At 40.4% G+C, this 144,179-nt stretch overlaps 1 protein-coding gene across 3 annotated transcripts; it reads left to right on the top strand.

Annotated features, from left to right (window-relative positions):
- Positions 1 to 13,494: 13,494 nt before the first annotated feature.
- LOC148016269 (uncharacterized) lies at positions 13,495 to 85,693 on the top strand. Of its 3 annotated transcripts, XM_087663832.1 has the most exons (7): positions 13,495 to 13,969; positions 27,730 to 28,027; positions 28,244 to 29,079; positions 29,642 to 30,646; positions 52,281 to 52,506; positions 59,854 to 59,996; positions 81,568 to 82,225. In XM_087663832.1, the coding sequence occupies exons 2-7, from the start codon at positions 27,802 to 27,804 to the stop codon at positions 81,748 to 81,750; spliced, it is 2,619 nt and encodes an 872-aa protein (XP_087519958.1). In that variant the 5' UTR covers positions 13,495 to 13,969; positions 27,730 to 27,801; the 3' UTR covers positions 81,751 to 82,225. The 3 variants fall into 3 exon arrangements, with proteins under 3 accessions (XP_087519958.1, XP_087519957.1, XP_087519956.1); XM_087663831.1 differs by lacking the exon at positions 81,568 to 82,225 and adding an exon at positions 85,356 to 85,693 and having other exon boundaries at positions 27,730 to 29,079; XM_087663830.1 differs by having other exon boundaries at positions 27,730 to 29,079.
- The last annotated feature ends 58,486 nt before the right edge of the window (positions 85,694 to 144,179 follow it).

The following is a 144,179-nucleotide window of genomic DNA, read 5'->3' on the forward strand; positions in this document are numbered from 1 at the left end:
CCCTCTACATCCTGAATTGTAACTTATCAGTAGGTATCTTGACACACACAGCAATGTGAAAGGTATCCCATGATTCTAGGTAGTTTAACTAAGTGAAACAAGGGAAGAAAAGCACCCTTAAATTCAATCCCTTGCAAAAACAAATGGCTGATAATTGAATGAAACTCATTTAAGTGAGTTGAGATAGAGGTGTCCTCCTTCATGCAAAGCTCCATGAGTTGCTTCAACCAATACATGTGAGAAGCAAGGCTTTGTTTGTTGCAAATCTTTTTCCATAATTCCCATGCACACTACCCACCATCAAAGACGCCATTATAGAACACTTGCCTAGAGAGGGATAATATGATAGTCAACTTACATAGCTTATCTAATTCAACCCAATCGTTTGTTCTGGTTTGACACCCTTATGTTTCAAGGGCCTAACCTGCATTTTCAACACTAAAACTTGCGAAATTTGGGCCTTCCAGTAGTTGTAGTTAGTGCCATCCAACTTGTCAATATTAAATATAGCACTATCAGTCGAGCCACTAGCCATAATGAAGGCAAATGAGTGCACAAACTATCAAAATAGGCTACTGTAATTACTGCAAATAGCCTTAAAATCACTCCTAGATAAAGTTGAAAACAAGGGGTATTAACCAAGTAATGAACTATCTGCAAACTCAATGCAAAGAACTGTCAAAGGAGGAAGGTGACTGCTTGCATAAACAATGTAGTAAATTGCAATTACGGCATGTTGAAGATGAAGTACATCAGTAGAAATCAATGCAAAAGAGGGGCAATTATTGATATAAGACAAACTGCAACTGCTGAGGAATACCTCCAACTAGCAATGATGAGTGAAGATGAGACTGACACCAAGAACTATCAAAGGATTAGTGTGCTAGACTGAGATACATCCCATAGGCATAACCATCATGCATAGAGGGGGTCTCATTGGTAACAGAAGAGACCAATTAGAGGCACAACAGATCGAGCAATGTAATAAAAGCTCAATATATAACCAACCAAGATGCATACATCACTGACAACATCATGGCAGAGATAGGTGCCAGCTCAAAAGTAATGTCAGATCAGCCCATTAAGCATTAATTGTGTACATAAAGCATGATAAGAGCATGTACATGTCAGCAAGTCCCACTGTCTCACTATAAGACCCTCAAGCTCAACTGTGTAACCAAATGCTCAATGAAATCTCCAAATGTCAAGAAGTAGCTCCCATTGGAATGAAAGTCAAATTCCAGACAAGCAAAAAAAGCTCAAAACATCATGTGGAAGGCATCCATACATCCAAGATCCAAGTAGCATATATTCGAGAGCATCTGACCCAAGTAACTTACAAAGCGCTTATGGGAGTATCAAATAACCATCCATAACAATGAATGAGAATCAATGTCACAATTTAAAGCTCCAATCTCAGCTTAAAGGCAAATCTGAAAGCATAACCAAGCATGTAACATAAACCATAAGCATTGGTATATCACTGAGAATGATGGGTAAGCACTCGAGAGCAATATGCATATGTTTTCACTGATAAAATAAGCTTTAGTCTAGTTGTAAACAACATGTTGATTTCTGTAAGCAAAGGAAGTGCTCTAATCAACCCAAAGTCATCTCACATCAAAGGCATATCATGTACCAATGTGGTAGCATCACATAAGCATGGAAAGGCATCAAATGAGCATGGCCAAGTGAGTAGTAGATACTTAGGACACGTGCTGCCCTTTGTAAATTTCAACATGATGCCATCAACACTTTGAGGTAGATCACACCAAGACAAGTGCTCACAATTAAGTGTATAATGCCCAAGAGGGTTGCCAATGGCAAAAGGCAATCACCAAGAGCAATGTTGAGGTGATGGGGAGTTGTCTAGAGATCAAAACGAATTTGATATATGCGCTGGAAATGCAGGCACAAACAACGCAGTGGTTGTTGCTAGGTATGCTAATGATGTGGCCTATGATAAGGCACTTGTAGAGCTCCAAATAATCCTTGTTGAGCTATAGGAAGAGGTGTTAATAAGTTATGATGAACGTGGGAAGGGAGAGGAATTGATACGTACCACATCAAGTTGAAGCCATGGCTACCATTGAAATTGTGAGCTGAAGCTGTTCTCCATGAGTTAAAGCAATGCCAAATCGAGCTCGAGCTCTTAGGGAGGATGGCTCTGATACCAGTTGAAGGGAGTGAGCCCTGAAGTGGAAGTATGGAGCGGAAGCAAGAGCTATGGTGGAAGGAGCAAGAGAGAGAGAGAGAGAGAGAGAGAGAGAGAGAGAGAGAGAGAGAGAGAGAGAGAGAGAGAGAGAGAGAGTGTGTGTGTGTGTGTGTGTGTGTGTGGGAACTCCAACAGTTACAAATGTGTGACCAATCTTCCCTTTATTCAAATGTTATGAAAATAATAAAGAATGAATTAATAGTGATAAGCACCTCCCACTTGCAGTAGTGTACAAGTGTGCAGGTACTGTCAGTGTAAGCAACTAAGCACATGCGCCTTTACCTCCAACATCTTGATTAAGGATGATGAGGGATTCGTATTAAGAGTTGGGATCAAGGTCAGTGGTGAGTTCTTGGATTGCATCGTAGTGTATGCTCTCAATGTCTCTTAGATATGAGAGCAAAAGTGGTATTGGTCGAAAGAGTAGTCGATGAGTGATGTAGTTCTTCTCTTTGGCGACTTGAACATGATTGCTAGTATGAGCAATAGGTCTCATGGCTTACGTTGCATGATCGGGTTTGAAAGAGAAGCATGGGAAGCTTTGACCATACACCATTAGCCAATCAATGTAGCAACAATATCTTCTAGTGATGAATATAAAGGAATTACTTGGCACAACAAGCATGTATATTCAACTTGGCAAGTAGCCATAGCAAAGCTCCCATAGTATCCAATCAAGAACATAAACATCAATCTGTGGGCTATAACAATCCTTCGATGTGGTATCTTTCAACTCAGGGGCTAACCATTTTCTCTATGCATGGTCTACTTTGCTTTGCTCTAGTTTTTTTGTATACACTTTGTCATCATTTGCACAACCTCAATATGCCTTAGATAATGCCTTTCTCTTCTTTGAGAAATCCAAAGTTGTACCCCAATTTATAATCCCCACACGACAAACATCACCAACAAAATCTAATATAATATTACCAAGATATAGATTATGTGTAACCACCTTGCTTTATGCAAATGACACATTTTCAAAATTAATGCATGTATAATAGATGCGATACATTTGTAAAATATATTTATTTGCACTATTTTATAACTTTTCAATTGAGTTTCTTCATCATGCCTTCTTTACCTATACCCCAAGTATGAAATAACCTTCTGAATTGCCCATGAGATGTTGATAGTTGAATCATGAAACTTAAAAGATTTCCACCATTAAAATATGGTGTTATGGTCCATAGAGGCTCTTCTGAAATAGTTGCAATCACACAAACTAACATAGGATGACTGATCTAAATCACTATCTCTCAGCTGCTTTACTTGCTTTACATAATCTCTGCCTCTATAACACATTCCTACATAATCATTTTCTTTCTAGTTTTAGGTGAAATAAACAAAGTGTTGAGACAAAATAATGTTGAGAGCCCATGTGTTATAACACAGGTTAGGAGGGTGTGTGAAATAACATTACCCCTACAAGTTGTGCTTGATATACTAATATTAAGCAATCTTATGAGAGGAAGAGGAAGTTATCTTCTAAATAAAAAGGACAAGGTGCTTCACATCTAGATTCTCTTAGCACTTTGTGTTGATATTCTCACAATATGTGGCAAGTGTTCATGAGAGTTGATATAAGAAACATAATTGGAAATATGACAGATTTGGCTTAGACTTAGACATTGAGCCTACAACATTACATACATTTGGTAACCCATAAACTATATTGGGAATTACTTCATCATCATGTTCTTCTTCCCCCCCTCCCCCCCTCTCTCTCTCATTTAGCCACCATCAACCATTGGAAACAAAACAACAAATACATTTTAAATCTACCAACAATTGTTAATAATATTTGATTGTGAAATGTTTGTTGACTTAGATATTTCTCCGAAAAGAATGATTGAATACCATCATTACATTTGTATTTCCATACCCTCCTATGGCTTGGTCTAGGCTTAATGCTTCCCTCCCATGCCTTAATATAGTTAGTAGTACCCTCCTATGGCCTAGTTAGTTTGTTCTAGCCATATCCCATAAGCTATTTCTATACCATGAAAGACTTGTCAATTTTCGTTTAAAGGAAAGTGTGACATGATTTTTGGTATTTATAGGATGTATCAACAAAACATGATTACATGTAATTTTATTTACGAATAAGTAAGTGTGTCATTGTGTAGACCTATGGTACTAAAAAATGAGCACATGTCTAGCAAGCACACCATTCCTTGAGATGTTTACCTCCTGGGTGTTTGCCTTCTTGGTAGCTTGCAAGAGGGCATGCCTCCTTCTACTACCTTTGGCCTTCCTCTTGTTTCATTTCTCCTCCTCCTACTTAGGCTGATACATTGATAATGTATGAGAAGGAGCATGAGCTTCCATCTCCTCCTTTGCACCATGTTTTATCATTATATATGTGATAACATCATAGATGATGATTTAGGGTTGGAGAGTATACTTTGATTTAAACAATAGAGAGAGAGAAAGAGAGAGTCATTAATCACATGTTGCTTGTTTTCCCTCCTATGGTTCCCTCTTTTGCAATTGATAGCATGAAGCTGCTAAACTTGCAACATTTGTGGGTCATTAAAACTTTCTCTTCCATTCTACACCATCTCCATTGTTGTGTTTTTTCATGGTGGAAATGCTTATAATCATTGATAATGTGTGTGCACACACTTGTGTGTGTGTAGTGTAATATTTTATTATATAAATATAGTTCAAAATATACATTTTGAATAGTTATATTGTTAATATTATTATCTAAAAATATATAAAGTTATTAATGTTAATAATTATGCCAATAAAATTTCATTAGTAATTGTTAGAATATCAAGCTCCCGTTACTCTTTAGTCAGTCTATCTTTATGTGTGTGATCGACATTACCTGGATACAGTTGTACACATGTGTGACATTCAATAAGTCAGTGTAGTCAGTGACTTAACCACAGTTAGTCTTGGCTAGTCATACCTATGTGTGTAAGTCTCTTTCAGTGAGTATGCTGGAAGAATAATGAAAGAAGAACAACAATGAGCTGAGGCTCATCTTTCATTCCACTTTGTCTCTCTCCCTCTCTTCCAACATGGTATCAGAGCTTGAATACCTGAAGCCTGAAGGCTTGGTAGTGGCCATTTGACATCAAGACATTAGATCTGAAGAAAATGTCATCAAAGGAGACTGTGCATGCAACCCTTTTTTTGCAGAAGCTATATCTTGCTAGAGAAATGGTTTTTTGAGAAATGGCCCACTCAATCTGACTGTTTTGACGTGATCTACAACTTTGCAGAAGATAGTTTTTTCAAATTTCTCACAGATTTTGAGATATTCAGCACAGGCATGTGCAGACTGGCTGTTTACTGCAGTTAGCAGGTGATTCCAGGGCACTTGTGGCTTTCATCCTAACAATGTATATGCCCTTATTATCATGCATTTGAGCATGATATTGGAGTGTTAAATGCTCAGTTTTGGAGCTTATTTGCAGGCTGGAAACAATGAACTGGTTGTTGTCCTGAATTTGGAAACAATATACCTATAGGGTTGAAGTATCTGTAATGCTTATTTGGTAATGATAAATGCTTGGATCATACCACTTGAGTGGTAGATGCTTTTTGGGATATTATGAGTGCTGAAAGTCCAAAGTTTGGACTAATTTGTTGCTAGTTATACCAGGGTATTGACTGGTTATTGTCTACAGCAAGGATACCTATCATCTTCACTTTGACATAGATGCAATATATTCTGACCAGTTGGACATGTATCAACTCTTGCATAGAGTGGCAACTGAATGAGATGTTGTGGGGTTGTTTTGAGGTCTGAATACTCTTGTTTTAACAAAGAAAATATTACTGATTATAACAGTGGGCTGGCTGTATTTGGTGTTGCTACTGGCATATAGTACAAACATTGATACTTGTATGGACATAGTTTGTTGCTGGGATGTTTTGCCACTACCATAGAATGTTTTGAACTGATTTGAGCTTGGTTTATGCTTAGTTGACTGTGTTTTTTCATTGTTGGAATACAGTTTACATCAAGCAGGTTGTCAGGAAAGCTGTTATGAATTGCAGGAAACTGTCATGAATAGCAGGAAACTAGTCTTGAACTGTAGGAAAAAGAGGAATATATTTACAGGTTGTATACATCACTGAATACCTAAGATATAACTATGGAAAATGCTTAAGGCATTGACAATATCGCTCAAATTGCGGAAGAAAAGCTGGACAACAAAAATTTTGCTTTATGGAAGTTTCTATGAATAATTTTTTGGTTGGCAGAGGTTATTAGGACTTATGTATAGGTGATGAGGCTGAACCTAAAATGCATGAAAGGAATCCGAAAAATGATCAGAAAAGGGCTCATAAGCTATGGATTGAGAGAGCATGCAAGGTGTTACATTGGTTTTCCTTATGTATATCAAATGCTATGGTATATAGATTACTAGATGCAGTTTTCCAAAGGATGCATGGGATATACTCATGAAGAATTATGGAAATGTAACACGTGCAAAAAAGATTCAACTAAAGCAACAGCTCAATAACATGTCTAGGAATGGCAAAAGCATTCAGGCCTACACTACAGAGATCAAGAACATAGTGGATCAGCTTGCCACCATTGGATCTTTAGTGTCTGAGGATGATATGATTGCAGTGACATTGAATGGACTTGGCAAAGAGTATAAAGCATTTGATACGTTTATCTTTGTGAGAGTTGAATCCCCTGATTGGGGATGAGTTGATTGCTTTGCTGCTGCATGAGGAAGTTAAGCTTGGGTTGAATACAGGTTATAGTACATCTCAAAGCAGAGACACTGTTCTTTACTCTAGCCAACGTGGTAGAGGCTATGGCTCTTTTCGAGGTCGAGGAGACACTCAAAACACTTATGGACAGCATTAACAGAATGCCTGGCATGGCACAAATACACATGGCCAGCATGGATCTAGTGGCTTTAGAGGCAGGGGGAGATCACCCCATGGTAGAGGTGCTGGATCTGGTTCATGGTAGTCAAATGATCAGACAAACAAAGATAAGGATTTTCATTACTGTGACAGATATGGTCACATTGCAAAGGATTGTTACAAGAAGCAGGGAGATATGAAGGCAAAGGGCAAACAACATGGGCACTATGCATCTTCTAACGATGCTCATGATGAGCAGGTTGACAGATTGTTTGCCATGTAGCATGTGTCGAAGAATGCATATAGATAGAATAGAGATGAGAGATGGTACATTGATTCAGGGGCTTCAAATCATATGACACCCCATGGAGAATGGTTTGATGAGATGGTTGCAGGTTCACATGGTTATGTGTGTACTGGGGATGACACCTAACATGACATTCAGCACACGGGAATTGTTTCGTTGTAGATGCCTGATGGCAAGAAAAAGAGCCTGCATGATGTACTACATGTACTTACAATAACCAAGAATCTTTTGTCAGTTGGACAGATGGCAGAACAAAATCTGCAAGTGAGATTTTTTTAAAAAAAATGGATGCTTTGTTGAAGAATATAGTAATGGCTACAAATTGATTGCTAGAGGCCAAAGAGATGACATAATGTTTACTCTTGATGCGTCAATTCCAGAATTGAAAGCAGCCATGTTTGCACATGATGATGGTGCTATACGGGATGTCGAGATATGGCATAAGCGGATTGGCCATGTGAATGTACAAAAGCTAAAATCTATGCAGTAGAAGGAGATTGTGCTTGGACTACCTAAGTTCAAGTATCATGACTTTGGACATGTATATGATGCATGTTAGTTTGGAAAGCAAGCACAGTTTCCATTTATGAGACATGTACGGAATAGCTCGCAACCCTTGCAGTTGGTAAATTTAGATGTATGGGGTCCATCTCATAATGCCTCGTTTGGTGGTGCTCGTTATTATGTATCCTTCATTGATGATTTCAGTTAGGTATACTTGGCTTTATATACTGAAACATAATAATGATGTGTTTGATGCATTCAAGGACTTCAAGAAACGTGTTGAAAATGAGTTGAGTTGTAAAATTTCATGTCTTAGATCAGATGGAGGTGGAGAATATGTCTCTAATTACTTTGACACGTACCTTGCTAAATATGGGATCAGAAGACAGTTAACTTGCAGCTATACACTACAACAAAATGGTGTAGCAAAAATGAAAATATAAGGTACTGATGGAATCAGCAAGAGCTATACTGAATGAGAAGAGTTTGCCAAATGGTTATTGGACTGAAGCAGTAGTGACTGCTATCTATGTGCTGAATAGAACCCCTACAGCAGGGATTCATGATGTAACTCCATATGAGAGGTTGTATGGTCATAAGCCTGACATTTCACACTTGAAGGTATTTGGCAGCATTGCATATGTACATGTTCCTGATGAAAAGAGAAAGAAATTGGATCCTAAAGCAGTCAAAGTGTGTTCCTTGGTTATGCACAATACCGAAAATCTTACAAGTGTTATGTACCATCGCTATTGATGGATCAATTAGCACTAGTAATTCTGAAAATACACCTAGAGTGAGTATATCTATGAGTAGTCCTACAGGTGATGGGTCACCTAAAGTAAGTTCTTGGTCAGGACACTTGCGGAGTCATACTCCTATGTCCACTGACACAGATATGTTAATGAGGGGGAGATTGGATAAGGAAAAAGAAAAGATGCTTGAGAATGTGACATGTCCACTTACAACAGGTTATGAGTCATCCAACAGCGACAGTTTGGATAGTGAGTTGGGCATTCCGTCTATTATGATGCCTAGAGTAAGGCATAGTTGTTATGTACCGCCTCATGAGAGGCAAGCTTAGAGTGAGCCATAGTTACGTAGATATGAGAGAGTCAGAAAACCAGTTGACAGGTTTACATACACTGGTTATTCAACCCACCATTATGCATATATGGCTAGTGTGACAAGTTTCAAAGAACCTACAAAGTTTGATGATGTAGTTATAGATGATAACTGGTGTGCTACCATGGATGATGAGTATGCAACCCTGGTTGAAAATGAGACATGAGAATTGGTTGAGTTGCTTGAAGGCAAAGTCCCCATTGGCTGCAAATGGGTGTACAAGGTTAAGTATAAGTCAGATGGTTTGTTAGAACGCTATAAGGCCAGGCTGGTTGCAAAAGGGTATGCGCAGCAGTATGGCCTTGACTATGAGGAGACTTTCAGTCTGGTGGCTAAAATGGCAATAGTCAAAACTGACATTGCTTTGGCAGTATGCAAAGGCTGGAAATTATGGCAAATGGACGTCAAGAATGCTTTCTTGAATGGTGATTTGGTTGAGGAAATATATGGAGCAGCCTGAAGGATATGTTCATCCGAACTTTCCTACACATGTATGTAAGCTGAAAAAGGCTTTATATGGACTAAAGCAGGCACCTAGAGCATGGAATGCTCGGATCAACAGTTATTTATAGCAACACGAATTTAGATTGGGTGATGCAGATCATTGTCTGTTGACGAAGAAGATAGATCATGGATATGTGTTTCTAGTGGTTTATGTAGATGATCTTATCATCATTGGAGATGATGAAGATGGCATTGCTAAAATGAAATCATGTTTACAGGCTGAATTCAGAGTCAAAGACCTTGGTGAACTAAAGTATTTCCTTGGGATTGAGGTAGTCTCTACGTCTCAAGGTATATGACTGCTACAGAAGCAATATGCTCATGACATGTTATAGAAGTATGGTATGGCTAAATGCAAGCCTATGGAGACACCTCTTGATCAGAATGTCAAGCTGTAGACGGATGTTGGGAATGACATAGAGAATGTGACCATGTATTGACATATGGTGGGCAGCTTGATATACTTGACTATTACCCGCCGTCCTTACTTATGTTATGCAGTGGGGCTAATTAGTCAGTTCATGCAGAAGCCTCGCAAACCACATTTAGATGCAGTCAGGAGGATCATGAGATATGTAAAGGGTATTACAAATTATGGGCTTTTTTATGCATATGGAATATCCCTTGACTTGACAGGGTTTACTGATGCTGATTAAGCTGGTTGTGCCTATGACAGGAGGTCAACCAGTGGTTATGCAATTGGATTGGGCAACAGTATGATTAGATGGCAGAGTAAGAAACATCCTACTGTTGCATTGTCTGGTACAGAAGCTGAGTACAGAGGAGTTGCCTTAGCGGCTTGCGAAGCAGTTTGGTTAATGAAACTGCTAAAAGACTTGGGAATACAGCTAGAAAGCAGAGTGAGATTGCCTTGTGATAACCTCAGCAGTGTTAATGTTGGCTAGCAATCCTGTCTACCATGCTAGGTCCAAACATATTGAAGTTCACTACCATTTCATCAGAGAAATGGTTCTTAAAGGGCAAATTGACTTGATTCATTTGAAGACTGAATACCAGGTAGTAGATATATTTACCAAGTTTCTTGGTAAAGAAAAGTTCATATATTTCAGACAGTTACTTGGAGTTTATCAGACGGTTTGAGCTTACGGGGGAGTGTTAGAATATCAACCTCCCGTTACTCTTCAGTCAGTCTATCTTTATGTATGTGACCGACATTAGCTTGATATATAGCTGTACACGTGTGTGACATTCAATAAGTCGGTGTAGTCAGTGACTTAACCACAGTTAGTCTTGGTTAGTCATACCTATGTGTGTAAGTCTCTTTCAATGAGTATGATGAAAGAATAATGGAAGAAGAACAACAATGAGCTGAGGCTCATCTTCAGCTCCACTCTGTCTCTCTCCCTCTCTTCCAACAGTAATATTATAGCAATATTTATTATAATATTAATTTATATATTACTATATACATCATAAATAATGTATATTAATGTAAAAAGATATATTTTTCATTTAATCAATATTCTAACCATGCTACTATTTTGCATTACTAATTGCATTGGCGTAAATAACTTCATTTATTTATCATACATTTATTATTAACATAAATAATTATTACAACACATATTTATATAATTATTAAGTATACATACAATCTCTATTTCTAAACTATTGCATTCATATTATATTTTTTATAATCATTATTTATTGTATATCTTTAATTAATGCAAATCATTAATATGAATATAAATTATTACAATACATATTTACATAATTACTAAGTATATGAAATCTTATTAATTGTATAGTTGTAAAAAAATTTACATAAATTACATCAATAATAAAGATGAACATATATTAACATAGTTATAACTTTATTTATTTGTATAATGATCGTTATATGTATTATTAAATATTACATATGTAATTATAATAATATAGATGCACATATTAATAATCATATATATTTGCTAATTATTAGACACATTATTAATTACTTCATAATATGCATACACCTATTATATGCTATATGTTATATAAGTACACATATTATTAAAACATATATACACATTATCATACATATGATATGTTATACATATCATATGTATTATTTTAATTGTATATATAAATTATAAGAATTCATAAAAAGATAAATATATGTATTATTAATAATTACATAATTATTATAATAATATATTTATAAAAATATTAAATACATATTAATAATGAGATACATGAATGATTATATACCCAATCGATTAAAATGCATATATTATAATTATAGCTAATACGAGTTATACATTAATGATAATTATGATTATATTTAATAAAACTTTAATTAACCACATAATCAATTCACGATTAATACTCCACTTATTAATAATGATAAATAACACATATATTATGATACTAATATATAGAATGCATTTTATATATAGTAATAATTATTTAATTATATGCACCATTAACTATTTATCTATTGTTATACAAAATTATAATAATAATATGGTTATATACATTTTTTTACTATCAATAATCATACATAACATTAATTAAAATAATAATTCATTATTTTGAGAGAGAGAGAGAGAGAGAGAGAGAGAGAGAGAGAGAGAGAGAGAGAGAGAGAGAGAGAGAGAGAGAGAGAGAGAGAGAGAGAGAGAGAGAGAAGGAAAAAAGTGGCAAAATGATTAAAAAATGATAAAGAAAGAGAAGGTTTATTAGGGGTGTGCTATGTAGATGCCAAGTGGCACCCCCAAAAACCTTTCAATAATAATTATATAAGATAGAATATGTTTTAGCAATAAGTATACATAAAGATTGATTATATGTTTTAGCAATAAATATACATAAAGATTAATTATGATAATAGAACATTATTTCTACACACACACACACACACACACAGCCCTCTTCCCTTGCTTATCAATGAGAGAGGAGGAAAAAAAAAAGGTTTTTGGGGCGTGTTGAGGAGATACGAGATGGCACCCCCCAAAAGCCTTTGAATAATAAGCATAGAAGATTGATTTCTTTATGAAAGGAAGAACATTGACTTGTTTGGTGTGACTTTTAGACTACAATAATGGCAGATTTATCTTTGTTTGGTTTTTGTAACATGTGGTCTCTATTAAATAATATTGGTTACCACCTTTGTTGAAAATAAAAAATGAGTTGACAATACATATTTTTAAAGTTGTGTTTTATTATATACATGTGTTAAGCTACCCTCTTAAGTGAATCTTTGTATTTTTAATGCATATACAAAGAATATGTATGCGTGAAGTAAGACCTTGTTAATCCATATATTCATTGGCCACATTTAAAAAAAAAGACCTTGTTAGATGAAATCAGTGGTGGCAAAAGCACAACATTACATATAGGGTTTACTAGCATTGCCCTTCTAATACAATGGTATGGTGACAAGGTATTGTAGGTCCCAAAAAAATTACCCATTTTTCACTTCGTTTAAGTGGTTCACTTAAACCTTGAAATGTATAGATATCTTGCTTTTGAAGAAAGAAGAGCTTATTTTAGAAAATTAAAGAGAAAGGGTGTTCTCTCTCTCTCTCTCTCTCTCTCAAAAGAAAAGGGCAGTGCTCTTACGTTTGTGCCCTTGTTTTAATGGCATCTGTACTTTACCCTAAAACACCAAGGCACACATGTTAAATAGTTTTTCGCAATGTAAATTCTGGCATATAATGTGTGAAGTATGTATACACCATAATGCTTTTGTTGTAAGAAGTGTGGCTTAGGGTGCAAAGTGTACATCATTTTTGCTATACTGCTGGCATAGGGTGCCTAGACTGTAGTATCTTTACTATTAGTTAAGGGGAGGTTGGGGGCAGGTGTCATGTGGCAGCCCCCAACCTCCCCACAAAGAAACGCGGGGGCGGGTGCCACGCATCCAGCACCTGCCCTCGCCGCGAAAATCGCGCCTGCCCCGGCGCGCCCCAGGGCGAGTCTAGGCGGGGACTCGTCATGTTATAAAGAGGGTATTTTTGAATTGGCCCCTTTAGTGACCTCGTGAGTCTTGCTTACTGTTTTTTGTATGTTCTATGCCAAGGGTTCTCACAATCAGGAGACCTTCATAGGCGGAACACGTGGAACATTCAGTCACTTGACAGTGATCAATCGCCAGGTCTTCTCTGCATAACTCTCGTTCAAACGCTAGCATTGAAATTCTGCACTATCCAGATCACGATCACAGCAAACTATCCGGATCACGATCACAGCAGCTCTCTGTTTCGCCACTGCGCCAGCAGGCCTTTGCCCTCCCTCAAATTACTGATCATCCATGGATTGAGAGCTACAAGCTGGCGAAAATATGTCAATAACGCTGAAGAAGCTTTCCATGGGAAGCTGCCAATTAAGGAGCAATACGAAGTACCGCATTTCTGCGCTTTTGACTCTGAATTGCAGATTACCTGCCCCCAATTCGGAATTTTGAACTTCATCGATTCTTTATGCGAAGATAATCTGCAATCGAGACCGACCAACCACGTCTTCCGGTAATCCCCAGTATATATGGCAGAGAAAGGTGCCTCAAACATACATGATAGCTTTGATCTTCTCACATCAAGTACGGGGGTATATATGAATCTGATAGGGTAGGATAATAATATCCTTGAAATGGCTTGCAGGAACACTCACAAATTCAGTAACCAGCACGATATCATTTACTCTGAAGTTGTATGAGTAACTTATACATCGTTAAGTAAGCAGTACAAGATCGTCTTGTTCCCAGCACGATATCATTTACTCTGAAGTTGTATGAGTAACTTATACATCGTTAAGTAAGCAGTACAAGATCGTCTTGTTCGCACATGGTAGGAATGGCTTCAAAATAAAGAGCAGAAATCATTACGCTCACAACTTCTATTAGTAACTTAAATAGTTGATTAACTAGTGGAAGGTCTTCCTCTTTACATATGTCAGCATTGGTTGCATAAGAAAGTCAAGAAATGACTTCTGCGAAAGCAAACCAGAGACAGTAGGGTTTGGAGGGAGAAACATAGAATGTGTATGGCAAACACTAAAAGAGAAGAGAAACTCAAAGAACATAGAAGAAGAAGATGATGAAGCATTGAATCATGCTAAGTGAACAAAGTTGATATAGTGGAGCCGAAGCTCTAAAGATAACTTCATTGTCTTGTTTGAATTGTAGAGAATCAACACAGTGAAGGGAGCGAAATGCAGTCCTTTGGCAGTAGGATGCCGAAGATATATGGTGAAAGTGAAGAACAATTGTTGAGGCATCGGAACAGAGTCCTCTGATGTTGTCTGAGTTGAGGAAGAGCTGATGCCGCTGTCAAGAAGTGTGCTAGACTGCTAAATGCAGCTAAGTAGATGATGCATGTAGAGAGACTGCCACCTAGTGGAGAGGAGCCTCTAAATTTGCAAACGCAAGTAGAACCACTGACACTTGATGCTGTGGGGTGATGCCAGGTGGGGCAGGAGGAGCTAGGCTGTAAAATGCAGATCCTAGCAGTCTCTGGAGATGTTGTGAGATGGGGATGAGCATCCCTGACTATCAAACGATGCAAGGCAGATAGCGACGCTTGGTGGAGGAGAGTTGATGCTTGAGGGAGACAAGCTGGAGATGATGATGCTAGCCAGGAGGATGTTCTGAATGCAAGCCTGATGGAAGGAGACAGGGTGCCTAGAAGTAGAGAGGATGGAGATGGTGGAAGGAGAGTGTCAGAAGAATGACTAATGATGGGTATATGTATGGGAATGGGGAGAGAGACTACCTATAAATAGGCAAATACTATCTAGGTTGGCGCTCCAAAATGTGGGTACCCAGCCCTTTTTTGGGGCTGTCCAATGTGTGAAACCTAATAGTGAAGGGAAACAAATGCACCGAGTGAATGGTTTCTCAACAAAGTAATACATGGCAATCTTGCTCATATATCTAAAATGGCAATCAAATATTGAAGCTTTGGGCATCTAGTCGGAGTTGTCTACTAGCAACATGATGAAAATGATTTGATACAATTCAGCACATTGGAGTCTCAATTATTATTGAAGTAAGAAGATGCATCCTATGACAACAATGCACAATGAGGTGGATCAAGAGGACATCCAAGCGAACTTTTGGATTATAACATGCTTGTCGAATACATGGATATACTAGGGGATGCAAAATACGAAGATTGCTTGACAAGCACAAGCTATGAAGCCATTAGTGGTGATTCCATCATATTTCTTGTCATATGCAACATCTTATACTCTCTTATCTAGGGATTACCATTCAGCCACTCAATAAAAGATAAGCTTGATAAATGTCATGTGAGAGAGTAGCTTCAAATGGAAACTAGTACAAGGGCAATGTACTTGTACATGGCAATCACTTTTGTTAGAGCAGATTATTTTGCGTCTACTTCTAACAAGCTGATGATAATGGTGTGATGGTAATGATAACAAAGTGTTATCACATGACTATCTAAACACTGTTCATTGGCTTCTACTAAAGGCTTTGAAAAGAGACCAGTATTTGAAATGGCTCTAGAACTTGTTTTTTCTGTCAAGTAACTTTTTATTCTTTGAATCTGTGATATTTTCACATCTTGAACAAGGCAAGGTATGATCACAAGGAGTGCTTGTAAAGAAATACTCAGACACACAAACACTAATAACAATCGTACGACAAAGCACAAACTGATAAAAGAACACAGTTAGGGTTAGGGTAACTCAGAGACAATGAACACAGAAAATAACTGAAGTGATATAACTACTGAATATACAATGCTCATGCAGCAAACACACCATACAGTGAATGAATACTGAACCTTGAACTCCTATATCTCAAGGACAAGGGCAGGGGTAATGAGTTGGAGAGTGTGTTGTACTCTAAACGGATCCTGAATTGCAGCAAGGTAACCTTCAGATGTCGAACACCAGCAAACGTAGCAGTGAGAAGCTGAATTTGATGTAGATGGCAGTGAGGAGAGAGAAAGACTAAAAACGCAGACTGTAGGAGAGAGAAAGACTAATAATGCAGGCAGGACAGCCCGCAAGAGAGAGAAAGACTAAAAACGCAAGTAGGATCGCTTGCAGGAGAGAAAACTGCCAAACGTAGGCAGAACAGTCTGTAGGAGTTGGCGATTGTTGGAGGAGATAGAAACTGCCAGTCGATAGGCAAGACAGCTGGGCGCGACAGCGTGCAGAAAGTAATCGTAGGGCTGTGATGATGTGACAGGCTGTACGACAACAGGTCTGTGCAAGAACAGTAGTCTTCTGATTGGGATCAACTCCAAACTACATGAAGAGGGTTGAAAATCGGGCGCCAACTGATGTTGACAACAATGGACAGCTTTGGTTGAGATGTAACACTTTGCGAATGGGATGTGGGCAGCAAGCTGAAACACTTGAAATCTGCAAAAATGAGATTATTGACTGAATGGAGGGCAACATATGTATTTATAGAAAGTTTGGGCCCTCCCAAGTGGGTTTGTACTTATGGGACACAAAAACTCTCTAGGATCACATTTCTTTTAAATAAACTAGGTTTCTTCATTAATTAATCAAGTTTTGGGGCTGTTTAAGTAAAGCTAATGCATTTTTAGCTCAACACCCCTTCTCAGTCCCAACAACGGTGCCACAAGAAAGATTTGTTACCCCAAGGCATCCCACCCCAAAGCAGCCAGAGCATCGGACAAAGGGTGCGCGTTGGCTGCCCAGTGGCCTACTAAGACTAGAGAGGCAATGGTAATATTACCAAGAGAGCCCAAGTGATCACCCCAGAGAGGACAGGGCATCAGACAAAGGGTGCACGTCGGCTGCCCAGTGGCCTACCAAGCCCTACAAAGGTGGATATGGACATTTTTTTTGTTGAAATTTGATAGGTTTAGCATTTAGTGGGGTTTTAAATCAATTTTCGTCCTATTGAGTATCCGTGCCCCAAACGGGAGAAGGATAAGGATGGTCAGACCCAAGACCTTCACAAAATAAGCATACTATCCCTACCATTATTGGGTGTTGGTGAAGAAGAATAAGGCTAAGGTGCAGATATAGCAAATATATGAAGCAAGCAAGACAAGCAAAGTAAGGAAGCAATCTAAGGAAAAAAATAGCCTTGGAGATTGCCATGGGCAATGCCACGAATATAGTGGATCCAGAGTTGACCACTCCAAAAGACCAAAAAGGGATAAATGTGCACAGAGGTATGTTTACGTGAATAGAATGCCAATTCATGGGGTAATGCAAAGGGTGATGCAAGATGTCATGCCACACAAGATGCAATGCAACGGTGCTACTTGGACAGTGCCCTCACATGGGAATTGTTCACTTGCCCAAGCACCCTTTTGCAATCAGGTCATCCTGACAGTGCGGATGAAGTTACAAATGTCCATAATATAATACAAGAATGAATGTCTAACAACGGTAACCATCGTCACTGTCATTATCAAGAGTAGAAGCCGCCCCTTCTTAAACTGGAAGGGAAAGCAAGAGGGAAGCACCCTCTCCCTATCAAGTTGAAGAAGTAAGGGAGGGTGTACCCAAACCGATCTTGGGTAACAGGTACTGAAGAACCGGCCGGTTGACCGCTATGGCCAAAATATTTGCAAAATTGTTGTATGTAGGCATAGACTCTAGCGGATAGTGCCTAGCTCAACCTACTCTCTGGAAAAATGAAAGTGGACTCCCACATGCCGTGTCAGTGGTGTAATGATCGGATTGCCTGCAAGGGCAATGGCACTCTGGTTGTCGCAGTAGACAACGATTGGAGAGTCGCATGGAAAATGAAGTTCCGCTAGTAAACTCCTCAAGTAGATGGCCTTGGTGGTGCCATCGAAGAGAGCCCGGTACTCAGCTTGGGCCATGGAAGTCGCCACCATCTCCTGCTTATGGCTTGACCAAGAAATAGGAGCCATGCCCAAGGTAAAGAGGTAGCCGCCATGGGAACACTAGATGTCGGGATCTCTTGCCCAATCAGAATCAGTGTACCCCTGCAAACATAAACCAAAACCATATGTCAGGCCATAAGAATAAGTACACCGTAAATAACACAACACACGACGACATGCAATCCAATGTGACATCCTAGGTGCTGTGAAATACTGATTGAGTAAGCTAAATCTGGCCTAGTGTGAATTAACCAAAGAAGTTTTTCTACAATAGAGTGATAGGTAGATGCATCGAAGGGTTGTCCTAGGGTATCCGTCGACAAATGGATAGTAGGATCAAGAGGCGTGGCCACTGGCCATGTCTGATCCGAAGTGTGCTATACCACTAGTTGAAGTGCGTACTTTTGCTCTGCGACACAAAAATGTAACCCCCAGAACGAACTACAACCATCTCCAAAAAATAAGACAACAAACCAAGATTTGTCATCTCAAAAGTAGCACTAAGCTTTGCCTTGATGTCTGCTAGGGCAGCAGAACCTGAGCCTGTGATGAGTAAGTCGTCAACGTATAGCAGGATATAGCTGACCCCCTCTGCAGTAGATCGAACATATAAGTTCGGGTCATAAAGGGTAGAATGGTATCCATGAGTCCGTAATAACTCATCTATCCTATGGAACTAAGATCGCGGTGCTTGCTTCAATCCATGAAGAGCTTTCTGCAAGCGGAATATCTTATCCCTCGGGTTGCTCCACATAGACTTTTTCCTCCAAATAACCATTCAGGAAGGCACTTGTGACATCCATTTAATATATCGGCCAATCGTGATGAGTAGCTAGCACGAGAAGCAATCGGAAAGATGTCAACCGCGCAGTAGGAGCAAAGGTCTTTTCATAATCAATGCCATGCTTCTGTCAAAACCCTTGCACAACAAGGCGAGCCTTGTACTTATCTAAAGTCCCATCGGCTTTTAGCTTAGTCATGAAAATCCACTTTGTCCCGATGACTTTCTTGTGGCTTGGACGATCCACCAATGTCCAAGTCTCATTTCAGTCAATACTCTCTAGCTCCTTCTCCATGGCCTTTCGCCATTGAGGGATTTGAAGAGCCTCTTGCCATGTATCCGGCTCAGAATGCGCTATATAATCGACTGTAAACAACGACGCAAATGAAGCCTGAGGAGCAAACTGGGCAAATCTTCTAGGTCCCTCCGGAGTAGAATCCGGTGGTAGGATCCAAGAATCCCGCACGGTCTGCTAGTACCAGGGAGGTAACGGGTCTCGCGGAGGGGACCTGGGAGATGAAGAATTTGCAAGAATGTCAGGAGTGGGAAGTAGACTAGGCTCAGTAGGCACGATCTGTGATGATGTGGAAGGAGAAATAGGATCGGCATCTTGTGCAAAGGATTGCACGATATCCCTCTCGTAAAAAACGACGTCCCTCCTAACGATCACCTTGTTTGTCTGAGGATCGAACAAATGATAGGCTTTCGCTTCAAAGGAATATCTGACAAAAATAAGGAGATCAACTTGGGGAGTGAGCTTTCCTATCTTATCATTAGGGGTGTATGTGTAGGCACGACATCCGAAGACTTTGAAGTGGGAAATGATAGGCCGAGAGCCAAAAAATGCCTCATATGGGGTATTTTGAAGAAGAGCCGCAGTTGGGTATCGGTTGAGGATGTACACCAAAGTGTTAACAACCTCGACCCAAAGGCGCTCAGGAAGCTTTGCTACGAACAGCATAGAGCGTGCTATTTCCATGATTGTCCGGTTCCTATGCTCTACGACTCCATTCTGAGAGGGGGAGTTAGTAGAGGTGAGTTGGCGAGAGATTCCATGCTTCAGTAGAAACTCGGAAAACTCATGGGAGATAAACTCACCACCGCTATCACTCCTTATGCAACCAACACGACAACCAATTTGGTTATGAACCTGCAGCACCCAAGCAGAAAAATATGTGAAAGCATCGGACTTATGCTTGAGGAAGTACATCCACATGTATCTAGAATGATCATCCACTATCAAAAAGAAGTATAGTGCGCCATTTAAGGCGGCAGTGGATGTTGGCCCACAATGATCAATATAAATCAATCTAAGAGGCTCCTCAGCACGATGTGTGGATTGTTGAGGGAATGGGGTACGGTGCTGCTTTTCGACATCGCGAGCTAGTTTTAGGCGGGGAAGGCTCTCAACCAGCTGACGATGGGATAACTCATAAAGAGAGTCATAACGAAGATAGCATAAGCGAAAGTGCCAAAGATGCTCATTGTTTGTGGGCTCCCGAGATGTGGCTAATGCTTGGAAGCTATGGAACATGGAGCCCTCGGCTGTCGGCTCGGTCAGAAAGTGTCATGTGGTAAAGGCCATTAGGCTGTGCCTCATTGCGAGCAATAACTAAAGTAGTTTGAGAGTCAAGGATCTCGACTCTGGTCGCTGTAAAGAAAACTGCTCGCCCCAACTAGCAAAGCAGGTGAACAGATAACAAGTTCACCCTAAGGTGGGGGACATGGTATACATTGTCCAACGAAGCCACATCCAGACCCTTGTTAGTGGCAAAAGTGACGCTACCTTGAGCTTGAATCTTAATCGTGGAGTTGTTTCCTATGCGGACCTGCCCGGCTGCAGGGGCTCGGGTACGGAAAATGTCCTCTATAGGAGTCATATGATGTGTAGCTTCACTGTCCATAATCCAAATAGGAGCTGAAGTGCTCGGCTGTGACGTAACCTCGTCGGGAGGCAACTCACAGATGTGGACAAGACTCGCATTTGATGTCTCTATGGAGACGATGTGGGCCTCTATAGAATAGTTAGACATTCCCTCTGGAGTTGAGAATGTTGTTGATTGAGATGGTTGGGGTAGCAGTACGAGTTTGATCTTTAAACTTGCTATCACCCTGCCTCCCCTGTTGGGGGTTGTCTGATTGAGGGGTGGGGGTCTGAGACTTAGATTTGGGTGTTGTGCCTCCGGCCTTTGAGTGACACTCGTCATCAAAATAACCAGTCTTTGACAATGTTGACAATATCTATTCTTTTTAGGTACATTCTGCCACCCTTGTTTGAGTTGTGATTGGGAGTTGCCTTGTGATTCCCTGGATTGATTTTGAGTAGAGATTTGATTTTGTTTGACTGTCCCTTTTTACCCCTTCTGAGAATGAGCAATAAGAGCCCCCTCTGAGGAAGAGGTCATATGAAATTGATCGAACCACCATGGGTAACCCAACAACTGATACTCAAATTCATAGAAAGTAGGCATGGTAGGCTTTGAAACTATACCTTCCATAAAATTGAAGTATTTCTTGGGAAGTTTGTTTAGAAACAATGATTGTCAGAGGACTTGGGAGTCCCCGTAGTGGAGAATTCGGCAAGAAGTCACCAATACTCAACCAACTTGACTTTCAAGTCATCCTGGTTAGTGATTTTAAAGAGTTGGAGCTCGTGATCAAGATTTATACGATGGGTCCTATCCCGAGCTGCATAGCGGTCAGCCAAGTGTGCCTATCGCTTTGACGCTAAGTCAAAATGTTGAAGCTGAGAATGAAACTTAGGCAATAAGCCCTGCATCCGCTCGACAATAGCGGAGGCATTCCTAGCCTTCCATGAGCGAACAACCTCGTATGGAACAAGTGTGGGATTGGGTTGGGGTTCCAACCCCTGCACGAGATCCCATAGGTTCTGGGAGTCAAGGACATGTCTCATCAAGTTCGACAAAGTGGTAAAGTTTGACCTGTTAAAATGAGTTTTATCATTGAAAGCATGCTTGGCAAAAGATGAGGTGGAACCATGAGGTATTTGGAAAGTGGGATAAGATGGAGATGGAGGGTAAGATGGTGGTGGTGGGTGTGTCTGATAGTAAGAATGAGGGGAAAAAGGTGGGTAGGTAGAAATAGGTTGGGAGTGTCAAATGAGTGCCGATTGATGCGGAGGCATTGGAACATGAATGTTTTCATAAGGTGCCAATGGAGGTGGAGGCACTAGGACACGAAAGCACTGTGTCCAAAGCTTGGTTGGGGCACAACAGAATGACCAGAAGGTCCACTAGGTAATGCTATAGAGGCAAGCTGTGGTACCAACTGATCCACACTTGGGAGAGACTGGGGGGGATATCCAGGCTGCAATGATCCTGAAAATGTGTGAGAAGTAGGTGGAACACCACCCGATGGAGGAAAGGATGAGGTCCTAAAGGCGGTGCCTATATTTCCATAACCCTCGGGTGCGGTGTGATGTGCAACATGAGGTGTTTGATAGGGAAATGTAAATGGTGTGAAGAGAAGTGGAGAAGCAATGGAAGAATGTGGTGGGATGGGTGGGTTTTGAATTTGTGGTGTGAAAGGTGTAGATGCATTTTGTTCATTTTTATCATTTAATGATTGAAAATGAAATGATGATGCACAATGCAATGTAGAAATAGGAACACCAAATTCATTCTGATTTTAAGAAGTAAATTGAAAAGAAGGAAGGTTAGAAGAAGAGGTACCTGAATTTTTCTTATAATCCCTATGATGTGTGTTAACATACAAGAATTGGTCCTCAAGAGAATATTTTCCGTAGTCAATTGATTGTACTCTATCTTCCTCATGATTTCTACCAGTATATTGCAGAGCAGAAGAGGTAAAAGATGAAGGAACAAAAGACAAATCTAAAGTAGGATGAAAGAATGGAACATACTTTGGATCTCTTTTTGCAATAGGGGGACCCATCCTTGAGGGAGGTCTCGACGGCCCTGCAATATCATCAGATTTATGCGCAACATCCGAAGAGAGAAATTCATGTATACCTTTAGTGAGTAGCTTCTCCTGAAGGGCAATCCTTCGATCGAGCTCCTCAATCTTCTTTCGTCTAAAGTCCATGATCACATGATATTCTTCAGTGGAAAGCTTGTATAGCCTTTCTTCCGTGTTGTCAGAAGTGTCTTCCACCATGTCGGAACTTTGTGGAGCAAGTTGTTCTGCCCACTCTCACCCGGTTCTCGGCATAGGTTGTTCTAGAGATTGAATTGGTGTTGATGCGTTCGAAGTCATTTGAACCTACTGTTGTTCTTGCTTCTTGCGGAGAGCTTTCAAATCAAAGGCCTAGGGTTCTGAGAGAGTACCACGCTTTGATACCATGTAAAGAAATACTCTGACATAGAAACACAAATAACAATTGTACGACAAAGCGCAGATTGATAAAAAAACACAGTTAGGGTTAGGGTAACTCAGAGACAATGAACACAGAAAATAATTGAAGTGATATGACTGCTGAATATACAATGCTCATGCAGCAAACACACTATGCAGTGAATGAATACTGAACCTCGAACTCTTGTATCTCAAGGATTAGGGCAGGGATAATGAGTTGGAGAGTGTGTTATACTCTGAACGGATCCTGAATTGCAGCAAGGCAGCCTCCGGATGTCCAACACCAGCAAACGCAGCAATGAGAAGCTGGATTTGATGTAGATGGCAGTGAGGAGAGAGAAATACTAAAAACGTGGACTGCAGGAGAGAGAACGACTAAAAACGCAGGCATGATAGCTTGCAGGAGAGAGAAAGACTAAAAACGCAGGTAGGACAGTTTGGAGGAGAGAGAAAACTGCCAAATGCAGGCAAAGTAGCCTAGCGACAGCTTGTAGGAGCTGGTATCTATTGGAGGAGAGAGAAAATTGCCAGTCGATAGGCAAGACAGCCGGGCGACAGCCTGCAAGAAGCAATCGCAGGGCTGTGATGATGTGGCAGACTGTATGGCAGCAAGTTTGTGCAGGAATAGCAGTCGCCTAGCTGGGATTAGCTCCAAATTGCGTGAAGAGGGCTGGAAATTAGGCGCCAACTGATGTAGATAGCAATGGACAGCTTCAACTGAGATGTTCTCCGCGAATGGGGTGTGGGCAGCAAGCTGAAACACCTGAAATCTGCAAAAACGAGATTATTGATTGAATGGAGGGCAGCATACGTATTTATAGAAAGTTTGGGCCCTCCCAAGTGGGTTTGTGCTTATGGGATATAGAAACTCTCTAGGATCGCATTTCTTTTAAATAAACTAGGTTTCTTTATTAATTAATCAAGTTTTGGGGCTATTTAAGTAATGCATTTTTAGCTCAACACTGCTGTTATGAAAGCTTGGTCTATGTAAAAGTGGTTATGGTACATTGTATTTGGAGCTTGTGAGCATCCTGAGTGTCTTAATCCTCTCCTCTTTGATTTTGACGAGGAAAACTATGAAGAGGCTGTGCTCACATGGGATATTAATGAACTTGTGAATATTTTGCCCTTTTTTGTTACGTCTCCAAAAAAGTTCTTTTGGTAGTCACCGTTTGTAGGACTTCTCCCATGATTTGGGCGAAGCTTCAGTTGTTATACGAGGCTCTTTTGCCTATGTGTGCTATCACTCTTTATGGATAGCTCCAACAGATGAAGTTCGAGCTAAAGGATACGATTCAGCCTTTCTTACTTTGTGTCTTATAGGTATAGAAGCATCTTTGACACATGTAATCCATCCTTCCAAAGGCTCATCTTGCGGGGATTGTGCTCTACAAGCTTCCTCCAAAGTTTGATGGAGTGGCCAATGTTTTGCAGGCTCAGACGTCATCGACACTCGTTAATTTTTTTAAGATTCCTCCATGCTACTTGAGTACAAGACGCCTTTGTGGTCATAGGGGCGGCTTCCATCACAATTTGGTGGTTCCAATGAGGTCTTTACAACTTCAAAGAGGGGTGACAAGAAGAAGAGGTCAAAGGCCTAGTGTGTTATCACTGTGGTAAGAAGGGACATTTGCGCAAGGATTGCAAAGAGTTAGTGGCTTCAAGGAAGAAGAAGGAGAAGAAGAAGAAGCAGGATCCAGACTTCTCTGCTGAGTCATCCTCAAGCGCAGACACAATCATCTTCTCCAAATCACGAGCTTGGCAGCCCCTCCTTTTTATGCTTTCTAGTGCAGGTGATGTGGTCATTCCTCACTACTCTCTAGTGCCAGAGTGGGAGTGTGAGAGGGTGGTGAGGTGGGCAGGATAGCCTTATTTATACAGCTATATAGGTGCATAGGTTCTAGAGAGGGACGTCCCCCTGACGCATTGATTGAAGTTTGGTAGGTTCAAGTTCTGAAGCTAGGATTGACATGTAGGTCCATGATGGGTTGTTACTTGACAGAGAGTGGGATTGGCTTTTTAGGGCATTTTGATGCCAGTCGGCCAGCATTTAATGTTAGCTGATCAGCTGTTATTTAGGTCATATTTATGGCCTATATAATCGGTGCTTCTCCTCCTTACTTAGTGTAGTCATCACTTGGAGGTCCTGTTGGAGAGAGGAGCCTGTGCTAGTGCCCACACAGCCAATGATTCACTATTGTACGTGACTGTCTCATATCTGGTATGTGGATTCCATTTCCTGAGCATTCTTCTGAGTTCTCTTCTTTTGTAGTGTTCTTTTGTTTTCTCTTTCCTCTCTCTTCTGTCTTGTGTTCAGCAATCTATTTCAGCATTTTTTCACACTTCCGTTGCTGCATCCACTTCTGACACTAGCTGCTATAGCATTGCAGGCTTGCCATTGTTGGATAGCCTTAGATTGGGTTTGTCTTGAATCAAGCATAGGCTCTAATCTTAAGACGAGCTCCAAAAGTTCCTAGGATTCAAGATCTTGTTGCATTAGACCAAGTTGTACCATTGAATCTAGTCTTAACATTGAAAGTGTTATTTTTTTCTTTCTTGAGAAAAGAAATATCTATTAATAACACCTTGAAGCAAATTTCCCTTAGGTAAAATGCAAAGCACAAGGAACTTTAAAGAGTGTCTAAATATATTACAAATATAGTGGTTGTGTGAACAACCAATCTAATGGGCTATAATGCTAGACCATGAGGGGTCATGTGGACAATAGTGCCCAAGTCTAGGTTTGTAGGAGGCCTCTCTTCTTCTTCTTCTTCTCCTCCTCCTCCTCCTACTAGAGCCTCCCTCCATCCTCTCCCATCTCCCCTAGTGAGTGTGGATAATCTCTATCCAAATGCTCAAGAGAGTCTTGATTGTGGATACATTCTAAATTAAATGTCAATAACGTGGCTACACCTTGCGGTATAGATATATCAGGCTATAATACTAGCAATCAACTCGCATCTATGACAGCGTCCTTGGGTCATTGTACTTGTGAGTAATCTAGAGTGAATCTTGCTTAGATGCTGTCCAATGATGAGAAAAGGTAGGCTTCCCTGAACATCCTCATATCCACATACTGGTTCTCTATCTATGAACCGAGCTACAACCCCCCAGATTGGGACCGTAGTCTTTGTTGTACTGTGGAATGTCATCTTGAGGGCTCTCCTCCATACCTCTCAAGATCTGGGACATTCCCATAGACAATGTCTCTGTGTCTCCTTTGGCTCCCCACATCTCATGCATGCCATTGGGTCCCAGGTGTATCCATGCCAAGTGCGAACTGCTAGGCTCTTGTGAGCTACTGGCCATAGGAAGAGGGATATTTTCCTAGGCCTAAAGCTCTGATCTAGCCTCCTCCAAAAGTTCGATAAGAAATGGTTTAAGATGCCTTGTCTATGCCAATGGGAGGTGGCTGCTACTGGCTGTGCTCTTGTCCAGCTCATCTACATCCTTCTCCTCAGCTTAGTAGTGTAGCCAAAGAAGGCCACGTCACATGGCTTATCAAGAAACGGATCCTTCTGCAGCAACTCTCCTAGAAGCCACTGTAAGCCCTATAGAGGCCTCCTCTGATTAGCCCAATATCTCCATCCATCTTCAATATAGGTGACTAGGTCTGGTCAATGTGCCATGTCCTCTTGGAGTGTGCCACTACTCTGATCCTTTGTTTGAAGCATCCTGTGGAGTCTCTGAGGTCCAAGTCCTCTCATTGGAGGCATCCATCCTACCTGCTGTAGATGATAAACTACTATACCATGGCAGTGTTTGGTACTGAGTTTACTTAGGGTACACAACAAATGCATAATCCAAAAGAGTGGTTTGAGAGTAACAACTGGGAATATTTGGATGTAGAATAGCTAGTGGTATATCACCAATAAAGCAAGAGAGCCATGTGGCTACAGTCAATAGAGGAACTCCAAGCACAGGATATGGATAATGAAACCTTGAGCGGTTCCAGCAAAAAAAAAGGGATTATCAATCTAATCACTGAAGAACTATCTCAGGCATAGAATGATATATTTCACATCTATGTATAATAATGCCATGTAAATATCAGTTTTGTGTATTAGAAGTCGATACCCGTAGTTTCTACATATTCCATTTACTGGTTATAGTATCTTGATAATGCAAAGAACTAGCTTGTACCCTTCTAAAAAGTATAAAAACTGTCCATTTGAAACGCAGTTATAAACTCAGCTAAGGCAGGTCAAGCAACTGCTTTGAGACTGGTTTTAGATATTCTTTCTGGATTAGATTCTAGACTCCAACAGCGAGAAATCGGCCGACTTATCCCTTCTTATGAATGCAGGCACTGTGACAAGGTGGAAATGGACCTGAAGGCTTATGTGAAGTAAGCTCGGTCATGGACTAAATCTTCAGAATGGACAGGCAGGGTCACATCAGATCTTCCAGTTCAAGCTCTTTGAGCTCATTTGATAGCTGTTCTGATCTCCTTGGATCTCTGGAGTTCCCAACAAAAAGCTCTATGCTTCATGCAGCTGTCCCAGAATCACTGCAACCACATAGCAGCAATGAGAGCCTTCTAATGGGGTACAATGCTCATTCAAATTCTGAGGACAGGGAGAAGGCTGAGGCTTTATTAGGAGGTATGACTTTGGAAGAACATGCACAGTTCATTAAAACATCAGAAAAGTCACTTAATGTGTCACATTCCCAAGGTTTGATAGCTGTTGGTATCAAAGATAACATCTTAAGGTTACAAGATCTTGCTGGAAATAGCATTGTGGAGAAATCATCTTCAACAACTACAGACAAGTGTGAAGTAAATAAGTTTGACAATCTCGCTAAATATGATCTTGCAGAGAGACCATCTTCACCAACTAAAGATAAGAGTGGAGTAAAAAGTTTGTCAGTGATTTCCCCCCAAAGAAATTCTTTGAAACAATCATCCTCTTATTCTGAATTGAGCTGTCGTTTAGAGGTTGAGGAATCAGGGAGTCACAAAACTCCTATTCCAGAAATCAGAAGATACTCTCTGGACATGGAGATGGTCTTTGTTGAAGCTGCTGATGGGTTTACTGAAGAGAGTTCATGTAAGAGGACAGGCCTATCCACAAATAATTGTACCGATTCTGACAGTAAAGCACAAGATCTAGATAGTTGGCACATTGAAAGATTTCTGAAATCGGAAGAGGAGGAAATTGACATGAAGCAGCGAGTCAATTTAGGTAAGTTGAGTGCTGATCATTTTAATACTTTGGGTCCTGTAGCATCTGACTTGGATCGTACCCGAGGCCAAAAGCACTCCACAATCTCTGGAGAAAAGGCACTTATGGTCTCCGATATAGATTTTGATATCCAGGAGTTAGAGTATTCTATAAAATATTTTGATGTACAAAAGTCAAGCTCTCCAGTAGAGCAATCTCTAAGCACTGGATCTGCTGGACCAAAACCTTCCTTGAAGGAGAGTATGGGCAAAAGCACTGCCTATGATAGTCTTGGTAGGCTGACAGAAATTCAACCAAAGCACAAAAGTGAAAAAAAGTTATTGGATACTGATATAAGCAAAGACATGCCTAAGCTACTGTCAGAGAAACTTGCAACAACATTGCCAGACAAAAAGTGGAAGGCGATTGGTCTCCAGGAAGATGCTAGAAAGTCCGTATGCTGGGTAGAAGAAGATTTGGGTCCAGATGAGGTATGGTAAAATCATGCTCTTGCACTCATTTTATAAATTTTAGTCTCAGCATGATGCGTTGATGTATATTTCTAGATTAAGGTAAATGATGTTTGGTATGCAAAATCAGTGGGTTCAAATCACAAGCGGACAATGTCAACCTAAACTGCAACTTTGGGAGACCTTAATTCTTGATCAAGTTTTGTTTCCCTTAAAATAGTTTGAAGTTCCTGTTTTCTAAGATGTGCATTTATACATGTTGATAAAGGTTTTGTAGCTCATGTAAGATCAACTTATAGCATGCTAACTTTATATAAACTATCTCCAGTCTGTCCACAGCAGATGTGAGCTATACATGCAGTAACTGCCATTAGCTGTCTGTGCACCCATGTAAACACTCCTCTTTCTTGAAGAGTCAATTCGACCATCCTGCTCTATTTCGAATTTGCACCAAAGTGGCTACCATGATTTGAAGGCTTCATGATTTAACTACATGTCATCATCAATTTGGAAGAATACTTGAGTAAAACAAATTACTGAGTCCACTTTGTATTAATGGTTCAAATTTTGTTACTGCTCAAAGATTTTCAGGTATCTGGAGGCTTTGGATGTCAAAGAGACATATTTAGATACTATCGATGATGCATGTCTCCATGAAGCTACAGGCGGAAAAGGGAAATCTGGAAAGTCCATAAGTAGCTCAGTTATTCTGGGTGACAGAATACCTTACAAACTGGACTGGGTTGAAGTAGTTGGGGCTAGTCAGAGAAAAGGTGGTGCTTCGATTGGAGAACGGATGGTTGGTGTAAAAGACCATACGGTGTACTGTGTAAAAGTTTGCAGTGGCAAAAAAAGTTGGGAAGTGCTGAGAAGATATCGGGATTTCATTGATCTAAATTGTCAATTAAGAAGATTGTTCAATTCTCAGACAGGAAGGTTTCTTCCTTCACCATGGGAGGAGCTGGAAGCTGATTCACGCAAAGTTTTTGGGAATACTTCACCAAAAACAATAGAAGCTCGAAGTTGGCGTATGGAAAAGTGTTTGCAGTCACTTCTTCAAGCAGGCCCACCATTCAATACTGCATCTCCTTTATTTTGGTTTTTACGCCCAAAAGGGACCATTTCAGGCTTACCTTTTGATAACAACTCAGAAGTTGGTCATTCATTCTCACAAGGTCTGAAAGTCCAATTGGGTGCTTTGGACTTGCCTGGCTTTCAATCTACTCAATCATGGCTGAATGGACAAAGGGACAAAGAAAGTAGTCTTTCCTGTGAGGGAAAGATCATGAACGTTATTTTGAAAATTCACCCAACAAAGCCTTTCGAGCAGATACTTGATGCCCAGCAGCATTCTTGTGCAGGTTGTTATAAGCATTTAGGTATAGAGAATGGTTTGGTGCGGAATGTTGCACAAACAATTAGGCGGCAAACACCCAGGCTATGTGAATATAGTGGGCAGCTCTTTTGCACATCCTGCCATTTGAAAGAAACTGCAGTTCTTCCTGCTCATGTATTGCAACATTGGGATTTTACTCCACGGAAGGTTTCTCAACTTGCAAAGGCATATTTGGATTCAATATATGATCAGGTGATCTCACTTAGAATGGTTAGTCAGTAATCAGATCTAGAAAATTGTTAAGCATTCTTTCACAAGATTGATTTTCACTTTTGTGCGTTATCAGGGAATTTTGTTTCAGGAGTCTTGCTGTGAAAGAAAAGATCAACATGAAGATCTTAACTAAATCAATTGGGATACTTTTATTATGTGAACCATGCATGTGTGGTTTAGTTTGCTATATGGCATGATTGCTGGTCCCTAAAGTTATTTATGTGATTCTTTCATATATTTATTTTTTCTTTGGTCTGGGTTTGTGTGTGATGCAGCATGGCTCAGTGTGGATTTCATCATATTTGAGATGGGGAGGACAAAATAATTCGCAAGAGTTCATGTCTCTCAGATTGTGTGCTTAATTGTTGAGATTTCTGAGTCCAGGTCCATGTCAATAGATGTTCCTTTCCCTGTTGTTTTGGCCAGTTATAGTCATATTTCAGGTCAGCCTGAATACGACCATCTGAGGGGCAGTATGGATAAAAAAGGCAAACCAATCTTTGTGTCTTCATTGTGTTCATTCATACTTTTGCTGTCCATTCTTCTTTGTCTCTGTTTCTATCAGAGTGTTGAGTCTATCCTCACCATTGAAGCTTACCCCAGAATGTGGATGATTGCTGTTTGTGGGAACATTGCAGCTTGCAGCTATGTTTCTCATGATAGAAGTCTGATTGTGTTTGCTGGTGTAGTAGCATTCAGCCCTTTCTGAGCCTCTAGCATATGGTAATGTGCAAAATACAAGTCAGAGGACTGCTGTGTTTAGGTAGGATCCTGCAGGTGATGCTATCTCAGCCTGCGTTTTTGCAGTTCCATCTCTTTGTCTCTCTTTGTGTCTCTCCTTTTTTTCATGAAGATTCTTGAATTAAATGAGAATATTTATGCATCGGGCCTTCTGGCCAGCCAAACAAAATCACAGCAATCATAAGTAAAGCCAAAGGGCTACCAAAACAGAGCACACAAATATCATGTGGGGGGCACAATAGGAGTGGAGCGAACCAATATGCAGCCATGGAGCAGCCCCTTCATGGAAGAAATCTTCCATAACAATAATCCCCAAACACAAGCCATGTGACCATAGATACCCAAGGCTGAATAAAAAATAAAGGCATTATGGGTGTGCCAAATGTGCCAAAGAGCAGTCCATTTCAGAAAACTGAAAAGGCAAGGATGATTTAACTGAAACTTGCCCATGACCCAGGAACGGATGGCTGTTTGCTGTTCTATAGTTCATCCCGTCTACTATTCCTTACTACAGGTTAGTTTTCAGGTGGAAATCTTGGATCTCCGGGATTCTCTTCTTCTTCACCGTATCTCTTTTTGCTCCTCTTTCTTCATCCCTTTTTGGGCCTGAGAGGGGGTGTTGAGAAACCACTTTTTTAGTTCACACACTTCATTTAGGGTTTTGCACTGATAGCCCCAAAAAGGGCTGGTGTCCACATTTTGGCCAATTTTTTAGTGGGCGGCAACATAGTGGTGCGCCACCCTAGACAGCTTATGCCTATAAAGGGCAGTCACTTCATTCATTCTTAACCACCCCACCACTCTCTTCAATCATTCTTTAGCCCTCTTCCTTCATCATCAAACACCCTTTCCTTCCTTCACTAGCCCCTTCCACTACCCTCACACCCCTTTAGGAGGACATTACAATTCATGGCTCTTGGCTACTTTCACCCTTCCTCTTCTACTTTAGGCGCCTTGTTCCATCATCGGGCCTTGCATTTGGAGCATCTTTCACCTGGCATCACCATCATTTGCTTGGCGTCATCACCCTTTTCCATCAGGCTCCACCTTCACTTGCATTTTTGAGTGTGGAGATCTTCTTCTTGCCTAGCGTCATCATCTCTAGCTTGGCGTCAGCATCCTAGCCCCTTTGGCGATAGTCTACATCACCTAGCGTTAGTAATCTCATCACTCGTCTATCACAGGGGCTGCTTGGACTTGTGTTTTTGTAGCGTGGCTCCTCTTCCATCACTTGGCATCATTCGTATGTCATAGAGGTTGCTGGGATCTATGTTTTTGCAGCCATGCTCATCCTCCATCATCCGACGTCATCATTATCCACTTGAAGTTAGCATCTGGGCTGCTCTCCCTGCATTTGACAGCTCCCACACTGTGGGATTTGCGTTTTGTTGCCCAGGTCACTACCTGGCATCAGAGGTTTGCGGTTTGCTCCCTTGATAGCTGGTGATCATCTTCCACATCTCCGACAGTATTAGAGGATTATAGTCTATTCCCTCAATAGTTGTCTTTCACCTTCCAGTGCTTACTTTGATAGCCCACTGCTTGGAGGATTGCGTTTCGCTCCCTTCACTGTGTAGATTTCCCATAGGTGCTGCTGCTTGAGTCAGACAGGACAATGCTGTTATCTTCTGAGCTTTGGCTCCGTTGTATCAGCCTTTCTTCTCATAGCATGATTCAGTGCATCATCACCATGTTCTTCCTATGTTTCTGAGTTTCTCTTCTCTCTCACTATTTGCTGTACATACTCTGTGTTACTCCCCACAAACCCTACTATCTCTCTGTATTGTCGCTTATTTTGACATGGTATTAGAGCATACCTGTCATTTTTGATAGGAAGGTCCACAATAAGTAGCCTCCATATGAAAACTTTTCCCTGATAAGGAATCTTGGACTTAGTTGAAGAAATGTGTCCCGCCACTTCCCTTTGGTATCTTGAACATGTGCCAAACTTTGTTGGCTTTCTTAGTGACCCATCTCTTACCCTTGAGTATCTTACGATTAATTTGATTAGAGACTTTTAGGAAATCGTGTGGTTTCACAAACACCCAATCTTGCCAAGGGGAAGAAGGCTGAAAATTAGGCAAAGTATGTTGTTGAAGTTGCTCTTGCAAGGTTGACCAAATTTGGCTATAGCCTCTAGGCACCCGAGAGGACGAGTGAATGTGATGGAAAGAATAAAGATGGGGCTGACCAAGAATGATAGCATCACGTACAATTTGCCACCCAATCTAGCCATCCAAGTAAATTTATCTCGTTTGCAATTCTTTGTTAGGCCAATCTAGCAACTTGGAAATGGCCAGCACTTTTGTTGTATGAATTAGCCTCCTTTTGGAGATCAGGAGGACACCAAATTGTAAAGCAGAGAATCTGCTACTAGGAGCCAATCAAATGAGGAAGGAGAAAGGGATTGTGAAATTTTAAAAGGTGGTGTCAAATTCAGAACGTGCCACCAAGAAGCTTGAATAATGGTATGACTGTGGGAGATACTAGTCTCCTCAATAAAATTTTTCCATATCAGTTGAAGGATGACTATGTATACATAGAGCTTGCAAAAGAGCTAGTCTCAAAGCTCTCATATGGAGATTGGCATCCAACAAAACAACCCTACCCAATAGGCTACCAAGATATCCATATTTGGCCCATATGATTCCCTTTCTTTTCAACAACATAAAGCGGATGGGTTGAACCAATTCCAAGAGAGACTTCTTGGTCTAGGGAAGTAAGGGTAAAAATATGAGAGCATATTGACCATGATGGATTGTGCCATTTTTAGCCACACATGAAGAGACCAACCTTGAGATTTCCAATACATAAACTCGTCATGAACTCAGGAAGACATCCAATCAAACAGATGTGAGGAGCCGCATCCACACCAATGGGATAACCCAAGAGCTTGGTAATTTCATCTTTGGAAACAACTGCTCCCTACCATCCCAAAACTTGCAAATTTGTATCTGTATAAGAAAGTAATATATACTTTTAAGCATTGAAATGAAGCCCCAAAGCCAAGCCAAACAAACTCCAAATAGCCATTGCCCTATTAACATTGGTTTGGTTAGCCTTAGAAACATAAAGGAATCGTTTGCCAAAGATTGACGTTGTGTTGGACATAATCTCCCCTTAATGTATTAGCAAACTCCAGTAAGCGTTCCTAGTCTAAATCTTGCGATTCCTCAGTAGTAGATGTGACTTGTGCATAGGAACGTGGCTGGTGATCGGTTAGCAGAGGTTCCTCATGGTGTTCCATCAAAGCATCAGAAGCATGTTTGCTGTGTTTGACTGGTGGTTGCAGATCAGGACCGGGTTGAACCTTGGAAGAGGGGACCGCCATCTTGGTGCATGGGGTGTTCAATTCAGACATGACTACTGTAGTAGCAAAGTACACGGGTTATTTTTGCCAAATCATCTGACTGATCTGTGATTTGTGATTTGATCTGATCTGAGATCTGCTCTGTTCTGCTCCAAAATCTGCTCTACTCTGCTCTGCTCCTCTGTTCTCCCCTTCTCTCTCTCTCTCTCTCTCTCTCTGCCTTGCATGATTTCTTCTCTTGAATAGCTGTAACAATCATTCATTGCTTGAGAACTATGATTTTGTGGATTTTCTTCAATGGCTTCCCCCCCTAATCCTCAATATCAAGTTGATTGGCCCCAAGTATGATATGTGGACTACATCTAATAAATAATGCTTGACGATGCACCAACATTGGGAATGAACAAAGGCAACATCGCAATTTCGGTTGATGATGATGATGCCAAGCATCATGCTACATTGTTCATCAGCAGCTTTAGCTGCTTTCATTTCCTTGATTACAGATAAGGTAACTGCTTCAGCAAGTAAGCACAAAGCTTCTCAACCTCTTTGGGCTTATTTGCAGGGTAGATATGATGGGACCAATAATCTCCACTGTTACCAACCTGTTTTAGCAAGCACAAAAAGCTAATTGATTTGTTGGATCAGCTTAAGACGGCTGACAAGACCTTTATGAATGATGATTGACATGATTCAAAAGCTTTCAGATTCCTTCCATGGTTTTAAGACCACCATCAAAAAGCTTTCAGATTCCTTCGGTGCTTTTAAGACCACCATCAATGTCCAAGACAAAGTGCCTACCCTTGGCAAGTTTTCCACATGCTGTGGAAGGAGATTGAGGTCCATAGTCCTTCAAATAATGGAGGGGCCCTTGTGTTGTTTAGAGGTTGTGGTTAGGAATGCACCCAAAGCCAAGGAGAAAGAGGTGGTAACATCAACAACCATCACTGGTGTAGAGGGGGACTCCTCCACATGTATTATTGTGATTGGAACAATTGCATCTATAAATTACGTTGTTGTAATCAAAACTCAAACCCTAAATGCGGAATGCGAAACGCAAACGCAAAACTCAAAACTCAAACATAGAGACAAACATATACAGAAGAAACTTTGAAGTGAATGAATGCTGTAAATGAATGTAAGAGTGTACAAAATGCCTAAGGGCAGAGCAATGAAGTGTTGGAGAGTGATGTCTACCAGAGATAGATCCCAGGTGCTGTAAAACACCAAACGTAGATCACCAGAGAGTTAGGAGATTGAGGTGACTACCAGGATGATGCTTGAGGAGGAAGGCTACAACAGAAAGCTGCAAACGCAGCAATGGTAGAGCCGCTAGGAAGATGGAGAAGCACACCAGCTGCCACCAGGTCAGGAGAAGACCAAATGTAGGCTGCAGAAGATTGCTTGATGGATGGAGAAGGGCTGCCACCTAATGCCAGGGATTGTAGAGTCCGAACGCAAGCAACATGAGGGGCTGGTGATGATAATGATGCTGAACCCAACTAGAGGGAGGGCGCCAAATAATGGCGATAGCTGAGGAAGAAGGTGCTAGGCACTAGAGAGGAGTCGTGGAAGGAGTTGCAAAGGATAGACCACCATGTGGGTGAATGCTGACAACTGAAATCTATATGGTAGAGTAAGAAACTTGCACAAAAGGATAAGGTCAGTCTGTCTATTTATAGATGTTTAAGGGTGCCCCAAAAATTAGGGTTTTGGAGGACCACTGAAGTCTAAAATTCTCTCAAATTGCACATCACTTTTCTATTTTTCATTAATTAAGCATATTTTGGGACTGTTTAAAGATGCTAATCTCTCAGGCCCAAGACTAAGCCTAAAAGGGAAGGCTGACAATGTTTACCCCAAGGCATTGGACAAAGGGTGCACGACGGTTGCCTAATGGCCCACCAAGACTATAGAGGTGATGGTTATCTTACCAAGGGAGTCCAAGTAGTTACCTCAGAGAGGAGAAGACATTGAGCAAAGGGTGCTCGTACGCTGCCTTGGCCTACCGAGCCCTACAAAGGTGGACGGAATCACATTGAACTTTTGTTTTGTTTTTTTTTGGGTTTGGTGGGAAAGTTAATTTGATGGGTGGCAGTCAATTAAGTAACAATGACTGAGAAGACGGGTGTAGGGATGGTACATCCAACACATCTCAAAACAGTATAAGCTAACCCAATCACTCAAGGATGTCGATGATGAGGGAAAGGTGATGAAGTATCATGTAAAGAAGGATGGTGGTGTAATCCTCTGGTGGAAATAGCTTAAAATCTGTCCATGGTGCTCTATAGAGGGGGATGCATAGTATGCTATATGTTAAAGAATGCTCATGTAGTAGGTGCCATGTGGACAATGTCCCTTGTGGGAAATTGTTCACTTGCCCAAGTGCCCTAGTACAAAGATGATGAAATCATGCAATGCATAGGAGAATGTATAACAAGGAGGGAAAGTCGATGTTGAAGACAAGTGCCAAAACCCGCAGAATACGAAGAAGGATAAAAAACCCCTCTTAACCATGATGTCGATGCCAAAGAAGGAAGAGGAGTCTAATGATGTCGGTCTTAATGTGGTGTAGCGAACCTTGTGGATGAAGATGATGAAGCATCCCTATTTGAAGGGCAAGGATAGAAGTCATTGTCATGATAGCATCAAGAGAGATGCTGCATGATCCGGTGTGGGAGGGGAAGCCTCTAGGCTAGTAGAAGAGCGAGACTCCAAGTGGATGGAACCATGAATGAAATGGCATGTAGCTCCTATCTCCAACTCAAAAAGGAGTGGTGCAAACATGCATGTTAGTCCTACACTGAAATACAAAATCCTGCAAAAGAGATCAAAATTTGCAAGCATAGAAATAAGTAGCGAGATGCTCCAAAAAACAAAACTAAAAATAAAGGAAAGCAAAGCTAAGTATGGTGCAATGACTATGTAAGTATGCAGTGGAAGTCAAAAGGAAAAGGCTACATGTGTGGCCATCAACGCGTACGGCGAGGTGGAAAGTGGTCCTAGAAGGTGCAGTGGATGCCATAGAAATGGATGCATAAAGTGCAATAGGGGAACCTCTAGCAGACCAATTAACTAATCCTTTAGCAGTAGTGAAGGATGTAGGCTACTGAGGGTTGTCCACGTGCCACATGTCTAGTAGCCACTGGATAAGATGGAGCGGATGGTGCAGCAGGAGGAGGCGTAGTCCCACTGGACTGGCCAACTGGAGTGGAGGCAGTCACAACAATCAGTTGTGGTTTTCTAGGTGGAAGACCTTGGGCCTTCATATGACACTCCTTGTCCACATGGCTTGACCTCTAGCAATATGTGCAAAACCTATTTTTCTTAGGAACTTGCTGCCAAAGGGGTCGCATTTCTTTGGTTCTGTTGGAGGAAGTGGTGTCATCCTTGGTTTGGCTTGCCTTTGCATCTTGCGAGTTCTTGCCACTTTTGGTTTTCCCTCTCAAAGAAGAGGCAACCAACTCTCACTCCTGTGAATGGATGTGTGTGGAGGAATTTTTGTGGACTTGATCGTGTAGTCTCACATAACTCAAAAACTGGCACTTAAACTCATAGAAGTTTGGCAGTCTAGGTAGTGAGATAATATGCTGGATAAAATGGAGGTATTTGTCGGGCAACTTGTGCAAGAAGAACATAACCTCATCGTCGTCTGACTTTGAGGAGCCAGTAGTGGCAAATTCGGCTAGTAACTGCCGATATTCGGCCAACTTAACTTATAGATCATCCCCTTAATGAAAAACTCTTGAAGCTCAAAATCGAGATTGATATGTCGAGCGTGATCTGAGGCCGCATAATCATCAATGAGATAACTCCAACACTCAAATGTGAGGGGAAAATGCTATAATTGAGAGTGGAATTTAGGAAGCAACCCTTGCATTAACTAAATATTGGCCATGTTATTGCGAGCTCTCCATTGAAGGATGCAATTAGGGCGAGCCAATCGAGGGTCCGCTCAGTACCAACAATGAGGTCCCAAAGTCCTTGAGATAACGAGTCTTATCCATGAAGGCATTCTTAGCCGTTGCAATAGGAGTGGCAGTGCTAGGAGATAGAGAACGTGTGTAATGGGGTAGGGTGGATATGGGGATAAGGTGGGGGAGTGGAGTACACTTGGGAAGGAATCTGAGAGTGCCTACCATGCATATAAGAAGTGTGCATAGGGATTTCAAATGTGGGCATGGGCATACTAGGTATGGGCATGGTAACCGCATGAGGAGCCCATGGTGGAGGGATAGAGCAGAGGATGGAAATCCTTGCATAGGAGTGGCCCAAGGAATGTGTGATGACAGTTCATAAGTAAAGGATGGATATCCCTGCATCTGAAAGGTCGTGTGGGGGGTTGTGAGTGTCCAAGGGTAGCGAGGGGGATGCCCATCATATCCGCCCCATAGTGTAGAGATGTGGGAAAGTGGGGATATGTGGAAGGTGCACTGTTAAAGGGTGGCATTCCCCCTAACGATGCACCAAGGTGTGGATTGAATAGAGGGTAAGTAGATTGTAGGATGGAGAAAGAGAAAGTGCTAGGAGCTGAGATTGAAGATCCAACCCCTAGTGTGCTTTGAGTGGAAGTGGAGTCTAATCCTAGGTTTTGGAATAAAGATGCGAGTAAATTAGAATGTGGAGAAGATAGTGGTGGGATGGGAGGGAGTTGAGAAGTGTCGTTTATGTGCTCAAATGAAATAGATGGTAGAGATATACCTGATGAAGAGTGTCTGCTTCGAGAGCCTCCTCTATTAAGGTTAACATATTGAAAATCATCTGGATCCTGCGCAACAAAAGAAAAAACAGGAGAGGGTTTTGGCTCATTTGACTCAAAAGGGTTGTACGAACTTGACATAAGGCCCGGCTAAGATGAAGGAGATGGACCGTTTGATGCGCTGAATGCTGTGGTCCCCCTAAGATTAGAGAGATGGCCAGTCTCAGCAACAATCGGTCCAAATGGAGTAATAGCACTTGTTGGAGGGGTGTAAACCGAATTGTACATGATGTGCAAGTACTCTTCAAACTCCTCCTTTGTAAGATACCAAAATGTGAAGAAGAAGATGGTAATGGTGAAGTTCTGTCTACCTCCTCCTTGAGATCATAATGCCTTCTCAGAGCCTACAATGATGGAGAAGCTTGATAGGGCATCATAGGATCCGAAAAAGAAGGTGCCTAAGACATTATGAGTTAGAATCAAGTCATGTGTGAGTCTAGCACAAAGACTAGACTTCACAATCACTGCATGATACTCTTTAAAAGAGCACTGGCTTTGATACCATGTGAAGATATGCTAAGGTTTACACTGAGGAGACACAGCATGTATGACCAAGACTGAAACACAAAGACTCAAACGGTGACAAGTAAAACTCAAATCCTAAACACAAAACATAAAACGCAAACGCAAAACTCAAAAATCAAATAGAGAGAGAATAAACTTTGAAGTGAATGGATGTTGTAAATGAATGTAAGAGTATATAGAATGCCCAAGGGCAAAGCAATGAAGTGTCAGAGAGTGACATCCACCAGAGACAGATTCCAAGTGCTGTGACCACGAGTTGGAGTGTGGAAGATGAGGAAAACACCAAAGGTAGGTCACTAGAGAGTCATGAGGCTGAGGCAACTGTCTGGATGGTGCTTGAGGAGGAAGGCGACAACAGAAAGTTGCAAACGCAGCAATGGTGGAACTGCCAAGAAGATGGAAAAGCATGCTAGCTGCCGCGAGGTGAGGAGAAGTCCAAATGTAGGCTGCAGAAGGTCACTTGATGGATGGAGAAGGGCTGCCACTTATCGCTGGGGACTATAGAGTCCAAACACAAGTAGCATGAGGGGCCAACAATGACAATGATACCTAATGCAGGTGGAGGGAGGGCGCCAAACAGTGGGCAACAGCTGAGGAAGAAGGCGAACTGTGGAAGGAGTAGCAGTAGTTGCAAAGGTCAGACCATCACGTGGGTGAATGCTGATGGCTGAAATTTGCACGGTAGAGTGAGAAACCTACATAGAAGGATGAGGCTGAATGGTGGGCAGCGTGTCTATTTATAGATGTTAAATGGGGCGCTAAAAAATCGGGTTTTGGGGGGCCATTGAAACTCTCTTGAATTGTGCACCACTTTATCGTTTTTCATTAATTAAGTGTGTTTTGGGGCTGTTTAAAGATGCTAATCAACTGTAAAGCATGTTTTATTCCTCTATGTTCTAAGTATACCCACAAATAAAATCCATGGATGTACTCTCCATTTTCTTGAAGGAATATCTTGAGGGTGGAGAAGTCCTCCACCTTTGACCTTTCAGTTTTATTGACCTGAGAGTTACTACATTTGAATAGCACTTCCTTGTACATTCCATGCCAATAAAAGTGCCTTCTAACAAGGCTATAAGTCTTGTCAACTCCTAGGTGTCCCACACTAGGGGCATCATGAGACTCAAAGAGTATCTTGGGTGTCATGAAGACATGCATTTTTGAAACCTCACTTAACATATGGATTAATTTTTGATCACATGATTAAGTAAATGTTGCACATGTGAGGTGCAACTGGGGTTAAAGTAAATTTATGAGTTCGGGACTTGAAGAAATCACGGGGTGTCAAAGGCAAAAGTTACTATAAGTTATGACGCACAGCTACTTGGTGGTATATGGTGCTAGTTGTTGGCCTAGGTCATCCATTTGGCCGTAAGTGTCAGTTGGTGACACTAAAGAAGTGGCGTTTAATGGTACCTAATGCCAATCTAATGGTCAAAGATGGTGTAGAGACACTCGGAATGGAAGTTGCCTGGCCAATTTAATTATTGGCTAGTCAAACTATTTTTTAGGGCACCGAAATAATTATTAGATTAATTTTCAGTATTTAAAGGTTGAAAATTAATATTTAATTATGAAAAATGCTGAAAAAACCAATTGGGAAGGTTGCACTTGTCAAAAATGCCCACGCAAGACTGAAAAACGTCTTTAGAGGCTGGAGAGAGACATTTTTATAAATTCAGCTTGCAAGAGAGGGAGGGGAGGCTGCTGATCTGATTTGCAACCATTGGAGGACCTTCTGAGGCTGCCAAGGGTAGGAGAAGATCAATCAACAGCAGGAGACAACATCTATAAGCTGTTGAGACACGATAGCAATAGTAAATGACCGATTTTTTTCAATTCTTTGCATCTACAAATTGTTGTGGCAGGGCAACAGCTGCATTTGACTGATTTTCAGTCATTCTTTGCGACAAAACTCTGAATTTTCTCTCTCTACAGTTTTCCCTCTCATCTCCTAGCCATTTCACAGCCTTGCTCCGAAGATCTCAGTATTTGGACCCTTGGAGGTTGAAAAATTGCAAATTTCATTTGGACCCTTAGAGGTTGAGAAATTGCAAATTTCTCAACCTCCAAGGGTTCAAATGTTGAGATCTTCGGAGCAAGGCTGTGCAAATTTCTCTGCTGTAAACCCTAATTTACAGCAGAAATTAGGATTTAGCAGCAGCCTCGGGAAGCATGCCGGAAATTAGAAGCTCCAAGACTTGGATTCAACAGGGCTGAAACTATTTTTAGCCTATTGAAGTGGAGGAACCAGCAAATAATTGAATTTGGGCATTTTCCATCTCCATCAAAGCGGGTGAAGGCCAATTGATTGCCTGAATCAAGGGGCAAATCAGATTAAAGACTTGCTGGTGATTTTAAACAGCAAGGGGAGTTGAAATACCGAAAGGGATTGGGAGAATCAAATTGTAAATCAACTTCTTCTTCAATAAAGCTAAAGAAATAGCGAAAGGGGCGCAAATTTTGGGGCCAATCGGGTGGGCATTGTCCAAGATCAGTAGGTAAATTTGTATTTTCAGATTTGCATTAACTGTTTGCTGCTGTAATTAAGTTGTAATCAGGGATTTACCACCCATCCACGGAAGGAAGGATGGTTACATGGTTCCATTGCTGGAATACTACTCAATCCCTTGATTTGGTGGGCCCGAAGCACCTGATTGCAAGCCAAAGCTTTGTGCTAGTGCTGATTTGTACTCTCAGCTGAGGAATTACAGCAATATGTTTTCATAGAGTGAGATGGACTCAAGCAGTGATAATGCCTCTCAATATGAACATTCACATGGGAATGAAGGAAATGCAATGCGTGACCTTGGACAAGGCTCAGACCATGGACAGCAAGCTGAAAATGTTGCTGTTGGGCAATATGCACGGTCTTCAGGGCATAAGGAGACTGATGACCAGCAAAGTGAAGAGGAATTTAATGACCAGTTCAAGAATCGGATGAGGATAGCAGCAAATCTCTTTGCTGAATTGGCAAAGGATTCTCATTTACCTGATTTTTGAATGCTCTAAAGAAGGACAGTAAAGGCAAGAAGAAGAAGAAGAAGACGTCTTCTACATCTTTGGGACAGCAAGATGCACCGAAGATAATGCCAAACCCTTCATTTGAAGCTCCCAAAGATGCTAATGAAATAAAACAGTTGGTACCTACGGGGCCAGGAATGCAAATGCAAGGCCATCACAAAAGTGCCAATCCAATGGATTTTGGACAGTCGAGCATGCATGCTATGATGGGGCAACCAGGATATTTTGGTGGAAGCACGATTTTTCATGCTATGGTTGGACAAGGACCGCATATGGGAATGTATGGCACAAATCCCTCTGGTATGTAGCAACCAATGCATGGTGTGCAAGGCCCAATGTATTCGCGTATGGCTGGAAATATTTAAAACCCTATGTATGGCAGTATCGGCTTGATGCTCGGGGCACAAAGTAGCATGTTTGGTATTGTATTTGCACCCCCAAATGCTTATGGGGCTCAAGGAATGAATGTTGGTCATGCAAATGCTTCGTTTGGTGTTGGTTTTGATGTAAATTCAGCAAATGCACCCTTTTTATAGCAGCCAGTGTATGACAACTTGACACCCAAAGGGGCAGCAAAAGACTATGATGAGGGTGGAAAAGGAGTGAAGTTTGAGTCCTTCAGTGGTGTATAAGATAGGCTGAAAGCTTTGACTTTCATTCAGCAGTTTGATGCAGCCTATTCAAGGGGGAACTTCACGGAGTCCTCAAAGATTCAAAAGGCAGCCACTTTCTTGAAAGGGAATGCATTACAATGGTGGTCTACTCTTTTGATGCAAGGTAGAGCACCGTCAACGTGGGTACAATTCAAGGAAATGTTTGCATCGAATTGGTTGACAAGTACCTTTGAGGTGGATATCATGATAGCTTGAAATAAGCTGGATGCCAAGGAATGTAAGAATTTGGAGCAATATAATAAGAAGTTTTGGGATGCATTGTTGCCTATTACTTCTTATCGCCTAGTACCCCTTCATGAGCAAGTGGAAAAATATATTTGTGGGCTGCCCAAAGGAATCAAAGATTTTTGCATTAAATCCACCGTGTCTAGCATGTCTTATAGAGATTGCTGCTACAGCCGATGCTTTGTTGCATGGGAAGGATTTGGGCTTCCTAGAGAGTGGGGAGAAGCCGAATAAAAAGGCGTTTAAGACTGAGAAAGGGGGTAGACCTGAAAATCAGCCTGAAAAGAGGCAAAAAACAACAAAGAAAGGGCTCGAAAACATTGGCACAACGTAGGAAATTGATGGCTGCAAATAAATGTTTTATTTGTGAATAGGAGGGTCACATTGCAAGGAACTGTTCCAATAGGCAGGAAGCTGGAAAATCAGAAAATTAGGGAGATTCTAAAGGAAAGAAGCCCAAAACATCAGTGGGATTGGTGCCTGATGTTGTTAGTGATCAGTACAATGATGATGCTACTGAGTTGTGTAGAGCATGGGGCAAAATTAGGGATTAGCATCCATTGATTTTCTTTGATAATGGTACACGAGCCAACTTCATCTCTGTTGACATGGCCGCCCGTCCAGGCATCAGAGAGGATGAGATGGGACCCATGGGGGAAGTTGGAATAGCATATAAAGGCCATGCAGAGCGTGTCACACCGCTCATTGGAAAGCTTCGGTTGCACATACAAGGATATGTGGACAGCGAAGAGTTCTTCATTGCTCCACTTGAGGGTTGTGATGTATTGCTTGGTATGCCATGGTGTCACTGTATGCATGCCAAAAGATGACATACCAGCGAGACAGTAGGGTTGGTGGGGAGGAACATGGAGTGAACTCGGCAAACATGGAGAAGAGAAGAGAAGAGAGAAGAAACTCTGATGAATGGAATGATGAAGATCTGAATCATGGAGTGAATGTGATACAAGGGAACAAGGGTGCGGTAGCATAAGGAAGATGATGAAGACAGCCACGAACCATGAACCACAATGTCCTCCTGAAGGGGTGGCATAGTCAGTCTAGGATGGTGCCCCTTTTTGGGGCTGCAAACCCTAAACGCAAAACTCAAAAACACAAAAATGCAAACTGCGGGTGAAGGGTAAAGGATTTCTTAACACCCTCTCTCAGGCCCAAAAAGAAAAATAAGAGAAGAGCGAGGTGGAGATGCAATGCTACATGTTGAAGAATGCTCATGCAGCAGGTGCCACTGGAACAGTGTCCCTCGTGGGAAAATTGTTCACTTGCCCAAGTGCCCTAGTATAAAGATGATGAAAACATGCAATGCATAAGAGGAATGTCGGACTTTTGGTGGTGCTGAGAACCATAAGGACATGTCTGTACTCAATCTCGGGAGGTGGCTCCATGCTGACCAAGTGACCAAGGCAAGAAGATGTAGAGAACCCCTAAAATCCAAGATTTCCACTGGAAAGGAAACCTGCAGTAAAGAACAATAGATAGAGTGAATTGGAGAACCTGATACTCAATCTCGGGAGAGAAGCCACTAGCTTCGAGGACAGCTTCGGCTGAGATGTCCTCCGCGAACGGGGTGTGGGCAACAAGTTGAAACACCTGAAATTTGCAAAAATGAGATTTTGATGCAGTGGAAGAAGAAGAAAAGTGGATGCCGAATCCACCACCGGTCTTTGCCTTCACCGGAGTGGAGGATCTTTGCCGCTGTTTGAGCAGATCCAGCTCTGATACCATGTCAAAAGATGACGTACCAACGAGACAGTAGGGGTGGCGGGGAGGAACATGGAGTGAACTCGGCAAACATGGAGGAGAAGAGAAGAGAGAAGAAACTCTGATGAATGGAACGATGAAGATCTGAATCATGGAGTGAATGTGATATAAGGGAACAAGGGTGCCGTAGCACAAGGAAGATGATGAAGACAGCCACGAACCACGAACCACGAACCGCAATGTCCTCTTGAAGGGGTGTGAGGGTAGTGGAGAGGCTGGAGAGAAGAGGTGACAAATTGAATGAATCAGCCGTAAGAAATGAATGAGAGAGTGGCCTATAAATAGGCATAGTCAGTCTAGGATGGCGCCCCTTTTTGGGGCTGAAAACACAAAACGCAAAAATGCAAAAATGCAAACTGCAGGTGAAGGGTAAAGGGTTTCTCAACAATGCATGCAATGATTGATTCTCGTGCAAAAAAGATCACTATTTAGCATAAGGGAAAGGTACTCATGCTTGATGTAAAGTTGAAAGGTGAATCTATCCTTGTTGTATCTGCAGCTGCCATTTCTAAAGTAATGAAAAATCATCTTTTAGCGTACTTGGTTTTTACTAAGGATAAAGATGATAGTGAGAATGTTGGGAACATGTCTAAGTTCGAGAAGGATCGCATGTCATTTCTGAAAATGTATGCTGATTACTTCTCTCAGTCACTTCCAGGATAGCTATTGCCTGAAAGGCCAGAAGATCATGGCATAGATGTTATCACTGGAAGTAGCCCACCTAATAAGCCGCCCTACAAAGTTAGTGCAGCCCAACATGAGAAGATTATGAGTCAGGTAAATGAGCTGTTATAAAAAGGGTTGATTCAGCCCAGCTCATCTCCTTTTTGTTCTCCAGTTCTTTTGGTGCAGAAAAAGGATGGTTCATGGCATATGTGCATTGATTATCATGCTTTGAACAAGATCACAATAAAGAATCACTTTTCGATTACTCGGATCGATGATGTTATGGATAGATTGCAAGGGGTAGCCATATTTAGTCGTATAGATTTAAAAAGTGGGTATCATTAGATATGCATTAGACCGGAAGATGTGCCTAAGACAGCTTTCAGGACATCTTTTGGATTGTTTGAGTTTCTTGTTTTGCCTTTTGGACTTACAAAATGCTCTTGGCACTTTTAATTAGATAATGGATCATATCTTTAGGTCCCATAGAGGATTTGTGGGCACTTTCTTTGATGACATGGTTGTCTATTCAAAGAACGAGGCAGAGCATAGGAAACACTTGGACATTGTGTTCAATGAACTGCATGAGCATAGATTGGTTATCAATGACAAGAAAAGTGAATTCTTCTTTCATGAAATCCACTTTTTGGGGCATATTGTATCATCTGATGGTATTCGCATGGAGCTTGCAAAGGTTGAGGCAATACGATCATGACTGCCTTTGAGAAATGTGCATGAGATCCGCAACTTCTTGGATTTATGTTCTTATTGAAGGAAGTATGTACGCGAGTTTGTTGAAATTGCATCTCCATTGCATGCTTTGCAGAGGAAGAATGTACCATTTAGATGGATAGTAGTGGAAATTTTAGCATTTGAAAAGTTGAAGGAAAAGATGACTTCCGATCATGTGCTTGTGTTGCTCGGTCTAAGAAAGTCATTCATAGTTCAGTGTGATGCATGTGGTAACAATATTGGGGCTGTTCTTATGTAGGATGGCCAAGTTGTGGCTTATGAGAGCTGAATTCTCTAGGGTGCAGAAAAGACTTTGCATGTCTATGAGAAAGAGCTCTTGGCTGTAATTCATGCATTGTCTACATGGAAACATTATTTTTTGGGGGCTGATTTTATAGTGCAGATAGACCATCAAACTTTGAGATACTTTCTGACGTAGACAAAGTTGTTAGAGAAGCATATGAGATGGGAAAATTTTCTCTCTATGTTTCATTTTCAGATTGTACATATTGATGGTAAAAAGAATGTTGTGGCTGATGCACTGTCATGTGAGCCACAAATTTCAGCTGTCAGTATGGTTTATCACACTGAGTTGGATGCCATGAAAGAGCAATATGTTGCTGATTCGGACTTTTCTAATGTTTATGATCAACTTTGCAATGGCCAAAGGCATGAACACTTTGTGCTAAGAGATGGATTTCTGATGATGCATGGACGACTATGTGTCACAAAGCAGTTAAGACCTAGAGTTATCTCTGAAAGTCATATTCCTCCGTATGCAGGACACAGAGGTATTGATACCACAGTCAAGGTAGTGGAGCATTTCTTTTATTGGCTAGCTTTGAGGGATGATGTAGAACAGTTTGTTAAGACATGCATCGTATGCCAGAAGGTAAAGCATGATAGGCAAAAGATGTCGGGTTTATTGCAGCCCTTGCCTATTCCAGATAGGCCTTGGCAGAGCATTGCAATGGATTTTATTTTTGAGCTTCCTAAGATACCTACATGCAATGATGGGATATGGACGATCATTTGCAAGTTTAGCAAACAAGCCCATTTCATTCCGGTGAGGAAGAAAATAAAGGCTGATTATATGGCACAATTGTTTTTGCAGCACATCTTTAAGTATCATGGTATGCCAGAGTCGATCATTAGTAATCGAAACCCCCGGATGACCAGCTTATTTTGGAAGGGTTCGTTTTGAGAATATGGGTACCACGCTGAAATTCTCATCATCCTTTTTTCTGTAGACACATTGTTAGTTTGAGGAAGCAAATTCCACAGTGTTAGATCTTTTGAGGTTCTATGTTTCAGACCACAAGACACAGTGGGAGCAGTATTTGCCCTTGGTTGAGTTTGCTTACAACAACAAGTGGCAAGAAGGTACCACCTATTCTGCAAACTAAGGATAAGATCTTTGAGGCTGATCGTTATGTGGAAAACTTGGATGTGGCCTATGCAAAGATAAAATATGCACTTCAAAGATCGCAAGAAAAGCAAAAGAGGGCAACTGATTGCCACAAACGTGCTTTGTAGTTTGTAGAGGGTGATTATGTATTACTGCATTTGGAAAAGGCAAGGCTGAAAAAGATGAAAGGAAGAGAAAGATTGTATTCAAAGTTGAGTATGAGATACTATGGGACCTTCCAGGTGTTGGAGAAGATTAGCGATGTGGCATATCGGCTGAAATTACCTCCACATTGGCGGATACACAATGCCTTTCATATCAGTTTGTTGAGGTCTTTTCATGGTGATGTGCCAGAGAATATGTTTGCTGAAATTCAGCCTGAGGTTGAGGAGCTAGATGAGATTTTGGTACTTGAGCAGAGTTTGGCACATAAGGAAAGAAATGTCAAAGGTAAAGTTTCCAGGAGATACTTGGTGAAATTTCAGAATTATTCACCAATGGATGCCAAATGGATGGAAGAGGATGACTTGGCAAATCGTCCTCAGTTGTTGCAGCTTTATCTAGATGCCTTTCAATTAGAGCCGACTTTAGTTCAAGCTCTGTCAGATTCAGCAAAGCAAGGGTCCGGAGTATTGCCTGATGCTCAAGGGGGAGGTAGCACTTCCCTCCTCCAGTTATGGACAGCTCTCTTATGTAGTGGATCTCGGATGTATTCAGTATGCATCCAAGGTATTGCGCTGATAGTATGTTTGCCATGAGATCACTATCTAGTGTACTAGTCACTGTGAGATGTATGCAGATGAGTATGAGTTTCACCTGGGCACGGGAACTATACTTTTGCATCAGCTTATGATTAATTTAGCATGAATTTTGCCTCCATTTTGAGACAAAAATTCTGATCAGTTTCAGCTCAGTTTTTGATCAGCTTGAGAATGGTTTATGGTCACTTTTTGGATAAGTTGTGCATCAATTTTTGCACTGATTGCTAGTCAGTTTTTGCAATGAGTTTGTGATCAGTTTGAGGTCACATTTGCAATAGTTTGTGATCAGTTCTTAGATCAGCAGGTGATCAGTTTATGATCGGATTATGCTCAGTTTTCAATGGTTTACATCTAGTTCCATGGACAACAACATATGTTATGATGCCATTGATGTTTTAGCCATGGTTTATGCTTGGTTATGCTATGCTATGGGTTGGTTTTGCCAGATGAGTTGACTCATGAGAAATGAACATGTCACATGATAATTTGGCAACGTTTTTGAGATTCTTTGTGAGTCTTATGCTATGTTATGTTGGTTGGTAATTTTCAGCATATGTTAGGCATAGGAATGGTTGAATAGCAGTATGCAATGTTGTGTTGACTATGATGCCCTATGGAAATTTCAGTGTAGTACTTTGCTTTTGATGCATTTGGCAGTGCAATCGAAGACGATTGCAAGGATTTCAAGCGGGAGGGCTGTCATGAGGACACGTATTTTTGAAACCTATTTTTGAAACCTCACTTAACATGTGGATTAATTTTTAATCACATGATTAAGTAAATGTTGCGCATGTGAGGTGTAACCGGGTTAAAGTAAATTTACGAGCCCAGGACCCGAAGAAATCACAGGATGTCAAAGGCAAAAGTTGCTATATGTTAGCCGCACAGGTACTTGGTGGTATCTGGTGCCAGTTGTTGGTCTAGGTCATTCATTTGGCCATAAGTGTCGGGTGGTAACACTAGAGAAGTGGCGTTTAATGGTACCTAACGCCAATCTGATGGTCAAAGATGACACAGAGACACTCGAGAACGGAAGTTGCCTAGGCAATTTAATTATTGGCTAGTCAAATTATTTTTCAGGGCACCGAAATAATTATTAAATTAATTTTTAGTATTTAAAGACTGAAAATTAATATTTAATTATGAAAAATGCTGAAAAACCATTTGGGAAGGTTGCCACTTGTCAAAAATGCCCACGCAAGATAGAAAAACGTCTTTAGAGGTTGGAGAGAGGCATTTTTAAAAATTTAGCCTATAAGAGAGAGGGAGGGGAACTTGCTGGTTTGATTTGCAGCCATTGGAGGACCTTCTGAGGCTGCCAAGGGCAAGAGAAGACCAATCAATAGCAGGAGACAGCATCTATAGGCTGTTGAGACAGGGCAGCAACAATAAATGACTGATTTTCTTTAGTTCTTTGCATCTACAAGTTGTTGTGGCAGGGCAGTACCTGCTTTTGACCGATTTTCAGTCATTCTTCACCACAAAACTTTGAATTTTCTCTCTCTACGAATTTCTCTCTCATCTTCTAGCCATTTCACAGCCTTGCTTCGAAGATCTGAGCATTTGGACCCTTAGAGGCTGAGAAATTGCAAATCTCTCTTCTGTAAACCCTAATTTACAACAGAAATTAGGGTTTAGCAGCAGCCTCGGGAAGTGTGCCGGAAATTGGAAGCTCCAAGACTTGGATTCAACAGGGCTGAAGTTGTTTTTAGCCTATTCAAGTGGAGGTACCAACAAATAATTTAATTTGGGGCATTTTCCATCTCCATCAAATCGGGTGAAGGCCAATTGATTGCTTGAATCAAGGGGCAAATCAGATTAAAGACTTGCTGGTGATTTTAACAACAAGGGGAGTTGGAATACCGAAAGGGATTGGGAGAATCCCATTGTAAATCAACTTCTTCTTCAATCAGATTAAAGACTTGCTAGAGGGGAGTTGGAATACCGAAAGGGATTGGGAGAATCCCATTGTAAATCAACTTCTTCTTCAATAAAGCTAAGAAATAGCGAAAGGGGCGCCAATTTTGGGGCCAATCGAGTGTGCATTGTCCAAGATCAGTATGTAAATTTGTATTTTCAGATTTGCATTTACTATTTGCTGCTGTAATTAAGTTGTAATTAGGGATTTACCACCCATCCACGGAAGGAAGGCTGGTTACATTGGGTGAGATCTGGCACATGCCCTTTGTTCATCTAGCCATGGGTTAGGATTGACAGCCATGCCAATCTAGCAATGAAATTGTAGTCCCTTGCTGCTGAAGATCTTGTCTTTTTCCTTTGTCTTTTACATTCTTGTTGGTGCATGAAGATTTAGACCATCTGCTCTTTATTCTTGATGCAAATACAGTTAGACTTTTAAGTGCTCAGAAATGTAGAGTAGGTCAAAGAGAGTTTTCATAGTTAGGGTTATAGCCAGGTCTGATGGCCATCATGATAAAGGTCACTTGTGCATTCATGCACATTGTTTTATCATCAAGTACATGGCTAAACTTCAATTGATGTGCCCACTGTAATTTCAAGTATTTCCCAACACGACATTCTAATTTGATACTCCTGCTAATAATGCACACATGAATGCCAATTGGAATAAAAGGGTCACTGTCCTTCTATGTAAGACTTGGAATGTTCTCCTGCAATTCAACATTTAACTGTGTGTTTCCAATTGACTATGAATTTGAAAAGTTTGAAACAGGGAAGACCACCTCATATTAGACATCTAGCAAAGAAAAATATATGTTCGGAATGAGGTAAACAAATGCGAACAGACTTATGCCAACTGAAATGAAGGTCCTAAGTCATTCATGTTTTGAAATGCTATGCCTTACTCTGATATGTATGATCATTAGTATCTGCTGGAATCATGATGACTCTAATTCACATGTTTTGCGAAGAATGGATGTCAACCAGACTAAGCTTTTTTGTTGTTTAGCATTAAGAACCAGTTGCAATTTTTTGCTGTTTTCTTTCTTTCAGTGGTGTAAGTTTTCCTAAAGGTGAAATTATGTGCAGCCAATGCTTTGTGCAAGTGCTGTGCATAGCTACCTATATGCTAGAGTTCCGACTCTTGCTCATGTCAAGGAGATTAGAAGAAGATTGAGCAAACTGCTATCATGTGTGCGGTGCCCTCTGCATGGCCGCATACAACTCACAATGGGTTCACGTCGTTACCTTTTAGAGAACAATGATTATTTTTCTTTGCGTGACCTTGAAGATCTTTCCAGAGGTGTATTCGCAGGTATTGTATTTTTGAGTTCTTAAGATGCGTATACAGTTAACATTCGATGAAACTCCAGTAAAGGTTACAAGAGAAATAACTAGCCAATCTTAATGTTGGAGGTAAAGAATCTCTTCTGCAATATGGTCTGTTTGTTAGCTCTGGCTAGTTTCTGAGGGGATGCTATTTATCACATGGATTCATGTTTCATAAAGGTGGTTTGAGCTACAGAATGTTCAGATGTATAAAGGGCCATCCAGTCAGCAAGGCAAAGCCATACACACAGATAGAAAACAGCCTAATAAGCCACATACTAAACCTGGTTGCCCCAACTATAAACCTGCCATAACAGTGGTAGTGATTGTAGCGCAAGTGAAACCTGAATGAAGAATATAATTGTACCTAGCTCTGCTTCTGTGCATTGTAGAAGGTAGGTCTTGTCAATTCCTTAAATCTGAGGGCCTTTATCAAATGTCCCAGAAGCTGAGTTTTTGAGCTGTAAACTTCTATAACTGTCTTGCATTCCAAGAAGTGGGTTTTCAAGGTCCCGAGTCTAAGCAGCTGACCATGGCATAGCTGTCAATTAGAAAATAAGACTTCACCTTTCTCATAGGAATGCACATTCTACCCCCAAGATCCTTTTATATATTCATGACTCCCAATTATACCTGGGATTGACTGTTCTTGTAGATTCATTCAGAAAAGATCTTGACTACTGTACAATCAAATGCACCTCATTGCATGACATCACTATTGAAGGTCAAAAAACCAATATTCCCCCAACAACCTAGTAGATAACCTATCACTGTGATGGAGAAACATATGGAATTGCAAATTCTGTTTCTTTGGCAAACTAGAAACTAATAGTTGGGCAAGCAGTCCTAGTGAAGACTCCATGTGAGGTATTCTGAGAATGATCTTTCATGTAATTTATGAGGTATATTTGAAGTTTTGAAACTTTTAGTGAGGTATTAACGTGAATGAACAATGAGGAAAATTCACTCCTTTGAATTACCTCCTAACTTGAAGGGATACATGCACCTGCATATTCCTCATCCAAAAGAACTGGTATGGATCGAGTGTGTTTTCATAAACGAGGCATGTAAGATGCAAATGATGTTATCATCTGATAAGAATGAACATGATCCAAGACTATTCAGTGAACAATGTCACAATCGAGAGGCCTCAATAGTGCCTGCAAAATAACTTCTTTGTCCTTTAACTTTTCACACCTGTAACATTATATTGATCTTATCCTGCAATTCAGTAAACTTCAAGGTTTTGTGCCTAAGTCTTGTTACAATCGTGGCATCATAGAAAGTGAAGGCATTAACCCATTATATGCCTGTTTTTCAATTATCTGTATATTTTGTGGTGGATAATGCCTGGTAGAAAGTCTGGAGATGGAAGCCAAGATCTTGTATTCTGGATCCCATGGATGGGTCTTCATGTCCTAATGTCTAGAGAACTTCCACCATTCTTAGCTACATGGACCAGACTGATGGACAAGCAATAAGGGATCTGTTTTTAGTCCCATTTGAGGTGGTGAAGTCAGCTCCTAGCATACAAGAAGAGGAAAGGAGAAAGTTAATCTTCTCTAGTGCACTCTGCATAGGATGAAGCAGAAAAAGCAGTCAGCAGTGGCATTAAGAAAAACTTGGACTCTCGAAAGGGGCCTTAGAATGAAGATTCCTCTCTCTCTTTGCTCAAAAATGGGGTCACAGCGAAGTTTTTGCAGTCAAGCTCTAAATTGGGTGCTTTTTTAAACTTATAATGTGCTTTTCAAGCTTTTTCTATCGATCTATAGGATGCCATTTGATTCTTCATATTTGAGAGGATTACATTATGTGATGTGGCATCTATACCCTCTCACCATGCACCCTTGTAGGGATCCATGTTTTCCCCTTCTACCATGGCATAGGCTTTGTAGCTATGCCCTGTCATTGGAGAAAAATCCCCGGTGTAGGGCAGTAGTGAGTTGACAGCTAGGTTCAAACCTCATAGAGCAAGGTCGATAAGTTGAGTCCCTCACCTGGCCTCTGGCTTATATAGATGATGACTCTTCCATCTCTGTAGACAGCCCATTTACCTGCTTTTCGTGCCTCTAGAACACGTGGCATGTTTTCCCTCTCCATTTCCTTCCTCATGATACGCATTTTAGCACGGAGCATGGTCAACATCTCCTCATATAGTGTTTCATTGATTTTGTGGGATGTCTTCCCATATCTACCTGAACTTGGAGAGACATTCCAATCTTAGGTTTTACGCCCATAGGTTTTGTATCTCAGGTTCTTTGGCGGTGTATGAAACATTGTTTCCATGGTTGATTTTGTGTTTCCTTCATTGTCAGTTTCTTCCATCATGATTATAGCATATGCTGTAGCATAAACTGTTTATAGTCTGACTAGAGCAGTAAACCAGTAACATAAACTGTCACTATAGCATAAATTGTCAATGTATCATAAACTATCAATGTGACTGCACCATAAAATGTGACTATATCATAAATTGCCAGTATAGCATAAAACTGTCAATCTCCCCTAAACAGTCATTGTAGCATAAAGTGCCAATGTGTTTGCAACATAAAATGTGACTGTAGCATAAAATGTGTCACACTGGTGCTGTCTCAGACCTGGCAAGGGCATGATTTCTGGAGGAATCTGCAAATGTACTGCACAGGCTAAGTTCCAGAGCAGCCATAGGAGCTCCAGGGGCATCACAGACCCCTTTCACAGGGTGTGAGGCTTGGCAGTCAAGCCGACTTCTGGTGTCAACCTGTCATAATTTCAGGTTAAGTGCCAATGCAACTGAGAGAAAGAAAGAAAGATCTATTAACGTCTCTAGAAGGCCAGAATGGCCTATGAGACCATAACTAATGCAACTGGCATCATCATCTCTCATTAGAAGAAAACAAAATTATGTCTAAGTCTACATGATAAACTGAAATGGAAAATGAAGAATATGGAAAACGAAGAATATGAAAAACTGAGAAACTGAAAAGAGTATAGAATATCTCCCTGTCAGTGTATGGAATCCACCAAGACTTTGCAAGCTCCCCCACGTGACTTGACATGGTAATCTTCATTTGTAACGAGCAATCATGATGCGAATGTGTCACATATGAGATGCTTGCATTGCTGAGCAAGAACCCTAGGGTGTCGTGCTCTGCATAACGCTATAGCTATGTCTGCTGTGATGTAACATTTCCCCCCCTTTTTTTCTAAAATTTTTAAATTTTTTTTTCCCTTTCCCTCATTCCCCCCCCCCCCCCCCCCCCCCCATGTGCTCAGCGAGAAAAAGAGAAAGGTAGGAAGAAGGGGTAAGGAGAAGAAAAGAAGGAGAAGAGAGAGGGAGAAGAAGAAGAGATCGAGGAGAGGAGAAGAAGGGGGAAGAAGGAAAGAAAGGGAGAGAAGAAGAGGAGAGAGAGAAGAGGAAGAAGGGAGAGAGGGAAGAGAAGAAGAAGAGATAGAGGAGAGGAGAAGAGATAGAGGAGAGGAGAAGAAAAGAAGGAGAAGAGAGAGGGAGGAGAAGAAGAGATAGAGGAGAAGAGAAGGAGAGAGAGAAGAGAGAGAAGAAGGAAGAAGAGGGGAGAGAGAGAGGAGAGGGAGAGAAGAAGAGAAGGAGAAGAGAAGAAGGAAGAAGAGGAGAGAGAGAGGAGAGGGAGAGAAGAAGAGAAGGAGAGAGAAGAAGGAAGAAGGGAGCCCGAGGTATACATATTGTCTAACCATTTCCATAGGCTGACCGTCATACATAAAGTGGTGCTTTGAGCGTGTCACCCAAGTTGCTGAGGTGTTAAAGACCATGATTTTGCTCTTTCCAAGATTAACCTTGAGACCTTTATCTTCACAGAACACATGCAATGCATCTAGATGCTGTTGTAGTCCCTCTGGTGAATTTGAGATAAGCACCATATCATCAGCATATAACAAAATTGGTATCAATACCCCAACCAAGCTGGCTCCCATACCAGCCCATCTCTGCATGTAATCAGAAATCTCTTCAATGTACAGTCCAAACAGCAAAGGAGAGAGGGGGCAACCTTGCTTTACACCCATCGTGCTAGAGACTGAGTCTGTTGTGCCTCTAGGCACTGGTACTCTCGCTGTCATAGTTTCATACAATGCATAAATACACCACTGCATATCCTCTGGGACCCCAATGGCTCACAACCTTTGCATGAGTCTTGCACGTGGGACAATATCAAAGGATTTGCGGAGGTCCACAAAACAACAATTTTTTGCCTCTGTGATCATCCCTCCTCAATGAATGCCCTTAGTGTTGGGTTTCACTCATGCCTACGCTCACAGAGGAGTGTTGGTGATCTTCAGTAGGACACTGGGGCACTTTTTACTCTTCATACGAGAGGTTTTTTCCCCCAGATTTATTCCGTTTATTTTATGTGCCTATGTTACATAGTTTTGGGCACTTATCGTGTTTCACACACTTTGGGTGTGAACACCCTCTTACAACCCTAAGGTTTAAGGGTTGTACTTTGTACTTGCACCTTACACTTCAAATTATTGCATTGGGTGTCGTGTTCTCACACTCTACACTGTCTACTCCACTCTCAGTTGAGCTTCGATCTCTTTCTACTCTCACATTTGTATCAGAGCTCAGCCATAGCTCAGCTGACCTGAGAGGCATTGTCTCCAGCTCCTTTGCAGTTGTCGACAACTTCTCCATCTCCAGCAGAGCCAAGCTGCAGTGTCTCTCTCTCAATACGCTAGTCTATCCAGCCAGGCAACAGGAAACCTGCACCTGGTCTGTTCCCTGCAGCATGCGTCGCTTAGTCAGCCAGCGCTGCCCTGTCTCGTGTGCCTACCACCAGCGCAGCTGCCCCAGCCTCGACTTGCTTCAGTCCACGCCGCCTGCGACTTGGGCGCCGCCAGTGAGCCCCCTGTGCTCGTTTGCCCTGGATGCCTGTGACCTACTTGTCAGCGCTCTTGTCCTCTGCGTTGCCTCCATAGGCACCAGATCCCAATGCCTGCCCGTCCGTCACCTGCGCGCAGCCATTTGACAGACTGTGTCTCCAATACTACGACGCTTGTCCAGCTCACCTTGCTAGGTAGAGTTGCCGCCTGGCCTAGCTCGCCCACCAGCTGTTTTGTCCACCACCTGAGCCGCCATCCCGCCTCCAGCTCGACCTCCAATTGCACCCGCCAGGGCAGCAGCTCAGAATCGGAGGTATACATGTCTGGGACATGATTACAATAGAGATTTCTTGGGCCAATAGGTGTCGTGTGGTGCAAGAGCACTCTAGCTATAGTTGTGTGTGGATTTTTCTTGTTGAATTAATTGTTTGCTAAAATGTGGTCTTCTGACCTTTTGGTTTTTGAACATTGATTTCAATATCCTTGATTGCCGTTGAATAGACCTTAAGGGGTTCATTCATCCAAGTCCATTACTTTTTTGCTTACTTGTATCTTGCTTTAGCAAAAGGATGCTTCATGGTGCATGTGCATCGATGAATGTCCCTTGAATAAAATACCATCAAGAATCATTTTCCTAGTGAAAAGGGGCCAATTCAGCCAAGTTCCTTACCTTTTGTTGATTTGTTCTCTTAGTTCAAAAAAGGATGGTTTGTGATGCATATGTGATGATTATTGAGCTCTGAATAAAAATCCCATTGAGAATTAGTTCCCTATATTGAAGATGGATAATATTCTTGATCTTAGTAGGATAAACCTCAAGAGTTGCTGATTCAGCCAAGCTCATCACTCTTTTACTGACTTGTACCTTGGTTTAGAAAAAGGATGGTTCATGGAACTTATGCATTGATTATGTCCACTGAATAAAAAAGGCATCAATAATCATTTCCATTATTCAAGGATTCATGGTCATCACTCTTTTGCTGACTTGTACCTTGGTTTAGAAAAAGGATGGTTCATGGCACTTATGCATTGATTATGTCCACTGAATAAAAAAGGCGTCAATAATCATTTCCATATTTCAAGGATTCATGATATCCTTGATTGGTTAGAGAGAAGTGCAGTTTTCAATTGGACCTTGAGAGCGAGTATCATTAGATACACATAATGAATAAAGATATGCACAAGATGGCTTTCAGGACTACCTTTGGGGTACATGAGTTCTTGTTATGCCATTTGGGGCTTACAAATGCTTTTGTAACCAAATGATGGTGATAGAATCTGGGGAGCATAGGTCTTTTGTGATACTTCTTTGATGACATGATTGTGCATTCCAAAATGAGGTAGAGCATCAAAAGCATTTGACCACAAAACATAGAAGGCATAGGCTTGTCATTAATGCAGAAAAGACAATGTGACATAGAATGACCATTTTCTAGCTTCCTGTCAAAGTTCCATCTATCCCCGTTACATCCTAGTCTCATATGCATATGTTAGAGCTCCCTCTCATGGTGATAGGGGATGGTGATTCTTGTCCTTATCCCCAAAACCCATCCCCATGTCACTCTGTAAAAGGAGAGTTCTTTATGCAAGAGATCGTTTTGGGGCACATTGTTTCTAAAGATACTGTGTATGTATTTGGAAAAGTTAAAGCAATTCTTAAGCTGGCAGCCTGGCCTCAGTAGACAACCTTGCATGATGCATGTATCTTTATGGGACTCTGTTTGTACTGCAAAAAGTTCATATGCTATTTCGCTAGATATCTCAACACTAGCACAAGACTTAACTGATTTCATGTAGAAAAGTGAAAGAGCATGGATCGTGTTAAAACCAAATGTTTGGAGGCACAGAGTTTGCCTTTGTTGTTACTATTTATGGCTTCCTCATCCTCAAACTTATTACTACATCAGTCTGCTGTTCCTGAAACAATGTGAGTTTATGTCGAACGTCTCTATAAATAGCTTCAAAGCATCAAAGGTCGAGACGAACTCTTCCTTATTGAATGAACAGTCCTGAATGCAACCTGTTTAGGTAAAATAGTGGACAGCTAAGACTTCTGTTTTGCGGATATAATAAAAGTTTAAAGCTTGTATGCTACATAAAATAGTGCTCAGGTTAGGGCCTCTTGACCTATGCTACTTCAAATTGTGACCTAGGCCCTTTGGATCCACAAGTAGTTGTTTGTTAAGTCAATAAACCCAAAATGGCTGAATGATGCCCATGGTAGACTTGTGAAACATGTCCACGTCAGCCTAGATGGAAACTATCTAACTGCACGCCCTGAATTTGGAAGTACTTGCCTCAATTGTCTTGCACATCTTTTCATTTGCACCATACGGAACTCAAAGCATGCCCTTGTAAAAAGATTAAGACTTCAAAATCAGATGTAGTTCTTATGCTCAATGGCTTATCAAATTGGTTGAGTGAACCTCTTAGCAAGTGGCTTTATAGCTCTGAAGGTACCACAAAGCCTGTTTAAGTTTGGTAAATGCTGGTGCAGTGTTACCTGGAATACTCAAAGCAGTATCAGAAGATCTGAAAGTGCACATAACAAAACGATGTTCTCTATGCCAAGATACGGGAGAATGGTGTGGTGCTGGAGTACTATGTGAAGAACCTTTTAGTGCAATCTTCCCATTTCAGGTAATTTCTTTCTGTGACTATTGCAGAGGGATTTTTTGTAGAAACTCATTTTACTTTTTTTGCATTCCTAAAATCCCACCAAAGTATTAAACGTTTCATTTAAAATCATTCTGCTCTGTCTCTGTGTGTGAGTAATTAAGTTAATCGGAAAACTGTTTCTTCACAGCAAACGAGCCTGTGTGTGTGTGCACACTCATGTACATGTGTTCTGCATTTCTTTTATTCTAATTTCCAAGCGTGTACATTTATAATTCAGAATTTTGTAATTGTCCATTCCATTTTAGTGGCATACACACTATTTTTCTTACCACATATCATGTGGAATGATGTTGAGATAAAGGCATAAATCAACTGCCGTGGTACTACTTTGGAGAAATCATCACTATAGAAAAGGAATATGTATCATAGGAGCAGATAAGATCTGCTTTCCAAAGATGCATAGGGGCTGAATGTCTTATAATATCCACTATCATGCTTTGACAAGGAAATCTACAGTGCTGTACTTTCTCTTTTGCAATGACAGCTGTGGACACTGCCAAATTGAGTTCCTGTATGGTGACATTTTGCAATGCTAGGCATTCTTATGGTTTGTGATTTAATGGATGATAGGGATTGCATGCTATCTTTCCTCAGGCTGTTCAGGTTTGGCCATGCATCAGAGCCATAGGACGAATGATGCTGCAACCATACGAGTCTATACATTCTTCAAAGGAAGAGGATATACTTGCTGATTGCTGCATAGCTTAGATGGAAGAAAAGTTGCTTTACAAGGCTTTGCAGCTAGTTAGTCTACACTATCTATCTAAATTTATTCGAACATCATTTTAGTGGAAACACCAAGCTTACCAAGATTCTGCATGGCAAGTTTACCAAGAGCTCCCAAACCTTACAGTCTTTTACTAAAGAAATTATTCTCTCGTACTTTTAGGGCTTGTTAGTTATTAATTCATGAGCCTGTTAGAAAGAAAAGCCTGCTGCGCACTTGGTAAAAGTTTGTGATTCACTCAATATCCATTACCACGGCATCATTAATGAATTTCTCAGCTATACAAGATACTGATTTGAAGGACATTCACAAGATCAACAAGATCATCCATGATTCCACCAAAACTACATGAGGTAGTGGACACATTGCATTATGGAGTTGCCTACATTATGGACACATTGCATTATGATCAGGCAAGAGTGATTTAGAGATGGGGGTAAAAGGGTGGACATCAGCTTTGCTGAGTTGGGGAGGTTGGAAGGTGATTGGGAGACTTGATAGTGGAGTTGGAGGGCTTGGGCCATGTTATGGCCATTGGAGGGGTCACTGATGCTGTTGTTTGTGCCTAGGGGGAGGCGTGTTCTCTTTCAGCGTCATGAGGTTCAAGGCATAGAGTTTGACAAGACTGCCTTCACCCTCATGATCAGGGGTGCTAAACCTCCCACCATCACCCATCGTCCTGTGAGAAACAGCTAGCTATGGAGGAGAGAGAAACGAGAGACAATAGACCATAGACAGTGTGAGCTGAAGAGAGTATATTAGCTCGAGTGAATGGCAGATTGTAAGTACAAAGTATGACTAAGGTTTAAGTTTGACCTAACCAACCTCCCACACCCTTACTAGAGTTGAATTAACATAACTCTAGGGCGGAGTGTCACCACATTTTAAGTCCTAAGACACACCGCAATTAAACAATTTAGTGTGTGTTTGCACACCACATGAATTACATTGGGCATTACCCATAATTGGCAAATTCTAACAATCCCATGTAGTGCCAATGTGATGAAGTACAAGGATCATCAATCACCAAAGGGTAATAAGTTCAAGAACTTGCAGAAATCCTTAAACTTCTCACGTGGTAAAGCCTTGGTGAAAATGTCTACAACATTTTCTCGTGTGGGAACATACATCAAGTTGATCTCTCCTACATAAGATCTCTCTGTGACATAGTGGTAGTGAATCTCAACGTGTTTTGTGCGAGCATGAAACAAAAGGTTTCATGGTATTGCAATAGCACTCTAATTGTCTGAGAGAATGGATGTAGGACCCTCCAATGAAATTTGTAGATCAGCTAACAATTTACACTGCCATACACATTCAATTGTTGTTATGAAGGCTGCCTTGTACTCAACCTCATAAGATGAGGTAGCCACTATAGGTTGTTTCTTTCTAAACCATGAAATGTATGAACGGCCCAAAAATGAATAATATACACTAATAGATTTCTGAGTTTCTGAGTCTCCGGCCCAATCCAAATCACTGTAAGCCTATAGCTTCAAGTCTTTCCCCTTAGGAAATATCAACGCATGTGTTTGAGTACCTTGCAAGTAACGAAAGATTCGCTTAATGGCTTGCCAATGAATTGTGCATGGGTTGTGTATAAACTTGCTCACCTGATATACTGCAAATAGTATGTCAAGGCGTGTGTTGCAAAGATAAATAAGGCATCCAACAGTCTAGCTGTAAATTGCAATATCAATCATCTCACTACCATCATGCATAGAAGGTTTTAGCCTTGGCTCCGTTGGAGTACTCATAGGTTTACAATCCTACATGTTAAACCTATGTAGAAGCTTTTCCACATAATGTGCTATGACATGATGATACCATGCTCATTTTTGGTGAATTAAATCCCCAAATAGTAATGTAAGAGGCCCAAATGTGACGTAGCAAATGTATTTTTCAATTCAGCCTTAAAATCTGCAATTCTATCTTCTTTACGTCTTGTGAGTAGCATAACATCTACATAAAGAATGACAACCAGCAAGTGCCCCCCTTCATTCTTAATGTATGGAGTAGGGGCAGTTGGATTGTTCTTGAACCCTTTGCTGTTCAAATAAGCATCTATCTTCAAATACCATGCACGAGGAGCTTGTTTCAAGCAATACAAAGCCTTCTTTAACTTGGAAACCAAGTGCTCTTTGCCTTTAACCACAAACCTTGGAGGTCGTGATACAAAGGCGGGTCACCGTTAAGAAATGCTGTCTTAGTGTTCAATTGATGCACTTTCCATGATGGGCAGCCATAGTAGTAACACGTCTAGTGATACTCATGTGGGATGTAGGAAAAAAAGCCTCCTCAATATCTATGACCTTTTTCTGAGCATATGCTTTGGCAACCAAGTGTGCCTTGTACCTGTCAATGGAACCATCAGCCTTGCGTTCAGGTTTAAAAACCAATTTAGTGCCAATAGCCTTCTTACCAAGTGGCAACTCAACAAGATCCCGAGTACCATTAGTAGCAATGGAGTCCAACTTCTCTTTCATGGTTTGCAACCAATGTACATCCTATTGTGTGTCAATAAGTACATGAGGCTCATTCTTATCCAAAGTGAGCTCATGAATGCATGCTCATTAAGAAGAGCATAAATCTCCAAATTTTCCAAAAAATGTTTCCCCCTTGCATCAGGAGCAGCTTGTCTAGTAGCCTTTCTAGTGTGTTGAGGCAGAGGAGCATCAATCTTACTCTCCTAGAGAGCCTATGACAACCATCTTGGGACTGTTTTTACTGCATTTAGAACAGCCCTTTCTTGCTCAATTGCTTGTTCCACTGCCAAAGGAAAAAGAGGATCAAGCAAGGGTTGATCTAGGGCAAGTGTAGCAGCAACAACTTGCTGTACTACATCTGTTTTTGCATTTACAGCAGGCGTGGATGCCAATGCAAGTGGCAAAAGACCCTGAAAGACATCACTAGTTTCATAAGTGGTTGGCATATCAAATTGATCCTGAAAATAGGTAGCATTTTCAACAAAAATGACATATCTATTGACAAAAATCAACATCCTCAAAAATACATTCAAGTGCTTTATCATCTAGCTTCCCACAAAGCTCTTTAGGCACGTGGGCATATACTATGCACATGGGCATGTACTATGCATCCAAACATATGAAAGCAATCAACCTTTGGCTTTATATCATGCCATGACTCATAAGGAGTGATTGTCTTGAGTGCTTTAGTCAGAGCACCGTTAAGTACATGATTTGCACATTGAAGGCTCTCATGCCAAAACTTGTGTGGCAGCCCTTTGCTTTTGAGCATACATCTAGTCACTTTCATGAGTGTGCAATTCTTCTGTTTAGCCACTCCATTGTATTGAGGTGTCATCCTCATAGTGGCGTGATGTATAATGCCATGCTCAAGCAAATGGACGAGACATATACTCCCCCCCTCTATCCATGCGAAGTGTTTGCATCTTCAAACATGTTTTTGCTTCCAATTTTGCAACAAAATGTTTGAAGTGCGTGAATCCATTGTTGAGCTAAAACACACTTAATAGCCGATAAGCATTTTTAAACAATCCCAAAACACGCTTAATTAATGAAAAACACAAATTTGGTGTGCAGTTTGAGAGAGTTTCAATAGTCCCCCAAAACCCTAATTTTTTGGGGCACCCTTCAACATCTATAAATAGACAGACTGCCTACCATTCACCCTTATCCCTTCAGTGCAGGTTCTCACTTCTGTGCTACGTTTGGTCCATCTACCATTGCCAACCCACAAACTGCCTCCTTCGTGTGTTCAGCTCTCTATCAGCTAAGCGATAGGTGGCAGCCCTTCCTCGTCATCAGGCGTTAGCTCTGTAGTCTGCCTTCGGCCTTTTACCTCTAGGTGGTAGCTAGTGGCCATCTTCTCCTTGTTGGCAACCATCTTGTTCCTGTTGGCAGCCATCCTATAACTGCATTTGTAGCTTCCTATTGCCGCCCTCTGCTCCAAGTACCTTTCTTGTTGTAGCCTCAGTCACATGACCGATCAACGTTTGGTGTTTCTTCCTCAACTTCCTCACTCACATTGCGCACAGCACTTGGGATCTGTCTCCCGTGGACGTCACTCTCCCACACTTCATTGCTTTGCCCTTGGACATTCTATACACTCTTACATTCATTTATAACATTCATTCACTTCTGAGTTTCTTCTCCTTTGTGTTTGTCTTTGTGTTTAAGTTTTGAGTTTTGCGTTCCGGGTTTGAGTTTTGCTTGTCTCTGTTTGAGTCTTTGTGTTTTAGTCTTGGTCGTACATGCTGTGTTTCCTTAGTGCAAACCTTAGCATATCTTCACATGATATTAAAGCCGATGCTCTTCTAAAGAGTATCTTGCGGTGATTATGGAGACTAGTCTTTGTGTGAGACTCACACACAACTCAATTCTGACTCATACTATATCAGGCACCTTCTTCTTCGGATCCTATGATGACCTATTAGACTTCTACATCATTGGAGGCTTTGAGAATGCATTATGGTCTCGAGAAGGGGGTAGAGACACCTTCACTTTACCTTCTTCTTCTTCTCGTTTTGGTCATCTTATAGATGAAGAGTTTGAGGAGTACTTGCGCATCACATACAATTTGGCTTACACTCCTCCAATGAGTGCTATACTCCGTCTGGATTGCTTGGCGAGATTGGCCATCTCTCTGATCTTTGAGGAATTATGATATTCGGCACATTTGGTAATCCATCGCCTTTATCTCCACCAGGCCTTGTATCAGGTTCATATAACCCTTTTGAGTTGTATGAGCCAAAACCCTCTCCTGTTTCTTCTTTTGTTGTGCAGGATCCGGATGATTTTCAATATGTGAACTTTAATAGAGGAGGCTCTTGAAGCAGATACCCTTCATCAAGTATATCTCTACCATCTGTTTCATTTGAGCAAGTAAACCACACTCCTTAACTCCCTCCCATCCCACCACTATCTTCTCCACATTTTGATGTACTCACATCTTTATTCCAATACCTTGGATTACATTCCACTTCTACTCAAAGCACACCAGGGATTGGATCTTCCATCTCCGCTCCTAGCACTTTTTCTTTCTTCATTTCACCATCTACCTATCCTCCATTCACTCCATCTCTTGGTACATCGTTAGGGGGATGCTACCCTTTTAACACTGTACCTTCCACATACCCCCACTTTACCACATTCTTACACTTTGGGATGGCTGTGATGGGCATTGCCCTCACTATCCCAGGATACTAACAAGCCTCCCACACGACCTTTCAAATGCAAGGATATCCATCCTTTGCTTTTGGACTGTTGTCACACATCCCTTAGGTCACCTCTATGCAAGAATTTTCATCCTTTGTTCCTTGTGTCCCTATCCCTCCACCTTGGGCTCCATAGGCGGTTACCATGTCTATACCCAATCAGCCCTTGCCCACGTTGGAAGCCACTATGCACACTTCCCGTAAGCATGGTGGGCACTCTGGGATTCCTTCCTTAGTGTACTCCGCTCCCCCACCCTATCCACCCTACCTCCATTACGTACCTCCATCTCCTAGTACTACCACTCATGTTGCCACGACAAAGAATACCTTCACAGATAAGACTCATTTTAATGGGTCAAATTTCACCACTTGGTCAAACTTCATGCAACAAGTGCTTGAATCTTAGGGACTTTGGGATCTCATCGTTGGTATTAACCCTCCTAATCACATCCGTCAATGGAGGGCTCATAATACCATAGCCAATGTTGAGTTAATGTAGGGATTGCTTCCTGAATTCCACTCTCTGTTATAGCATTTTCCCCTCGCATCTGAGCGTTGGAGTTATCTCATTGAATGCTATGCAAGCAGCTTGAGATCTCACTCGACGTATCAATCTCAATTTTGAGCTTTAGAAGTTTTCCATTAAGAAAAGGGATGATCTGAAAGTCAAGTTGACCGAATATCAATGGTTACTCACTGAGTTTGCCAATATTGACTCTCCAAAGTCAGATGACGATTAGGTCATGTTATTCTTGAACAAGTTGCTTGACAAATACTTTTTTTTTATCCAACACATTATCTCACTACCTAGATTGCTAACCTTCTACAAGTTTAAGTGTCAGTTCTTGTGTTATGCAAGGCTGCATGATCAAGTCCACAAGAAGTCCTCCACACATATCCATTCAAAGGGGTGAGTGTTGATTGCCTCTTCTTCGGGAGGGAAAACCAACAGTGGCAAGAACTCACAAGATGCAAAGGGAAGCCAAAAAAAGGGTGACACCACTTTCTCTAACCGAACCAAGAAAACACAATTCCTCTGGCAGCAAATTCCTAAGAAAAATAGGTTTTGCACATATTGCCAGAGGTCGGGCTATGTGGACAAGGAGTGTCGTACAAAGACCTAGGATCTTTCTCCTCGAAAACCATTACAGATTGTTGCGATTGCCTCCACTTTGGTTGGCTAGTCCTATGAGGCTATACCTCGTGTTGCTATATCATCTGCTCCATTTGTCCCAATGGCTATTAGATATGTGGCACGCGGATAGTCTCAGCAGCCTATCTCCTTCACTACTCTTGAAGGATTGGCTGATTGGTCTGCTAATGGCTCACCTATTGCACTTTACGCATCCATTCCTAGGACATCCACTGTACCTTCTAGAACTACTTTTCCACCTTGCCGTACGCGATGGTAGCCACACACTTAGTCTTTCCCTTTTTAGACTTCTGTTGCATACTTACATACTCATTGCATTGCACTTAGCTTTGCTTTATTTTATTGCACTTTTGTTTTTTGGAGCATCTCACTACTTGTATTTGTGCTTGCAGATTTTTTCTCTCTTTTGCAGGGTTTTGTATTTCAGTGTAGGGCTAACATGCAGACTTGTACTAGTCCTTCTTGAGCTAAAGAGAGGAGATGTGCACAATTTCATTCATGGTTCCATCTACTTGGAGTTTTACTTTTCTACTAGTATGAAGGCTTCCCCTCCCGCGGCGGATCATGCAGTATCTCTCTTGATGCTATCATGGAGGTGACTTCTATCCTTGCTTTTCTACTAGCGATGCCTCATCATCTTCATTCACATGGTTCTCAATACCACATGAAGACCAACATCCTCAGGCTTCTCTTCCTTCTTCGGCATTGACATCCAAGTTGAGAGGGGATTTCTACCCTTCTTAATAGTCTATAAGTTTCGGCACTTGTCTTCGATATCAGCCTTCCCCCCCTGTTTTACCTTCCCCTATGCACTGCATGATTTTATCATCTTTGTACTTTGGGCACTTGGGCAAGTGAAAAATTTTCCACGAGGGACACTATCCAAGTGGCATCTACTGCATGAGCATTCTTCAGCATGTAGCATACTATACATCCCATTGTGCAGAGCTGCACTGGATGGATTCTAAGTTATTTCCACCGGCGGATTACATCACCATCCTTCTTCCCATGATACTTCATTACCTTTCCCTTGTTATCAACACCATCGAGTGGGGGGATAAGCTTGCATTGTTTTGTGATGTGTTGGGTATACCATCCCTACTCCCGTCTTCTGGGTCACTGTTACTTAATCGCCTGCTACTCCTAAAGTAAAATTTTCACAAAAAAGAAGAAGAGAAGTTCAATGTGGTTCCATCTGTCTTTGTAGGGCTTAGGTAGGCCGTTGGGTAGCTGACAAGCGCCCTTTGTTCGATGCCCTGTTCTCTCTAGGGTGACTACTTGGATTCCCTTGGTAAGATAACTATCACCTCTGTAGTCTTGGTAGGCCATCGGGCAGGTGACATGTCCTCTCTGTCCAATGCCCTGGCTACTTTGGGGTGGGACGCCTCGGGATAAACATTGCCGGCCTTCCCTTTTAGGCTTACTTTTGGGCCTGAGAGGGAGTGTTGAGCTAAAACACGCTTTATTGCTAATTAGCATTTTTAAACAGCCTCAAAACACACTTAATTAATGAAAAATGCAAATTTGGTGTGCGGTTTGAGAGAGTTTCATTGGTCCTCCAAAACCCTAAATTTTTGGGGCACTCTTCAACATTTATAGATAGTTAGGCTGCCCACCATTCACCCTTATCCCTCCAGTGCAGGTTCTCACCCCTCTGCTATGTTTGGTCCATCTATTATCGCGAGCCCACAAATTGCCTTCTTCTTCGTGTTTTCAACTCTCCATTAGCTAAGCAACAGGTAGCAGCCCTCCCTCGTCATTAGGCGAGCGTCAGCCTTGTAGTCTGCGTTCAGCCTTTTCACCTCTAGGCGGTAGATGACGACCATCTTGTCCCTGCTGGCAGCCATCCTACAGCTGGGTTTGTAGCTTCTTGCTGCTGCCCTCTGCTTTAGGCACCTTCCCTGCTATCGTCTTAGTCATTTGACCCTTCGGTGATCAGTGTTTGGTGTGTTTTCCTAGACTTCCACACTCTGACTGGTGGACGTCACTTTCCCACACTCCATTGCTTTGCCCTTGGGAATTCTGTACACTCTTACATTCATTTACAACATTCATTCACTTCAAAGTTTCTTCTCTCTGTGTTTGAGTTTTGAGTTTTGCATTTGCATTTTGCATTCCGGGTTTGAGTCTTTGAGTTTCAGTATTGGTCGTACATGTTGTGTTTCCTCAGTGCAAACCAGCATATCTTCACATAAATTTGACTTTGCCTTGAGGCCATACACCCATGTGTAAAGAGAATAGTTGTCTATAAAAGTGACAAAACACAGATGACCATTGAGGGCTCTAGTCTGCGTAGGACCACACACATCAGAGTATGAATTGCATTTTCTAGACAACATGCATTGCACCATCCTTCTTAAAAGCAAAATGATTCATTTTCCCAAGTATACACCCCTCACATGCATGGGGAGGTGGAGTATTAACTGGAGGCAAAGCATCCACCATTTGACAACGTTGAAGTGTCATTAGACTAACAAAACTCGTATGACCATAGCGAGCATGCCAAAGCTCCACATTTTGCCATAGTGGGAATATGTGTAGTGGCTGTCAGACCATTGATGAGATCTCTTCTCATACAAAAAGAGACCTTTGTACAAAGTACCTGACAAACAAAGAGCATAATCAAGCTTTCTATCTCTGACAATGCATTTGTCATCTTCAAGGATGACCTAAAAGCCTTGCTTATTGAAAGCTGAAAATGAAAGAAGATTTTTAGTCATCCCACACACAAATAATACATCCAAAAGCTGAAAATCTGATCCATTTGTAGTAGTGATCACAACTGTACCAATGCCACAAACATCATAGCTAGAGCTGTTCGCACAAGAAATGCTCTTTGCTGTAGGGGTTGATTGCATGGATGTGAACACACACTTCGAAAAGTGATATGCTTGGATGCCCCACTATCAAAATACCATGTATGTTGCCTTTCAAATTAAATGTTGAATCAACCATAGACGTGCCATAATTGCAAGTGAGAAATGCATAATCCTCCTCAAGGAAGTTAGCTGTAGCATCACCATCCAAAGTCCAAGTGGTTGATGTTTCATGGACAAACAAGCTAGAGTCCTTTCTGTAATGGTAACCTCTTTTTGCATTCGTCTGTATCTTTTTGCAATAGTGGCATTTACCCTTCTTTTTCCCTTTGTCTATGTCTTGGGCAGCTTTTCTGGATGGCTGTCCCACATCAGCCTTCGGCTTACTTGTTGCTTGCCTTTTCCTTTGCCTTTATACCTGGAGAGCATAGCTGCATCACTTGATCTCATAGCCATGTTCTTCCAAGTTTGTTCCTCTTGCAATAAGAGACCTATGAACTCCACGAATATGAGGGGCTGTTGCAGCCCCCTCAAAGACAAATTCAATGAAGTATGGAAACCAAGATAAGACTTTGGAAGAGAGTTAAGTGTGATGTCAACCATCTCTTCATTGGGTATCACCTTATTAATATTCAGCAGCTACTCTCTCAAATCCTGAATGTAAGGAAGGTGATGTGTCATGCCATCACCCCCATCCATGTGTGCGTTTGCCAACTCTCTTCTCAAGTAAGAGATTCTGGCCTCATTTTTAGCTGCAAGCATTTGCTCAATGATATCCCATGCTGCCTTTGAGGTCTTACAAGACCGAATATGAGGTATTATTGCTCTTTTGACTAATAGAGCAATTAAAGACAAGACTTGCGCATCTTTGGAGTCTCATTTCCTTTGTTCATTTGTAGTACGAATGGGGGCAGCAACATGGGTAGCTTACTGTCCTCTTGCCCCTCTTTGAGGCGTCTGAGGAGCAAATCCTTCTGGTCTAGCCAAATTACCAATCAAAAAATCCCAAAGACCCTTAGCAACCAGCAGATTGCGCACCATGAAACTCCACAACGAGTAATTGGTGATTTGTCCTCTTGAGTAAGGACACTCAAGAATGTTGCTATAGTCACCGTACCCTATTGTGCCATTGTTGCAATAAAATGCACAAAATCTGCAACTAAACACGTCGAAGCTGAAGTGTAGAATGTACTCTTATGAGTTCTAAATTCCCAACATGGGATAGATAATGCAATCACAAAGGTGTCCCAAGATTGTCTCAAGCAAAATCTGCCTTAAATGCCTCATAAAGCATGCCAAACCTGCACAAAACAACAATACACTGTTGTACCTTGGAATGCATGCACAAAAAGTTAATTTCAGCAATTTAATGCTGTGAATCCCCGAAATTTCACTAATTTCTGTGCCCACTCTGCATCAATCAGCAAATACATGTTGTACTTGCTCCTGTTTTCTACTTTGGGATGCATGAAACACAAAAGCCTCAAATTTCCTTGAAGAAATTTTGAGAGATTGAATAGATTTTATACTTAATAGCCTAATGATTCAATGACATGTCACCTCAATATGTGAGTTGACAGCGACTAGTAACTTCACTGCACCTCAAGATGCATGCCGAACCTAAAAATCACAAAATCCCTAAATTTCTCGTGGAAATATTGAAGAAATTACTAAATGTTGGCAATTTTGGTAAAGATCTGTGCACAGGAGCTTGAACCAGGCAAAAGTCCCACATTTTTGAGCCCTTTTACCTCCTCGGGATGCGTGTCGGGTGGTTCAAGCTGAGCAAATGAACATGGAGTTGAACAAAGGGTAGTGGTGGCTGAATTTTGCTCTGTAAGCACGTAGGTTGAGGCATAGGTGGTGGATCTAGGCAGTGCAATTACATACTGGTGGAATAGGGCAGCAGTGGCGGCCGCAAACTAGATAGGATTGCGTGCAGTTGGTGGATAGGGTGGTGGAAAATTGGATGAGGTGGTGGCACAGTGGAGTTAGGTGATGGCGGACTAGGTAGAGGTGTAGGCAATGCTAGCAGGAGAGCTGTGCTATGTGCGCAGTATGTGGCAACAACTCGTGATAAGGTTGGTTGAGGCAAAGCAGGTGACTACTTAGCGGGGTAAGCGGGATAGTTGTTGTTGGTGTTAGTGTTGGACAGGCTAGCTCCTCCTCCTCCTCCTCCTCCTCCATGAGAGTTAGCTGCACTTTGGCAACTCCTTCTGGTTGAGCAAGTTGATCCAAGCTGGCGGCAACAAGGACAGAGAGGACCCATGTTGTGGCTCTGATACCAAATGTGAGAAACAATTGGCTATGGAGGAGAGAGAAATGAGAGATAGTAGACAATAGACAATGTGAGTTGAAGAGTGTATTAGCTCAAGAGTGAGTGGGAGAATGAAAGTAGGCGAGTGGAAAAGACGCCCGAAGGTAGAGATTGGGAGTTGATACATTTGTCGAAGAGTAATCTTCTCCACTTTGTTCCTAAGGATATTGCTAATCATTATAAGGAGGAAAGTGTTATATCCTTGATATCCGAATGGGCGCTAGTTGCATTGGGCATAGTGTTCATGAAGTGACTTAGTGCAAATGCACTATTGGCACTTAGGGGTTAGGGCAGTCGAGTCCTATTTATGGACCCTATTATGCACACATTCATTGTGTGATCACCACTCTTGGACTCTTGGCCTGGTGGTCGACACATCCATATATCGGGATGGTGTGGGTTGGTGGTATGTGACTCCAACCCCTAGGATGTGGTTGTGACTCGGAGTGCTACTAGCTCCTAGGCTTGGGGGTGAGCATGTTTGGCTCTATGGCTAGGAGTTGAATCTAATGTCGAATGCCTTATTTTCTTGAATGTGGCTTGTGTCATATCTCATGTACAGGTTGGATCCTAGGGGGGACCGTTTCAGGCTTCGTAGTGTGCTGATGTCTTTTTGCACAACTAGATGGGTTTTCTAGATATTGAAATATGACATGCTAAAGGATGATCAGTGATATACTATGGAAAGAAGCTAAGGTGATATACAGGACAAGATAAACCCATGTAGGGATACAACAAGAGGATGAATTAGTGCATGCCTAGTTGTGTGGCTGAATAATAAAAAGATATCTAGTTCCACTCAGCTAAGATCAATGGGTAGAGTATGTGATACATTCCTAATGAAATAGTATTGGGGTAGCATCTGGACTGGTCCCTTAGCTTTGTCAAATGTTGCTCGTGTTATTGATGGATCTCCCTCATCTCTCTCTAGCATAATCTTTGGATTGTGAGCCCTCTCTATGTAGGTGCTATGTGTGTGGTGATTGCCTAGAAGAAATCAGTAAGTTGTGACTGATGACCCCCTCTCTGTATAGTACATATTTGTAGCAATCATGTGTGGAGTCTTTGAATCTCGACTAGGAATTGGCCCAAGGGTTTGGGAACTCCATGACTAGCATGAGGGAGATGTCTCCTCCAAGTAATGTGGGGTATCTAGCTCAGATTGTGCTATAGGCTTTGCATTTGCAAATGTAGTGATCCTCACTCTCCACCTCCTCCTAGCATAGTTTGCAAATTTGCTTAGGTCTAGGAATGTGTGCTACCTACATCTCATGTGGCATATATATATCTAGATATCCAAGTCTCTCAATGAAACCATTTGTTATAGTCCTCATAAAGTGATCCCCATAGTATGACATCTTCAAGGGAAGGGGCTCCCAGGGTGAAGCCCACGTATGCTGTATGTGTAGTTGGTAAATGTCTTGTTGCGTGACCAAGTTTCTCTCAGTGTGAGAGAGGTGTATGAAGGGCGGGGGAAGCGTCATACTGAAAGGGGGGAGGTGGTCCATGCCAATCCCGTATCCTTTGAGCCACTACTTGATGTGTGTGCATATGCGTGCGTGCACACAAACACATGCATATGCACCTGCGTGTGCATGCATGGGTATCAAAACTTCCTATATCCAAACACCAATGGTATTGTCTCCTTTAACGTGGTGACCTTCTTCCTTCTAATCACATTGTCCAACATTTGGGTACCCTTAGGGATCACTTTTAAGCCAATGAGTGGTTGTGTTATGCAAGAGTTTCGTGTCAAATGTGATTACTGAAAGTTATCCACATGGCCTCTGCATGTTTGTCTTTGAATTGTGCCGTCAATACAAAATTATAATGGCCTATATACAATTTCTCCGTGGGGTTTCACTCATGCCTATGCTCATAGAGGAGTGTTGGTGATTCGAGGCAGGACACTGGGGCACTTTTTACTCTTCATACAAGAGGTTTTTTTCCCCAGTCACATTATTTTCTATTTTGTGTGTTTATTTGGTCACTTACCGTACTTTACAACTTTCGGCCGTGAACACACCTTAACAACCCTAAGGTCTAAGGGTTGTACGTTGTATTCTCACTTACACATTTGGGAATCGCATCATGTGTCGTGCTGTGTCTTCACTCTTACTCTCTCTACTATTTCTGTGCACTTTCCAATTGAGAGTTGCCATCCAACCTCTGCTTCCTGGTCGTCCAGTTGCAGCACATGCAATTCACCCTCTTAGCGCCACCAGTAGATCGACTGCAGAAGCAGCCAATAGCGCCAATACCTATAGCAGGCCTGCTTGTGCCACTGCTCCTTGGCTTGTGTCACCGTCCCCAAGTCCTCTGGCACAGCCAGCACTGCCGTCTCGCCAGTCTGTCACAGCGCCGTCCCCTGCTCTTGCAACGCTGCCTGCCCCCTGCTCTGCCACCTGATGGCTATGCCGCTAGCATCCAGGCTCGCCACCACCTCCGCCAGGTCAGCCCTATTTGCCACCTCTGCGTGAGCTTTGTGCAACTCCACCAGGCCTCCCGCCTCGACCTCGGCTCACATTGAAGGTAAAAGGTACATTTAATTATTTTTAATTGAGAAATCTGAGCTACAGCAAGGGGCTTTTGCCTGAGGAGTGCATTTCTGCTCCTGGAAGTGCTTTTGGGTACACACATTGCAGAAATTTCTTGGGATTCAGGTCAAAAATTTGGGGCTTTTGGATGTTTGGCAGACATTGACACATGTACTGAAGATTCAGTCTGAAATTGACGTAAATTATGGATTTTGGACTGCTAAATTTTGGGGCTTTTGCATTCTTTGTGCTGCTGAGCATTGTTTGTGCATTGGACAGCATGCACATTGGACAGTTGTTATCAAGTGTTTCACAGTTTTGGTAACTACAGCTTGGTGTATGCTGTAATTGCAGATTTCCAGGTTGTTCCAGCTTTGGTTCTCGCTATTGTATTTTTTGAAATAGTGACATTTATCATGGCCAATCAAGGGCAAAGTGATGTATTCACCTATGTATCTAAAGAGGATAGATTGGACGGCAATAACTATTCTCTGTGGTCATTCATGATGAAGAATGTGTTGATTGTAAAAAATCTTTGGGAGTATGTTAGTGGTGAAGAAGTCCATCCTGGAGTTGTGGCAACACCTCCCCAAGGAGGATGTGGTCAAAGGCAATCTCCAGCTCAACTACTTCACCAAAGAACAGCTGCATAGAAGGCTTGGGACACTCGGGATGCCCAAGCATTGTCACTGATTGCATTGGCAATTCAGTGGTCCATAATCCCGCATATACGGTTTGCTACTTCTTCAGGAGTAGCATGGCTCACAATTGAGCAGATGTTTGTTGGAAAAAACGAGATGCATCTCTTTCTTGAAAAAAGAGCTTGAGAATGTGAAGATGGATGAAAGTGATGCCATGTAGGATCGTCTTAACAAAATTCAGGACTTGCGTGAGCAGTTGATGAATGTAATGAGTACTATTTTGATGCACAGATGATCTCTACTACTTTGAATTCTTTGCCACCCTCTTATTTGGCCTTTAACATGTCCTTGAATCTCACCATGAGAATTTCTCAATAGCCACTTACATTTCTTTAGTTGGTTAGTTTGCTCCTAGAAGAAGAGCAAATAAGAAAGAATGGTGGAGTGGATGTTGTAGTCTCTAAACAAGCTTTTATGGTGAGACAAAAGGGCAAGGGCAGCCAGTCTAGAAATGTTCTGCAAAGTTTTGAAAGTTCAGGTACTTCATAGAACAACAACAAGCAGGGGGCATGCAGGCCAAGAAGAGCAAGTGCCATTATTGTAAGAAGCCAGGTCACTACATCACAGAATGTAAGAAGTGTATTGCCAAGGAGCAAATCTGTGCAATGTGCCAACAATGCATCTTACCCTATTAGAGGTGTTCGGAAAATTGTCTTGAAAGCCATTGATGGCTCTACTCTCTGTTTACAGGATGCATTATATGTACCAGGGATAAAGAAGAATTTGTTATCCATTTCTTCTTTAGCAAAGTGTGGTATAGAAGTCACATTTGATGATAACAAATGCATGGTCAGGGATAAGGAATTCTTGATTTTGGTATTGACTGGCACATTATGTCATGGACTCTATGAGTTAGATGCTTATTCGATTGATTGGTCAATCTATTTAGCATCTACTATTACTCTTGCTATGTCACAGGTAGAGTTATGGCATGCTCGCATGGGGCATGTTAACTATGGTAGTTTGATGCTTATGCAACGTACTTGGATATTAGATAGTTTACCTCTCTTGGAGAGACCTCTTGAGCATATTTGTGAGGGATGCATTTTGGAAAAAATGCATTGATTTTCTTTTTCTCATGATGTTACTTTGAAGGCAATAGCCAGGTTGCAGATTGTGCATTCGGATGTATGTGGACCTACGTAAATAAAGTCATTGGTTGGTGGATGTTATTATTTCGTCACCTTCATTGTTGTCTTTACTTGCTTTTCTTGGGTCTATTCATTGGTGAAAAAGTCAGAGGTATATGATGCATTTTTGTCTTTTATTGCACTTAAAACCAATCTAGTTGTCGGGTTAAGACTCTCTGTTCAGACCTCGGGGGGGGGGGGAGCTTGCCCATCAATATACTACTATATATTCTCCATAGTAGAATGGGGTTGCAGAAAGGAAGAATTGGTCACTCATAGAGATGGCCAGATGTATGATGAAAGCTAAGAATCTCCTACATGGCTTTTGGATGGAAGCAGTTGTGTGTGCTTGTCACATTTTGAACAGGTGCTCTACCAAGGCATTAAAAAATGTTACACCTTTTGAGCCTTGGAACAATTAGAAACCTTTGGTTGGTCACTTTCGTACTTTTGGGTGTCTTGCATATGCTCATATTCTCGAAGTATTGAGAAAGAAGTTGGACGACAAGGTTGTCAAATGTATTTTTGTAGGGTACAACAGTGAGAGCAAAGGATAGAGGTTGTATGATCCTATTTCCAAGAAAGTCTTTGTCAGTAGGGATGTGATTTTTGATGAAAAATCAAAATTATCTCTTGTTGGTTTTGACACATATCAGGTTGCAAATGATGTGTTTGAAGGGTTGCTGTCCATTTCTTTTGGTGATACAGTTGGAGTTTTAGTAAATGAACAAAATGTTCAGCTAGCTGCTCCATTAAGCAATGCAGAAATTCAGCTTGTGGCCGATCTGAATATTCAGCAAGATGCTGAATTTGAGGTTAATTAGGAGCAAGCACGTAATTAGGAGGCTAGAAAAATGCCTAGATGGTACTTGCAAACTATAAAAGATAGTCATTTGGATGCTCCTCTAGTTGGTTGTACTAGAAGACAAGCACGTTTAAATGATCATGCTAATACAATGGAGTTTGTTATGTCAGCATACACACTTGATGATGAGGAGCTTGATTGTTTTGAGGATGCACAATGGAGCGTGCATTGGATGGTAGCAATGCAATCTGAATTTGATTCTATCATAAAGAATCACACATCAGGAAGAAGTGTGTATAGCAGCCCATTGGTATTGCAATTGAAGGATCTGAACACTTGGTATGCAAGTTGAAAAAGGCTTTGTATGGTTTGAAGCAAGCTCCACGAGCTTTGTATGCAAAAATTAATGCCTTTTTACTCGGCCAAGAGTTCATTAACAGCCCATTAGAGTCATCTCTTTACATATGCAAAGAGGGGGGATCCTTGCTGGTCATTTGTCTTTATGTAGATGATCTTCTGCTCACAGGGACACATGATGATCAGATTTTAGCATTCAAGAAAAATTTGTAGCAGACTTTTGAAATGTCAGATTTGGAGCCTTTGCATTACTATTTGGGCATTCAGTTTATTCATGATGCTAGAGACATTGGATTGCCACAATCTAGATATATTGGTAAACTCCTTCAGAGATTCGGCCTTCAGGATTGCAAGCTAGTCAGCACACCAATGGAGATTGGACTCAAGCTGTCTTTGCATGATGACAATGATTTGTTTGACATTCATACACATGCTCCAATAGTTGGATGTCTCATTTATTTATGCAACACAAGGCGAGATATTCAATTTGCAATTGCAACCTGGAGCATATGCATGCACAACCCAAGCATGTCACATTGGCAAGCTGTGAAGCGTGTTTTTTGTTACTTACAAGGTACTAGGACTCTTGGATCGCTTTATGCCAAGGGGGGACCACTGCAATTACATGCTCACAACAATTTGGATTGGGCTGGTGATTTTGATTTCCGTCACTCTATAAGTGGGAATTGTTTCTTTCTTGGCTCATCTTGCATTTCTTGGCTTAGCAAGAAAGAATCCATTGTTGCCACATCATCTTGTGAAGTTGAATACAAGGCAGGTTTTCACTACTATAGTTGAATGTGTATGGCTGAGACATTTGTTGGCTGATCTTAATGTATTTGTCACAGAGCCTACTTCTTTGTGTACTGATAGTCAGAGTGCCATTGCTATGACATGGAACCTAGTGTTTCATGCACGCATGAAACACATAGAGATCCACCATCACTTTGTCAGAGAGAGGCTACATGCAGGAGATATTAGCCTTGTCTACTGTCCTACCACCAGCAATGTGGTAGAGATCTTCACCAAAGCTCTTCCTTGCGACAAATTTGAAGCATTCCACAATGCTTTAAATTTGATCTCCTTCAGTGGACGATCCTTGTATGTTGATCACTTTTTACTCTAGGGGGGTTTGTTGGGTTTGACTCACACCTACGCTCACAGAGGAGTGTTGCTGATCCATAGTAGGACATTGGGGCACTTTTTACTCTTCATACGAGAGGTTTTTTCTCCAAGTCACATTGTTTTCTATTTTGTGTGTTTATTTGGTCACTTACCGTACTTTACACCTTTTGGGTGTGAATGCACCTTAACAACCCTAAGGTCGAAGGGCTGTACTTTGTACTCTCACTTACACACTTGGGAATTGCATCGTGTGTCATGTTGTGTCTTCACTCTCACTCTCTCTATTGTCTAGTGTGTACTTTTCAGCTGAGAGCTGCCATCTCCCTTCTCACAACTTCCAAGGGCAAGAAATAAGTTATACGGTTGTTAGTTGGGATGTTAGTTAAGCTCTCCCAACCTTCATGGTGAATATCCATTACCACATGTTGGCTAGAAAAGCTTCTTTGTTTCTTGAATTTGTGCAAATTTGGTTTCTTTGAGAGTAAAATTAATGGGTGTCCTTTTTCCACAAAGCTTGCTATCTGTTGGAAAAAATTTTGGTTGCTTTGAAATGGGCATGTAAGCAAATACTATAAACCATGCATCTTGAAAGTATTCATGAGTGCATGATGTTTGATTTGCTTCTTGCTTTGCAATAACCAAGAAGAGTTTAAACTTTATCTTCTAGCTTAAAAAGTTAACACATTTTATACATGAGGTGGCGGATGATCAGGGAGAAATGTTCTTTCTTTTGTTGCCACCTCTACTTGTTATCATTTGGGCATGCACTACAGGGCTGCTTGGAGGAAAATTAGAGATCTTCTCAGGCCTTTCCAATTTATCCCTCTTGATTCTCATTTTAGGTTAGCTGATTGGATTTTGCAACATTTCAGCTAATGCTCACCCTTTACCTTTGTTGCCGGCCACTAACAAAATATAAAGGCATATTCTTCCTCCTTGGATAAAGGATCACCCTAGACACATTCGGCACATGACTAAGTAAAACGGCCGAGGAAAATTTTACATTGTGTATGGACATGTAAGCTGCCTCAAAATCACACCTTGCTGCTTCAGTCCAAAGTTTACTTGACCGGTGGCGATTAGAGGCTGACCCTACCTTTGCCCTGCTGTGTCGGTGGTGAACATCTTCATGCCATAGCTTTTGGCAGAGATGTGCAGCCAGCTATGGACAGCCATGTTCTAGGGGACGTGCAGGCATCGTGGCAACCGCCAGCTGTTGGAAGTTTCTTTTGGAGATGTTTGGTGGGTGTATTGCCTTCTAGTGTACTTCTTGTGAAAAGAGACATTTCTACTTCAGCTTGTGAAAGATGTACTGCACCTTCAGAATTAGTTCCTCACATTCTATGCTTTTGCAACCTGCTTTTGAGCTTGTAGTTTTTTGGACAGATTCTCTGCATATTTGAGAGCAAGATTCCTTCTTCTACATTTGGTAAGCACTTTCAGTTGTTGGGGGTTATACCTAAAGCTCTTAGGGATTTCTCTCACTTTTTGGCTTGGGTCATTTTTTGGGTACTTTGGACCATCTAGAAGACAAGAAATAATAGTCTTTGGTGACATTGCACTTGATCCATTTACTTTTTTCGGAAGATCTCTTCAGCAACCATTGTACAGTTGCTTTAATTTGATGGGGTCTTATGTTCTTCCTAGACATACTCCTTTTGTACATTGTGCGTTTTCCCAATGTTCCTGACACATTCTTCTTGATGCTCACCTTCTTGGTAGCATCACAACCTGTACACTAGCTTTATCGAAACATTGGTCTCACTAAAATGTGTGTTTGTGTACATGCATGCAATAGGGGTTTTTATCTTGGTCCCAATCTGGTATTGTCAAATAACTGAAAATATTTACAATGCATATATGGGCATAGCATGTGCCAAGGTATAAAAATTAAATATGCATGATCCGTGCTTGAGGCTTGGACTCTATCGATTGGTTGTAATCAAATGGTTTTTCAGGATGTATATTGATGTGTTGGTCCAATCTCTCTTTGATTTGTTTTTTCACTGTGCTCTATAGAAAAGCTTTCCTCACAACGAGAGCCCTTTTCTTTCTACATCAATTGAACAATAGTTTTTGCATGGAAAAAAGTGGATATGCTGTGCCTCATTAGTGGGAAAGTTATTCACTAGTGGTTTTATATCATCTTCAAGATGTCATTCATGTCCCACGTCTAGATACAATGAAACATCTTCTGTGGGAGTGTCCTCACACTCACACCTATCCTCCTCTCATTCTCAACAACTGGCACAATCTTTCCCTCAACTTTAACTTGAGTTATTCTTGGTTTTTAAGGATTGCTTGAGACGTTGGGCTTTCTAGACCATCTGGACAGCCTAGAACCTAATGTTTTTTGTGACATTAACACACATTGATGTAGTTTTTGTCGAAAATGATGGTTGTCTTCAGCTTAGATTAGATTGACTGACTTCAATATCTTTTCTATTTTCATTATTGGTAAGTTCACAGAATCTGCACATTGAAGCATATCTCTCCGTTAAGTAATATAAAAACAACTGTTTATGAAAAATAAAAGAGTGAGGTTTGCAGATGTTAATGGTGGGGTATGTGTGGTTGGGGATCTGTGAAGGGCGTGAGGGACGACATAGATGTACATGCACATTGACTGCAAGTCTTAAAATCAAACTAATCCTTTGATGGTTCTAGGAGGAGAATATAACAGATTGCCAAGTGTGCCATGCAATTTTCCACAGAAAATGCTTTGGTAAATGCAAGTCTTGCCCCTCATGCCCTGATAGATGGAGCAACAAGATTTTGCATCATAAACAAGAGGAGGTGTATCAACGAGGGAAAAAGCCTACGAATCTGGATTGTGAAGCAGCAGGGTAGGGTTAGCATGGGCTGTATCCTCTGTGTCAATGGATTAAAAAGGAGACTGTTGTATATAATCTTTGTCTTACCTTCATCACAGATAGCTTCTGTTGTACACTTGCTGTTGTAACAGTCTGATGTATAAGCCCACCAACAAGAAAATGAATATTTCTCGTGGGTGGAAGGCACTTGATTTTGGTATGGGAATATTACACACATGTTTTCAAAGAAAAATCAAATAATGACAAATGGTCATATTTCCACTCCCAAGTGTTTTATTCAAAGTAGGAAAGGGATGTTTCAAACAGGAATATTTTTCATTAGTATATGCATTGTGTATATCTTGGGGGGTCTGGGACTATATTGAGGCCTGAAAGCAAACTTGATGAGGATCAGTCCCTCTTTAGAAGAGATTTGATCTAGCACATGGAAATGTAACAATTGACTTCAACACGAAGGAGATTGTAACAATTGAGTTCAATACAAACACATGTTCGAATTATGAAGGATTATCACTCTTATCAATGAGGTGACTCGAGGGTCTTGTTCTTACACTGCAATATGTCTATCAGGGAATGCTAGATCATGTTAACAACCAAATGTACACTCTTTAATTAGGCTAATAGATCATAATGTGCTCTTTGCATGCTTCATTAACTTTTTTTGCCAAACCATCGCACCTAGCCTCATCCATTCACAAGGACTTGATTTTACATTAAGAACAGAACATGCCAGCAAATAGAATCACCAGATAATGATGTTAAGATATTGTGCTTTGAAATAAATGAAACGATTTAGAACACAATTGTAGTCTCCGTAAATGTTCACTCTGCAGTCTCCCACCTTTATGCAGTTTTCCTAGGGTGGATATAGATAGCTTTCATGGCTGGGTCTGTGCAGGTAAATGCTTTTAATTGTTGCACAATTCTATTAACTTCTACATACTGCTGCTGCTGCTTAGGCAGCCCCAAAAAGGCTGGAAATCCTGTGATTCAGCCATTTGGTCTCATTCAATACAGAAACTGGCAAAATTTTCACGACTAACAAGACAATGGCTCATAAAAGACTGACGTTATGGCTGCCTGGTTGACAGAGGCTGAAGCTTTCTGCTAAGCCAGATCAGGTTTCGCTGTTAATGGAGGTTGCCAATACTTGTTCCTAAGTTATGAGTAAACAGGCCAATGGGGTTGTAGCCTAGTGGTTTGTGTATGGGTTGAGTAATCATGGGTTCTCTAGAGGCTCAAATCATTGAGCGTCTGAATTATAAGCGAATACATGATATGTCACATCTTTCCACAAAAAGATAATGGGATCTCCTTCAATGCCTTTGTATTGGCTCCTTCTAATATTAGTTCCCTAGAGACATTAGTGGTTTCATATGTGCACATATCATTCCCTCTTGCTCATGTTCCTCCATTGGCTCACGCTTAGGTTGCTCCATCAATGACCATTTACAATTTTATATATCACCCTTTCTCCATAGGATATAGACAATAGTTGAGCATGTTAATTCATATCTACCTTGCAGTTTTAAGAATCATTTTCAACATTTAGCTATGTCGAAGCCAAATTTGAAACTCTGCGAAAAATTAAACATGTTTCTAAAACCCTTTTTTTTTCTCTTGCCTAAAGTAACAATTTTGATACATGCCATGTAATGATACTATGTAATCTTGCTTAAGAAAGAAGGTGGTCTGAGAATCCTTGTATTGGAGCTTTTTTCTTCCAAATTACTAGCCAAGGGGTTGGTAGACATCTCATAAAACTTGAACAGGACTTGGCCTTGTTACTCCATAGGAATGTTAAGAGCTTTGCTTTCCCCTCCCATCATAATGGAGGGACTTAGACCACCTTACTATGGCCTTTCCACAAAGATTCAATCTAGTTCAGCTTGTCCAAACTTTAGGGGTGATCAGATTAATTGAAATCACAATGTTTAAGAAGTGCATTAATAAGTTGGAAGGCATTTGGGATTCTAATTGCAAAGATTGGCTATGTGAAATTACGATTAAGTTAAAAAAAAGTTAACCGCTAATCTATTCTAATTAAGAGTTAAACTTAAGTATCAAGCTATGGTGGCAAAGATTCATCAAGCAAAACAAGCACATGATTAGTAAAAAACGATAGATGAGTTAAAAAGCTTAGAAATTGAGTTTAGGAAACGAAGTAAAAGTGATTTTATTCTTTGCTACAACTAATTTTATTATTTGTCCTGGGTGGTGATCCTTTTATGTAAAGCATATTGAATATTGAGCTTGTAGAGCTAGAAGATGAAGTTTTCACCTTACTTTTAATATTGACATCTTGCTCATATATTGTTGGTTTTACTATACTCAGTTTCTTTTTTAAAACTTTTCTCTAGTATTGTTATTGCTTATTCTTGGCATTTATCTTCTTTATCCACACTATTCAAGAGAAGAATTGTATTTTCCAATGCTAGTGAGTGCATACATGGAGTGAACTTTTGAATGAACTTTTTTTTTTGGTAACCTAATTTTCTTATTCCATATACTTGGTGTTGCGCACGTGTGCATGCATGTGTGTGTATGTGTTCTACCTAATGATGGTTTTGGAAAAGGGATGAAGGAGAGTTTCAACAAACTGAACCAATTATGGAGCTTACATAGGTCTAAGAAGCAAAGGTTGAAATACAACTACTCAATGAATTACTCATATATTTGTGCACAATTCCAACAAAAAAAGAAACCATCCGAGAGTCACTATTTATCCTTAGGGAGGACATTAAGCATGGGAACACACCCATTAGAAGGCATTTTTTTTTTCATGCATGGTTTTTGCTAGATTCGCAAATTTTTGTGATACCTTGAACAAGCCATCTGCCTTTACGAACAAAATAAAGAGAGAAGGGCTCATGGGGCCACCTCTCTCTCTCTCTCTCTCTCTCTCTCTCTCTCTCTCTCGCTCTCTCTCTCTCTCTCTCTCTCTCCACGCACGCACGCACGCACGCACATGCTTCCTTCTCCCCTCTCCCTTAGCATCCATATCACACCCACCCACATACTTTAGCTTATGGCAATATGTTGTAAAACTTTGTGCTTCGTAAATGGACACTCATTATGCCACCAATGTCTATTGTTGTGTTCATACGTTATAAACATTAATTGTGCTTTGGAACAAGGTTTCAAAACCCATATATAGATATCAATAGCAAGTGTGAGCTTGTGTTAAACCATTCATCTCACTAGCATGTCTTTGGTCCTAATCTTACATGTTTTTGGATATTGGAAGGCAATAATAAGCTTATTTGTTTATGGAGCTACTCATGGGTACCATTGCTATCCAAAAATAACACATGTGATGTGCCTTTTGCTTGCATTTTTTATTCAAGGTTGAGAAGAATTTTTTTTTCAAGGCACCACCTCAAGTACTATAAACTACTCAATATGAGGCTTCTTCTGTGGATGTACATGTCATAAACACACATTGATAACAATAGTGGTGGATCACACAGAAAGAGATGAGCCAAAGCTACCACTAGATTAACGACATTATATAAACATGTATGCATACATGAATATCCATAGACATTATATAAACATGCATGCATACATGAATATCCATACTTACTTATGAATTAGGTTCACTTTTTATTTGAAAGGTAGAGCTCTCGAGTGGAAGCACGCAAGTAGAAGCAAAAGCAAAGCAAGAGCTATGATGGATGGAGCAAGAGACCAAGAGAGAGACACTATATGTGGGAACTCCAACACTCACAATGTGTGACCGAAGAGCACCTCTCTCAGCATTTTTCGGGCCCTAGTGGAGCATGTTTTGCAAGTGCATACCTTAGCCATTGTCTGTATAGCCAAGACAATTTATTGTAATACAAACAGAGACAACCATTACTTCATTATTTGAGCTTCATTGATGCTCATACACCTAAGCATTGATGCTATGATGTTGTTTATTTGTCTTGAGATGCTAATTAACTTGAAAGCCTTATGCATTGAAGGCTTACATGCTTCTCGGGTATGACATATGCTTATGTGCATACTTGGCACTGATGTATGGGCTTGGACATGTCTATGGTGACATTTGAGGCTCCGTTTTGAGCTACATTGGATGCTTTGGCACTCTGGTCTTATGCTTTAGATACCTCCGTCATTGACCTTACATGCTTGAAGTATTGTCTATTGGGTTTTATGCTTTCGGCTTATGCTTCATGTATCTTGGATGCTCGAATGTCATGCACTTAATGTCTTGAGCTTGCATTGCTCTCACTTGGCACTCAACTTTTGTTCTAGTGGGAGCCACTACTTGTCACTTGGATGTACATAGAGCACTCGATATTTGTAGTTGAGCTTGAGTGTCTTATAGTGAGACAGTAAGATTCATTGTGACATGTACATGCTCTCTTGATAGGTATTGGATGTAGTTATCCTATCATGGGCTGATTTGATCTCTTGACTTGGATATGTCACTTGTGTCTGTTAGGGTGTTGTCAATGGTATTTATATGCTTCTGGGTTATGTATTGAGCTTTTCTTAGTAGGTTACGCATATAGCAATTCTCTTCATTTACCCGTGAGACCTATCCTATGCATGATGTCTATGCCGATTGTAGCCCCATCCTTTGAGATGTTTCATAGACGACTGATGCTTTGTTAGGATGACTGATGCTTTGTTAGGATATTACCAGTGTTTGTTGATAGATTGAGGGGCTTCCTTCATGTGACCCCTCATAGAGAGTGGTTATACTCCTATCGCAGTATGACTGGATTTGTCCATTTGGGTGATGACCTGGCATTGGATAGAGTCGGTATTAGTGATGTCCAACTACGATTTGGTTCATGCAACTTGTTTACTCTTCATGATGTACACCATGTTCCGGCTCTCATGAAGAGCCTTATCTCTGTTGGCACCTTGGATGATGTAGGTTATTTTATCTCTTTTAGTGATTCCATGAAAGATTACGCGTGAGAATCTTGTTATTGCACATGATGCTAAATCTAGTACCCTTTATCCCTTGCTTATATCTGGGTCAATTGACCATGTTTTTGGTTGTGGCTACAGTTCCATATGTATCTCTTTGGCATCATTACCTTTGATATGAGTGAAAATGCTTACCAATTTGCAATATCTTCTACTCCTAGGCTATGAGTGTTTTGAGTCTTGTGATAACTGATTATATGCCATGTAGACACATAGTACGGATAAGAAGTCTGGCATGAAGTGCATGGGTGAGCCTTTGGCTCTTGTTCATTTAGATATATGTGGTCCAATGCCCTATTAGTCACTAGGTGGTGTAAAGTACTTTGTTACCTTCATTGATGATTTCTCACATAAGGTTCAAGCTTACCCTATTAAGCAAAAATCAGATGTTTTGTCTAGCTTTCAACATTGCATTGCTCTGGTTGAGAACCATATTGACTGAAGTGCCTAAGGTCAGATAATGAGGGTGAGTATGTCTCTAAATCTTTTGAGAAGTTTTGTGATGAGTTGGGTATTAAGTGTTAATTGACTACGTCTTACACCCCTCCCCATAATGGTATTGTCAAATGCATGAACATGATGATTTAGGAGGAGTCCGCAGTATGCTTAGCTAGGCAATCTTACCACAATACTTTTGGATTGAGGCAGTTACTACTGTCATACACTTGATTAACAGGTCCCCTTGCATGACTTTTGATTGCTAGGTTGCAAAGGAGATATGGATTGGGAAACCTCCATCATATGCTAATTTGCGCATCTTTGATTGTGAAGCATTCTACCTTGTTCCCAAGGACAAGAGTAATAAGATTGATCCTAAGTCCGTGAAATGCATCTTTCTTGGTTATGGGGATGCAAGTGAGATGGGCTATCATCTGTGGGATCCATAGGCTCATAGGGTTATTTGCAAAGCCATGATGTTGTTGAGATTCAACAATCACACGCACTGACAGCCTCTTTGTATGGAGCTTCAGGGCCAAGGACATGCAAGCTTACCTATCCCATATGCACAGTGGTGCCTACTACAATTTCCTACTTTCCTATAAAGCATTGTACTTGCTTCCTTTTCTTAATGCAATGATAGTACTCTTTTCTTTCCAGTAAAGTGCCTGTGTCATTGTCCACACACAATATTGTGTTTATGATTTCAAGTCTCAATCTTGAAACCTAATTCACTTGTGTGACAGTCAGTGTCTAAGTCTATGTCTACATGAGTCTTCTTCTCGTCTTTGAATCACCATAGCCATGCTCTAGATCCATGTATTTTCAGATGGTATCAGAGCCTAGACGGGCATGGCACTACTCCTTCAGCTCCATTTCACTTTCATCTAGCTTAGCTTGAGCTCAATCCAGCTCAAGATTTCATCTTCTACTCCTTTTTTCTCACTGCCTTGTTTGGCAGCCATAGCCAAACCTGCACCTACCTACCTTTGAGGCCTTGGATCTCCCAAACAAAGCAATATCTCCACACGCTTCCTTCTGGAGGATTGTTCCTAAACTCCTTGCACTTCCCTCTATTGCATAATAGTCGACATTGGTCCATCTACGCTCCAGCATTGCTCAGATTCGTGATCGCTGTCCAAGTTTTGCGCGCCTGTGCTGGTCGTATGTTCGACTCTACCTTTGCGCTGCGCGATTTACCCTGTGGGCTTAGGGCTTTTGAAGCTCACCCCATAGGCTTGCTTCTCATCAACCAGCACGCTGGATAATCCATTCCACGAGCTGCAGTAGCCCAAAAACCAGTCGGCATGACTGCAGAAACCCTAAAGCTCCACCATAGCAATGTCAAGTTCAAGCTCATAAACCACTTGAAATTTTCACTCCTGTCAGGCTATTGCAACTCAGATCTGAAGCTTCCAGCATCAAATCAAGGAGGGGAAGATTTGGATTTGGAAGATCTTGAAGAATTTTGTAGATTTGGAAGACTCAAGGAAGAAGATACAAACATAGTGTCCATTGACACTCATCTAGTGCTCTTAGCACTTGTGTCTTGTAACACAACCAACTCTTCTGCTGCTACAATCTGAGAATTTTGGAGCTGATTTGCTATTGATCTTGCAACCTCAACATGGGAAAAGACTCTCCAAATGCTCGATTCAAACGAGTCGGGTTTCACGCCTGGCAAACCCGCATCAAGCTCATCCTGATGAAGAAGGGTCTCTGGGCCATCACAAATGGCAAAGAAAAGAAACCTCGAGATGCGGACCTTGCAGTTACTTGGCAGAAGAATGATGACAAGGCACAAGCCATCATTAAGCTGGAATTGGATAATAGCTACATCCATCATGTGGATGCATGTGACACGTCCCATGACACTTGGGACAAATTGGATACCTTATTTGGTGCAGCCAAAGTCATCTAAGTATGGTCTATTGATTGAATTTTTCCGACTTGATATGAAGCCTCATATATCCCTGGCATCCCATCTGAACTACACGGAAAGCCTGCTTACTCAACTTGCAGGGATAAAGCTAAAAATGGATGAAGATGTTTGTATTGGTGTCTTGTTAAAAAGTCTGCCTCCTGCCTATGATAATGTATCAACCACTCTAACCAGTATGCCTGATCCTCAACTTGTTGATATTAAAGCCTCTCTGCTAGAGGAAGAAAAGAAAATTAAAAGTAAAGAAGAGCCTAGCACTTCAAAGGATGAACAAATGTTATATGTAAACAACAGATACAAAGGTAAAAAGGAATCGCTCTTCTGTGACTTCTGCAAAAGGACCGGACACACTGAGAAGTTTTGTCATGCTAGGAAGAGGTCCCAAAAGGCCTATCTTGCAGCTGTGAAAGAAGAAGAAGACCATGGACCAAAAGATGAAGATGAAGATAAAGATGAAGACCACCAGGATCGGAAGGACAAGCCTCATCAATCCTTCTACTCTCATTACTCTGATAGACTACTTTAAAAGCCTTGTATTTCCTTGCCCTAATGCTTCTTGTCATAAGCTTTGTAAACTCCTCATGTAACCTGGCACTACAGTCCCTGTACACTTTGTGAGGCCCCTATTACAGCCTTTGGATGTCCATCATGTTTTGGTGCCCACACTTAGCCTTTTCTGCGACAGCCTCTGGTGTCTACCATGTTTGTGGTGTGCCCACACTTTGTAGGTGGTTCTCATTACAGCCTCTACACACTTTGTGCCTTTCTAGTTGTGATTGAGGAGGGGTGTTGAGATTCAGCAATCACAGTCATTGAGAGCCTCTTTGTATGGAGCTTCAGGGCCAAGGACATGCAGGCTTACCTATCCCATATGCACAGTGGTGCCTACTGTAGTTTCCTACTTTCCTATAAAGCATTGTACTTGCTTCCTTTTCTTAATGCAATGATAGTACTCTTTTCTTTCTAGTAAACTGTATGTGTCATTGTCCACACACAAGATTGTGTTTATGAGTTCAAGTCTCAATCTTGAAACCTAATTCACTTGTATGACAGTCAGTGTCTAAGTCTATGTCTACATGAGTCTTCTTCCCGTCTTTGAACCACCATAACCATGCTCTAGATCCATGTATTTTCATAGATGTAGTTTTCCATGAGAAAAAGACACATAAACAACTTGAAGGGGTAGTTGAGGTATGCAAGGGTGATCTTTCAGGAGGAGCTTCTTGCTCCCGTACAAGCAGCTAGACAACATGTAGTAGTTGATGTTCTGGTGGCCCAAGATCCACCTGTTGTGCAAGATCAGCTTGCTTCAATATGCTCTATTATAGCTAGATGTCAGCCTAAGCACTTTAAGTCCTCCATGGATTATATTATGGTGATAGATGCAAGTGAGCCTCTCTCTTATGATGAGGCCATGCACAGAGATGATAGTCACTCATGGGAGAAGGCTATGCAGTTGGAGTTTGACTCTTTATAGAAAAACTATGCATGGGATTTGGTTTCTTTGCTTTGTGGCAAGAAGGTATTGCCATGCAAGTGAAAAGTATCATTGCATGCCCCAAGCTCGCTTATAAGGCCAAATTAGTAGCTAAGGGTTTCAAGAAGGAAGGCTCGTGATGGCAGCCTTATGACTTTGTTACTCTATGTGGATGATATGCTTATTGCTGGAAGAGCTCATGATAAGTTGGATGCCTTCTCAAGAAGAGCTTTGAGATGAAGAACATGCAACATGCCTCTTATGCTCGATTGCTCTAAGGGGCTCCTTTATTTGTCAAGGAATATATTGACAAAGTCCTCGAGCAATTTCATATGCAAGATGGTAGGCCTATTGGTTGTCCTTTACCTTCTCATGTAAAGGTTAGTCAGGCTGATTGTCCTCTGCAGTTAGATGAGCAAAGGGCCAAGATGGCCAAGATCCCTTATGCATTCGTAGTGGGCAAGCCACTCATTCCGACATAACATTTGCACTGGGAGTTGTGGCACACTAATTGGTAGCATTTTTTGGGATGTTGTGAAGGGTATCATGAGATACATGAAGGACACAATAGATATGTGTATATGTTATAGTCCCAAGATATAAGAGTCATGAGGTACATTGACTTTGATTATGTAGGACATATAGGCAGTAGGAAGTTCACCTCTAGCTATATCTTCACCTTTGCTAGAGGTGCTATTTTTGGATGTCTAGGGTATAGGAATGCACAACCCCCTCTACTATCAAGGTCAAGTATGTTGCAGCTACTGAGGCTTGTAAGGATGCTTTATGATTAGGACATCTGGTGACAAACCTTGGCATAATTGATGTGATCTCTACACTGCATTCAGATTCTATGAGTGCTATTCACTTGGCCAAGAATTTGGTCTTCCATGCGAAGACAAAGCACATTAAGGTTCACAGTCACTTCATCAAGGAGTTGGTAGAGGATAAGTTTGTTGAGCTTGTCAATATCTCGATTGATGAGAATCCTACAGATCTGCTCACTAAAAGTCTCTCAGTGGAATGTTTGGCCTTTCTTAGGAAGATGATGGGTGGTAGGATGAGATGGTATCTTTTTCTCATCTTATTGTACTTTATGTACATTTGTACTTTGTCACTTTTTTCTCATTCTCTCCACTTTAGGGGCACATTCACCTTTAAGTGGGAGGTTGTTGGGGATAAAGGTACTTGTGTCTAGCCGCTCATATATGTTGTTGGGGGTAAAGGCACATGTGCCTAGCTGCCTGTGTATTAGTTATATTGATAGTACCTACACACCTATACACTGCACGTGGTGGGCACCCATCATTGTCACTTCATTATTTATTCTTTTAGTGATATTTGAATAAGGAAAGGCCGGTCACACATTGTGACTATCGAGGTTCCCACTTTTTGTGTCTCTTGCTCCTTTCACCACATAGCTCTTGCTTCCACTCATGAGCTTTCACTCAAGGCTCACTAGTTTTACTTAGCTTGCGCACTAGGTGTTTCTTTCTCTTTTTGTGAAAGGCCTTATGTTGCTACATATTAATCTCATCATGTAAGTCCCCATGTAAGAAAGTCATCTTAATATCTATCTAATGGAGATCTAGATCTAATTGAGCAACCGAGGCCAACATCAAGTGTAGGATAGTCATCTTGAGTACATGAGAAAAGAGCTCATCAAAGTCAACACCATGCTCTTGCTTAAAACCCTTAGCAACCATTTTGGCCTTGTATATTGGTGGCTTAGGGGATCCACGGATACTTTTCAACTTGTACATCTATTTGTATAGCAATGCATTCCATTGGAAAAAGGAAACAAATCCCATGTATGGTTTTTTTGTAGTGAATCAAACTCGGACTACACTCATAAGTAAGAGGGCCACTAGAATACGTCAGCATAACACATTCCATGGAGAGTACAAATTAATTAGATTGACTATCTATTTCTAGTAGACTACATCTCATAACGGGTTGTAGGGCATATACATCATGTCCAACATCATGATCATAGGCCATTGGAACATCAATTGCGAGCTGTCTAGTTAGCTCTATGGTAATAGGAGGCTCCTCCTGAAAGATCACCTTGTGTACCTTAACTACGTGCTCAAGCTGCTTATGCATCTTCTTCTCATGGAAAAGAGTCATAGCTATGAATAACCTTCTAAGCCGGTGGATCCCATACGTGATAGCCCGTCTCACCTACATCCCCATAACCAAGAAAGATGTAGTTCACTAACTTAGGATTGAGCTTATTATGTTTGTTCTTGGGTACATGGTAGAAAGCCTCACATCTAAAGACTCTGAGATGCACATATGAGGGAGGTTTTCCACATCATACCTCCTTTGTAACCTGACAACCAATAGCAATGTATGTGGATCTGTTTATAAAATGTACAATGGTAGTAACTACCTTAGCCCAAGAATGCTATGGTAAGTCTGCCTAACTAAGAATACTTTGGACTCTTTCTTGAATGGTCCTATTTATATGATCGACAACACCATTTTGGGGTGGGTGTATGGGGCTACTCAAATGCTTTAGAAATATACTCACCCCCATTGTTAGATCTAATGCATTTTAGTCTATACCTAGACTAGTTCTCAACAAGAGCAAGCCAATGTTGAAAGGTAAATAAGACATTTGATTTCTACTTAATAGGATATACCCATAACTTATTCGAATAATCATCAATGAATGCAACAAAGTGCTTCACGCCACCTAATGATTAACAAGGCATGGAACCACATACATCAAAATAATGCACAAGAGCTAGAGGCTCACCTATGCACGTAATGCCAGACTTCTTATGAGAATTGCATGTCTACTGCCATAAAGACAATGGTCACAAGAATCAAAACATTTTTAATCAAGAGTCGAAATATATTGTAAACAAGTAAGTATTTTCATTTCCTTTAAGGACATATGTCCAAGGTGACGATGCCCTAAAGATACATGTCGTATGTCAAACCACATCTAAAACATGGTCAATAGACCCAAATACAACCAAGGGATAGAGGTTACCAACCTTGGCACCTTAAGTAAAGATGAGATTTCCATGGGTAATCTTCCACGTAGAATTACCAAAAGATACATAATATCTTGCATCATCCAACTATCCAAGCTTTTGGTCAAAGTTGAAACATGGTGTACATAATATAAAACAAAAGTGTTGCCTGAAGCAAAGTGCAGTCTAACATCACCAATGCCAATAATATCCAAAGCCAAGTCATTTTCTAGTCTCACAGAATTTGTCATACTATGATAGGAATGAAACCAATCCCTATGCAGAGTGACATGGAAGGAAGCCCCCCAATCAAGCAGCCAATACTAAGAAAAAATGGATGAGGTATCAACCAACTGACTAGCATCAAGAGAAGAAGCTAGCAAGATATAATCATCATTAGAATCAAGCTCCAAGGCACTTATCTCCTCAATTTCCACACTGGACTTACCAAGAACAATGTTGCAATCATCAGACTTATTCTCCACTTTGCCCTTGCCTCTCTCCTTGCACTTATCATCATGCATCTTATGGCACTGTGGCCTAATATGGTCCTACTTCCCATAGTAATGATATGTAAGAGAGACCCTATGACCACGAGTCTTACAATGAGACTGCCTATGAGTCTGAGACCTTGTGAGTATCTAGCACAACAGTCATTACTACTCTTACCATCATGTCTACCCCTAACAGTCAATGCATGAGAAGTACGGGTTGCATCCACATTCTTTTTGTTTATCTCCTCTGTGAGTAAGACACCCTCAACATCCTGGATTTTTAAATTATCCTTAGGCATATTAACACACATGGCAATATAGAAAGTGTCTCATGACTTGGGAAGTGTCACAAGCAAGAACAAGGGAGGGAGATTATACTTGAACTCAATGCCCCTGCGAAGTTAACTAGTTGAAAATAGAATGAAATTCATTCAAATGCGTAGAGACACTAGTCCCTTCCTTCATGCAAGGGTCCATGAGTTGTTTCAACCAATATTTTTAAAGCAAGACTTTGCTTTTTGTCATAAAGATTGTATATCTTTTCCCATAACTACTAAGCATTATCCTCAAATGCTACAACATTGAAATAAACCTATTTGGATAATGACAACATAAGGGTGGATGTACATAGCTAATCCAACTCATCCCAAGTATCTTGATCAATGCCTTCAAGCTTTATACTCTTGGTTTTCAAAGGCCTAACCTGCTTCTTTTGAACTAGTACCTACCATATCTACAGCTTCCAATAGGTAAAATTTGCACCATTAAGTTTTTAAATATTGAAAATAGCACTATGATTCGACGAAATAGTCACATAATAATAGTATACCAATGCAAGATCCAAGAGAATGAACTATTGTAAATGAATGCAAATCAATCCCAACATTTAGCCAAAACCAAGGGCAACAAAATAAGGGGGAATACCAAAATAGAGAGCTCCCACATATCTGTTGTCATAAAGAATGTTGAAAACTATAATTACAACAATGCTCAAATAAATATAGCAGTATATATCAATCAAACTATGGGAAAATAGCCAAGAAAAAATGCTCCCACTACCAAGGATATCCAAGTAGCAATAGGGATACAAAAATGCAACTAGCGATGACTAAGCATAAACCACTGGTACCAAAGACTATTTGAATTCAAAGTGTTAGTAAACCATACCCACCATAAGCATACAAGAGAGCATATGCATGAATCAAGAGTCACTATCTCAAGGAACTAAGCTGCCAAGTAGAAGTATCTCCCACTAGAAGCAAATCTAGAAGTGAATAAGAAAACCTCAAGACATATACATCAAAGCATCCGACAAGCCCAAGTGCATCACAAATACATCTGGTAGCATAAGTGTCCAATGAAGCTTTAACACTTGTAAAAGTGAGCAATCACAGAAGCTTAAATAAATTTATTAAAGCCTAAGTACATCAAATGTAGCTCAAATCCAAGTTCCAAATCATGTCATAAGTGTATCCAAGCTCATACATCAATGCTAGACATCACCATAAACATGTAGCATACTCAAAATACTATGTAGATATAATAAGCATGCAAAGCATGAAGCTCATAGTTATATGTTTTCCACCGAAAATATTGCAACATCAATAAACCTCTACAAAATTGAGCTAATCAAGATTTAAAAATCCCAAGTAGCATCCCAAAGCATAACCATACCATCCAAGTACCAAAATAACATCCCTGAAGCATCAAATATACATTATGGAATTTATTGTTTGCTATCCAAACTAGAATTATTTTGTTTGGTATAAAATAGAGAACTAAAAATTGCACAAAAACAACACTATGAGTGCTTTAATATTTATCTCTCATTTTTCTCTTTGTTTCTAGCTATAGAGCATCTAAATCCGATATTATCGTATGCAAAAGTTATGGCCAAAATATGAAAGTGTTGCCAAGCTGCCATAGCTGTCCATGGCTTTTACAATATACTCTATATCCACTCAAAATGGATAGAATGGCTACTTCTTAGCTCAATAAGCACTCAACAAGGCTTAGTTAAGCCTTGGGAAGCTCTTTGACAAGCCACTGGCTAGAACAAGCCGAGAGAAGGAAAGACTCATTGCATACATTGGGAGGAAGAACAATGGTTGCCACATGAAACCTTGAGCTAAAGCTTTGAATACAAAGGATAAAGAAGCTTCTCGAATGCCTACTCTCATACCGATTGAAAGGTAAAGCTTGAGTGGAAGCACACAAGCTAAGCAAGAGCTTAGGCAGATGGAGTAAGAGAGCAAGAGAGAGAGACACACATCGTATGTATATTATTTTTGTAATCTCCATTGCACTTCTCTAAGATTATGCTATTGTATTAACAACAACTATCTTTTGGCTCTCTTGCAATAATAATTATCATCATCATGTGTCTTACATATCTTCTTTTGTACTTTTAGATCTTGGATGCAAATCAAGTGGACATGACTACATGTCATAAACCTTGCTTAGTATAATAATGCTTAAGGAAGCTTGGGTGAAAAAATCCTCAACTCTATAAGGATTTAAGAAGACAATACAACCAAGACAAAGAGAATGCCCAACATGTGGATACATAGGAAGATGATAGTATGAATGACTTTCTCAGAGATTACTACTATATGTGATATGATCCTTATGGTACATCTTCCTGCATGGATCAATAGTAAGCCTAGATCAAAGAAGAGGCCCTTACACTCCTTTATTTGGAATCTTGTCTAACATAATTGTTGGCTCATGTACTACTATAACAGTTTGGTTGGAGCAACACCTTAGGTAATACATTACTTTAGTACATCATACTTTCATTTATGGTAAATGCTTGTTTTTTCAAAGAATCTAATTATTCACTTTCAACTAACATTTTCTTGCATTCAAGTTATTGCATTAAAAAATGTTAGCCCTAGAGAACACTTTGTTAAAGTCACATGCTAAGGCAAGAAAGATGATAAGCCACATGGGAGTTGGTTATGCAAGGTACCACACAAGCATCAATGTTTATATGTTATTTTGCATGAAGAATGAGAATATGCAATCTTTGCTCAGAGTCTCACTATCAACATGGAAAGTAAAGTATTCCAAGAACAGAAATGCAATGTTTTCCTCTCAAAATCCATCTACAACATATTTTTTGTACTCTAGATCTTGCAAGATTGATGGTAGGGTACTCAAAGCACCAAAACAAAGATGGCATACAAGGGTACCATCCAATTATGAGGCCTTCAAGTAGCACATGGATGCCATGAGGCTAGTTTTCAAAGAGGAACCATAACCTTAATTTAATATAGTATGCCACATTTTTGCTTGATTATACTTAATCATAAGATGTTTACTTTTTTCAAAGGCCAGCTAAAATGAAAGTGGTTTAAGAGTGACAAAAATATCCACAACTATGAGCAATGGTTTTAACTCTCTTGAGTTGAAGAGATCGTGATGCTTGTGACTTAGAGCCACTCAAACAAATCTATATGCAAATATAAATTACCTGAATCATGAGGGTTTTAGTACGAGCTTTTGAAAATTAGGTATTCTCTCTTAATTTTATAAATCGTGTGCCTCTATGTTTGTATCTATTGTTCATTAAATTAAAAATGATATTAGGTTTAATGAACTTTCCAAGATTACAAATTAAAATCTTGGAAAGTTCATCAAATTTCTAGTCTTTCTAGAGGTGCTCAAATCTTGTATCTACTATTCATTAAATTAAAGTTGATATTAGGTTTAATTAACTTAATTAATTTATGTTTGTATCTATGGTAAAGTGGAAAGAACTCTAGAGATCTCACACAACACACATCCTTGCCCATGAGGTGCTAAAGAACAACTAAGATACCACAAAGGGATTTGGGCCAATATCACCCACCACAAGAGCTAGCCATAAGATACTCTACCTCACATATCGTATTGTCTAAGAAGCTAGAGCCACAATGTGAGGAATCCTACAATGATAGCCATGTAGTGTGTAGCACCTCCTCAACACCTCTCTTTGGGTTTGTACTAGAGAGTATTAGTGTACTTTATCTTTAGATATTGCACTTTTTACCTTTCATTTTTTATCACTTGGTGATGAGTATGCCAAGGGGTTCAAAGAGAGACTATATTGCCTACATCTATTATAGACTTTCCTTAGCTTGTCTCGATGCTCACTTCAATTGGACTTGATACACAGGCCATCAAAAACACTTAACAACATCATTAGTTAGGCCAAAACATATTACTACGTAGGCAAGTACCCCCCACTATAAGGCAAAGGCCATCTTATGCCTATTGTCTGGATGGGACTTGCACTTGATTGTAGCCTAAGGATCCATCAAGAAAACTATATGCCTTCTTTCCTGTGACACATTCAAGCATGTTCCCAATGTATGGAAGTGGATAACTGTCTCTTTTTGTGGAGACATTGACTTTCTTGTAATTTGATACACAATTTGATTTTCCCAATCTTTTTTAATATCACAACAATGGGTGATAAAACCAATCCATGTACTCCCTTTTGTAAATATATCTTTGAAGAGCTTGTTTACTCTTGTAATTGCATGCATGTACCTCAGGTTCATAGGATATGACCGTGGTGTGATTGGTTTGGCATTAAGATCCATTGTAATACTATATGTGATGATTTCAAGGTACTCCTTTGAGATCCTTGCACAACAAAGCAAACACATCAATGTATTCCCTTGAGAGATCTAATGGTTGGGTTTCCACTTCCTCAATAAGATATTCAATAATAAATATTGTTCTCACCTTTCCACCTTCCCTAGTTAAATTTACCTATTTCACCTCGATAGGGCCTTCAATTGCTTGCTAGAATGACATTCACATTTAGCTCCTACATTATGCAATGCAATATCCATTCTTTAATTTGGTAAATATTTTAGAGAGATATTGTGGTTTCTTTTGCTTGCAACCATTGACCTTTCTTTATATAAAATGTAGGAAGACAATTTGGCCAAAGAGATATTGAGTTTTAAAGAGGAGCTAGCAAATGTTGCTAATCAAGTGAAGCTTGAGGACTTCTCAAATTCAAAAATTCCTAGAATGCCATTCTAGAGAACAAGTTTGAATTTATAAGAGCAATGGAGTTCATATGGGAATGGCTTAAGCATAACCCCTTAGCAAACTTAAGCCATGAAAAGAGCTCTTGGAAGTGCAATCTCTGAGCTAGACTAAGGTGCATGGGTTAAATTTCATGTATAATTGGACACTCTAAGGTGCATGGATTGAACTTCGTGTATAATTGCACATAGCAACCTAGCATTCTAAAAGGTTAGAAATATTGTTAGACAATAACAACTCTTCAAAAGATGGGCCAAAAGAAGAGAATTTAAATTGTGAATTTGAAGATGAAACCTTAGATGAAGAACTTGACATAATCAATTATGACCATCGTGAAAGGACCATAGAGCAAAACCTAGTAGACTTTAAAAAGTGTAATAGAATTGCTAGTCCATGGTGAAGTAATTCAAATAATTGCCAAACATGAGTGATTAAGGACATTTGGAAGGGAAGCGAGGTTTTAATGATCCTTTTGAAAAATGCTATTTAAGTATTCAAAATAAGAAATGAGATACTTAGTTGCAAGGTTTGGACTATTGGAAAATCGGGACTAGAGCTACCCAAAATTATACTCTTTATATCAAGTAAGAGCATAAGATGCTCTATATCAACAATAATCCACGAGCAACTCTTTGGAGTCAAACTTAGAGTTGGAAGTAAGCGTAGATAATGACCTAGAAATCCTTCAATCAGTCAAAGTCAAACATACTAAAAGAGACTTACCATGTCACTAAGGTGGTGAAATCAAAGGCAAGCTAAGGATGCTAAGGAGTCTGAGATAAATGTATTTATTTATAGATCAATGGTTAGTTGAGCATTTTGTGTCCCCATTGAGGCTTGTCATCATCACACTCAATGGAATAGACCCATAGTCTTCATGATGAGAAGCACTACTCAAAATTGAAATTTCAAGTGGATAAGAACTGACCCATTCCATCCTCTTGGGATCTCTCTTCATGGACCCTAAGACCCCAAATCTTGGGGGGTCCCCTAAATCTCAATGGTAGCTTACCAAAACTAGAAATTCCAAATTGAGCAACAAATTTTCAAATGAGAGTGGATCTTCCATCCCTCTTAGGACCACAATGAGTGGATTGAGGTCCATTGCCTTGAGGGTGAAGTGGTAAATGCTCTAGGTCCCAAATCCATTACTTGTTGTATGGTACGGAGGTTTGAATCAAATTTTCTTGAGGTGCGAAGATCTTGGTTGTTTACATATCCTTGAGTCAAAATACTCTTTATTTATGACTAATGGGACCATAAATCCTTCTTCCAAATGTCATCTAATACCTTTCTTATCAATTAACAAGTTTGTGATATCACATTTAGGGCATCTTGCCTCTGGTTTATCTTTGTTTGATGGCAATATATGTATGAGCCAATCACAATGCCAACAAGAGATTTCCTCCCTAGTTTTGCATCATTTCTCAATCTTAACCATGCTCCTAAAAAATTCATTTGATGCCCAAATAGACACACAGATCACCATTAGAATAGGCATGGAGTCCATCAGGACTAGGTTGCCTCTCTATCATAAGAGACATATGGGTTCATATAAAGTTCTTCTTTGAATGGTTCCTCCATGTAGTGGGTAGGAACCTTCTTGGATGGTGTGTAATAATTGGGTTTGGTGATTTAGGAATCCATTTTAGATTGATATCTCCCATATCCATAGCATGTCTCCACTCATTTGGAGCAAGCAAGGCTAATGCTGCTACTATGGTGTATGGTAGCCCTTTATTGGCTTGATAAGGAATATTTTTATAAGGTTTGGATTATGAGAGCCTTTTGGGAGCTTAGCACATAGCTACATCATAGCCATATCTCCCACAATTCAAGTAGATTCTAGCTCTTTTCTCTAGGCATTCTGATGGCATATGATTTTGGCCACAATGGATGCAATAAATGTTGCTTCTATTGGGCCTTGTCTTGAGGCTCTAGGTTAGCTCCTATCTTAGGTTTATCAACTCTCTTAATAGGATTGATTCCAATTCTTTACATTTGTCTTCCCTCATTGTTTTTTATCTCAAGGTGATGATCCTTGTTGTTTGGGTTTATCCTTTATTTCTCTCTTTTAGTAGGTTGTCTACCCTAATTGCTTTAAATATTCCATGTAGATGATTATTGATTATGTTGGAGTTTCTAGCTAGAGCCTTGTAAAGCTTAATGACTTTGATTCCATTAATGAATAATGTTGGTATGGCCTTGGAATTAGATCGGTTCCAGAGGATTCTCTCATAGAGACTTCAAATGCTAGTCATGTAGTCTCTTATGACCTCGTTTTTCCTTTGGCCAATATTCATAAGCTTAACTATCAATGTGTCTACATAGCTAGCTTTCAAGATTTCTTTAATGAATGATCCCTATAGCAACTCAAAATTTTGAACTATGTTGTCCCTTTTTCTTTCGAGAAACAAAACCAAAGGGCTTAATCCTTCTTATCTATAGCACAGATGTTGTTAGCCTTAAAGAAGCTCAAAATTTTTAACAAAGTTGTAAGGATCATACCTAGCTCTGTACTTATCTAATTGCTTAGCAATGTGGGATTTTAGATTGCTATTCATTGCATGTGTTACTCCTAGTCTTTAGCAATGTATTTCTTATGGCTATTCCTATTTGGATAGTCGTGGGTTATCTAAAAATATTTAAACAATAAATTGGGCAAGTTGTCCTTTGAGTGCACCAGAACTTTTAAGAGTTCTATGATTTTTCTTGCTTCATTGAATTTCTTATCTTAATACACTTTGCCACATGCTTCCATCTTGTGAAATCTTATAATCCCTCTACCAAAATTTAGGTAGCTCTAATAGCAACTTGGGTATCCTCAAATTCCTAATGGGGTCTCCCTCCCAACTCTACATTAGGTACCCTTTGAAACTCATTGTACTAAACATTTAAGTTCTCAACGATGTGGTTGATTCTCTTATCCTCCATCCTAGCTTGCTATTCTTGGCTAATGAGATTGTCGGTTAGATCATAGACCAAAGGGATGGGAGTTTCAATCAAAAGCTCTTCCATTCAAGAAATCACTTTTGACTTTGTGTGCATATGTACAAGTCAAAAGTATAGTTATCTTACAATTTTTTGCATTTATCCCTTATGTAACTTCATTGGCCTTTCTCATTCTATTTCATAAGGATTTCGACTTTTACACATTGATTCCTATTTCACTTCCTTTCTAGTTTTGTTTAGCTCTCTAGGAGAAGTGGTAGTTTGCCTTTCAAGAGTGATTGATCCTTTGTTTGTCTATCAGTTCTTTTTGGCATAGTGCAATCCCTAGTTTTTCTTGATTCTCTCTTTTGTATTTATTTCAACTTTCTTTACCCATCTTGTTCTTAGCTTTTGCATGCCTTAATGAGCTATATTTTTGTGTTTGAATTTGAGTGTTTGCTTTCCCATACGTGTGTTTTTAACCAAGTAATCAGTGTTTTTCTATTAAGCATTTTAAAATCAACATTTTCAACTTAACTTTACTTAAGACAAAATAAAATAAAACTTGTCAAAGCATAATCCCTTCAAGACACTTCAATTATGTACTTTTAGTTCCCAAGTTCAATTTTAGCTCAAGAAGTCCATTCATTGGAGGCTAAAGGTTTTTGTTATTAGTATGATCCTAACACACTAAAAATTAAGCAATTTGTAGATGTTCTCTCAAAAGTTGGCTGTGTTAAGAACTAGTCATAAGAGTGTGCTATAGGCAATGACCAAGATTGAAAAAGTAGCTGATTTTATCACATTGAGGTGATGTGGCTACTCCAACTTTCTCAAAAGAAGGAAAAATAGCCCTTCACAAGAGACAAGGACAAGATGTCAATAGGTACAAGGTCAATGGAAGGTTGTATATAGAAGCCTACAAGAGACCATAACCACTAGCCTAACAAGAGCCATGGGCTTAGCAGAAAATGGGACCTAGAGGCTTTATGAAGGAACCCTAATGAAGATATCTACAACTGATGTAGGTATAGCATTGCACAACAAGAGCTAGCCCAAAGTCCAAATGGAAGCATATAGATACATCATAGATAAGTAGCATGAACTCTTCAAGGAAGTTGCATTACTAGCCCGCACTCTACAAACATATTTTGAGGAGGTCAAAGCTCAATTGGGGTTGATTTCTAGAACCTTTCCATGATTCCACCCATATGTTGAGATTTTTATGTGCACAATATCCAAAAACTCAAAAGAAAAAACAACTCTAATTATTACATATACTAACTTCATTATCTACAATCTTACCATTCTAGTATGCAATACACAGCCCAACGTAGAAGGACAAAAAATGATAACAAAAATCAATCATTTGTCTTTAATATTTGGTACATAAAGAGTAAGTAGTGCACCTTATTAAACAAAGAAGAACCCTTTGAAGTGTGTCAAAGATTGAAAATTTATCTCCTTACAACTCTCATTTGCAATTGTGGAAATCTTGCATGTATAATCGCAGATGCTAATAGCATGCAAATTTGATGCATCTCGAAACAATCATATGTATGTTTGTGCTCATAAATTTAAGTAAGAGTACTTCAAAAGGAGCATACAAAATCATAGTTCATTACTCATAACCCTACATGCACACAAATACTAGTAGGGAATTCTTTAATTCTAATACTTAGAAAATTGCTTAAACATAGGTAGACCTACAATTTGGATTCCTAATTATTCATAATAACACATGGAGTTGAAAATCCTAACCAAAGAGGAGGTTAAATTACTTTAGACTAAGAATATATAATTTTTCTACTATGTATACCACACATAGTAAATAGTCTCAAATCCTAATAATCAGATAGTGGCCAATGAGTAAGAGGTTATACAATATTGTGATAGCTCCAAGCTACTTAGAGAGATACTTGAATGGTGTTCAAAGAGATGGCGTTAGCACATTGTAGGAAAAAATCCATATTCATGTTGAGGTAGAGATTTGTGTGTGTGTGGGGAGAGAGAGAGAGAGAGAGAGAGAGAGAGAGAGAGAGAGAGAGAGAGAGAGAGAGAGAGAGAGAGAGAGAGAGAGAGAGAGAGAGAGAGAGAGAGAGAGAGAGAGAGAGAGAGAGAGAGAGAGAGAGAGAGAGAGAGAGAGAGAGAGAGAGAGAGAGAGAGAGAGAGAGAGAGAGAGAGAGAGAGAGAGAGAGAGAGAGAGAGAGAGAGAATGCAAAAACATGTCTTTGACATTATTCATGAAAGTACAACAATGGTATTCTTGAAAATATTTAAGGAATGCATATAAATTATAGCTACTTTTGAAAAGGCTCTCTAAAATGTGGCTTACCTTTCTACTTAAGCTACAAAATTTGTACCAAATTTCCATGCTTCCACCTATGTATGTTTGTGCATGTGCACATACATATATGTATATACACACTACATAAGAATGGGGGATGGGTGTGAAGGGTATATGGGATATGTCACATGATATGAGCTTTGCAAATGAATTTCAAGCAAAGCAAGCATAGTTAATTATTTTATTTAGAGTCTCTAGTATATTTGGGGCTTTATTGAGGTGAGAGATTATGTGTTAAAAGCATATGCACACACACACACACACACACACACACACACACACACACTCTCTCTCTCTCTCTCTCTCTCTCTCTCTCTCTCTCTCTCTCTCTCTCTCTCTCTCTCTCTCTCTCTCTCTCTCTCTCTCTCTCTCTCTCTCTCTCTCTCTCTCTTGTTGTCACACAAAGTACAATATCATGGTCTGCAAAGCATGTTGCCTTATTTCGAGCCTCTTCCACTCAAAGCATGGGTAATTGGCCTTGCTACAAGTCTAACTTTTTGTCATTTGAGATTGATGGATGTTTGCATATTAGTGTGCATGACATTGCATTGTGCTCCCCCCTCCCCCAACCCCTATATTTTGTGAGAAAAGGGAAGAATCATATGGGAGTCTTTTGCTCATGAAAAAGGTAAAGCAAACAAGACTCAACCTCACAAGCTTCACAATGGCACAAAAATCCAGGAAACTTGCTATGTATATATGTCTACTTTACATGTTTGATTATGTCAAGGCTAAGGAGAGGGCCAAGCAATGAGCTTAGCTTGAGGTAGTTTTGCTTCCCCAAGTCAATTATGCAATTCCTCCCCTTTTTGCTCTAAAGCGAGTAATTGAATGATATTTTTGCTCACAAGGGAGCAACCACATAGTTTTCACTCACAAAAAACACAAAGCAAACTTCACAACCCTACAAATTATGCAATGCATAGTTAGCACATCAACTAATGCAAACCATGCCCTTTACTTGGTTAGCTAGGCTTTTGATGATGATAGGTAGTGTCAAGCTCAAACATGAATTAAAGAAGGAAGCTTCTTTTCAAGTATGGGTGAGGGATTCACTTCACAAACATGATAAACACAAAAATTACCCAAACCCATCAATGTAGAGCATGAGAAACAAAAAGTTTTGGATGCAATTGCACATAAATGGATAGGTAAAATATTCCTAGACTCCCTTTCCTTTGCTATGGCTCAATGTTCATCGCAAGGGGTCACTTATCCACACCAACTTAGATTCATGCTACTTCAGTAATATCTTTCACACAAATTTGTCATTAAATGAGGGATGCAGTTAACAATTTTTGATCATGCTAAATATTATGTGACAGGATTAGAATACTCTTTGGCTCTTACCACTTATTTATAGGTTTTCTCAAATGCTCCAATTGTTGACCCAATTAAGTCAAGGCACCAATAATATTTTTTAACTCGTTCAAGGTTAAAATGAACCATGACATCAACAAATGGACGGAATGCAAAGAGAATTAACTCAAAAACTTCTTAGGAGGCCCTTTAACTATGCATGTCCTTGTACCTATGCCTATTTATGAATGCATTCATCCATGTATCACTCCCCAAAACAAACTGTTCACTTTCAACCTTGAATGTATCAAGAAATTTAAGGTATGAAGTTAAAGGGTTTGGAAAATGGGTTTGATCCATACTAGTTGAGAATGTTTGCTAAAATTATATAAGAATGAAAACTTATTGCATTTCAAAAGTATTTGGTTTTAGATAGCATTATGCAAACATATAATAAAAATCCATAAGGCAAACGATCGTCTAACAATTTACTCATACAAATACATGCTTGGTTTTAGATGTATCTATGTAAACATATAATAAAAATCCATAAGGTGATATATTGTTTAAAAAAATGCTTCACAATGGGAGAATCTTAGTGAGGAGCTCCTAGTATATATAGTATAATTGAAAGATTTCACAAACCTAAAACCAATCCTATTTGACAAGTGTACAATACTCTCAAAACCCAATTTTTACAAAAGCTTTTGTGAAAGTTTGTATATATCATAGAATTTTGAGCCCTCTCTCATTGTGGCGAGTTAAAGGGGCAGTAGGGGTGTGGTGCGTGTAACAATGCATTGTAGACTTTCCAAGCTTAGAAATTCTAATTTTTTTTCTTTTTACCCATATAGACACTACCTCTAAAATTATCATATACATATTCTTTATTGAAAAAAACCATTGTAGCGCATGCAATAGTGAATTAAGGGCTTTCCAATTGAAGTATCCACCTCGATCCCTGCCTCCCTACCTCCTTTTACTCTCTCACAAGTGCTCATAGAAGGCATCCCAAAAAGGGTGCCTTTGACGTAGTTTATAGATTTCCCCTTCTACTTGACATTCAATACCTCATATTTTTGTTGTAGGCATTTGATGGAATATAAATTAGTTTTGGCAAAATTATAGAAGCCTTACTTAGAGAGTGACCAAATGATTATAGGTTTATATAATGCATCCTTGCATGGATAGTATTGATGGCTTGTTGGTGGTTATGCTAGGTGTAGAAATTACATGGCACAATGGAAAGAATTTGAGCAAGGATTAGAGAATACATAGCAATTGTGAGAAGAATAGAAATTTCTTTAAGTTCAAACGAACTGATACAAAGATGGCTCTATCAACTTGTGTGCTTCCATTGTGAAGCTTAGATGGCGATCCAAATAGATGATAGGGGAAGAGCTTAAGGGTAGCTAGAAGAACTTTGACTGAGTGAAAGATAGATTGACGATGGCATTAGAGGGGTCTTCCTTTTATATCTTGGGAAGGTAGTTTGGTCGGTATGTTCGACAATATTATGAACCTTTCCTAGTTGGCCAAGGATTATTTCCTTTATTGTCGGGTCAAGGGAGCTACCCTTGGACCCCCATCAAGGGGGTCACTAGCTCCCATGAGACCCCTAAGCTAGGGGCCACTTGATGCATTGTGCCTTGAGTTACTACCAACATAAATACTCTATCTAACCCAAAGGCTGGATCCACAAAGGTCACATTTTTTCCATTCAATCACATAGACCTCATTTGACATACATGTCAAGAACCACCCAATGTCTGTGCTCACACATGGCTTCTCTTCATAATGGGGAACTTACAACTTACAACCCCCTCAATGTCCACCTGCAAGGTAAACTACATTCTTGGCCCAATGCCAAGTCTTTGAAGATGAATTTGAAGGAGATCCTTTGTAAGAGCTTTGGTCAAGATATATGCTCCATTCTCCTCCATTGGATAGTAGACAACCCTACTATCTCATCCTTGATCAAGTCACGCACTAGTGATACTAGATCTTAATGTGTTTGGTGCATGCATGAAAAATTGGATTTTTGGCAATGGCAATGCAACTTTGATTGTCACATCTTAGCATTGTTGGATCTTCATCTTATACTCCCATATGCCATAGGATTCTCCTTGACCACATTGCTTCACATACAGCAAAGAAAACTGTCTTGTACTCTACTTCGGTAGAAGACAATGCCACATTTGGTTGCTTCTTACTGATCCAAGAGAAGATTCTTGATCCTAAATAGAAACAATATCCAGAAATTGATTTCTTAGAATCACTATCACCTGCCCAATCCGAGTCACAATTTCCCGTAAGAGCACTTTTGAAATTATATGTGATACCATAGTCAAGAGTTTCCTTTAAGTATCTAAGCACCCAAATCCCAACCTTCCAATGACTTTCTCGTGGTTTATTTGAGAACCTGCTCAAAACACTAATAGCAAAATTGATATCTTGCTTGGTGTTACACAAGTAGATGAGGTTGCCAAAACCAATCTCCTATACCTTCCAATGTCTGCTAGTGCTTATGTATCCTCAATGGATAACTTCACATTGACCTCCATAAGTGTAGCTATCTCCTTATACTCAGTCATGACAAATTCTTTTAAGATCTCCCATGCATACTTCTTTTGAGAGACAAATATTTTGCCAAAAGACTTCAATTGCCAAACAATAGTACAACCCAGGTCTATCATTTCAAACTCAGAGATCAAAGCCTCTCGAGTCTAATGGATCATAACTTTATAGTCACCTATAATAAGAAGGTCTTCCATATATAGGACAATCAATACAGTTTTTTCACCATCCTTGTAAACATACAACTTAGCATTTGAGGCACATCTTTTGAAATTCAAGCCTAAAAAGAATTTATCTATCTATTGGGACCATACTCTAGGAGCTTGTTTTAGCCCATACAATGCCTTCTTCAACTTAAAAACTTTGTTATCAAAATGGGGAGCCTCAAACTTTGGTAGCTGAGCCATGTACACCTCCTCCTTGAGGTCACCATTCAAGAACACTGATTTAATATCCATTTGGTAAACTTGACACTTCTTATGAGTGGCCAGTGCAAGTACTGTGTGAATAGTAGTCATTCTAGCTGTTGGAGCAAATGATTCTTAAAAATCAAATCCTTCAACCTATGAAAATCCCTGTGCAACTAATCTAGCTTTATATTTTTCTAAGCTACCATCAGTCTTTTACTTTATGTTCTAGACCCACTTGGTGCCAATAATCTTCCTCTTTTTTGACCAATCCATTAGCTCCCAAGTATCATTCTTCATTATACTATCATGCCCAACTTGCATAGCTGCTCTCCATGCTGGATCATCAGAAAGTGCTTCTTCCACATTTGATGGTTCCTTTACTTCTGTCATAATCTCAGCCCATCAAGGCCATATTGACTATGTGAGCATAAGCCTTTCTTTGCTCCTCTATTCTTAGAGACCTCCTTGGTCCATTTGCCTTTTCCTTAATTGTGGTAGGCATAGGATTATTGCAATCATAGAGCAGCTTCACCCATCACAGCAATGGATTTTCTGACGGCATGATTGTAGGTTAGTAAACTTTTTTCTCATCATCCAAAGATAATGCTTCCTCCTCCTTGAGGGTAGGGATAGCTCTTGGGATAGGTTCATAATAGACTACTTCTTTGCTAGATGATAAAGTAGAAGAACTTATATTCTCTTCTTCCACTATATGTGGCTACTCCTTGAACACCACATCATGGCTCTCTATGATCTTCTTTGCCTCTTGGTCATATAATTTGTAAGATTTTTGCTCATCACTATAACCCAAGAAGATACGTTTGCTTTTTGGATTTAACTTATTTCTCTTATCCTTTGGAACATGTGCATAACACTCACATCCAAAAGTTCTAAAATGTGAGACAGATAGTTTTTTACCAAAATAGGCCTCATGAAATTTTTTTTCTCTTAAGAGCCTTTATGGAACTTTGATTGAGAATGTAGACTACAGTATTAACAACTTATGTCCAAAGTTGGTTAGGCAATCCCTTGCCTTTAAGCATGCACCTTGCCATTTCCACAATGGTTTGATTTTGATGCTCAACAATGCCATTCTACTGAGGTGTATGAGGCGACATCAATTAATACTTAATCCCTTTGCTCTTGCAAAAGTCTTCAAACTTTTTTGAGTTGAACTCACCACCACCATCTGTTTCTAAACTTCTTCACACATTGCCCTATTTCATTCTCAACAAGTATTAGCCATTCTTTAAACTTAACAAAAGGTTGAGTCTTATCACAAAGAAAGTACACCCACATCTTCCTATTGTAGTCATCGATGATCAATATAAAATACAAACTCTAGTGGAAAAATTCAAAGACACCTCTGAGAGCTAGCTTCTCACTAGTCTTTTATATCCCAGCGCCAACCGTCTAGTCGTGCAGATGCTTGATCTAAGTAATGAGAATGCTTTAGCTATCTCTCCTTTATTAAACTTCTCTATTGCTAGTTGATTCTCCAAGTTCTGAATCCTTGTTTGATTTTGTGTTTCAACTGACTCCTCAGTACATTCCAAGCCTCTGATGCCTTGGTTGTATGCTAGATCAAGATTAAAACATTGTCCAAACAACTTGTAACTTAGGCACACAATGCATCTACTTTTCTTCGTTTCCAAGCTTGTAGAAGATTTGCATTTGGAGGAATCATAAAACTCAAATTTGATGGGTTGGGGGTGGGTTGTGGTTCTAGATTAGTCCCTAGCACCATCTACAAAAGCTCATAAGAATCAAGGGTAGTTGTGATTTTAAACTTCCACAAATTGTAGTTTGTACCATCTAACTTACCTTCATTGAAAGTTGGTGGATGAATTCTTAGTGTTTGAATTATTAGTACATCACTACCACCACTGGATGTGCTATCACTGCTACCTCATGCAACAAATGGCATTTCTCCTCTTCGCTATTGAAGCCCTTACCTCTTATGTACTCTTTACTCCTCAAACCCCCCTAGGCTCTGATACCTTCTAGAAATTACACAACATATTAGACAAAATATGAGCAAGGAATAGAGAACACATAGCAAATATGAGAAGAATATAAACTACTTTAATTTCAAACAAACTGATACAAAGATGGATCTATCCACCCATGCACTTCCACTGTGAAGCTTAGATAGTGATCTAGACAAATGATAGGCAAACAACTCAAGGGCATCTAGAAGAACTCTGATTGGGTGAAAGATAGATTGACAATGGCATTAGAGGGCTCTTCCTTTTATAGCCTAGGGAAAAGGTAGCTTGGTCGGCATGTCCAACCATATTATGAACCTTCCCTAGTCAACTAGGGAATATTCCAAGGAATATTTTCTTTACTGTCGGGGTCCTTGATAATTCTCACATTCCGAAACTCGATGCATTGTTCCTTGGGTTGCTACTAGCATAACTACTCTATCTAACCTAAAGGCGAGATCCACAAAGATCACCTTATTGCCATCTGATCACATAGACCTCATCTGACATACAAGTTAGGACCCACCCAATGTTTGTGCTCACACATGGCTTCTCCCCATAATCGGCGTCTTACAACTTAGAGCACCATGGATCATTGGTGGCACCTTACAAGGTTGGAGCATTGAGCATATCTAACACTAGGCATAATGGTGGTGGAGGCAAAGCTCAATGCACTTTGAGTGTTAAGACTTCAAGCTCATTTACTTAGGTTGTGTGTACCTGATATTTGACATGTCCAGCTATACCACATGGTGACATTAAATAAGTCGGTGGTCTTAGACCCAGTGTGAATGGTCCTACGGGCCTTAGTACAACACCAACTGCAAAGGCAATATCTGGATGAGTGGCTATCATGGCATACATAAGATTGCCCACTGCAAATGCATAGGGAATCTTGGCCATCTCGGCCCTCTGCTCATCTGTCTGTGGACAATCAGAGTGTGATACCTTCACATAAGAAGGCAATGGACAGCCAATAGGCTTTACGTCTTGGATGCGGAAGCACTCAAGGACTTTATGAATGTACTCCCTCTGTGACAAGTAGAGGAGTCCTTGATGCCTGTCGTGTCTAATGCGCATACCAAGTATGTGAGCGGCCTATCCCAGATCTTTCATTTCAAAGCTCTTCTTGAGCTAAGCCTTAAGAGCATCTAGCTCATCATGAGCTTTCCCTGCTATCAACATATCATCCACATAGAGTACCAAAATCAATAAAGAACCATCACGGGCTTTCTTCATGTAAAGACAAGGATCCATAGCACTCCTACTGTAGCCCTATGACTATATAAAGGCATCAAACTTATGATACCACTCCCTAGGTGCATGTTTCAAGTCATAAAGACTTTTCTTCAATTTACACACTAGGTGCTCCCTGTCAGGTTTTGCAAAGCCCTTAGGCTGCTCCATATAAATCTCATCATGCAAGGCCCCATGTAAGAAATCCATCTTGACATCCATTTGGTGTAAATCGAAGTCAAGTTGAGCAACCAAAGCCAAGACTAAGCGTAGGGTGGTCATCTTAACCACAAGAGAAAAGACCTCATCAAAGTCCACACCATGCTCATGTTTAAAACCCTTTGCTACCAATCTAGCCTTGTATGCCGGCTTGGGGTATCCAGGGGTACTTTTCAGCTTGTATACCTACTTGCATGGCAAAGCCTTCTTGCCCGTAGGCAAGGAAACCAAATCCCAATTGTCATTCTTATGCAAGGAGTCTATCTCAGACTGCATAGCCTTCTCCCAGGAGTGACTGTCACCCCTGCGCATAGCCTCATCATAAGAGAAAGGCTCTCTTGCATCTGTAACCAAGACATAATGCATTGAGGGATGAAATCTATCAGGTGGACATCTGTCTCTAGTAGACCGCGTCTCACGGCAGGCTCTACTGCCTGCCCAACTGCATGTCCAACACCATGACCATGAGCATCTGCTACAGCTGTAGGCTGTCCAACTAGCTGTGCGGGAGCTCTTGGCTCCTCTTGAAATATGACCCTGTGGATCTCAATAACTCTCTCAGGCTGCCGATGCATCTTGTCTTCATGGAAGACTACATCATGACTGCGGATGACTTTCTGCACCTGTGGATCCCAAAGATGGTAACCCATCTTGCTTGCATCCCCATAACCAAGGAAAATGCATTTGACACTCTTAGGATCCAATTTACTTCTCTTGTCCCTGGGCACGTGGCAAAATGCCTCACATCCAAAGACACGGAGATGTGCATAAGAGGGAGGTTTTCCATTCCATACCTCCTCTGCAACCTAGAAATCCAAACCACTAGAAGGTGATCTATTTATGACATGCACAGTTGTACTAACTGCCTTAGTCCAAAAGCTCTGTGGTAGGCCTGCATGGCTAAGCATACTGCGTACATGCTCCTGGATGGTTCGATTCATCCGCTCAGCCATGCCATTCTAGGGGGGGTGTATGGGGGGGATCAAGTGACGCTTAATACCCCTCTCATCACATAGCTGCTCAAAAGCACATGAGACATACTCACCCCCATTATCTATCCTTAGGCATTTTAGCCTATACCCAAACTGGTTCTCAACCAATGCAAGCCATCTTTGAAACACAGCCAAGACATCGGATTTCAGCTTAATGGGATAAGCCCAAACTTTTCGTGGAAAATCATCTATGAAAGTAACAAAATACTTGGCACCACCCATAGACTGATAAGGCATGGGCCCATAGACATCCGAATGTACCAATGCCAAGGGCTCACTCATGCGTGGCCTACCAGACTTCTTATGTGTAGACCTAGTCTGCCTGCCATAAAGATAATGCTCACATGAATCAAAACATGCATAATCAAGGGGCGGTAAGTACTACAAACCAAAAAGCATTTTCATTCCCTTCAAAGACATATGGCGCAAACGGGCATGCCAAAGAGATACATGTGGGATAGAACCCACACACAAAACATGATCAAGGGAAGAAGCTGATACAATCAAGGGATAGAGGCTGCCAGCCTTGGCACCTCTCGCAATCACAAGTCTGCCACGAGTGATCTTCCATGCAAAGTCTCCAAAAGATACATGATAACCAGCGTCATCAAGCTGTCCAACTGACATGAGACCGTGTGTCAAAGCAGGTACATGACGTACATCCTGCATAACAAAACTGCTGCCAAAAGGAAACTGCAGCCTAACAGCACCAATGCCCACAATATCAAGAGAGCTATCATCACCCAAGCGCACAGAGCCCGAAACAGTACGGTATGAATGAAACCACTCTCAGAAAGGTGTCATATGAAAGGACGCACCTGAGTCCAAGAGCCAACACTGTGCATACATAGAGTGTATCTCTGTCATCTGCGAAGCACTAGAAGAAGCTGCAAGGATATAATCATCATCATCAACATCCTCAGGCTGCATAACATTGATCTCTTCAATTTTAACAATGGACTTTACAGGCACTATGCTGCGATCAGAAAACTTATCCTGCACTTTGTCTTTCCCCTTATTTTTGCACCTTTCATTGCGCAGTTCTTGGCATTGTGGCCTAATATGGCCCTTTTTCCCACAATGGTGACAAGTGACATTTGCATTCCTGCCACGGGATTTGCTACGTAACTTCCCACGAGACTTGGACCGAGATTTTTGAGAATCCTGTCCACGGCCATTGCCATTGCCATGCTTTCGATATCCATCATTCCTGCCTCTAACTGTCATAGCATGCAACATATGAGAGGCATCCAAATTGTTACGGTTAACCTCTTCCTGCAAAAGAGCACTCTCAATATTAGATAATTTCAAGGTAGCAGTAGAGGCACATAATGCAATGCAGAATACATCCCATGACTCATTAAGAGTACCAAGAAAGAAAAGAGGAGTGACATCCTTTGCAAAAGTGTTGTCCTGCGAAGTCAAGTTCTTGAGTATAGCATGGAACTCGCTCAAGTGAGTAGACATAATCACATTCTCCTTCATGCGCAGATCCATAAGCTGCTTCAGCCACCAATACATCTGACTTGTTGGACTTTTCTTGTCATAGAGATTCTTGATTTTATCCCACAACTGCCATGCACTCTCTTCTTCCTCAAATACATTGTAATGAACCTATTCTTCTATGAGAGATAATACAATAGTGGACTTGCATAACTCATCAAGCTTAAGCCATTCCTCATCTGGCACAGTTGCATGTGGATGCCCGCTCAACCTCAAAGGTTTGATCTGTGATTTCTGCACCAATGCCTACCAAATCTGGCTCTTCTAATAAGAGTAATTCGTACCATCAAGCTTAGTGATGTTGAAAATAGCATGTTCATGGACGAACTCGCCATAATGCAGGCTGGAAGACTGTAGACAATTCAAAATTGCTTGCTGTTTACTGCAGAAAATGACCAAAAAGTCACCAAAATCGAGAGAAAATGGCGAGAAAAGTGTAACCAAAGCTGCTGCCCACCAAGTACTAGTGAAAGCACATCATTTCAGAATATTTCAGCATGAAAAATCCATGTCAGTCCATACATATATGCTTGCTGTAATAAATTACAGATTTCAGTGAGAGCTAATAGTGCCAAAATCGGATCCCAAGTCAATCAGATACTGCCAAGACCAAAGCCGGCATCATCCGCGCATAACATAGGCATATGACAGTCGATAAGCATGAATCCAACACCCAAACATGTCATATAAACATCTGCCAGTGAGTAGGCACTGTTAGATATGATCAATGCCCCACCCTCATTAGGTTCTACCAATGATCCATGGTGCTCAAAGTTGTAAGGCCCCCATTATGAGGAGAAGCCAAATGTGAGCCCGGACATTGGTTGAGTCCTGACTTGTATATCAGATGAGGTCTATGTGACCGGATGGCAAAAAGGTGACTATTGTGGGTCTAATCTTTGGGTTAGACGGAGTGGTTAAGCTGGTAGCAACTCGAGGCACATTGCATTGAGTTGCGTGGTAAGGGAGTTAAAAGGGCCCCCTATTGTGGGGTCCGAGGGCCGCGGAAGCGGCCCCTGGCTGGGGGGTCCCAGGGGGGCCAGCGGCCGCCCTGGCGGGGGTCCGGGGGCGCTGCCCCCGGCCCGATGGTAAAGAGAATATTCCCTGGAATATTTCCTGGCCGACTAGTGGAGGCTCATATGGTAGGTCGGTCAGCAGGCCGACCTAACGACCTTCGCGGGCTATAAAAGCTAAACCCCTTCGCAGCCATCACTCACTCATCTTTCACCCAGTCAGAGTTGTTGTTCCAGCTAGCCTTAAACTCTTCACCTATCTTCTGTCTAGATCGCCATCTAAGCTTCACACAGTGGAAGCGCACGGGTGGACAGAGCCATCTGTGTATCAGTTGTTTGGAGTTAAAGAATTTACTGATTCTCCTCTTATCTGTTGTGTACTCTCTATCTCTTTCTCAGATTCTATTCGCTGCGCCGTGTAATATTTTACAGGCACACCCCCTAGTCAACGAGGCAAAGTGTTCCTGCCACTACCAAGATTGACACAAGTAGGTGTTAGCTCACAAAGAAAGGGACCCAAAGCAAAGAGTCAGCTCATAAGCATTAGAGGAACCAAGACATATGAACAATGCATCATCCTGAAGGGTAAAAGATCCCAAATAGTCTCAAAAGCTCAAAGAGCATAGACCACTTGCTCAATGGCTATCAAGCATCCAAAGATGCTCCCACTGGCACAAAAGCCGTAAATATCAAGCAACAAAGCTCGAACAAATCATGTACAAGCACCAGTGAGTGACAAGTGTCCAAGATCAAGCATCAATTGTATATCCCGAATATGTAGGCGGTAGAGCATCCATATTAGCATCCATAAGCATGTAAGACATCAAGTACAACCCAAGATACAACTCTGGCAAGCCAATAAATAGCTCAAGTAAGCTCCGAAAATCCAAGGTCAAGCCAAGACCGAGCTCTAGTAGCAATAGGCTCCAAACAATGTAACTAGCATGTAGTAATGGCATAGGTTAAGCATGTCAAGACCGGATAGACATAAGCAACATACATGCCATAAGTACATCCAAGACGGAGCATCCAAATGCTTTGCAAAGCGAGCTCAAGCTCAACCAATGATCCCGAATCAAAACCAAGCTCTATGTCGAGCCCCAAGTATCAATACATCACCATATATGCTCGAAACATAGCCCGAAAAGCATAGGCATAAGTATACATGAGTAAAATGACTTCAGCTCAACTGTGTATAGCAGTGATTTATTGTTCAAAACTGAGAATTTCAGCACCAAAATCAGCTCCAAATGGTTTCCAAACAATAGACATACATTCCCCTAACATTCGGGCATCAAACGGGACCAACCGTGCATCAAATGACAATGCCAAACAAGCTGTAGCATCAAATGTCAGTGTAACACTATCATAAACTTCCTGTGGATTGTTATAACAATCCCAAAACAGTGTTAAATCAGTCCAAATGCTATGTCAGCAAATCAACCATCAAAACCAAGCATCAAAGCATGTTCATATGCCCGAAATGGAGCCTTTCCAAGTGCCAATGGAGGGGGAGAGTTGCTGTTGTGACTGCCAATGCTGAAGACACATATGGGAGGACTGCGTGATTGTGCCAACTATAAATGCTGGTCCTGGGGCTGCAAAAAATGGTGGCCAAGCTTCGGAGGGGTCCGGTTAAGGCCAAGGAAGGCCTCAAACAGGCTCCGGCAAAAGGGGAGAGCAGCCCACATATGAAATGAGAGCTGGGAGTGTAATGGCTGCCCTGTTTCAAGAGGGCTGAAAACTGAGGTAAACCCTATAAAGAGTGAAGCAATAACTCTGTGTGAATGCCTTGAGGGTGCCCAAAGGGGCCGGGAAGGTGCTCGGGAAGTTGGGGAGTGACGGGAGCTCAAAGGAGTCGAATATGGTTGCCGGGAAGGAGACCCAATGCAAGTGGGGAGTCAATGGGAAGCTAAGAATGCCACGAACCAAGCTCAAGAGTCGGGAAACCGAGCTCTGATACCAGTTGAAAGGTGAGAAGGATCGAAGCTTGCACGCAAGAGCTATGGCGGGAGAGCAAGAGCAAGAAAGAGAGAGACAAGAAATGGGAACTTCAACAGTCACAATGTGTGACCGGGCCTTCCTTTATTCAAACTGTCACTAAAAAAATAAAGAATAAAGTGACGGTGATGGGCGCCCACCACCTGCAGTGTGCAGTGGCAGTGATTGTCAGTGTAGTAATACATGGGCGGCTAGACAGAGGCACCTTTACCCCCAACATCTAGTTGGCATAGATGCAAGATTGAAGGCCAAGGAGTCTTATAGTGCAGTGCATAGAACGGAGTGACATATCATATGGTGGTTGCAGAGGCCTATCCCATGTATGCATAGCAAAATGAGAATGTACCTCCTACCATTGGTTGTAACATCCATCAATCTTCACCTCTCAATTGTTGGAACAAAAGATCAGTCATGCTCAACCCCCCTCTGTCTCATGCTCTATTGATTTATAGATATGAGAGGTAACTTGTTTCCTGATACCCATTGATTTATTTCTGATTAGCACATGTAAATTTTGTATATCATGTGTGCAATTGATGGTGTAATCATGCATCCCGCCCTCTATCAGCATACGGTGCGAGAAATAGAAGGTTAGGGAGCCTTATGGTGTTGTGCATTAAAAAAAATTGTGCATTGTGCATTGAGTGGCCCAGCCTATGAGTGCAACACTCTAATTCACATAGCTCACCTCTCATCTAAATGGAAGGGACTAGTCACTCACCCCACTCTTTGTCTCATGCACGATAGATAGATATAGATGGCAACTCTTACTCACATCCCCATCCAGTTAGGATGAAAGCTAACATCACTCAAGGGTTATTAATTAAGTTTGCCTTGTTGATGATATCCAACAATGTCTATTGATGAAGAGGCATACCTACGGAGGTAGCCGATAGGTTAGAACTTGTGTGGTGCATAGGAAATTCCATCTACTATATAAGTAATGCATTCTATGGAGTCACAAGATACAAGGCATCAAGGGAGGTGGCTTCATAATTGCGACTTGGAAGTACCAAAAAATTATCCAAATGGTTTGGACTGTAGGGTATTGCCACCTTTTGCACAAGCAGCTTCCCACCCAAGGATGTTGCCACCTTTTCTCAGGATGGAGCCTCTATGGCAATGAATTTTTTCATTTTCTTCCATAACTACTTTCTTTTCCTTTTTCTTTTCTCTCCCTACTTCTAAGGGTGTTTCCACATTTTCTCACAAATTAAGTCAGCATGGCAAGGACCAAATTTCTTTTCTCTTATAACCACTTTTTTATCTCTTTTTTTTCAAAGAAAGAATACTCTTTATTAGAGCCATTCATGCCAAGTCTATATGGCTGAAAGGGACAACAACAAAACAAGGGCAAGAGTTACAGATGAGAAAATAGAAGAATTATGCCACCTCATCAGAATAAGAAGGATAGATATCACCAATAGTATGAATAATAGGGGTGAGCAATACCCAAGGAGGAAAGAGACGGGTCACTATAATTGTCAAAATCCTCAAGGAGGGAAGTACTTCTTTAGACAATAGCCATTGAGTGCAAAAGGATCATCAAAGGCATCAATGGCTTATGCTTGGACAAAGCCATTAGGGTTGATAGAGTGAATACCTTGTAAGGGCCCATCCAGTGTTGTTGGACTTTTCCAAGAAAACTTGCCAAAGCATGAATCATATGCCATGATGAGGTTGCCTTCCTTGAATTCTTTGTGCTTGATAAAGCTATCATGGTAAGATTTGCAACATGCCTATGTAGCTTTTATGCAATGTAAGGCCATCCATTGAATCTTGTCCAAGCATTCCAAGTGCACAAGGTGGCATTGTAGGGACTCATCATCTCCTAAGCACTCCTTAATAGCCAATTTCATAGAAGGTAGTTCGAGCTTAACAAGAAAGATAATTTCTATGCCATACACCAAGTGAAAAGGGGGTTTTCTTGCTGTGGTCTTGTGGAAAGTTCTATATGCCCAAAGGGCCTCTATAATTCAATCATCCCAATCATGACGAGGGGCAACAATCGTCCTTGTCATGATCAAGTAGAGGATGTGATTGGTGACTTTGACTTGCCCATTGCCTCTAGGGTAGTAGGGTGTAGATTTATAATGCCTGATCTTGTAGATCTTTGTCTACTCTTCCATGATCTTGTTCAAGAAGTGGGTGTCTAGATCACTTACTAGCTTTAGGTGACTACCAAAGTGAGTGATAATGTTCTTGTACACGAATACGTTTATGCTATTTCCATCATCTTGCTTGAGGGATTTGGCTTCACATCACGTCATCACGTAGTCAATACATACTAGGATGTACTAATTTTACTTCCTTGTGATGGGAGGATTAATAGGTTTCACAAAGTCGATACCTCATTTCTGAAATGGCTTTATGGGAAGAATCAGTTGCACTGGCATGACACTAGTTTTGATATGCTTTCCTATTCATTGATAGGCATCACAACACTTATAATAGTTGTAGGCATCTATATGTAAGGTCAGCCAATATCTTGCAAGGAGAGTTTTTTTGGCCATTACTTCTCCTGCAAAATGTCTGCCACATGGCTCATCATGGCAAGCTTTTAAGATAATCCCAATCTTTTCACCCGTAACACATCTTCATAACACTTTATCCTTGGCTTTCTCATATAGTGCATTAGCTAGCAAGGTATAGGGGGACTAATTCCAACATAAATTTCTTCTTTTCTTGGCCAGAGATGCTAGGATTTCCTACAGCCACCAAGAGATTAGCAACATATGCATACCATGGGGTTACAGTTTCCACAAGGGACATGGAAACATCAAGAAGGTCTAGATTATTTTACACCTCTTCTTCACTTTGAGGGATCCATGATAGATGATCGACCAAAACATGGAAGCGATCGATCTTTTTTACCACTTCAAAAAAAACTTCTTGGAAGAGGAGTAAGCATCTCATCATTTGCCTTTCACATCAACTTCGTTCATTAGGAAGGATAGAGCATCATGATCCATATAGAACTTGAAATACATTGACAAAAGGTAATGCCAAAACTTCTCCAAGGCAAAGACCATCGCAAGCATGTTCACCTTTAGAGTATGCAACTACTTTGACATCACATACATTAATTCCTTCTTAATATTTGCAATTGAATTGGACAAGTAGTTCTTCAAACTCTCTCCTCCTAATACATTTGTAGTGGTATTTTGAGGTGTTTCTATGATTACATCGTATATTGACTGAGTTAACACAGAAGGACCTCTATTTTGATTCTAATTTAGAGCTCTTATTTAGACTATTGGCTATTGATTCTAGTTGGTAGGATTCCACTATTGCTCTTGATTTGCCATTAGGAGAATTAGAGGAAATATTTTATCACATAAGACTCATATCAAAATATCATTGTGCTTCTGCCACATTGGGGAATGAATCTTTTGAAGAAAGTGGCTTTGGCTATGAATTCTTTTAATTATTTTGGAGTTCTTGTAATTTTACCATCTTCCATTGCTTTTCTATATCTTCAACAATGTCACTTCTTCCATTGTCAGTCTCGTTAGGTGCTTGTTGATGGCATCATTTTTCGACTATGCACCAAAACATGGAGCTCTCTAGAGAACACTAAGGATAAAAAGAAATAACTACAAGAAAATCTATCTTGTAACATCAACAAGAATCTTTTTCATCTCTTTATAAGACCACACAAAGAACACAATAGGAACAACAAGAATGTCTTCACACAATATCATAGACATAATCTCCCACGGATTTATCTTCAATAGACACAACAAGAATGCCATCACACAACATCATAGACATAATCTCCCATGGATTTCTCTTCAATAGAACATCACATAGTCTTCATAGCAATGAATAAAAAGAGAAAAAAAACTCATATACACAATCATCTAAATGGAATCAATTACATAAACTTCATATTCAATATTTCATGAATGTAGCCATGTTCTTTGCTCTCACAATCTCTATCATATACAATGTTTCACCCTCTAAAATGACTATCTTTCACTCAGTATCTCTCTCTCATGCACTCTCAATCACTCAAACAATTTAACCTTTGTCATTAGAGCAAGTGATAGCATTCCATGAGGATGCCTTGGTTGCAATCCTCCATAGCACCTCCCCAGAGCACATAGATCTCATACAATCCCCCAAACAATATAGTGAACCTCTTCAACTGCAAGTGACCAAGGGCTATGTTGGCTTTATTATCACCATTTTTGTCAGCATAGTTATTATTTACCTCCTACAAAACTCCATTTTCAATTACTTCTAGGCTTCCCTCTAATATTATATCTTTTGGAGATGATACATTCTTATAGATGACTTGCAATAAAGATTATTGTTGTCAATATATCTTAAGAAGTACCTCTACTTGTGGGACAATATGTTTTTTGGACTACCATGTATATCTAATGTACACTTTGATGGAGTTTTGATCCCAGAATGAATGACCAAGTGGTGTAAAGTGTGGCCTTGATGTTGGGAGTTCTCTATTTAGCTATTGTAGAGTGGAAATGACACATTACTACTAGGCCTTGACAACTTCTCTCTCGCTTTGGAGAATGCTACTATCAAACTACTTTCAAACATTCCTATTGTGCAAGTCCATGGAGCTCCAATTGCCCCTCTATTGGAATCTCTTCAAAGATCAAATTTGGAAAAGTGCTTTTGGTTAATATAGACTCTATCTAGTTGTATTGTCAACCTTTCAAATACAAGAAACTCTTCTTAAAAGTTACATATCATGCACATGGTGCCCAATTTTTCTTTTCTATTTGTATATTTGTGTCTTTTTTGGGCCGGGGTTTGGGATGAGTGTGGTGAATAATTGTTTTAGAGGTGTGTGCTCAATATCATTAGCATACTAGGAATGGCCCTCTCTAACAAGCATTGAAATGTGAGATAGAATAAAATGTAGAAGTAAATAGGCATATTAACAATGGTATGTCTATATAACGAGCATTGAAGTGTAAGCTATACTGCTAAAGAAGGCATGAATCTCTCCAACAAGAGTTGAAAGTGAGAGATGGTAGAAATGTAGAAGTAAATAGTAGCATTGAAGTGAGCTATAGTGCTAACACATGCAAGACAATTGGGATGAGAGTGTATGTGTGTGCGTGTGTGTTTCTTTTGGGGGGGGAAGGTGGAGTGTATATATGGTCTTTAACATTGAGTGCAAAAAAATGCATGGATTTGTCTATGTAGGGGAATGTATTTTTTGATTAGAGAGAGAGAGAGAGAGAGAGAGAGGCTTCCACAAGGTCCTAGAGTAAATGTGAATGATTTTCATGCTATATATTTAGTAAAAGTTATTCATAAGAATAGAATGAGAATGTTAACTTTGGAGCTTTCTCTTGTGGCACAAAACTAGCCCTTAACATGGCTATTCTTCTAATGCAGTTAGACTTCTAAGACATTTGCATTTTTGTTCAAGTAATTTTGGTTTAATACATTCTTAATTTCTCTTTGCAAGCTTAGACATTGTTTCTCCTTCAAGTCTAACTTCATCTTATTGTAATATAACGCATTTAGACTTCTAAGACATTTGCATTTTTGTTCAAGTAATTTTGGTTTAATACATTCTTACTTTCTCTTTGCAAGCTTAGACATTGTTTCTCCTTCAAATTTGACTTCATCTCATTGTAATATAAGGGTGCTCCTTAGGCTTGAGAGAGAGAGAGAGAGAGAGAGAGAGAGAGAGAGAGAGAGAGAGAGAGAGAGAGAGAGAGAGAGAGAGAGAGAGAGAGAGAGAGAGAGAGAGAGAGAGAGAGAGAGAGAGAGAGAGAGAGAGAGAGAGAGAGAGAGAGAGAGAGAGAGAGAGAGAGAGAGAGAGAGAGAGAGAGAGAGAGAGAGAGAGAGAGAGAGAGAGAGAGAGAGAGAGAGAGAGAGAGAGAGCTTGATCTTGCAACGTTAGCAATATTTGATAGACACCCTATCACCAATAAGTGTGAAAAGATACATGTAAGTATGGACTTTGGACACACACACACACACACACACACACACAAGTTGAGTTGCCTTTGAACCATCTATATTACTTATGATGAATTGCAGGTTTAGTAAGCTTACAAAATGCAAGGAGAGAATGAACCATGCTAAGGGTCAATTTTATTAGCTATATCAATGAGCCTTGCATGGCATATCATTTTTAGATTATCAATTTCTTAGCTTGCAAAGCACAAATATTTACTACTTAGCTCTTGTGAGACAAAAGACTTATTATTTCTCTCTTTCATGTTTAAGTTCACATGGTTGTAATATAAGATGCTCCATAGCCTTGACGAGAGAGAGAGAGAGAGAGAGAGAGAGAGAGAGAGAGAGAGAGAGAGAGAGAGAGAGAGAGAGAGAGAGAGAGAGAGAGAGAGAGAGAGAGAGAGAGAGATTGTACTTGGAAGTTTGTTAGTGTTCGATACAATGCTAACACAAGAATAAATGTTTGATATAACCTTAATACTAGAATAAGTGTGAAAACATACACGTAAGCTCGGACTTTGGAACAACATAAGAGAGAGGGAGAGGGAGAGGGAGAGAGTGGTATCTTTTGTGTATAAAGGGACTAAAGAGAGGGAAGAAAATATACCTTTGTAAAAAAATGTGGAGCTGGTCTTTGAATTTGAGCATTAAGGATGCATATCCCTTAGCTTATCTCCACCATGTGGCTTGTTGACATGTGTTTCTCTCAATTGACCGAAAGTCAATGAGGCAATGTAGTTAGAAATGGTTGACAAGGGCAAGTGAGATCACATTGGGAAGAGAGGAGAGATAGCCGACACTAACCTCACAATAGGATGACAGTAACATTGCACTAAGTTGAACACACATACACACACATAGGAATATGTTCTCAAATGTTCTCCAAGCTTTATAACACTTTTATTTGAATCACAATTTTTTATAACAAATTTGGATCCATCGTGCAAATGCCATATAGGTTTAGATCAAATTCTAGGCCGTTGATTGAAGCATTGATTCATAGAGGTAGATTGATTTGAAGTATCTAAGGGGTTTTTGTTGTTAGGATCTCTCTCTCTCTCTCTCTCTCTCTCTCTCTCTCTCTCTCTCTCTCTCTCTCTCTCTCTCTCTCTCTCTCTCTCTCTCTCTCTCTCTCACATTTAAATGTGCAAATGTGTGCTATTTGTGTTTTTTGCAAGCGAAGTGCGATAGCACGGTTGCCTCCATTTTCTTGAGTGTTTATCTTCCTTTCCTCAACTATGTTATCATAATCTACCCAGTAGTCTGCAATAATATTTCCAATAACAATGATTTTTCCAATTTCGCATACTGTCAGCGATTATCAATTAAACCAAGAAAGAAAATGCTAAGGCTTGCAGTACTCACGACGAGTATGCAATAACGCATTGTAGATTGACTCTAAAAGTCCACACGAGGATAAGAGAAAAACCGTGCAGGGGCGAGGGGGAATAGCATAAGGTTTAAAAACCTTAAAGATTGAGAAGGAAAATGAACCATTAATGGGGGGTGGCTTGTTAATGGCCATGAATCAGGTCGCCACCCCAACCCCAACCTCCCTCATCACCACCTCTACGTCTCCTTCTCCCCTTTCGCCCCCTGAATGCTAAAATTTTACCCCTTATTTTAATGTAAAGAGAGAGAGAGAGAGAGAGAGAGAGAGAGAGAGAGAGAGAGAGAGAGAGAGAGAGAGAGAAGGAAACCATTTATGATAAGATACTCTTTCTTAAATGTGGAAATTGGTGATATATCCCCCCCCCCCCCCCATAGTTATGGATATATTTTCTCCTACTCCTCTCTTAGTACCACGTGGTTTCTACATTTAAACCACTTAGATCTTTTGCCATTGAGCCAGTTTTTGTTTCACCTATAATCATCAGATCAGCATTCAGACAAGAAGGTCCCATACAAAAAGTTCCCTCCTATGGCAACATGTAAGCAAGGGGGCTCTAGTCGAAAAAGAGTAATCACATAATTGGTTCTTAAATGGAGAAGAAATCCTTACATATACAATGTGGTGACTATCAAGAGCCCAAAAAATATATGGACTGGCTTATCGCTCTACTAAATAGAGTGGGTTTTTTGTATCTAGCCCTATGAGTGAAATCCAATGTAACTATTGAATAATAAAGTAGATGTTTTGAAAGGGCTATCTTTGTTGTATTCCTATTGCACCTAACGAAAATATGAAATGAATCTAATATTAAAGGATAATGAAAGAGGTTGCTTTTATATCTTGAGGAGTGTGTTAGCATGCTTTGTTTAAAAAACTAAAGAGAAACCATGCATAAATGGGAAGTGGGTGATCATCTTTCCCCAATGGAAGATGATCGATAGCTATATGGAACTGATAAGGCATGTACTTTCCTCATAAGGAAATAGTAAGACAAGAGTTGGATGCAGACTTTACATAGGGTCCAGTCTTAGATTTTGCCAATGCACCATTATGCCTAGCTCCCCCTCATCTCACACTCACTATGAACCAAGTACAGCGATTGACTGCTCTCAGTCCTATAGGGCCATAATGTGGTCACCATGACAGAGCACTAGAATGCTATTAGAGAGTGTTATGTCTTGTAAAAACATTGCATTAGGAAAACAAACCAAATGGTCAAATTTTGTGTTTTTTGGAAATGTTTTTGGAGGTAAAATAGAAATGTCTAAAATATGAAAAGTCTTGGACATCCCTACTCTCTAAGCTATTTTCCCCCATATATATACTCTCTCACGGCTCTATTGTGACCTCTTCTCTGTGTTTATACAACCTTCATTAACAGAGTGAATTACTTACACCCTCCTTTTCCTTGGCACATTTGTGTGCCTCTCTGTGTATCTCCACTCTACCTCTTATGACAACCAAGTAGGCTCCCCATTTATTAAAAGTAAAATGAATATAGGAAAGAAGAAGATGCATATTGAGGTAGAGATTGAATACGCCCCATTATTCAAAAGAACCCAACGTACCAGTGTCAACCCTCAAGTTCTGCAAAGTTACATGCAAATGGGATTGAAACATGTGGACTTGTGGATTGATGGGGGAATCTACCCAATTGACCCCTTAAACAATAGACCTCCAACTTTCTCAAGAATTACAAATTTGCTAAAGTATGTGTGTGAGGGTGAAAATGGGTTGCTTGGCTACACTAGGCAGCTCAATGATCATGCATTCAAAGTATTTACAACTTGCCAAGCAACCATAAAAAATTGTCATGATGTGATCGTTGCACATTAACTTCATATACAATAGCTCACATGACAAGTGGTACAGTTGAATGACACTATAATTCAACAAAACAATCAAATTATTTCAATGTAGGACAATATCCATGACATTGGTATCTCATATAAGGAGGAAGATGCACAATTGGATGACTTGAGAAAGATCAATAGCAAGCTCGCAAATGAAAGAAGAAGCCAATCAATGAGTTAATTGTGAATAGTGGCCAATGAAAGCAACATATCAAAGCATGTAAGGTAGCTCAAAATGAGAACCTAGGTGAGGGTGAGGTTGGATCATGTATTAGTAGATTGCTCAAGGCACTTAAGTACATTGGAAAACACTTTGAGCAATCCTAAGTTTAAGGCTGTGAAGGAAAAGGTGATTGAGTGCACATTAAAAGATGTGTCAAATGGGTTCTCAGCTATGGATGCACAATCCATTTGTGACAGGGCCGGTATTAGCACAACGACTTACTCAAAGATATTCAAAGGTGTAAAGGTTGGTGGGTTTTGGTCATGTGCTGAAGAAAAATAAAATTGTGCCTCTTCCTCAATCTTCAAAGTTAACAGAGGTCCGATGACAACTTAATACAAAGGTTTTGGAGCTAATAGGAGATTCCATACATGTTCAATGTGCGGAAATACTAAAGGTTGGGACCAAAAATGCATATCAGGTGCAGTTCACCGAACTCAATAATTACTATTTAGATTTGTACAAGGTGCAGTCAGCAACGGTAATGTACTATAATATGTCTGTTGAGGAATGTAATGGTAAATTGCAGTTTGTTATAAAATTGGATGAAAGTGAGGTCATCAAAGGAGTAAAGCTTGAAAGAGTTAGTGTAACTCTGATGAATAGAGTTTTGCAATTTGGCAATAACAACCTAGGGAACTTTAGTATTCAATCTGAGCACCATGTGTGGTGGCTCGCTACATTTGAAGTTCCTAAGGAAACATTTGAGGTGATGTAGCTGTTCTATGCACACAAGCATTCCAAGCATCAACGATCATTAAGAACGTGGTGAGATGCTCTTGGTTGAAGGGGTATGGTCAATACTTAGTTGAATGGCAACTTGCAAGAGACTTGAAAACTTTAAAATGCATGTGTGGAATCTCCAATGGTGCAAATACAAAGAATCCATGCCTATATTGCTTGACGGAGAGTGTGGAAGGAAAGGACGGAAAGAAGAACTGGCAAAGGGTGACAAGTGCTACACCAATGTGCAATAGAGAATATCCCACTTGGAAGCCCACATCTTCAACATTCCATCGGATTGTATTTACATTTGTTCATTACATACTTTTGTTAGAATCATGGAGAAACTTAGCAAGTGCTATCAAAAATTGGGCTACACAAGCATCAAGTGACGATTGAAAAAGATGATAAGGGATCAGGAAAATCTGGTAACTTTCCAAAAAGCCTTGCTTTGGAGGAGCAGAGGCTAGGAAGTTTCTCTCGGAACCTATCAGTGAGAGAAAGGGAATGTCATGGTTCGTAGGCCACAGGACTATGATGGGTGGAAAAAGTTACATTTTGCAATTCCTGATTGAAGTAATGGAAGAAAAATAAGGTTGGCCAAAGCTAAGATTTGGATAAGTCTTAACAAATTGGTTCCCTTACTTCACAAGATGGTGTGTAACAATAAATATAAGCAAGAATTTAACGATGTTGTGCATAACTTCTACGAAAACATGGTGGAAGAGTGGGACAAAAGCTCTATCACACATTACATGGTATGTGCTAAGTTAATATTTTAAAATTATATGAATTGTATAAACTATTGAGCATAGTTTTACTCATGTGTGATAGTGTGTGGTGCATATCAAAGAAAAATCGATCATGGCGGAGAGGTGAATGGTAGCAATCCAATGATCCAATTGCTATCTTGGTGGTATAGGATTATAGTGGTAGATGAAGCTAAACTCTCGCAAAAGAGAGAAAATGAAAGTTTTGATGAATCAGCTGTAGATATGATGGAATCACGTCATTTCACTAAAAGAGTGCATTATGAAGCCTCAAGTACTAAAGAAAACCATACCAAGTGGCTAGAAACAAGGTTTCGATAAGCTAGCAAATGGGTTCGAAGAGAGCTAAGATAGTAAGATGAACAATGTGTTCAATGTGAATACAATTCATAGTTTAAGAGAGAAAGAGAGAGTATGCATCTTTGTGAATGAGTCTTACAATTTAAGATAAAAGAGGGTTTCACTTTCTATCTTACTCACTGAGTTCTCACATCTCTTGTGCAAGAAAGATGCCTAGGCCTAAGATAGTTGCGAATAAGCTTCCGCCCAGAGCCCCATATCGTGTTCAGCCTCTTGGAGCATCTACTAGCTCAGATGCACCCCCTTCTTAACCTAATCCAGCTTTCTCAAGCTGCCCTCACAAGGGTCATTCTCAACATCCCCACAAGAAATGCAAGTGGAAGCTAGGTACAGTGGCCCTGAGAAAAATCAGGAGGTATCAATACTCTTTTGATCTCATCATTCCGAAAGCGAGCTTCTCGAGACTTGTTCGTGAGATTGTGCAAGACCTCTATCGAAGGAGGTGGTTTTTGGCACAAGGTTGATCACTTCACAAAAGAATGTCTTCATGCTCTACAATGTGTTGTAGAGGCCTTTTTAGTTGACTTGATGACTGATGCTCAGCGTTGTGCAATACATACAAAGTGTATCACTGTAACTCCCAAGGACTTTCAACTTGTAAGAAATCTTTAAGTAGTGAAGGATGCATTCATTCTAATGAAATTATCACAATTTGTAATGTTATCTTTTTTGGCATAGTGTTCTCCTCATGCATTGGACATATGACTATATCCTAGTGCAAAACTGTTGTACGCACCCTTAAAATATGAATTAAATTTTTACTCTTGTCCTTTGCTCTCAACTTTGACTATGCATCTTCGCTGCATTTTCAACTCTTACTTACAGTTTTTGCTAGCACTATCAATTTCAATAGGAAAAACATGCAAAATTTTACCATTTCTTATTGTAGAATTTACTCCTGATGCCTCCATATAGTCTATGTGGTGCAAAGTTTCTAAGGGCCAGTAGTCGCAATGTTGATTTCTCAATTATCAATCCATCCATAATTTTGGTGTGGGATAATTTTTAAAATAGTAAATTATATTGGAATGTGACCAAACTTCACACGCACACTCGTTAGGTGGCCAAGAGCCCAAATTATTTTTTTCAGAAAAAAAAATGCATGCAGACCCCTGGCTCGAAGTCTGGCATCTAAACCCACTTTTCCGAGTGCACGTGTGAAGTTTTGTCGTATTCCAATAAAAGGTCATGGATTTACGATCACACGATGGACAATGCGTATGAAGCTACATTAACCTGATTTTGGGGTTTAAATGGATTAAAAGTTCATTCTTCTTCTTATTTTCACATCTTGCTTTCTTTGCTTAAATTTTGATTCTCAAAGGAAGAGTAGGCAAAGTATAACCTCTCAATGGAGACGAGGTCCTATAACCAATTCAAGTTCACACACATCTTGAATTTGGAAGACATGGTCATGGAGGAGTAGGCCATAAGATGAATGGTGAACCAATGCAAGTTGTAGAAGTGTGTGGAAAAGGTTGGCCAGACAGTCGATTACAAAAAGTGCACGTTTCGAACCTTCAATAGGAACCATGGCATTGTAACAGCGCACCAAGGAGAAGACACCTGCCAAGTGGAAGTTGAGCTAACCCAAGAGTTGGTGGAGAGGGCGTTGGGCCTAGCCAACAAGGTGGAAAGACAGCCAAAGAGGGATGTATATAGCATGCTCGAAATGGGCTGGTTACTCTTCTCATCACGTAAATTATCTTCTGTAGAGGACTCATACTCTACATAACTAACTAAGTCCATCAGTAAGTTTTATATAGGGAAAGCCAAGGTTTTCCATCCTTGAACAAACCCCATTTTATGGTTAGCTTAGCATATTCCTAATGGAAATTATAAACTTAGGTCCTTTTACAACCTAGATTTGGAGATCGCCACTTATAGGCAGCTCCCGGCAGACGCACTACTGATGGGATCTAAAATGGGCCAGCACTGGCTATGGCACTAGCCGAAACTCATGCATACGACAGACAACCCCACCACACGGCCTCACGGGCCATGAGTATCTAAAACTCACTTTGCACTGAATGCTTATGACAATTTTGCATTTATATCCAATATGTAGTCCAACATTCATCTTCCCATCTCCTCAGAGGGAGTAACATATAGGCATAATGCCTCGTAATACACACATAGGGAAGCACCTCTCGGCTGATTACCGCGGCTCCACTGCAACTCTCCTACACCTCAGGGATTAGCCCCAAGATGTGTCGCTCCAACATATAAAACATAACGCATAGACTCCACTATTTCATAATTCAGCGTTCCAGGAGATTTTGATTTGCCTCACAAAACTTTCCCCAATGGAAGCACCCGTTTAACCTACAACTTAGGTTTCTTGTCCTCTTAGCATTGGTCAAAGTTTATCAATCAATTGCAATGCATTCCTTGATGCAAGGTGTATGAAAATTATGCACAACCATTTTATGATTAAAAAGCCAGCCATGTAAGCTGCAAAAAACAGCCCTTTCATGAATTTTAACTAAGTGTTATGTGATGCGCTGCTTTAGGGACTAGCACCGGAACTTCCGTGCTACTAGTTGCCTATATTTACTTATGGAATGATCCCTAAATGCTATGCACAAAGAGGGAAATCAGAATTTGTATCTTTCAGCAATTAGATCGTCGCACAAACTTCCTCCCTCCCCCTCGTCGTTTAGGTGTTACTGTGGTGCATAGGTGTAAATGGTTGTTTTGTATCATTTTTGTATGTAAAAAGCAATAAACACTGACTATAACACAAAGGACAAGGCCAAATTGAGGCTTAACCTCATGCTTTAACCTTGCCAAACATTCACGCATATAAATCTTATTTTTTAAAATTATTAAAAAACCAGCAACATGCAAGACACGCGGTATGCTCTAATTTTATGAAGAAATTTGCTTGTTTTTGTTGTTTAATGGTCCAAATGTTGTTCATATGCAATGAATTTTGTTTGAGCCTTGTTTACATCATGATTGAGGGCTATACCTACAGAAATACAAAACCAGTAATGATTTAGAGCCGTTATTAATTCTTTAAAACCCGTAAAATGTTTTTTATGAAAATTAGTAGTTTTTTCGATTTTGAGTTGGAGAAAAGGGATGGAAATGGAATTTTCGGCTATTTTTAAGCACTTCTCGGCATCAAAAATCATCTATCACAGACATATCTCCTTAAGAATCCATCTTGTCCTAAATTGATACAATTGACCTGCAATCAATGGATAGGGTTGGACCTTCAAGATTGGTCTTTTTAACCTAGCTTTTTCTATGGGTCATTTTGGCAGTCTGTTCTCGAGGATTTGGGCTATGTCATCTGCCCAATATGCTGTGAGTTTTGCCCTAAACAAATTGTGTTCACTAAACATTCTAAAAAGATGTGCATCTGGTAGCTCATCACTAATTCCCTATCCCGCGACTTCTCCTGTGGGTATGCGTGACATATGATTTGTTATATAATGTTGTTTTTTTCCCTTGCATGTGACCACAGAGAAGTCAAATTCCAAAAGTAGAAGTAACCATTGAGCAATGCATCCTATTACGTAGGGTTTGTTTACAAGATAAAGCAACGCCTGATGATCCGCAAAGACAGTAAAGGGTGTCACTAAAAGATAGTGTCTAAACTTCTTTACGATAAACACCATGGCTAACCCTTCCCTCTCTATTGTGGAGTAGTTCATTTATATATCAGTGAGTTGTCTGCTAGCAAAGCTCACTAGATAGTCTAGGTTATGTTCTCCAAATTGGCACAACACTACCCCCATGGAAAATTTTGATGCATCAATGTGCATGTGGAAGGTAATGGACCAATCTAAGGCTCTTAAGATAGGAGTTGAAGTTAGAGCTTGTTTAAGCCTTTCATAGGCCTATTGACATTCTTTGGTCCACTTAAATACTATCAATAGCTTGTACAAAGGTCCAGCAATCAATGCATAGTTCAGTACAAACTGCCAGTAGTATCCCATGTGGCCTAAGAAACATTGAACTCCCTTCAAATTGTACAAAGGTCCAGCAATCAACGCATAGTTCAGTACAAACTGCCAATAGTATCCCATGTGGCCTAAGAAACATTGAACTCCCTTCAAATTGGTCACAAGGGGAAGGTTTATAATCACCTTGACTAGAGAAGACTATGGCTATCCCATTCCTTGACACAACATGCCCCAAAATACAACCATGCTTCACCCAAAAGTGGCACTTTAAGGGGTTCAGTGAGAGACCATATTGCCAATACCATTCAAAGACTATTTGCAACTTTTCCAAGTGTTCTTCCTAGTTGGTGTGGACACACCAATCATTGACAAAGACTTCCAACCATTTCCTAAGTATGTCCTTGAAGATGGCATACATGAGGCATTGGAAGGTAGCGGGAGCATTGGCCAATCTGAATGGCATGGCTATGTAGACAAACACCCCCCATTCGGTGGTGAATACCGTCTTGTGCATATCGCGTCCAGATGGACTTGCACTTGATTATAGCCTGAGAAGCCATCCAGAAAACTCTAGGCTTCCTTTCCTTCCACTCTCTCTAGCATGTGCTCTGTGTATGGTAATGGATAGTTTTCTCTCTTGGTGGCTGCATTGAGCTTCTTATAGTTTACACACACACAAATTTTCACATTCTTTTTCATGACTCTGACTATGGGTGACACCCAGTCTATGTGCTCTATCTCGTAAATGAATCCTGCCCTCAATAGCTTATCAATCTCTTGCTTTACTGTGTGTGCATGCTTAGAATTCATTACGTATGGTTATTTCTTGACTGGTACTACTTTGGGGGTCATGGGAATATTGTGAGTCACTATGCTCTAATCTATTCCTGTCAACTCATCCAAGGACCATGCAAATACATCGATAGACTCCCTTAAGAGATTCATGAGATCATTCACTTCCTCCTTGATTAGGTCAAGTTGACCTCCTTAACCTTGGCTGGTCCTTTAACGGGTTTACTTGCTTGCCCTTTCCATTTGGCTCCCATTAGCACCACAATTCGATCACCCTTTTTGTACTTCATGAAGCACTTGGGTAGGTCTTAGGGTTTCTTCTACCATTTAACTTCTTCTGACAACTTTGATTGTTTCTTTCTCTCCTCTTTTAGCCTCTTGTGTCTTAGATGAATTGGAAGGTCCCCTTGGTACATTGAGCCCCAAGTAATCAAGGTATTTTGGGGTCACTATCAAAGCTCGCCTCCTCTAACTCAAAATTGTACTCATCATCCTCACTAGAAGAGGTTGTCTCCCTTGGTTCTTGCAACTCTGAAGCTGACTTGACTCCAAATAATGGTGTGGTGCAAGACTGAACTAATCCTGCTTGGTCATATTCTACCACCTCTAGGCATTCTAGCTAAACTTGATTGCAATCTACCTTGAAAACTCCTTTGCTTACTCAAAATGTGTTGATCTCTTGGGGTTTAATATCTGCTCTGATTTTCTTAATCACTCTTCCATCCATGTCATATTCTATGGTCTCTACTTCCTCTTCACTCTCCTCACTGATGGAATAGCAATCTTCGTACTCATTATCAAAATCCTCATATTGCAACTCGGTGTCACTTGCGGGGCTCCTTCTCTCAAGCTCCACCAAACTTGTCATGAGAGTCCAATTATATGACAAGTTTGAGTTGTGCACCTTAGTCCATTGCCACTCTTTGCTTTCCATAAGATCCTTGAGGAGCTTTAAATTGGCAATTGAGTTGTCCACGAGCTTTCTTGACAAGTACTCAAGGATTTTGTAAAGTTCTAATTTTTTTGATGGGACGCGATAGGTGATTGGTATTGGTTGGCTGATGGAACTCCTAGCCATCATGCACAAGGGTACTATGGTTAGGTTAGAAGCAATGGCATTGTTAGGGTAGCTAGCTAAGTCTACAACTTGCCTATATTCATCTTCATCCTCTGAGAATGGGAGATCAATTGTTGCCAATACGTGCATCCAATATCCTCATCCTCGGGGCAAGGAATGTACTTTGTTAGAGGTCCATAATCAATTCTAGGCCTCAAGTCACCCTTTAGCAAGGTAGAGATGGCATCTAAGTCCACTGGTGAGGTTTTCCAAGTGTCCATATCTACTCAAACTGCTTCTGATCTATTGCCCAAGAATATCATGCCATTACCCTAGTCCTCTATCACTTTGGCATTTCTCATCCATGGCCTACCTAGTAGGATATCATAATATAATCCCTTCATAACTATGAAATTCACAGAGAATTGGATTCTTGCTATCTTTAGAGGCCAATCCTTCAGGACTCCAAAAGGTCTCTAACCTTTATCCCATTCACTAGAGTAACATTGAACCATATAGTTTTCACTAGTGGGTTTCCCCCCAGCTTGCAGGAGTGCGTGAATAAGTACATTAACCCTTGCTCCTATGTCTACTATCCCTTTCACATAGTATCTCCTAAGGCAAAAACATGTGAGATTGCATGAAAAAAGGAATTCACTTATAGGGACTTAGACTTTGGATTTAGAGTTAGGATTGTATGTGTGTCACGGCATCGTGATCCAGGAAGTCTTACAATTTATGTTCATTACTATGTTCTACCCATCGCTTCAAAAGTGCGGAGTTTTGCCTAAGAAATCCTCTCAATGACAATGTCACACGAGTTGTTATTAGTGTGGTTAGCAATTTTCCATATGTCTTTCCCTCCTTAGCTTCATGGGCTCCCTGTCAATGCTCTTGAGCCGTTTGCCTAGTCACGGCCCTCTCATTCTTCCCATGTAGTTGTTCATGTGGTGGTGTTGCCTCTTCTACCCTCAAGTACATGGGAGAGATTGATAGGCTTACAATTGAGAGTTCGTTAACCTCGTCCTCAATGATAGGTTCAGAACCTTCTTGAAGGTGATCTTGCACTTCTTTTGTCCATTCCTTAACCTTATCCATATAGCCTTTAGCTCTGCTGGTTGGGGTGAGAGTACTCTCCAACCTTAGTGCTTCCCTTCTCTCTCATCTTAGGAGCACATGTTTATGCTTCAACATAGGTAACATATTTTCCCTTGGTTACCATGGTCTCACTCTTGGTCTTGAGTGTTATTTTTGCTTCGGTCCTATTTTTCCTCTATTGTCGACTCTTCTTCCCTATAGAGGTTTCATCCAAGTTGCTAGGTCCAGGTAATGAGATATCAACCTACTAGTGACCTATTTTCCCATGTTAACATGGTCTCACTCTCAATCTTGAGCATTATTTTGGCCTCAATTCTCTTTTTCCTCCATCGCCAACTCTTCTTCCCTATAGAGGATGCATCCGGGTTGCTAGGTCTAGGTAATGAGATATCGGCCTGCTTTGTTCAATCTTGTGTCATGACATTTATGGGGATAGGTGTGGCATTGTTGTAAAGTGACTCAACACAAAAGAGTCTGAGTGGCATAGATGGTATGATTGCCGAGCTAGTGGAGGGTTTCCACCTAGGGCAATCAACAAACAGGTGTGTGACTCCACATTTGGGGCATCTCAAGCCAGCAACCTTCTCTCTATTTTCTTGCTCCTTTTCAGGCAGCGAGACGAGTTATGCCATGGATGGTTAGGTTCCTAGTTTTAAGTCCTCTTAGGCCTCTACCTCTTCTCTGTCTAAGGCCATGACTGGCTCAGGTCTATAGTCCATCAATATGGGGTTACTATCTTTTTCATAAGAGACATAAGGGTTTACGTAAGAATCTTCCTCCAGTGGTTCCTCCACAAAGTGCACTGGAGTATCGCTTATTGGATGGGTCATGATAGGTCATAGCAGTCTAGGTATTCCCATTGGGTTGATATCTATCCTCAGAGTAGCTAGCTTTGAATTATTAGGTGCAAGTAGAGCCAAAGGGGCTCCCCTTCCAAAGTATGGTTTCCTAACTCCTGAATAGTATGACTAAGTGTAAGGTTGCTAGTAAGGCAACCGTCTTGGCAACTGACAATGCATGGTATTATGTCAGAATCTTTTGCAATTAGCACAAAGCCTTGATCTAGGATCGTGACATTCAGATGATAGGTGATTCCCTCCACAATGCACACATTGCACGTGAGGTCATACTAGCCTTCGTATTGACTCTTTCAGTCTAGCCACCTTCAATTTTAGGTCGGCTGTAGCTTGGGTCTAGTCAACACTTTTTCATTTTTCTTGTTCACTAGGGGATGCTCATTTGCTAGTTGTTGTAGCTCTCTTGGCATTCCTAATGCATTACTACCTTGCTACGTAGAGCCCGAGAGCTTCTCTCCTTGAGCAAGACTCTTGCAAGCACATCCCTTTGCATGTTCGAGTTGCTCATTGGGGCCTTCTAGAGTTCTTTATTGCAGATCCCATTAATGAATATGGTAGAGACTGCTCTCTCACTAGGTTGCTCTCAGACACACATGTGTCCTCTTGTAGAGACTCCCACATGTGTGACATAGTCTCTATGTCATTTTTGTCCTTTTGGCTAACATTCATTAGCTTAACAATGAGGTTATCGGAGTATCCTACCTCAAAGAATCTATTGATGAAGAGATCATTCAACAAAGTTGAGTGAAATTATTGCATCCCGCATTGTCTAGACTAGTAAACCAAGTCGTCCCTTGTCTCCCAAGCAAAGAGAAAATCCGTGTGCTTGTTGACCGAGGCCTATGAGGGTGTTAGCCTCACACAATTGCTCAAACTACTCATCGACGAAGCTATAGGGGTCATTGCCTATTTGATATTTATCGAGTTGCTTTGCAACTATGGGTATTGTTGTTTAGCTCTGGGCGTTTGGGGTAACTCCTAGTCTGGTTAGCAATGATGTCGCCAATGCTATCCATTTGCTCAACATTGGTACTATCTAGCAATCTTTTCATGAGTAGCTGACTCACTGTACGGTCAACTTCTAGGGCTCTCTTCCTATCAGCATTGCCTCCCATTCTATTCCTACCTAATATGGCTAGGATCCTGTGAACCTCATTGAGCTCTCTCTCCTGACACAACCTTTGAGCCCTTTGCTCTTGGTTATAACTCACAATGCCCTACAATGCTATCCTTTTGCCAATCTCATCTCCTCCTCAAGTTCAACTATGATATCGGCTATTTGTCTTCCATAGTGCACTATCCTTAATGGTTGGTCATACTGTGTAACCAATCATTGAATGTCATCCAGATGCTCTGCCACATTAAGGTTCAGATCAAGGTGGAGATTATTCTCATTTAAGCTGGTGCCTACCATAGTAGTTGCCTCCTGACCCACTAGTGCTTCTATGAAGTCAACTAGGCCAACTAAAGATGTATCCCTAATCTTGGCTAGTCTTTCCTTCCCTCAGCAATCACACTTCAAAAAATGAACTCTTGTTAATCACAAGATTAAGGAAAGGGCCAAAGAGAGTTTGCCATGTGTTCAAGAATATGGTATTCTTGTCTCCTCCTTTTTGGAGACAATAGAGTCCACTTCATGATTCTTTCTCCTTTTTAGCCACCAAAATCTCTAAATTCTAACATGTTTTGGTAGTCCCAAAGTCCTTATTTACTTATAAAATCTGACAAAGGACATGATAAAGATGTTATGAAGTTAATAATGACTTTTTTGAAAATTGAGAGCTTTTGGTGCCCAATATATTTTCATTAGTCTTCTTAATATTCCTTTTTAGTTCATTCGCCTTTCTCAGTGAGCTTCTTTCTCTCTGCTCATTTGCCTTTCTTGGTGAGCTCCTTTCTCTCTAAATTCAATCTAAGTATGGCATCCAAAAAGTACCCTTCTCGTTTAGTAAAATCATGCACCGTCTATAGCCAAGGAGCTAATAGAAATTGGGAGCCCAAAACCTTTTGCATAAACAATGGGGTTACCATGCTACCCTCTTGCAAGGGCTCTCACAAGGTGAAAAGAAAAAAAAGAGAGGATATAAAACATCACTGGAAGGGACACATCATTGCTTTCAAAATTACGCATGAAGGGTGGTTTGCCAAAGTGCAACATGTTTACATAGCCAAGGATATGCACTTGCCTCCAGACGCAAGCATGTTTGCTAGCAAACACACTGTAAGTCTTAAGTCGATAATATATGTGATATTTTTCTCATTTAAGCAAGTAATAATATCGAATTCTTGGTTGTAGATATACTTTTGTCAACAAGTACTAAATGGCAACCTATGGAGAGCTTAAGTGGAAACTTTAATGCAATTCATAAGGCATTTGCAGACATTATCTATGCTGATGAGACCGTCAGTTCTTTTAGTGAGAGAAGGGTTTTTATATATTATTCACATTATGTGATTCCCTCTAGAGAAGGTACATATGGACATATCAAGGATTTGCCATTGCCAAGTCTCTTATCTCTAAATTGGGAGATTCTTGATAAGGCAACGATGCATAGTTTTAAATTTGAAATATGTCAAGATATTCAAAAGTCCATGACAACTGGAAGGATCTCAAGAAGAATATCCCTGTCATGGTTTATACATTTCCATATCTTTGTGGCCTAATTCAAAATAGAAATTTACAAAGGACAAATGTATATTGGCTAAGTAGAATTTTTTCGGAAGAAAAACTAAATAACATTATAGAAACGCTTTGAAAATTTACAGAGTATGACCATAAGGGTGATACCATGAGGTGTATTGTATGACCCCAATCCTTGTCTTTGTGTTATAACATCACACAACAAAATCTTCCTTTGGGCTTTGATTCTAGGAGATACAAACTTAAACTAGGCATTTGGATTCCCTTGGATTCTGATATAGATTGCATGCCCTTCAAACTTAAGGTGCAAGTTATAGCACATGAAGAAGAAAAGGAGGTAAATGTCACTTCCAATTGGATTCTTAAATATGTAAGGGATACCTTGGAGCTACTAGATAGTGCATCCCCTGAATATAAGTTCAAAGTAAATGGTAAAACAATTGGAAAAAGGGTTGAATGCTCTTTCTCTTGTATGAGTTGCTTACCTCACACAATTATAAGCTTTGAGCCATAAATATGAAAACATTGATTACATTTACATAGGATAAAAATCTTTTCATTGAATCAAGAGTTACAAAATTGAAGTGAAATTATACAAGGATACAAAATAACAATGGAGATTCCTTCTAGTTTCTGTTTGCATCTATTTGTCTTAATTTGCCTTTGTAATTTCTTGATCGCTTTCTACAAAGATGTCTAATCTCCTTACAATGACTTTTTTCTTTGGTTGCTAGAAGAATTTGACTTGGACATGGGGCCTCTTCTCTTCAAGCTGACGAGGAGATGGATGAGACTCCATAGGAGAAAGTATTGGCATTTCTTTCTTTTTGGAGTTTACATTACTAGTCTTTCCAGATGACTTGCCCTTGGCCTTACCCTTACTCGTAGTTGAGGATTTTTGTGGAGGGGAGTCAAGGTCGATTGGTGTGATTGCCCTAATCCAAAATCAAATCAATACATTGCTCCCTTATCCACCACATGTTTGAATTGGGGGGGTAATCTTGGCACTGTGAGAAAATTTGTTATAAGTTGGAAAACTCAAAGACGAGTTCCTAAAAAAAGAAACAATGTGAAAAATACTTACATTAACCCCATCTGTCTTGAGTATCTTTGAATCTATTATCTTGCAAACATTTGAAATCACTCTTCATCCACAAGAATGCACATCACTTTGCAAGGGCACCCCTCGTTGGACAAAGTTATATGGTTTTTGAGGATTAGCAATATCCTCATATATGGTATCCAAAAAGGTAACCACGAACCAGCCAGCGTTGTAAGTAAAGACATGTTACTAAAATAGACGATCGAATAAAACAAACAATAAACCAAAAAGAAAGCAGTATTATATTCAATAAACATTTTTTCTTGAACATGGATACCTCTAAGAGAGTTCATGAGGATAATTTTATCTAGTGAGAATATTAATATATATGAGGCTCCAATGTCCTCTGCAAAGTGAAATGTTAGTAAGAAATTAATACAACAAAGAAGTATACATTAATCCCTTTGTAAAATTGCATACATTTCAATGTAAGGAGAAAAAATATGGTAGTTTGTGATTGAATCAAACGTTTTGAAAAATATTTCTATGTTTGAACCAGATCTTGGAAACAATTCCACTGATAATAGTGGATCAACAATGAATACTTTTACAGATTTCTTGGTTGGGAGAAGTAATCAACACCCTAAAACCAATAGCAAAAACAAAGGAGTGTTATGTGTAATTAACAAGACTATCATTACATATATTAAAAATTTTGAGAGTCAAAATGCCTTACCTTATGCAACAAAAGACTACAGAATTGGACAATTGAATATCTTTTTTAACAAGCATGGATTTTTCCTCATGATATATACTAAGATAGTCCTCTTCTAAAGAAGTGCAAGAGACATTGACAACCATTTGCAGATATACCTCTCACATTCTCTTCAGATTGATAGGGCCAAGGATAGTGATTTTTCTCTTGCAAACTTTATCCTTCGATTCTATGACCTCTTTTGGTTTTTCTTACTTGTTGGGATGCGGTCTTTGTTGGGTATAAATGTGTCACCTCCTCAATCATTGGCCCTTTTGCTCTCCTAGACAATTTTTGGCAAAACGTTAAGGATCTCAAAGGCTTTTTTATGAGAAGTGGGCAAGGGCCTCAATACTTTGTCGAACCTACACCTGATTCTACTGACCATACTAAAGTCTTTGTTCATCAAAGTCGCCCTATGAGCATAAGCAGTAGCAATGTAAGAATCATTCATAAAGTCAATAACAAAGTCTTCAGCATGCCTCTATGACTGCAAGCTGCCATTTCTTTTGTATGCTAACTTCAGTGGACACCCTTGATAATCTCTCAAAAATATTATTAACAACTCTCATAAAAGCTATCTTTGGAATGACATGTTGTGTAGCGCTTTGTGTCTTCCTTATCTCACTAAAACACTTCTGAACATAATAAAATCTAGACTTTCTCTTTCTCTTAGGCTTGAATGGCTCTCCTCCATGAGTAGAAGAGGGTCTAGGTTGCTCTGTTTGCTAAATAGGGGCTCTAGGGGAGGTTGGAAACTTGGCAATTGTAGGAGAGGACTAGGAGAGGCCATTAGAGGTTGGAAACTAGGGGAGGTTGGAAACTTGGCAAGGGGAGAACACACAGTCTCTGCATTATATTGTTTTGATTGCATGGCAAGAGATTGAGGGAAACGAGTAGTAGGAGGAATCTTAGGAGGGAAAGCTTAAGGAACCACTAATGGCCTTGGCTCTTCCTCACTGTTGTCTATATATACCTTCCTTGTAGTCTACTTTATCCTTGCCATCACCTACTAGGAAATGATAGGTAGACCAATCAAAATGACACGTACACAAATTAGAAATTAAAAACATAGGGTAAGATACAACACAAGAGAAGATATATGTGATCTTTGAATAGAACTATTCGCGTCATACCTGTGAGATCAAAGAGATGTAGAAGCGAGAGCAGATACGGTGAGAAGGGAGAGAAGCACTAGATCGGATGTGATGCACTCATGCTATATTAGACTAACAAAGACAGTGACAACAAATACGGTGCAAAGGGAGGGGAGCACTTGATCAGACATGATGTATTCGCATCGTATTTGCAAATTTGAACTAACAAGCACAACCAATTGCCGGTACAACACAAAGAGAGGGGAGCGCAAGATCAAACATGATGTGTTTGCACCGTATGTGTGAATACACGAAGGAACTGCATATCCAAACGGAAAAAGACAACAAACTATAGATATGATGCAGAGCAAACTTTGTCCTTGTGATCAGGTTCATCTTTTCACACTATATCATGCATCCTCCAATACAAAGCGAGTAGGCATTTGTCATGTGGTATGTGCATCTTTTCGCGCCATATCTTGCATCCTTCCATGTCTAAATGAAAGGATTTTGTAGGCTCCCAAGAGGTGGTCATCCCTAAGAGGAAATGAAGAAGATTGTCTTAGGGTCAAGGGCCCCCAATTGTCCTACCTTTTCCCCTGAAATTCCCACTTCTTCTTCCCCTTGCTCAGTAGCAAGTGTGGGAATGCCTAGGAAGTCTCCAATCAAAGGCAAGTCACCATTGAGGGTTCCTACATTGTCTCAAATCACAGAGGTTTCTCCCTCAAAAAGGCTCCTATACTTTCTTCTTCAGAATGGCATGGAGTTATCTTACTATGGAACTACAAAGGATATTTTCAACCCTGATTGGGATATTGACCATGTCTTGAATTCTTGCAAAACGTTTTTTTGTAGAGGAGTTTGCTAAGTTTGAAGGTCTTGCATTTCCTATGATTGAAAATGATGCAAAGGAATATGTTCATATACTTATTGGGAGCTCATCTTCAGAGAAGGCTTTGTATTCAAGGAAGTATACATCTCATTCTCTTGAAAAGTTTTGTGCACCAGATTTGTTTTGTCCTACTCATTCTAGGAAATGCAAGCTTATGTCAAAAGCAGCTACATTCATTGCATATCCTCTTGTTAAATATCATGTCAATTCTGATGAACAACAATTAGAGGATCCAAAATGTTCTAGCTTTTGCCTTTTTTTGGATGAGGTGGCAAATGACAAAGGATGCAAAGGAATGTTTGGACCTTGAACAAGGAGTATGTATTGCTGGCAAACCAATTTAAAGCTAAGACCATTCTTGAAGAAAACCATGTAAATGTAGACCTTGTATCTAACTATTCTTTCTATATTGTTCCTTCTCTTCCAACTTTCCCTATCAAGGACAAGGAATACATACTACTATCAGACATCCAAAGGCTCTTCAATCTCAAGGAGGATTATTGTTTAACGATCATTCCAGAGGCTTCTAAAGCTACAAATGGCATTGTTGATGTCAAAAATGAATCGAAAGAAGAGTTACTTAAACTGGATACTGAAATTATAGATGACAAGTTTATTGATGTAAGGGATGCCCTTTCTCTTAGTTTTAACAAGGCAAAGAATACTAAGAAAGAGTATGGGATTACTAATGAGGAGTTCAACCACCTTCAAGACCCCGACTTGAATTTCCAATTTTGGAACAGAGGAGTTAAAGTATGTTAAAGAATTGGAAGATACCAATGAGACACAATCATCAATTAATATATGGAATCTAATTAAGCTAGAGAATGATAAAAATCAATTGGTACTATTATCTCCAATTTTGTAAGATACATTAATATGTTTTATTTCAACATTCATTTGACATTAATCTTTTTTTGTAGTTGGAGATTGAAGATTTTGATAACTTCTTGGGATGGGGTAAAGGGTCGAGAGCTGGTATTAGTTCACTGAAAGATGTTACACTTTGCTATTCCTTAGCATGGATTGATCCCCATGTTTTCTTGGTATTTCATAACATCTTCTCAAAGGAAGCAACATGGCCTATACTATGCATCAAGTCACTTACAAGGCTACTTGGTTTCTCTGGGTTACAGGCAAATGCCCACAAGATGATGTTTTTGGAGAAAACTAGAGCAAT

This window comes from Lygodium microphyllum, chromosome 23, assembly GCF_053477565.2.
Source record: "Lygodium microphyllum isolate KBCC chromosome 23, Lygodium_microphyllum_v1.1.10, whole genome shotgun sequence".
In the NCBI taxonomy this organism is placed as follows: Eukaryota; Viridiplantae; Streptophyta; class Polypodiopsida; order Schizaeales; family Lygodiaceae; genus Lygodium; species Lygodium microphyllum.

What these genes read in the sequence shown, in the direction of transcription:
- LOC148016269 (XM_087663830.1), top strand. Translation starts at nt 27,802, where the DNA reads ATGGACAGGCAGGGTCACATCAGATCTTCCAGTTCAAGCTCTTTGAGC. An exon ending in TGGATTCAATATATGATCAG is followed by an intron (nt 30,647 to 52,280) that starts GTGATCTCACTT and finishes AATTATGTGCAG; the next exon opens with CCAATGCTTTGTGCAAGTGC. An exon ending in GTGCAATCTTCCCATTTCAG is followed by an intron (nt 59,997 to 81,567) that starts GTAATTTCTTTC and finishes TGATGGTTCTAG; the next exon opens with GAGGAGAATATAACAGATTG.